Genomic DNA, 144,179 nt, shown 5'->3' on the forward strand with positions numbered 1-144,179 from the left:
TTGGAGGCCTTGCTAGTTGGTTTTATAATTATATGAACAAGTTCTACTGTACATATGATATAATACACATATTTAGGGTGTCAAATCTATTCTATCTATTCTTCTTAGTGTCCTCTGCAAGGTGGGATGCCGCTTTACCAGAGTTCTCACTGTCTCTTCCTACTGTATTTTTGGATGTCAGAGGATGTCTTTTGTTTTAATCAGTGTTTTGGAAATGAGTTTTCATGGTTAATTGACTGTGGTGATGTTGGCTGAAAGGTGGAAGGGGCTGCAGGAGTGGGAGTGATGAACCGCAGTAACAAGGCACCTTCTCTGACAGGAGGGCCGCCGTGGTCCTGTCACCGTCTGGGAGGCTTACAAACACACACACGCACACCACACAGCTACACACTCTTGTAAGTACAGATGCACGAGCACATGTACAGCCAGCAACAACCCTGCTACTCTCTCTCTCTCTTTCTCTCTCACACGCACACACACACTTGAGAATGTCAAGTCGTCTGGATGAGACTGACAGTCACCGGGGCCGCAGGATCACACTCTAACACTCCCGTTGTGCGGTGCTGTGACAGCCACTACCAGCCACTGTGTGTGTGTGTATGTGTGTGCATAGAGTATATGTATATTACTCATGGATATGCTTCACTGCCTGTCTATCTGTATAATATTTGTTATTTAAATATCTGTCATGGTGTGCACAGTGTACTTTTTGTCAGTGAATCTTTACTGTGTCTTGGATTCCTGCAAGAAACTGTAACCAAATTTTGTTTGGAAAAGTGATTTGTCACTCACTAATAAGGGACTGTTTTGCTTCTGCCAGAAGGTTGGAGGAATAGGACAGCTTAAACAACTCTCATCAGACAGTGCAAAGCCTGAACTGCCCTCTGCTCACAGCTTCGACTGTCAAATCTACATCTAGTCAGACTCCAAACATGGTGATGTTTTTTTTCCTTCCTTCATGTTTACGGAGGAATACTCCAAGTCTGCACCTTGGACACACACACACTCATATGGAAATGAGTGGGGTGTTGAAAAATCCTAGGTGTCAATCCAATGCAAATCCTGTTTTATTTGCAAACTGCGGGTCACAGCGAGCGAGTGATTGCAGTCTGGGAGAGTATATTTGTCTTGGTGACAGATCCACACAGCGCGGTGAAGAGAAAACACATCAGACAGACGGAGAGAGACTCTGTGGTCATATCTGTTTCGAAAGACAAACAACAGCAAAGAGAGGGGTGTGTGTTCAAAAGTTTGTTTTTAATATTAACTAGAAAAAAACATCCTCCACCCAGGTCAACACCAAATAATTCACTGTCACCGTATGAGAGGAGCTCTCCCAAGTGCCGTAAAGTAGCTCACTAGCAAACACACTCTCTAGTCACAGTTTATGTGCTGTTGGTAAACAATATTTTTTTAAAAATACAGCAAAATCAATCCAAAAGTATAGTAGTCATCAGAAATATTCAGGCTTGAAAATGTACAGTAAAATGATACACTTGTGTTTGAAGGCATAAGATTCAACAATACAGTATAGCTACCACATCTGAATGAAAATAGAAGCAGTGTAGAGATCAAAACACTTTATATACAATTAACAAAACAGCAGCCGAAACCACATAACAGACACATTGTGAGCTGATATTAGCTCCCCATCAAGGTCAGTTCATTTAATGAATTTCAATGTCATTTTCCACTCAACACACACTCAACACTCAATGATGCGAGCGGGGGGTAGAACTCACACTTCTGATCAATATTATAAAATTCCCCTCTCCACACACTTGATATAAATAGGACACACAGATTGAGCTCACGCTTCCACCTCGTATTAATATTCTTTACCCTTTAACCAGCAGATTGCCTGTTGGATTTATCCCCCCCATTTCCAACATTGTTGATTGAACTCTCACTGTGAATCGAGCTGTTTTCTCACAAGATAAACAAGACTTACTTCCTTCATGACCTTTTAAACTACCCAACTGTGATTTGTGCTCAAAATTATAGTATTGATTTTAATGAAGTGTATTAATTGTGTATTGAGCTGACATGACATACTGAATAGAGACAGATGAAGATACTGGTGCAGAATCATCTGAGCCACATGTCTGATACTCGGCTCAAAGGTTCAGTGAAAAGTTTTAAAATGAGCAATCTGACAACTTAAAGTTGCACTCTTAGAAAGCTGCATGTTGCGAAAACTGACTGCTGAAAAGAATAAAACTAGCACATTTCAGAAGCTATGACAAATTGTATTTCTGACACACTGAAAATAAGACATAGAAGCACTTAAAGCACTCTTTGATCTACACCAAGTCCTGAGGGAAATATTTGGGTCTTCAGCTGCGAAATGCTAGCTAGTCGCTAAGTATGTCTGTCTGCCTTTTTGTGCTGGCAGGTACAGTAGTGTACAGTGGGTTTATTCAGAGCTTTTTCGCTCAAAACAGCTGCCTCTTACATATGGAAACTACATTCATGATAGCAGTGATAGCAGTGATAGCAATAACCAAAACATTAAAGTTGCAGAACCAGACAAACAAAACTGAGCTGAAAGACACTAAATCTCAGTAGAGCTGAGAGAGTTGGGTGATAATTCTCGGTGGATTTGTCATGATGAGCGACACCTTTCACATACAAGTAGTGATATCATCCATTGTTAATATAAAAATATTGACTATAGCTGCTTTAAATAATCCCCCCCCCCAACATTTTGGACTTGAACCATCCAAATCTCCTTTTTCATGTTCTTACTTTCCTTACAACAGTGATGAACGACTTGGAGACTGTTAACGGATCTGATGGTCAAAGATTTTGCCCTTTACTGTGTACATCTATTAAAGGTTTTGTTTAAGCCTGTAGAGAAACAAAAAAAAAGCACCTGTGGAGCTGGTAAAGATTCTGATTGTTGAACGGAAGAATGGGAAACCCTTTCACCCTGCTACAAAAACATCATGACTGCCCTTTTACCCAATGTTTAGATGCTTTATGTTGCAGTTAAATAAATGAAAATCCAATATCAATTCATTCTCCTGTTGTTTTCTTCTCTGTTTTAACAGTGTGTATTCAATCTACATGTACAGTAAGAAGGGGAGTTGCAATTATAAACCATTTAACACAGACAGAGCCTGTGACTGGGTGTGAACTTTCACAGTAATTATGAAAAACTGTAGGTGAATCTAAGGATGTTATTACATGCAGTAGTGTTGTTATGGAATTGTGTTAAGACATCAATAAATGGCAGTCACACAGTCTTTCTGCATATGACAATTAACAGACACAGTGCCGAAACAGATGTGTTGGATACAGATAATATGTAAGAAATATTGCCGGTGTGAGATAACGGTAATCAATAGGTATATTGGCATTGCTGACAGGAGTGTTTGTGAGACGATCGAAGACGCTGTGGTGACATGGTGACATTAATCACAAAGAGAAAATCCCCTAATTCAGGATGTCTAATAATAAAAAGTGCAGTAGTATGGAACTTGTATATTGACTTCATGGTACACTTTGTGTTTGAGCGTGTGCGAGCATGTATGACACCTGAATGTAACTGCTGCATTCGAATACAGCATTTAAATTTGTGTGATAACAGTGGTGTACCCGTGTGTGGCCCCATCTTCACTTGTTAAAGTCATTACTCCGTTAATGGCATCACAGCACTTCACAGCATCTCAGCTCCTGCTTCAATTATGGATCAGCTCAGTCACTGCATGAACCAAACACTTCTTCGTCTTACAAAAAAATCAAAAATCAAAATGGGGAAAATGCTTCTGGCTGAGAGAAATGAGAGTGATTACTGGTTCCTCGCTGCCTGATCAGAAGTCACACAGTTCTTTAGTGCCTCCCAAGAGTGACACATTGACCTTCATCAGAGCCCTCACTCATACAGGTAAATAGTCCAGAGAAAAACCTCCACCCTCCGTCTGGGTGTTTTCCTCCTGTTTTTTATTACCGGGTAAAGTTCAGATGACTCCGTAGTCCCTGAGAGACTTGAGCAGCACTGTGTCCTTGACGTCACTGAAGACTCTGCGGATGTTGTTGGTGTCGGTGGCGCATGTGAAGTGCGGGTAAAGAGTCTTCCGCTCCTCCCTCTTGTCGTGGTTGATGGCCTGCTGCTCATACAACTTGCAGATGTAGTTTTTAGCATCCTCCGGGTCTTGCCTCTTACCTGTTACAGAGGTGAGAAGCAGGTGGGGGATGGAAGTGGACAAAAAAAGGCGAAGGTGATTTTGGGTTGTGAGTGAATAAAATGGCTGATAGAGAAAGAGAATGACATAGAATGGAAGACATCAGGAAATGTAACTTTCATTTAACAAAGAATTCAGATTAGATTAGAAAAAAACATTTTCATTTGCACATCTCTTCCTTTTATTATCCTGCATGATTGTCACATGAAACAAAGTATACTGGGCAATATTTTGTTGTGATGCAAAAGTATTACCAAACAAAATCACAAGTGAGGCTGGAATAGGAAAAAGCAATCCCTCTCCTTTCGCTGCAAAATCATGGATTCACTTTGTCTGCTAAAATTTGGGTTTTACCTGCAGCACAACACTCAGAATACGAAAAAGTGAATCAAATTTTCTCAAAACACATGTTGTAAAAATTGCTGCTAAAAAATCTCATCACCTGAGAAAAAAGTTCTGCTTCCTTATCATTTCCTCACTGATGTAATTTACAGCAGCCACAGCAGCAAACTGAATGAAAAGATGATAACAGACAGCTCTCTTAAAGTTTATCTGAAAGACCACAGGAATGTATAATGGCAAAGATGGAGGATCGATGCTCATTTTAGTGAGTTTTTCAGTTAATTTTCAATTACTTATTACTTGACAATTATATCTGTCAAGGCACCAGGATGTGATGTAGCTTGATTTGCATGATAAGAACACTGTAGCATCACAACATCATTACAAAAAGGCTCAAGTCCAATTAACGGCTGCACCTAATAGTTATTTGCATTATCGATGTCCATGATTCTTTCAATTAATTGTTCGATCTATATAATCAGATATATCATCCATGGTGATGTCTTTAAGTTGCTTGTGTAGTTTGGCTACCAGTCCAGCTTTAGTCCACCCAAAGACATTTAATGTACAATCATAAAAGACAGAAAAAATTAGAAAGTCTTTACACTTGAGAAGCTGGAACCAGAAAACGTTTTGCATCTTTAGTTGATAAATGACTCAAATGATCTATTGATTATTAGAATTGCTTTGTTGATTGACTAGTCTTTAAGTGCTGGTCCAATTCTCAACATTTCTCACTGTGTCAACGTGGTATGAAACTGTAGGCCCATTTAACAACTATATTCTTCAAATGTAGCTACAGCAGCAGGAAGAAAAGCCACAGAGGAACACAGCAACATTACTGTTGCAGCAAACAGCAGCCAGCGGTACGAACTGCACAGAGTCCTCGTTAAGGTTAAATTGACATCAAGGAGCTTGACCCTGTATGAGTCATTATTTTACCCTGCTAATGCTAATGGTAAAACACAATGAGCACACTGCAGATACACACACAAGCACTTCCAGCCACTAATTTCCACCCTGCACACACACACACACACACACACACACACACACACACACACACACACACACACACCTCACACATGTACACCCAGGGTTTTGCAGGAGGGGGGTTGAAGGGCTTATGGGAAGCACAGTATCTGTCTGTGGTTGCCATGGGTAACAGGAGGAGAGAAGGTGGTGGTGGAGGTGGAGGTGGAGGTAGAGGGTGGGGGCGTGGGGACTGTTAGGGCAACGCTCCGCAGCCTTTCACACCAGCAGAGCTACGGGCTGCAGCCACATCATTAAGCACACCAAGTACCTGGAGGTGACTCATTTGTGTGTGTGTGTGTGTGTGTGTGTGTGTGTGTGTGTGGAGAGAGCAACAGAAAGAAAGAAAGAAAGAAAGAAAGAAAGAAAGAAAGAAAGAAAGAAAGAAAGGAAGCTATACTGATTTCCAGCTTTGCTGACACCAGGACAGTGATGAATCTAATACATCCATGGTTCAGAGTCAGGAAACGCACTGTGGCTGAAATCAGTTTGCAAATGATTTTTTTGAAATGATACATTTATTTCCACCGGTTGCAGTAGGATGTGATGAGATAGCTGCAAGCCCAAAGCAAATTGGCTGGAGAAAAACAACTTCACAGTCCTTTTGGTCTCTGACATGATTCTATCCACGTTGTGAGGAGAATACACGCCTGCAGACAACTGGGTGCAATTATGGTTGTTGATGCCGACTAGGCTCCACCCCCAGGTTTTCACTCGAATACTGTTGTAATTTCTTTTTTTTAATGTTCGAACCCCTACTCTGAATTGCACCAAAGCGTTGAATTGGTTTAGTAATTGAAACCTGGTTTATTGTGTCAGTGTTCCCACCAATATTTAAAGCCATAATCCACCGTGATTGTCTCCACTCACAAAACTCGTAGTAGTTGTTTTTTTTTCGCACACACACAAACACACACACACACACATATACCTACACTAGCACAGGACATACGTGATCAGTTTGTTTACTACAAGTTTGTAGTTCAACTAGTTAAGTACAGTAACTAATGAGTATTTTCATTAGTGATTAATCCACAATAATAGATTAATTGTTCCATCTATAAAATGTACAAGACCAAGACCAAGGTGACATCTTTAAAGGGGACATATCATGCTTTTTTTAAATTTTCTGTCATTTATATACTGTTATGATGTCGGATATCTACGTTAAACATGGTCAAAGTTCAAAAACTTGAGGTGAATTTATGTAAAAATGTTCCCTGACAGTCAAAAGTCCAATCATCAACCTGCACTGAATACTTCGTTTGCAATGTGATCTCTACTTCCTCGTCGTGATGACATCAGATTGTTTGCGCATAGCTTTTTGTGGGCAAACGGATTCCGGCTCGAACATGTACGATTTGAGAAGTTTGCATTTTAAGTAAATAACAAGTAAAAAAAGTAAAATCCAACAACTATTGTTTGTTTACATAGCCTCTGGAGCCGGCAGAAGTCTGTCAAGGGGGAGCTGGCCAATCAGAAGTGGGCTCATCATGAGGGGGGCCTTAAAGAGGCAGAAGCTAAAACAGCCTGTTTCAGACAGAGGCCAAGCTCAGGAGCTGTGTAAAGCGTCAGTATGAGATAAATAAACAGTCTTTTTTACTTTAAATCGTGCAAAAATATTCCAGTAGAGCTCAAGGTTCAATATATAGACCTGGAAATATGCATGACACATCCCCTTCAAGAAAAACAATGAAAGCATCAACTCAGACAGAAGCTGGAACCAGAAAATGTTTGGAATTTTTTCTTGACAAACGACAGACACTGTTAATTCAGAGTTTTGGTCTATTCATTCTTTATCGACTAATCATTTAATTGACTAATTGTTTCAGGACAAACAAACACACATGCATCCACAGCTTACCTGTGAAGCTGGGGAAGTATTTCTGCAGGTCAGAGGTTTTGACTTTGTCAGCCAGGATGTCAGTCTTGTTGAGGAAGAGGATGATGGAGGTGTTGAGGAACCAAGGGGAATGGATGGTGGTGTAGAACAGAGCAAGGCTCTCTTCCATACGGTTCTGAGAAAAAAAAAAACAGAGTCAGATATCATATAGGAAGCTGTTGCTAAACATGGAGGGTGGGGGGTGTTGATGTAGATAAAGAGCTACACTAATACATTTTTGAGAGGGGATTTCAGTGGGAAATGGGAGTTCTCAGGAATGGCAAGATGGATTTGGATGGCTGAGCAGGAGAGATGATGAGAGGGGCCAGAGGAAGAGGAAGCAGTCCTTTTAAGAGAGGAGGGGGAGTTTATGGGGGGGTATGGAGCACACCGGCCACTGTGGGGGTTAATGAATGTGTTGGCAGACTTAAAAGTGGCTGAGACAGATAAACAGCTTAGTGACAGGATGGGAGGGAGAAGGCGACAGAGGACTGGAGCAGCTGAGGAGGCAGAGAGAAAGTTTTCTTGTGTAAGAGTGAGACCTGCTGGTGGATGGATGAAATAACAAACACAAACCTACTGAATATGAATATGAAAAAAAATCTCTAAACATTTTGGACTATAAAATGACCCAGTTTCCTGCTCTTACAATAGTCTCTCTCTCCTCCAGGACCTGGTCATACTCGCTGAGGGAGGCCAGGAAGATGAGGGAGGTGACGTTTTCAAAACAGTGAATCCACTTCCGACGTTCTGACTTCTGACCGCCCACATCCACAATCCTGTCAGGGAAAAGAAACGTTAGAGGAGTGATGAAAACTCTTATATTTACAGTTCCTATTAAGCTAAAAGTTTTAAAGTCACTTGTCGCATCTCAGCATGACTAATTAAAGGTTAACTGCCAAAAAGCAGTTGATGAGTGGGAATATTCCTCCCTCAAGCTTAAAATTGATTAATTCAAAGAGGCCTTGAAAATATGTTTTTCAATAACTTGAAGCCTGATTTATTTTATGAAGATATATGATAGAGACAACGCAAACAGCAACTGTCACTTGTCCAAATGGATGGCATTCTCACACATCTGCTAATAGGCCTGTTTGAGGGACGGACTACAGTATACCTAACACTAACAGCATGTCACTTCTCTAATGAGACATGCTTTCACACTTTTGGCAGGGATGTGACTTATACCATATACTCTATGGTATAAGTCACATTTACTCTATGTATCTCATTAACAAGTTTCTAATACAATACTAAGAAATATTTACTCAGTATTTCAATTTGTAATGAAGGAATCAAGAGAAATCCTCTCCTCAATTTCAGTTATTTTAATTCTGAGCAACACTTCATGATTGAAGACTGTCAGTTATTTAGTGGACATTTCATTTAGGAACACGATGTTCCTATTAAGTGAACTTTGGTCTTTGTGTGCTTATGTCTGTCAGATCCCCCTCTGGTGTCAGAGAGAGAGAGACAATACCAACACATGTTCAGAATAAAACACACAAAGTGACACCTCACTTCCCGGCAGGAGCTTTGAACAGACGCAATCAGAAATGTGATCCTATTGTGTCCAAACAGGCGCAAGCACACAAAGCCTCTGCAAGAGTCAGTAGTCTTTTTTTTTTTTTCCACCAAGTGATGAATAGTGTCGGTATTACATTCATCCCTGTAACATGTTGGTAATTTGAGAATTGGCCACCTTAGCGTGATGGTCTTTATGTTGAAGGCGTAATCATGGATGCCCGTAGTGGGGAACCGAACTCGCAGTACATCCTGTTCTGTGGGGATGTAGTCAGGTGCAGAGATGCGGTCCAGATTGCTCATGTAGCTGAAAGAGATGGGGGGAGGGGGGGATGGAGAAAGTTTTATAACAGCACTGAGACAGGACACAGGAACAGGAGGCCTCTAGTAAAACATATGCCTGTGTTTACATCACATCCGTGTAAAACAAATTAAAGTGACACGAGATATATGATGAATTAGTGATGATAAAAAAACTGTGATTAAAAATACAAGAGGGGAGTGGAGTGAATCCATATCAGCCTGTGTACAGACAAGGGCTTTATGGCTCGTGTTGATAAAAGCTGTCATTAGCTAATGTTGACTGCCTGACTCTTATCATGCACACACCGTCATGATCGAGCTGCAGGGTAAACACAGAGCAGAACAGCAAGAGAAAGAGAGAAAACAGAGGCAGGCTGAGCTGAGGCTTTGTTCTGCAACACATCAGATACTATGAGTGTGAGGTAGATCTTCTCATGTTGATTAAAAACACCCGGTCTGAAGGCTACAGCGTGTTGCTCCATACTACGATGTCTCGAGTTTTTGTAATCAGATTAAAAAATGATTAATGTCAGTCTCACCAGGCAGTCGGTTGTTTCCCTAAAAGATCTCTTGGATCAACTTGTGGTTTCAATATGAAATGGATGGATGCTGTGCAGTCTGTAAAGAACTAGCCCCCTCCAGTGGCCGCAGTACAAAATACAAAGTATGTATAATAGATATTTTAAGTGCTAGACTGATAAATTGATGTTTGCCTGGAACAAAAGTCTAATTCAATAATAATGTGGTTGGTTTGGAAATCTGATAGGCTCTGAATAATATTTGAAAAAGGTTTTTTAAAAAAAGAAAAAAGTGCCCCTTATTTGAATATAATGTCATAAAAACCTTATGTTTTTGAGAACATAACTTTCTAATCCCCAAAACTAAAACTGATTTATCACAAAATAGACAAGTTTTCACATATGACAAAACAAAAACACACACAAAAAATTCAGAAAAAAATGATACAGTAAAAATCTCACAGTAAGAGCAGCACAAGATTAAATCAGTTGTGTAAACAGCCATTTTTTGCTGCTGTGAGTTTTGGTACAAAGGTCAGATGTGGCATAAACAAACAATACAACAATATGTCGCCATATGCTCTCTCGTGTTTTTCAAATTCGTATCCTGACACAGATATTTAACTTTTTATTTAACTTTAGTCTTTTGATTATGTTTTGATTATTTGGTTTATTCCTGTTTGATATTAGAATGATGGCACAATGTACATTTTGCTGTTTGCAATAATAAAAAAAAGTCTGTTCACCAAAATTACAGTGCTATTTAACCATGCTGACAGTTTTGATCTAATCTGCCCAACCAGATATATTTTTATGAGATTACTGCCACCATCTCAATACAATAATCATTTATGGGACTTTGTTGTTGTCAAAGCAAAGAAAAATTGCATTCAAAAATTCAACAGCAGCATGTCTTTCTAGAAACCATTACCCTGGATATATCACAAACTCACTGTAAACAGTGGAACTACTTTTTTACTGATGAAACATTTCATAATGCTGATTATGGATTATCCAGAGTAAGAGCGACACCATTTCTGTAAGTAGAAGTTGTTTTTTGGCTGTGAGCATCATAAACAAAAGCAGTTTCCTGTTTTGTAATTTGGGTGAACTGAGAATTACAAATTGCTTTATCTCAGTTGTCTCTAAAGTTCATAAATATGCAGTAAAGTATGATTTCTGCTTTTTGATAAAGTATACTTCCCCATTTTAGAGGTGTTTTTTCTTTTTTATCAGATATCATGATGCATATCAGATGTCTAGCAAAATACTGTCAATCATAAATTCCTGTATATCATCGTTGGCATCATGCTGCAACAGTATTTTATCATGTGTCGCCCTCTGATATCCAACCCTGACGCAGGGTGTAATACAGTGTAAAGAGCTTCGACTTCCATTACAACACAGCTACTCACTACTCTGTGGAGTCCAGGAGCTGGTACTCGCAGCGGCGGCTGTAGCAGACTCGGATGCCTGAATCTGCCCAGAGGCGCCGGATTGCGTCGACGTAGCCCCGTTCTAGCTGGGTGATCTGCACTGTGTTCACATCCTGCAGCCATTTGGCGTAGATCTGGAGAACAGTGAGAGACATTGAGTGTGAGAAGAAATCTGAAAACTCTGAAAAGGTGTTGTGTGACATTAAAAAAAACTAGACACACTAGATCTGCCACTTGTGAGTCTATGTATATGTTGCAGGTTTTCCGTGTAGGCCTCCAACATCTGCCTTTCTCAAGGATTCAGCTTGTGTGCTGATACTGCAAACTTCTATTTATAGACTACAACATGTTATGTGTGTGTTTCTGTGCCAGTGTGTTTGACGCCTCTTTTTTAATGTGGGCATAATCTCACAACCCCAGTGATGCCCGCACACCTGTGTTGACATCTGTGTTTGTGTGTTCATGTGTAACTAGGTGAGTCCATGTGCTGGCAGAGGTCCACGCATGTGTGGGTCTACCTCGTTCTCTGGGTTGGAGTAGGGGATTCTGAGCGTGGTCATGGCTCCTGTCATGGCCTTCATGGCGGTGAAGATGTTCTGGAAGATGCATTTAGCGAACGTTTTCCTCTCCTCCTCTGAGAATCCTCGTCCGTGGATGATCCTCATCTGTCGGATGAAGGTGGTTTTCCCACTCTCTCCAGTTCCTGAAGCAACAAACAGGAGAAATAACAATTACCAAACATACTTCTATATATAGTATGATCCTGTCAACAGGGTACCTCAGAGGTTAGCATCTGTCTTTGATGTGAACCTGCCTTTTTCTTGGTTTGGGCCTTTGTTTATTTATGTTCTACCTATGCGGATTAGTTTTCTAGATTGAAGAGATGTAGGTAACTGAAAACTCTAAATTGCCTGTAGTCATTTTGACTCTTTTGACAGCACTTGTAGCTACTAGTCCATAATGTTGTGAAACACCTGAAGCTGCGGCATGCAATACATCAGACCTACAATGATGAAGTCATCAAAGTTTGACTGGTTTTGACTTGTAGGAGATCTGAATATGACATTGTCCCCCCAAACAGAACTTTTGGTAAAGTTAATTGGATCAACCCCATTGTTATTATCTCATGATCATTATCTTATACTGTCATCTAGTGGTTTATACTTAAGGCTCTTCCTAAGTAAAATCTTAGCTCAGTTAGCTTTTGAAAGGGAGTAGGTTAGCTAGTTTTTGAAAGGGAGTGGGCCTGCATTGTTTTGCTTTTCATGTGCTTATTATCGCAGTTAGAAAATGTAGAAAATTAGAATGAATAAGACGGTGTTTACTGACGTGGTTACACAAGGTGGTGTTTACTGTATGCATTTTAATCTGGGCTCATCTCACATTAAAACAGCAACTTTATGCACTAATTACTTTTTTTTTTTAAACTGCACCCAAAATTTTGTAAATGCCCAATTTTTAGATAGTGGAGGCAAAAGTTGCCCCCCAAATATTTTTTAAATTTCCTACACTGGGTCCTCTGATACAAAATGACATAAGGGATGAGAGTCTAGATTATAATCACACACATTCCAGAAATGCACGTCACTGTTTAATGCAGTTTAAAATCAAAAACAGATTACATTATTCCAAGGAAAAATATTTCCAGAGGTGTGAAAAATGCGACTCAGAGGAGGGTAATTTACTTCATAGCTACGCTCTTTGTCTCAAAATACAAGGTTACTGGATTTATATCTTCACTTTTTTGTCAAAGATATTGAATGTTCAGATAGACCCAGACCCAATTTTAATAATTCTGGGGATATCTAAAGATGCAAGGAAACTAAAACTGGCACAACAACGCTTCCTGTCATATGGACTTATCACTGCAAAAAAACATATCTAATTATTTTGGAAAAAGAAAGAAGTGTCAACATTGAAACTACAGCTCACAGAAGTGATGGACACATTTAACCTCCAGAGAATCCGATTTATCATTTGAGTCAAGTTTAAGTCAAGATTCTGAGAAAATTTGGTGACCTTTAGTCTCTCATATTGCAGATGGAACCGAATCTTAACTGCAGTCCCAGGTGGGGGGGGGGGGGTAGAAACTTGGAGAATGTGAGGCTGGTTATGAGTTAGACAACTTGTGTTTTTCTTTGATATGTATGTAAAATGTGTAAGTTGAAGTCTGTTTTTCCTATGTCCTTTGACATTATGTTTGTTTATATCAAATCAAATCAAATTTATTTATAAAGCACTTTTAAAAACAACAACAGTTGACCAAAGTGCTGTACAATCATGATAACAAAGGCCATGAAAACACAATTAAGATGCAAAGACCTTTTTAACAGACAAAGAGACATTTCTTGGTTTTAACACACCGAGTTAAAAGCCAAGGAATAGAAATTAGTTTTTAGGATTTAAAAACAGGCAGAGTGGGAGCCAGTCTAATATACAGAGGCAACTCGTTCCAGAGTTTGGGGGTATAACAGCAAAGGCACGATCACCCCTGTGCTTCAACCTTGATCATGGCACAACCAAAAGCGACTGGTCAGCAGACCTGAGTGACTTTGATGGGATGTGTGGTTGTAAGAGGTCAGAGAGGGAGGTTGGAGCTAGTCCATTCAACGATTTATAGGCAAACAATAAAATCTTAAAATCAATCCTTAAATGTACTGGGAGCCAGTGGAGGGAAGCCAGTGAAGGGGAAATGTGCTCTCGCTTGCGTGTTCCTGTTAAAAGACAAGCTGCAGCATTCTGGACCAGCTGTAAGTGTGAGAGGGAGGCCTGGCTAATACTAATGTAAAGGGAATTACAGTAGTCAAGCCGAGACGAGATAAAAACATGTATGACCCTCTCAAAGTCATTAAATGATAAGAAGAACTTCACCCTAGATACAAGCCTTAGCTGGAAGAAGCTTGTTTTGACCACTGAGTTTGTTTGTCTAACTTAAATTCACTGTCAATTATCACACCTAGATTTCTTACAGTGGGTTTCACATATGGTTCCAGCAAGCACAAGTTCATGAGGGGCATCACAGGCACCACTCGGTCCAAAAATCAGGACTTCAGTTTAGTTCTGATTAAAACTTATAAAATTTAAGGTCATCCGGTCTTTGATGTCTTTGAGACAGTCCAACAGTGGTTCCAAACAGTTTGTGTCTTTCAGTTTAAAGGAAAATAAATCTGTGTGCCATCTGCATAGCAGTGGAATGAGATGCCATATTTTCTTCAAATGGACCCTAGGGGGAGCAAGTAGAGTGAAAATAGGATTGGGCCGAGAATAGAACCCTGAGGGACTCCACAAGGGAGAGGCGCTGAGGAGGATATTGAGTCACCTAGGTTGACAGAGAAACTTCTGTCAGATAAATACGACCTGAACCACTCCAGAGCAGTACCTTTAATACCAACACAATGCTCCAGGCGAGAGATGAAGATACTGTGATCTACTGTATCAAATGCAGCTGTGAGATCTAACAGGATAAGAATGGCAGAGTCCCCGGAGTCAGTAGCTATTAAAAGATCATTTAAAACTTTTAAAAGAGCAGATTCAGTGCTGTGAAAGGCTTTAAAACCAGACTGGAACACCTCAAGGATGCAGTGTGAATCTAAGAATGATTGCAGTTGTAAGATTTCTTTTGAAAGAAATCAAAAATCTCTGAGAAAATCTTGGAAAAGAAGCATAGAAATACCATGTTTGTTATCTCTGAAAATGATGCTTTACAATAAAAACATTTGAAACTGAGTTTGGAGGTTATTACACTGCCCTGAAGTGGCCAAAAAAACTCAGTAATATTGCTTTAAAGTGATGAGGAGAGCACATTTTGAGATGTCATAGAAGGAAACGCAAGGTGTAATTAATAACATTAATAAGCCATTATTGTTGTTCTTATTTTCACCTGTTTGTTTCCTGCTACGTGTAACAAGCCAAAATGTCTGCTATGAAAAAGATTTTGTTGAATTTAAGTGAATGGAGGTGCTCTGAGACTGATTATCAGTCCATAAAGGTTTCAAACCAAAACATAGAATGTAGGACAGATGTTTTATAAAATATGTCTATAACATATTAGTAATAAAGGCTTTTATTAAATCATCAATTCACTTAATCACTCATTAGCAAAGAGTAAAAGCAGTAAAAGTTGTCAAAAGCTGGACTTCAACAGGATGAGTTATTACATCATCATTTTGCATACTTCAGCAGTTAAGGGAAGAAAAGCTAAAAGCCCTTACAAAAACCCATAAAACCACAACAGCACAAACACAGTGACTGACAGATGCTGTTAAACCGGACGTCACTCCAATAGATGCACACTTTCTCTCTGTTGTTCAATTTCAGCCTCAGAGATTAAAGTCTTAGTCAAAGGAACTACCTGAGTACACAAAATGAAAGAAAAACTTGACCTATATTCTTTGATTCTTTTTTCATTTTATTAATGCGTCATATTTTACGGCTACCTTGATGTATTTGTATTTATAGCAAAGTCTCAGTTGTGCTACTAATGAGTGTTTGATTGTTATTTCATAAGAAGTTGTGTGTTTGTATAATAAAAGTATGGACAGGCCACAGTCTCACACCACCTTAAGTCATCATTTAGTGTCTTTCTCAAGAGGACTGTGTCATCTGCAAGGGGAAACTAAAACTCTTGAAACGCATGTTTGTCTGCCAAACACTTTCCTGTAATTTCTTAACACTGTTTTCAAGGAACATAATCCTCCTTCCACCAAACCGCACTGAAAGAAAATGCTGAAGGTGTTTTATTTTACAGTCCTGTTCCCGTACACAGATATTTTATTTCATGGCAGGGTTTCCCCCAGGAAATTGCTCAGCAGAGGTGGTAAGCCCCAAAGACCTCGATGCATCTCATCACGTTATCCATTCAGCTAAACAGGCTAAACGTGATACACTCATTTACTGTGTAAAGTCTGCTCTTTTGATGTTGTGGTTCACAATGCTGCTGGAACAACTGATTACAATTAATGATTTAATCAGTCAAAAGAAAATAAACCAACACTTTGGATAATTGATTAATTGTTAAAGTCATTTATCAGTAAAAATGCCATAAATTCACTGGTTGCAGCTTTTAAAATGTGAGGATTTGCTACTTTTTTTTATTTTATTTCATTTTAAATATCTTTGGGTTTTGGATTTTTGGTTGGACATTTAATCAATAATGAATATAATCATTAGTTGCAGCCCTACTTCACAGCTCTTGTTTAAAGACATATATGATTTTGTTCTGCTATAGCACTAAAAAACAATCTTACTTAATGTGATATTCAATTCTACATTTTACCATGTGGTTTTGATTACTTTCATTACATATGCATATTTAGAAAATCCACTAATAATTACTAGAATATAACATTAAAAGAGAAGGTTTGTGCATTTTGCCCTAAAATAAGACAAAGCAATGCAGTTCAGTTAAAGAAAATCCAATTCAGTCAAAACTGGGGAAAAAAACAAGTCCAGTTTTTTGGCAGAGTAAGGATATAAAACTTAATATGAGCATTATATGACTCTGTAACCCAATATCAGCTCTACCACTGTACACGCTAAGATCCTCTGCTGGCAACTGAGGGAATACCTGACTTCATGAAAGCAACGCATCAAAGCAAAACCACAGCTGCCAATCAAGTCTAAAGTCATCAAACCAGCTGTGAAGTAGGCCTGTAGGTTTCTGGGCTGTTTGTCTCCAGTCCCTGTAGTTTCAGGTATAACCATTCCCAATCCGGACCACTCTTTAGCCGACACATGGTGACACATGCTTTACATAGTTTTCTCACTCAGCTCCAGGCTGCCAAACAGGCCAAGCAGTTTCAATTTGCATGCAGGGTGTTCCTTCAGTGTTAGTGTCATCTAATGTTAACTTAATTCAAATATTATCTGCTTAATTATGATGGGTTTTTTTGCATTGCACATTCATGTGAGAGATACACAAACAGCTGTGTGTGGTGCTCTGTGTGCCATCACTGACCCAGCAGGAGGATTTTAATCTCCCTTCTCTCCTGCTTCTTCTGCTGCTTGAGGATCCTCTTGATCTCTTTGTCCACAGCAAGGGACCTCTTCTCCTCCTCGGACAGACAGCACAAACAGGTGCGGCGGCAGAGCTGCCAGCAGCCCGCCATGGCCAGAAACTGAAATGAAACTGGAGATGAATAATCAGCTGTAATGAGCCAATAAAGACTGACGATATGCGAGTCAAGTTACCAAATTTCCTTTTGATGTCCACTAGTTTTTACTTTCTACGTGCCTCATTGGCCGGTCAAGGTTTATTCTAACCCACCTGGTCCACCCCGGAAATCTTTTTCTCACACTAGCTGAAAACATAATCACAGGTCAGAGACTTTTAAACGGTGTTTCATACTTTTACAGTCTCTGTCAATATAATGATTACAGCCTTTATAGATATAGTCATGGTTGAGTAGCTTCCTAACAACTCAAGCTGCTGTGCCAATACAAGTTTATTCAAGAGGAGTGTGAGAGTCAGAGAACAAATTACCTCCTTACCTCCAATCAGTCTGTCACACTCCCTGAAAGCGAGCAGCCACAGACTCTGATTGCTTTTCGCGGTCCATTTCTGAATCCCCTTTTGCTCTCCACAGTTAGCAGCTACTGTCGCCGAAGTGCACAAACAGCGTCATTGTTTAAAAACACTTTCCCCCCCCCCCTCAGTCGACACGAAACAACCTGCAGTTCGGGAGAGTCCACCGCGCCTACAGAGGAATGCGCAGCCTCTGTGCTTCGCTCTGAGAGGAATGCGCTCTGGGCGACGCGGCGGCAAGAGAGCGGCAAAAAACCGCATCAGCGCAGGAAGTCGCAGGACTGAGCCTATAAAATAAACTCATGTTGTTGTTATGTTATATAGTTCCTTGACTATTATACATAAAAGAAGCATTTAGAGGATGAAATTGAGTGATTTGGGGTGATTCATTAACTTAAAAAAAAGTTAATACATTTATATTCATACATTTACTCAGGTAGTGTAGGCCTACATAAAGATCACCTTCAGATATGTTTTAAGATGTGTAAAAATACTCTGCTGGAATAATAATTTGTGTCTGACATGTTTTTTTTCCACAAGAAGAGTTCAGTTGCCTTGTTAAAATCCTTAAAATGCAAAAATAAAATTTTCCTTCACTGAAAAATCCATAAGTTATGAATATGCAAATATTTTTCATTTCAAAAGTTTAACTAGTAGACCAAGACGTCTCCTACTTCACTGAAAAGTCCACTATCAGCGTATGTGCACTGGAGGCTTCAAGTTTCCACATAAGTTGCATACTGGACCACAGCTGACTGCAAACTAAGTGTGATGTCCTGCTCTAAGGAATAGACCTTATCTCAGATTTTGGTAAGCACAGTGAAACTTTCCCCCTTCAGCAGATGAATGTGAAAACAGCTCTCTGGTGTCAAACTCTGCACATTCATCATTCTGCACAGAGAAGCTCAAACATCCAACTGTAGAAACAAGAAGCTAAATATATTTTTGAGCTTTACTGTGCCTATATGCTGACTTTGTAACTAGAGGACTGTTTTCCCATTCATCTGCTGAAGGGGGAAAGTTTCTCTGTGCTCACCTTAAACCTCACTTTAAGGGGTGTGCCTGCGAGCAGGATTTGTGTAAACTTTCCACATCACACTTGTGTGAGTTTCCACTGGATACTGGAAACCTTCAGTGCATCTACAATGAGAACAGACTTTTTAAGGAAGTGGGAGATGGCTTGTGTCCAGCATGAAATTTGCATTCATAGCTTGAAGGAGGAGGAATAGATGTAATTTTAGGATTTTTTTTTTTCTTTAAAGGTAATTGGACTTTTTTCAGGAGAAACCATATCAGGCAGAAATGATTATACAAGGCAGAGTATTTTTTGTATGCCATAAAAACATGGAGTTTTATGATATTTGTACTTTACCTGGATATTGACATTTTGTGCTACTTTATACTTTTTGACTCCAGTACATTAATGAAACAACTTATTAAACGTTACACATTATAATTTTACATACAAAACATATGACCAGTTTATGATATTATGTTAAAAGTATACCCTGCTGCTTACACAATAATGCATGAGTAATAATAATCCAATTATTACTACTTTTACCTAAAAAATTAACTAAATAATTCTTCCAGCACTGCATAAACACATGCATTGAATATAACTGTTTTAAATGTTAAATACACACCATGGTATTTAAATTATTGTTGTTGTATTATCATTATATTGGTTGAAAACATAAAATCATTCAAAAACATTGACAAAAGGAAGCAAAAGTGAAACAAGGACTTGATCAACAGCTATTTTAAACTCATATCAACCCACTACCATCAAAAATGCAGTTTGCCTTTGTACTGTATGTCCTGATTGTTCCAACTACAACACATGCATTACAGCTGTGAGCTGCTTTACAGCCTTTAGCCTTTTGTGTTGTGAATGTTCTCATTAATTTTCCATCGGCTTTAAAAAAAAGACGAAACACCTGCCATGACATAATGTGACCAAAGGTGCAACATGCTTAAGGGCAGCGCAGCGGAAGCTTTCTAGCCTACAGTATGTGATTCATTGTTGATACTGACCACTCCTCAGGTATATTGTTCCAAAGTAAATGAACTGGTCACAAGTCTTACAGGTTGAGTTGATGCATGACGTGGACACACATGACACAATACATAATGCTGTAAGTGCAGCTAAAACCGCTGTAATTGTTAACAGCAAATTTAATATAACAGCCTGAGACTGTGGCTGAATATCACAGGATGTTGCACCAGCTGAGTTTTTAATGTATGACACTTCATTAATGAAAAGTACAGCATGTGATATCTTATTGGCATTATATCTGGCATTATTCAGAGCTTTCACTAATAAAAAAACACAACATATCAATGAGAAGATACCATACAAAAATCTCACATGGGATGGATGATTATTGGTTGAGTGGAACAAAAATCATAAAAGTAGTTGTAAATTATACAATTTTATCTTAAATTTGAGATGATTTAATTGTCAATATTTTTTACTCTAGCCTTTTGTATGAGGCTGTCAGAGAAGAGTATTATCTTGAAAGTAATATACCGGAAGCTGGTTTTCTTTCATTCTGCTTGGTTTGACACCAATATGAACGAGTGCTTCTGTGCGGATAAAGTTTCAGCTGCCCGGTGCTGCAGAGGCTCCACTGCTTCATGTTTCAGCTGAGCTCGAGTGAAATCACAGAAGTTTTACAGCAGTAACCTAATTATTATATACTGAAAGCTTGTATGAAAACAAGGACTTCAGCCCAAAAGTTTTATCAGGTTATGAAAAAATATAATAACAAATACACACTAAATGAAAAAAATGGTGATACAATAGAATATCCACAACATAATACAATAAAATCTCTATAAACTCATTACTGAGTTTACAAACACATCACACAGGAATCATTAGGGAATTTCCAAGTGATTTTTCATAGCGCAGCGGGTTATGAATCACCTTGCAAGTGTTTTCAAAGTTTCAGAGATGAAGAGTTCAACAAGTATTTTGTCACTCCTTTTCCTCGGCTGCTATTTGGATGTCAATCTTTTGTCTCAGCCCTGCAGAACCGGTTTGTCTAGGCTTTCATAGTCTCATATTGAGATCACCTGAGCTCTGAATTGCCATGGGAACAAAGTGAGGTAAAAGAGCAAGAGAGGTGTGTGTGAGTTTATGGAGGGGTCTTGTACAAAGTGTACAAAGGTTTGATACATGCACTCTATTTGACACTATTCAACAATACCATAAGTTACAAAACGTAAATGTCACTGAAGAGACATAAATCTACTAAAGCACACAAAACTCTTTTTGCTACAAGTATACAAGTCAATGCATAAAAGTTTTTGTATCTCCTTCCATTTTTATTTATATAAACATGAAATTGATGTTGGAAAAAAAGAAGTTCATATGTGGATGGGAGGGGAGCAACAGGGAAGAAGAAAGAAAAGAAAAGAAAAGAAAAGAAAGAAAGAAAGAAAGAAAGAAAGAAAGAAAGAAAGAAAGAAAGAAAGAAAGAAAGAAAGAAAGAAAGGTCAATGGGGAATACTGCACAGTAAGAGGGCGTTGACAGACGGTAACAGGTATCTGCCTCATCCTTCCAGTTACAGGAGGTTAGGTATCTGTGGAGTTCACCTGCTGGAAGAGGAAAATCTGAATAACTAAAAACAATGCAACACTTTGTTCAGTTAGGGAGGACCTGTAGGTCTTATATTCATTTTCTGATGAATCCTCACAGGCAGCAACTGTAGCAGAGAGACCAGCAGGAAGAGAGTGAGGAGAGGAGACTTTGTCCCCTGCTGCTGGGCTGCTGTGGGAACCAGAGGATGATCAATGATTAATCCAACAACAACCATCAGAAAGTGTGACATACTGGAGACGATCATCATGTTCCGACAATTAATTAACACAAGTATTATGCAAATAGCAAGTTCAACAAAAGTAATCATTAAAAAGCAAATGTTGAAACAGATAAACTGATTTGTGGATGCAATAAGAAAAACACATTTTTTATGAGATTTAAATTGCCCCCTGAGACCACTTTAACAAGACTAGGTCGAAACCTAGTATATGGCTGGACCGTATATGGTCAATGTGAGAAATTGTGGCCAATTTGTTACAGGGATACTCAGTGATAGTGTCTATAATGTGTATTCCTGGATATGAAATGTTCATCTGCAATCTTCTGTAGTGGTCCCAGTAATATTTGCTGGTAAAATGTACCGAAGTAGCATATCACAAATGTTTGAGTCAAAAAAAAAGGTTATAAATGCAGTTGCAAGAACAACACTTTCAACTCATATCTTGGGATGTTTGATTCGAAAGAGAAATTATTTTAATTATAACTATTCTAATTATCTATCTTGTCTGTAAATATATGGTCTCATCCATATGTTTACGTAGGATTAGCATGCTAGGCTAACAGTCCATCAGCTGTGTGACTATATATCCGTGTCGTGACATCTTTCAGAGCACACAAACACTGTAAACACGCCTGTCACCTGCCCAGCACGGTGCTGTTAAACCAGAAACACTGCAGCTACACCTTATTTTTATACAGTCTATGAGCTACACACAGCATGGCACAGCTGTGCTAACAATGCTAGCTATGCTAACTAGCTGCTAGCTGCCGTGCTGTTGTGTCTCTTTGTATCCGCGGGATGGTTGGAGGTCAGTGTTGGAGTGTCCATGTGAGACGTTTCGGTTGGTGAATGTGTGTTTTGAAAACTTATTTCAAGACTGCCCTCACTCAATGAGGAAACTCCAACACTGGGCTGACTGACCAATGGTGTAACTTCATCACTCAGTTAGTGAGTCAGTGACGGACAGACATTCAGGGTTATAGCTGGGGGTTATAGGGCTGGTCCGTGGTCAGTCCAGCCAAAAATGTCAAGTAGAACATATGATTTGACGATGCTTTAAAAAGGATCATTTGAAATCCCCTTGCTGAACTCTCTGCACTTGCTGCCCTTTTTTAGCTCTCCCAAGAGCAAATGCTCTTTGATTGTTCCCTAAACCAGTGTTTCCCAACATTTTTGGCTTGTGACACCTTAAATTAAAGCAGTGTCTTGCAACCCCTTACCACAAATGACATTATGTCTGTGAATTGTGAGCAGTTCTGCCAAAAAGTGAGTAGTAAGGTCAGAAAAAAATTCATATAAATTTGTCCCCAACCTGAGGTTCCCGACCCCCAGGTTGGGGACCACTGCCCTACATTATTTGAATAGCCAGGCCTACACCAATAAGGTCAGCTGTATATCAATTTAAGTTTTCCTTCTAATTATTTGTGGACATGCAAATGTAGAGTGCATTTCATTTTACATTACAAAAACTTCTTCTTTGGGAATATGTTATCTAAAAATCAAAGTTGGAAAGCATACACACATGAAAAAATAAACATGCTTAAGTAAAGAGAAAGAGAGTCTAGGGAACAAGAAAAGTTCATATATGCATTTTGCATAAAGATATATGCAAAACACATAAAGATACATGCGTTTTGCATTGTAAAACTCAAAGAGCAGTGCTTTCATTGATTGTAATACCACTGTAATTGCACATTGTTGACAGGTGAGATTGCACTGAAAGAAAGTAGTGTCAAAACAATAACTTTACAATAACTTTACACTTTGCCTAGTAGTAGTAATAATGTAAATAAAAAGTAAAAATTTGTTGAGCAAATAAAAAAGTTGCTATTCATTTGTGGAGGCTTGTGGCACGAGTTACTAGTGAGATGTGGGCAGGTCCTGCTGTGATCTGATGAGTCATGTCTGAAGATTTTCCTCATCATACCGAGCATACCACAAGTGGTTGACATCTGACGCACCTCAGTTTTAGCATTTGAGTCTTGGAACATGCAAAAAAACAAACAAACAAACAAAAATAACCTTCAAGCAACTCCACCCAAAGTGAAACATTAATCTATATATGTTTTTAACTGAATTCATTAATTGTTTAAGATAGATGTGTTGACTTGATTGCTTTATTACCTGCAGCCACACCCCATAGACTAGTGTACTCCACCTATTTCAAATACCTGTGAATAAAGATATGAATGTGATTACAGTCTCAGGTCAAAAACACAGAGTACTAAAAAAAAAACATGACAACATTTCACCAAGTTCCTAATTGATGTGTCTTATTGGACATCAGTCTTGCAACTACATCTCATGTCCACAAGATGTCACTTGGCTCAACAAGATTGGCTAACGGCTCATTCTCACTGTTGGATTAAGATACACAGTGACACAGTTGAAATGTTTTTGATACAGGAACGATGATGGTGGTTAACACCTAAGAAAGAAATTTGTCCTTTGCTTTTGTCATCATCATCCTCCTCGGTGCAATAACAAAGGAAAACCCTGGTCAGAGCTGAATGACATCGACAGGATGAATAACAAATCATTAACTGACACGGAAGCCTGAAAAAGCCTAAAAAAACTCCCTGAAGAATTTCTTATTTTGTTTGTATGAATTAATCAGTGGAAAGTACAGTTGATAACAAGTATGTTTCACCTCTGCATTCAAGTTTTCAAAACATTTCAAAGTTAATACCTCTCTGCTGTACATGGACCAAACCGCAGATAATTTTTGTTTCATAGATGAAACACAAAATGCATTCTGCTAGCTGCTTTTAAAATTCTTCAAATTATTGCTCACTGAAGCTTAACCACCACCAAAACTGTGCAAGCCCAGTGTGCAAATGTTTGCACTTCACTTACTGTATTACTGATGAGTAATGGAAAGTAACTACAGCAAGGACATTTACTCAAGTAATAGAAAAGTATAATGCTGTGGAGTAAAAGGTATACTTTTTACTTCACTACATTTATTTGACAACTTTAGTTACTAGTTATTTTGCAGATTAATATTTTACAATCAAAACATATGGCGAGCTTACAAAATATGATGCATCATAATAGATTGCATAAAGTGGCCAACATGAGCTCCACCTCAACCAGCTACATGTTAATGTTTTTTGTAAAATGAGTCACTGATAATAATCCTAATATGATATATGGCATATAAAAAGTATAAGAAGTATATCAAGAATTTCCCAGTTCAAGAAAGAGAGACATTTGTATCTGAAAGCGAGTTCATGTTTGTGGTTCATCCTAATACATGATGATCCAGCAAACTGTCAATAAACCTGCACTTTAGCAGTTTTGGACTTGTTGCTGATGAATTTTAAGCCAGTTTCGAAGAACCAAAAAGTCCAGACTCATGTCAAATCGTCAACAGTCTAATGTGGATAACCCAGTTATCCACGCATGAAGAACGGGGCCCAGAACAAAGCTATAGATATGACTGAAGTTACACAGCTTCCCAGGTGTTAAATGGCTCAGGGTCATGACCGAACAACTGTGAAATCGTTTTGTTAATTTCTATTTATACAGCGTTTCTTTGACCTGTATCATATGTCACATTACAAAGTAAATATGAGCCTTTCTGTCTGTAATACTGGGTTTACTGGAAAACACAAGACACTTTCCTTATCCCATCACCCATAACAAAAGGAAGGAAATACACTTCAAATATTGACAGTATCTGTGATGCTACCTATTCTGTTTGTTGACAAAGTGTTTTTTTAGGGGGAGAAAGCTAGAGCTGATATTATGGTAGGATTGTATACTTTTTGACATTATTGCACTGTTTTGGTAACTGGGAAATAAATGTTGCATCAAGTAGAAGAAATACTTTGATATTTTACTTAACTAAAAGTATTAATATAACTATGCAAAAATACTTCATTATAAGTACAAGTCCTGCATTCAAAATCCAGCTTAAGTGAAAGTACAGAGGTATTATTAGATAAATACATTTAAAATATACTATTAGATAAAAGTCAAAGTTCTAGTCCCACAGAAAAATTATCACTGTGACATATTTTATCATATTATCAGATTGTTAATATTGATGCAACAATATTTTAATGTTGTAGCTGGTAAATGTCTGGTTTTAACACATTTATATAGAGTTAGGTACTGAAGTCCACTTTTTTTTTTTTTTTACAAATAATAACATAAACATAAATTTTGTGGAATATTGCATAATTTTTAACCTCTTTTTACCACAAACTGTTACTTAAATTAAAGTTTACAGGGGGCTGCTCTGTTTGGTGGAGCCAACAATGACTCATAAACATCAACAATACAAGGGGCCAAAAATAGACACTGCAGTTTGCAAGTCGCAAGCCAAAAAGGTTGGAAACCACTGGTTTAATCTTTAGCAATGCATTGTATTTCATAAGCATATAAAATGTTTTTGAATGTAAAATCTAAATCTGAAAAGTAACTAGTAACTATAGCTGTCAAAAGTACAACATTTCCCACTGAAGTGTAGTGGAGCTGGAATATAAAGTAGCATAAAATGGAAAGTACCTCAACACTGTAGGCTGGCTAAGTAAAGTACTTGAGTAAATACACTTAGTTTCTTTACATCACTGTTTGCAGACAGATGTCTGAACATCCTTTTAACAAAGTGAACTTCAGAATCAGGTTTGCACATACAAGGAATTTGCCTTGGTGTTGTGGTGCATAACAGTCAAAAATATACACAGAGTTAAGTGATCCTAAATAATATAAAAAAGAAAGAAATTCTTAACAATAATAAATATGTAAAATATACTCCAAGTGAGAAGAGCTGCTGCAGGTTTAAATTTTAAATTGAAGAGAGTGACATGAGATATACAGAATATTGACCAAAAGTAAACAGTATAACAATGATAATACTTCAACTTGTGAATGTCTTGTAGGCCTCTGTAAAGTTCAGTAAAAACAAACAGCACAGCAGGATGAGCACGATGTGTAGATGCAGCTCTGTGACAGATGGGCGTTGCCCGTCCAGTCAGATGTCAGACACGCCTCCAGAAGGAAGCCTTCCTCTCAAGCAAACTTGGTAATTTAACAAACCAGTCAAGTCCCGCCCAAAACGCCCACGAGCTCTGTTTTCATTCGCTGTGCCTCTGCCAATCAATTATATCCCAAGCGACGTCAACATCAGCGCCACACCGGGGCTGAGGAGTGGGTGACGAGCCGAGGAGCGATCACCACCACCAGGAAAAAAAAATACCAGGAGCGATAAAATGCACGGACTACAGTGGTCCATCTGACTGTCAGTAAGACGTTTTCGCATTTTTTGGGGGAGGTTTGAGATCTTTTGAAGAACACTAGCTCTGTGAAATGAAGGTCCTCTGTCAGGCCGAGCTCTCTGCTTTTTAGCTAGTTGGCTGCAATTTCAGGGATGGCTAGCTGAGCTAACCTAGCTAGCTAACAGTTAGCTCGCCCATTTAGCTCCCCTGGTCACTGGGTGCCTCGGTCTCCTAGGAGGATAACTGCTCTTGAGCTCAATTTAGAAAGCGTTGGTTTCATTCGGATAAAGGTTGTCGTCCATCGAGTGCTTGAAGCAGTGAGCTAGTCTGTCTTGTCTGCTCGTTAGATGGACAGTTTGACGGGCGCTCATTGTCACTGCGCGGGCGGACAGTGTTGGTTTCGGGGCGGCTAGGCTCGTACTCGGCCGGGCAACCAGCAGAGGGATTGTACAAATGTGGCAGTGGCAGCCAGTAGTGTCCCACTATCTCTGGGACCGAATTTGCTCGTTGTAAATTTAAAAAACGGATTTTTGATGAGTGTTAGGCTTACGAGCTAACCAGCTACGCGGGAAAGCGATTAAAAAGTGTTGGCAGACTGAAAATTCATCAACTTGTAACGGTTGCTCGTTTATAACGTCAGCAGCATTTAGCTTGCAAGCTAGTCAAGAGAGTGATCCAAACAAATTCAGCTGTTTGGGACAGTGCATTAAAGACAATGATTATTTACACCATCTGTAGTCATCCAAGATGTTCAAGGACATGTTGCATTGCAAATTTTCAGTGATCAGCTGTCAGTCCCTGTAGCCTGAGGATTTACGTAAGACTTTGACTAAGCTGTCAAATATTTGACACTTGACAGCAGTTTTACCATCAAGAAGGAAGGCCGGATTCTGCAGCAAGCTCCATTATCAGAGTCTGGATATAACTTGTTGAAAACGGACTGTTGCTCAGAGGGGATTTTATTTATTTGTGTGAGGTGTAGCCCTGCGCCCCTTGTCAGACGGGCTTTTCAGCTCATGCGGTGATGACTTTAGACTCCATGATGGCTTGTTGCCTGAGTGAGGAGGCGAAGGAGTCCAAACGAATCAACGCCGAGATCGAGAAACAACTCCGGCGAGACAAGAGAGATGCAAGAAGGGAGCTGAAGCTTCTTCTGCTGGGTAAGCCTGCATGATCCAAACATGTTTCACACACTGTTTCACGTTGGCATGGCTGGACACTTCATCTCAAACCTCTAACACACACACACACACACACACACACACACACACACACACACAGTAGATAATGTTTAAGCTATTGATATTGATTTGTTTTTATTGTGCCAGTTACACATGCAAAACACTGCACCCACAAATTGCACATGCCACATAACCCGGGTCACCACAGGATTTGTCTGTGATGTGATATGCAAATCAAAATCTAGATGTGGTTCACATGGTGTTTCAAATCTAATGGCAGCTAGTAATGGGAGACATAAGAGCTGCCACTCACTCAGGAATTTAAATAAACTTATTGATATATATATATACATTTTTTTGTAACAATGAAATTTACTCCAAAATTGTGTCTGCACTGGGTTTGTTTAAAGCTACCATAATCTCTCACCTTTTGTCACAGCTTGTGTCATAGTTTTTGCTGTCATTTTGCTTCTCTTTAATCTAAAAGCCCTTTGACTGTCAGAGTGACAGCAAGCTTGGAAACAAGACAAATTAGATGACCAATCAAAAGATAACAGAGGCAGGAGAATAGCTTCACTACCTCATTCACGAGCATTTATCTGTGTTGCTTTGAGCATATTTGACTTGTCTGCCATGTCAGCGTTTCAGTATAATTTAATGAGACGTCATTAGACCATGACAGTAGTTCTCAACCTTTTTTTGGTGTCAAGGACCCCCAAATTGATACATATCAGGCCAAGGACTTATATTTGATAAGATGTAGTCTCAGTTACTCCATAACTGTTTATACTCTAGATTGGCAGATTAAAAGTGAAAAGTGTGAAACCATGAACAGAATAGTCATTCTTATTTTCTCATCGGGATAACTTCTAATCAACAAAATAAAATATTCCCCATTTTCCTGGAACCCCTTCAAGGACCCCAGGTTGAGAACCGCTGGACTATGATATGCCTTTGCTACAACTCACAAAACACAAATAGAAATTGCTTTTATATGGTATAACTTTATATCATACAATTGGATTAGCACTCCTGCTGCCATTTGCTAGTATTTTTGTGGCAAAGGTAACATTGCTGTAAATCTGGACTTTTGTTTAAGGTCATAAAAATCTATGTGATCATCCTCTGAATTGAAAAGTGATAATATTTGTGAGTGGTGAAGGTTTTTTCCTTGAATTATGTAGATTATCAAGCATGAGTTATGCTAAATAAAGTTTTTTTTTCACAACTAACAGTTCCCTCTTATTAGCACCCTCACTGTAGCTGTGTTTAACATTGCTGCAGTCTGTAAAATGAGCCTTTTAATGATGAAAACTTGTTGGTTTTAATTAAGGCTGTTACGAGGGCGACAGTATTCTCTCGTTGTCTGGGCTAGAAAAGGCCTTCACTGAGGTGGCCCTCTCTGGGAAATAACTGTTCTCCAGAGAGTAGGCCGTGTCATCCACAGACTCATTTTCATGTTTAACGAAGGGTAGCAGAGACGATGTAATTTTCTTTTTTTTAATGTTATGTTATCTTGCTCTCTTTGGGAGAAAGCTGTCTTTTTGTTTGTTTTCCACTACAGTGAAGTCAAAGTTTAAGGTTAGCTACAGAACAGCATCACTAGAGCTGCTGTGGATTGGGTGTCACGCTAAAAGACACTTCAGCAGCTCTGTGTTTTGCTGTCAAAGGTGACTGAAGCCAAACTTTCTGGTTCTAAGGATGCTCTCACTCACTCATAGCTGCAGCTACTTTGATCACTGAAAAGAACAAGATTGCAATTGTAACTGTCTCCTTTTTCTCAGTTCCTATACACTCCCTATTTATGAGTAGTAGTATTGCTCTCAGAACCTCAGGGGAGGTGTACTTGTTGAATGCTGGAAACATAATAATTCAGTAAGTAGAGTAGAGTATGATGAGAATAGGTTTTCAGATCCATACAAAAAAAAAAACCCTCTATCCACAAAAACAATGCAGAATGGTTGTCAGTGGAACAACTAGTCTAGAGGTGGGATAGGAACACTGATGTCCAGATCAAGTTTTTCTGGCCTCGATCTCAATCCGAGTCCTTTTAATATTGGATATCTGCAGCTACTGAGTCCCATCCGACACTTATATTTACATATCAGCAGACGATACGCAGTGTTGATTTAATATGTATCTGACACATTGAAATAACGGGTGTAACCTTCTAACTTCTGCACACATTTTTTCATGAGCTACTTAATCTGAGTTCCAAAGGTCCTGGTTCCAAACTATTATATTATTGATAAGCTTTAATTATTGATATGATATGAATGAAATTTTGACTGGAGAAAGTGACTCCTGAGAAGACATATCACTCTGTTGGAGTTGTTGGAACCACAGAAACATTCAGTCCACTTACAATTGAACAGCATTGTTATAGACTGGAGGTTCTCTCCTCACAAATGGTCTTTGTCTTATTACAGACGCCGCGCTTGAAGAGAGCACACAAACCCGACAACAGCCAAGTTTGATTTTACTCACAGAATAAACATTAACTTGAGACGGCTGATCTGATCTGCCGCCGTCAATGTTTGTCATTGTAACAGGCAAAAGTGACGGTCAGCGACAGCTAAAGATGAGAAGCTGCAAGCTGAGTGTTTTGTACACTGCTTTTCCCAATGAGAAACGGAGAGTTAGCGGGGAGTTGAGCGAATTTGTGTATTTTGCCTCACAGCGATGAGCCTGAACCATTTTTCACAATTGCATTCTCTAATTTTCACTAATACATATGAGCTAAATGCTTGCACTGTATGTTGTGGTGAAGGCATTGCAGGCTGAAGTGGACAGTAATAAAAGGGTTGACTTTATTTTCGTTGATTGATTCTTTAAAATGTACCCGGATCAGCCCGATACGGATCCATAGGATCGGTTTGAGACGTCTCTAGATAGGATAGGACAAGATCTCCATCACTGGCCTTTAACCTCATTTACATTTAATCGCATCATGTATCTTGGGCAGATTGGATAGCTTTGGAGGTGGTTGATGTAGAAAAGGTGTAAATCCATTTGTCTCCTGAAGATACATATGTAATCTTAATTACGAACTGTAACTACATCAGTATGTGGAAGCTGAAATGTCATTACCTCATTCTCTCTCATTAAAGCGACCGGAAGAAAGCGGCTCTAGCGATTTCAAAACATATGGTCATACATAAGGTTCAACGAGCTGTTGAAGCGTTTATCTGATCCCCGGTTAGCGCTGTATGATCTGTGTGAGAGAGAAAGCATTAATCTGTATGGGGGGGGGGTGGCGTGGCGTGAGTGATATCCTGTGGAAAACTTTCGTCTCACTCTTAATTCATAAACGCATTTCATTCATATGTTTGTGTTAGGGTGGATGTTTATGGATAGTTGCTAGCTATCTAGCTGAACTGTTATTGTTTTAATTTAACTGCCAAAGTGCACACGTCATTCTTCTTCTGGAGTTTTTATCCATTACCAAACAGCTTCAGGTGCATTACAACCACTCTTGTATTAGAGTTGGACCGACCCTGATTTGCATGTAGTCCACGAAAACCAAGACCGATGCAGTTGCATTTGTGATCTGGCTAACTCTGACAGATACAATCAGTTGCCACTTTATTAGGTGCACCTAGATAAAGCTGACTCAGCATGATACAACAGTCCTGCAATAAATCAACCTTCATGAGGAATATAATGTTCAGTTTTTATTTCATCTGTTTTAAAGGGGTGTTGATTTATTTTATGGTCATTTTGGAGACTGAGTTCGTGCTGCTGTTGAACCGTATTGTGTTATACTAAGAGATGTTTCTAATGTTTAGTCTACCCTGATTCATATAAATGTGATGGACAATATATATATTATATATATATATATATATATATATATCTCTATATATATCTCTGTTGGTTCAGTCAGCCAACATATTGCCACACATTGATTGATTAGAAATATTAAAATGATGTTATTGTCCTGCTTTCTCTGCTAACATGAGATGCTGGGACGGTGACTCATTGAAAGAGATTAATTTGGAAGACATCACCTTTCTGCCCTCACCACCCAATTTTTTTGATGAAAATGTTAAAGTGCAAATTGCAGGAGCCATCTTTTGTTTCAGCATGTGGTGGGAGTGTGCTGTCACATTATTTAATCTTATGTGAAAGGGATCTAAGCACTATCAAGCTACAGTGTGAGTTATAGTGCTCTCCGGTCGTTTCACTTCATTTGGAACCTATTATAGGATTCTTTCATCCTTTTTATAGACCTTCACACATAGTGTAGCTTTTTATTATGTTTTTGGCTGCATATGTATCTTGTCTTGAATCTTTTATCTACAGTGACTTATGACTTATTAAATTCACTGTTGGATTTCATATTTTTGCCAATTTGCTGACAAATGTTGCTCTAAGAGCGTAAACATTGCAGCTATAACCAAATGTTTCAGTTTTATGCTGGAAATGTTAAACCGTGGGATTGCTCTGACTCACATTTGTTCATTACGCGGTTCTAAATTGCATATTAATGCTCAAAACCTTTCATTTAAGTGTCGTGGTTCTACTTGTCTGAAGTTTGGTTTGATGCAGTGTGAAATGCTGCCTATAAGGAGAACTTGAGGTTTTGTCTGATGTTTTAAGCGGAGGCAATTATTCCAGCTGTTTGTCAGCAACAGGCTGGCTTTCCTCAGTGGTGTGGTTAGCTAGTGCATGGCAGACATGCAGACTGAGGAAGAGCCGGGGTCAGAGGAGTGCTCTGCCGCCTGCTCTGTAGCTAATGAAAGTCACAAGTAATTAAATGTGTACAGCCGGAGCCCAGGGAGCTGCAGTAACAACACCAGTTTGTGAGGTTTCTTCAGTAAATAGGACCTTTTTCGTGTGTGTGTGTGTGTGTGTGTGTGTGTGTGTGTGTCAAACTGCTGACGTAAATTTTAACATTTGTATCTTCGCTAACTGGAATTGGCAGATGCACTCTAAAGTATACAAGGGATCTGATAATGAGCGTGCAACAGCAAGAGTCTGATAGTTATCAATAATAGGCCTGATCGTTTTCTCTGGATTATGACATTAGAGCTGCAACTAAAGATTATTTTCATTATTGGTTAATCTGCTTGTTATTTTCTTGATTGATTGCTTGGTCTATAAAACATTAGAAAATTGATGGAAAAAAGCCAAAGATGGTTACAAAATGTCCTGTTTTGTCAAACAAAACTGAAATCCAAAGATATTCTTTAGTTAAGATGAGGAAAAGCAGCAGATTATCTCATTTTTAGAAGCTGGAACCATCAAACGTTTGGAATTTGTGCTTGAAAAATGTCTTATACAATTAATTGATTATCAAAATAGTTGCAGATCAGATTTCTCTCGCTCAACCAATCAATGAATCGACCGATTGTTGCAGCTCTATATTACATACCAACTTATTCCACTATAACAAGAAATGTTGTAATAACTAGAAAAATATAAATTAATATGTCAATTAAAATGTCATAAAAGTATATTGTTATGAGGAAAAAAAGATTGCTAGAAAAAGAAAGGTGTATGTGACGCATTGTGGCAAACAGTGACTTCCACTTTTCCAGTGTGGATCCACAGCTGACTGAAGGTTAAGTCAGTCATGGATAAAAAATCCTGTAAACCATGCACTAATGCAGTACTGCACAAATGCTATTTATCTACATCTGTAGAAATGTATTCATATTGTACAAACCTGTTTCAAAGCAGGCCAAACAGGAGCATTTAACTCACCTCTCTTACACGTTACTTGCATCGGTTGTGCTTCCTACATTACATAATACAAGATCACATCATATTTGTCTAGAATGGTCTTGAGTAATGCATTTACAAACTTGATAAGAGGAGGTGCTACTTACACTCCAAAACTGCCTAGTCTGCATGTTCTGTGTTTGAGAACCAGTTAATCTTTGTGTTTCATCATTTTATAACCTTAATGGCCAAATATTGTCTTTTGATCACAGTCCAGTCGTACTTATGACGCACTGTTATGCCACCAAGCAAATGCCACCAGGCAGCGGACTTGTATAACAGGGGTGCGTCGCCTCGACTGAAATAAAGACCACTCTCGCTAATGTCAGAGGAAACATAACAAAAAGAGCAAATGTGCCATGTCACACAGCAATATATATATATATATATGAATGTGTAGTAGATCCAGACTCATCTAGTAACTGAGTTGCGTCAAGAATGAGGTGCATCATGATCTGTCTGATTCAGTTCAGCAGGTGCAAAAGAAAACCCTCTTGAGTTTTTAAAGGTAAAGTATATCAATCAGGCTGTGACAAGGTAATGTCACAATCAGGCAGGTGTGTATGATTACAAAAAATCTGTTTTGTTTTTTTACATATATTTGTGTGTGTGTGTGTTTCAGAGAGGGTAAAACAATACTGAAAGTGCTTTTTAAGGCAGGAATGTTGACACATGAGCAATATTATGTCTAGTACGCGGAACCACTCCAAAAAAAACATAAAGCTCAGAGCTAAGTAGTTTAAATAGTTTTGACATTCATCTTTTGAAACACAGTTACCTGGATTCATTTTTTCTCACGTGTAGTTGCTGCCTGTCTGGGCATTACGCACCTCATGTGAAAGCTCCCTATGAGGAACAACAAAGAGAGAGAGCACCTAGCAGAGTCACATTCAAATCCACGACATCAGGAGCGCCTTCTGTACACCTGAACAAGCTTAGGCCCAAAGCAGCACGGGATATTTACCTTAACTCATAATTGAAATAGGAGTCAGGATACTATACACACACACACATACTGTGCACACACTTAATCTGTCAGTGTGCACACCGCTCAAACAGGTCGGTAGTATCTGGGTTAATGAGTGTTTGTTTTTTGGCAACACCCAAGGATGTCTCACGCATGGAGCCTACCTACGCCTATTATGGTTGCTCTTAGTAAGTCTTACAGTAAGCCAAGCAGATAAGCCCTGTGTTAGCCATATTTATTTGGATCTCTGTTAGCTGCTGCCAAGGTAACAACAGGCCTGGAAGGGGTTGTTTTTTTTTGGTTGTTTTTTTTTTTTTTTTGGTTTTTCTTTTTTTCTAGAAATAACAAAATTGCAGACAGTACAGATGAACAACCCACACACAAAGAGGATAAAATGACCCAAAAGAGACTTGTGAGAGTGAGTGTACGTACAGTAGCATCGTGGGCAATCGCAGGGCTGCCCTGTGCTGCGTATCCCAGCTATCCTCATAGGCACAATAGTACTGCTGAAGGCAGAGTTGGCAGATGCTTTCCTGTATCCTTACTCCCACAACTGTATGTCTAACCGTACCGACTGACTCTCGGCCAAGGTTGATAATGCTAATCATCACCCCACGTGAGCTTATTTCCCAGAAATCTCTGCTAGACTCATACAGCCTGACCTGGCACTCTGGTGTGACTGTGCCAACTAACTGCCAGTTATTTCAGTCAAATGCATATTGGTTTATGTTGAAATAGAGTTTTCTATCCACCATGAAAGTCACATGCACTTCCAAGTCTGTTCCATTTAGCAGTAAATTGTGTCTAAGCAGATCAAACCCTTTCAACCAGTTATTGCAGCTATCAGTGGGATAATGAATAAATTTGGATTACACTGCTCAATAAATTACAGCCAGGACATCTTTTATTTTATGACCCAGTATGACTTGTGTGGTACCTTCTTTCCTCTCAGCATTACCAGCCATTGCTGGTCTAACATTTATTGTGATGGGCTTTTGGTGATTTTAGTTTATTTCTAAAATTATTAATTGGTTAATCAAGAAGTTGATTAAAGGAAAATCAATCAGTGATAATTGTGATTAGGGCTGCAACTAACTATTAGTTTCATTATCGATTAATCTGCAGATTGTCCTCTCAATTGATTGTTTTGTCTATAAAATGTCAGAAAATAGAGAAAAATACCCATTTAAATTTCTTAAAGCATGTATGACAGAAATTCAAATTCTTACATGTGAGAAGCAACCACTGAATATTATAAGTGATTATTTGATTATCAAAATAGTTGCCAGTGAATTTTATTTCGATCGACGAATCGATTAATTGACTACGGCATTTGTTGCGTAAAAATATCAAACATTTTAATCAAACTCTTATTTTCCAACAAGTGAATTTGTAGGCTTTGCTGCTTTTCACTGTCAAATATCATTCTTCAAGTAATGCCGCGTTTTTAATAATTTTTGGACAACAACAGAAGAATAAGATATATCAGGCTTTGGAAACACAATACTTGATAGTAGGATCCATTCATTGTTGATTTTGGTCTTTTTATGGGATTTGTTGACAATAAGAAAAATATAGAAAATCACCAGCTTTATCCTTTAATTCCTATAACAGCCTACATGAGTCTTATGTTTTACCTGTAAGACTCTATTTTAATGCCTTTTTTCATCATCAGTCATATGAAAACATCACATTATTTCTGCCTAATATTTAAACTTTTTCTTAAACTACTTTTTATGCCCCATAGGTATCAGTAAAAACTGTATATTAATGTTCTAGACAGCCAGAAAAAGAGCCCATGATCCATCCATGCTCCTGATGTAAAAGGAGGCCGTGTTAGTCCACTTTGTGTATGTGATGTAAGTATACCTGCACCGTATCACCCATCCCAGCTATTATTTTTTTCCTACGTATGCAATCCCAAGCTCCTTTGCCTGGTAGATGAAAAATTGAGTTTCACAGTGTGGTACGAAGGCAAGGCAGGTAGGTGTTTGTAGTTCTGCACTGTTTGTCTGGCAGCTCTGTTGCTTGAGCAAACTGATGTTGACACACCCAGAGTTTCGGCAGTTATGTGGCATTTAGACCTGTGAAAGACTGCCCAGTTCTTCTCATGTCACCGCCTGCCGGGCTTGTTATTATCGACACATACAGCCCAATTAAAACCTTCTCATATCGCTTTATGTCTTGATTTATGTCAGATGTCTATGACAGAGGATTGGACACCAAGACACATGTTTTGTTTTGTTTTGTTGTTTTTTTTTCCTCCCAAGAAAAAAAAAAAGATGACTGTAGCTAATAAAAATATGGAAATGTTGAATTAACCTGCAACTATGGAACATACTCAGAGTCTTAAGTTTTGAATACCTAAAAAGACAAAAGGCTTCAAAGTTCTTTTGTGTGTTTACATAGCAACACATCAGCAATGGGCAAGTTCCCAACTACGTCTTGGACTAGAAAGAAGGAAGGGAAGTTGAAGATGGATTAGACACACAGTTAGTGCTAGACTGCAAACTGCAAAACCTCTGTCCAGTGGGAAATACTGCTGCTCCGGTACAACTAGCATTTTCATTAAATGGGAACCAAAATAGGCAAAATGATTAAATTGACATCTAAGTCCTTTAGAAGGAAAAATATGCTAGGAATTTTCTCAAAACTGGAATAGAGATCCTGTGCCTGCCGCCCCCACCTATCTCTATCTGTCTTTCTCATTCTGTCTCTCGACATAGATCTTTATGTGCTCTTACAGACACACTTGCTCTATGAAGACACATTTCAAACATCTAAAAGCAGCAACAGGGGAGATTTGGATCCTCATCCCTCCCACCCATTCCTACAAGTCGCCCTATTTCTTAAGAGGGCATGTGAAAAATGTCATTCAGACTGTCTTTGAAGTGAGTAGATGAAGATGTAGCTGTAAATGCCAAGACATGGATGGTTAGTTGGAAGAATGGTCTGACTTGGCAGGTGCGTTTTGAGGAAATATCTGACTGTCTAAACTATCAGATAGATGTGTTGGGGTTTTTTTTAAATTTTATTTTTAGATCGATTCGAGTTCTTTTTCTTTCTGAAGACGAGATGGACTAAAGATATGTACCAGCGGCTTGATATTTTGCGGTTGCTGAATAAATGTTTCGTCTTTAACAGTCTTACACCAGCATTTATTCAGCTGTATTATTTTGCTTCTGAAACTCACATGCTACAAATTATTGTAAACAAGCAATGGACAGCTGTGCAATAAATGCCTGATTGTGAAGAACTTTATAATCAAGTTTTAGTGTTATATTGGATTTCATTAGTATATTGCGAGGCGTGCACAGATGGGACAAATTACTGGAGCACCTTACAGTGTAATACAGTCCAGGAACTCCTGACAATATAATGTAATCCAATACAACAGAACCACCAACTGTCAGTAGCCAAATAAATATCATCCTGTTCCCAAATCAAATATTAAATTTAACATATTTACTCATTTCCTTTTTCAACGCTGTTGTATTTGGAAGTAGAATATTGTAAAGATGTTGCTTTTATTATGTTAACCCATTGCATGTAATGACTCGATATTCTTCTACATATGTTATCATGTACACTGATATCTATAAATCTGGCTGATATCAGGCCTTTTTGTCACTGGTTGTACTGTTGTAGCAGAAATTATGTTTTGATATGTTTATTTCTGATGAAGGTTCCTGCTATCCACCTATTACTAATTTCCTCGTCTTTTATATGTCCCTCGTGGTCTTGTCTCAGCTGTCTTGTAGCTATACATATAACCAGTGGGAGGAGGATTGGCGGGTGGAGGGGATCCATCTTGTTACTGGGAACAGTAACATGGGAAATAAATATGAAACAATTTTTATCTCCCACACACCCTGTTCTCAAGCAAGCAGGAGTTACTGTGCACTGTAGCATCTGCCAGTATGGCAATCCAAGCACTATAGTAGATGGGCGATACGGCGAAAACATCCTATCACAATTTTTTTCAGGCAGGATCACAATCCACAAGCTTATCACGGTTCTTTTTCATGGTGGTTTTGAAGACTATTTTGCAAGTTACTGAATAGTACTCTGGGGGGGGGGGGGGGGGGTGAAAGGTCCTCTCTAGAGCCAGTGTTTGGTTTGTCCGTCCTGGGCTACTGTAGAAACATAGCAGTGCAACATGGACCCACTCCCTATGTAGATATAAAGGGCTCATTCAAAGGCAATGAAAGCACAGTGGTTCTTATTTTCAGGTGATTAAGCACTTAAAACATACTTATGAACATTATATTACATTTTTACCAAGTACATTCTGCTAGATGCCACTAAATTCTACACACTGCGCCTTTAAAACAAACAGTTCCATAAATAAAGAAGAGCAGTTGCATTAAAAAGAAGTAAGTCTATTTTGCCTTGTTTAAAATGGACATTGCAGTGGAAAACCAAACTAGTGTCACAGCTGAAAAGCAAATAGTTGTGTAGAAGCTAGTGGCTAGCAGGTTGTGCATCATTTAAAAAAAGGCACCAACACAGTACACTTGAGCTGACATCATGCTAGCTTGCAGCAGGACAGAAGTTTGTGCTACCGGTTAGCAGGCAAGCTAACTGCTAAACGATGGCATTTACCAGCAGCCCAGCTGTCAGTTTAACATGATGCGCAGCAGGTGAGCCTCCTAGCAGGACATTAAAACTGCTGTAGATTTCACCAGCAGATTCAAGATGTGGCACAAGGTGCTCGCTATGTTGGTGCTGTTACCCGTTAGCCTCCTATTAGCAGACTGTGCTCCGTCACAGAGCTGAACTGATACAATGTGCACTGTAGCACAATACTAATTATCTCTCTGTGAAGGCAGATCGCAGTGACGTTTTAATCGTTCACAGTCTAATATTGTCATATCACACACCCCTACACTATAGTGACGTTGTGAAACGGTCCATGCACTGACAGTAAAGTTAGACATATAGTCTTTTTACTCTGCAAATGCTGAGTCAGTCAGGCAGCCTTTCAATGAAATAGTTTCAAGAACTAAGTAGACCCGGGACCTAAAAGTTCCTTAAGTGCATTTTGTGTTTCAACCACATCCCAAGAACTGCAAAGATTTTTATTAACAATGGCTTTGTTCCATACATGAAGACAGCAACATTTAGCATTTATGTTGTCTTATATGACATCAGAAGTGGAAATACCACAAAGGAAAAACACCTGTTCACATTTTAGCAAGGGTTACGGTTTGTTGTGGGTGTGTTACTCTGAAAGCCTTGCTACTTGTTCCAGGGGATGGTTCTAATTGCTGATTAGAGTGTAAATGATTGGTTTCCATTTAGGGCTGAATGATTAAAAAAAAAAAAAAAAATTAATTGCGGTTATTTTGACTGATATTGCAATTGTGATATGATTTGTGATATTAGAGAGAATGATCATTTTTACATCTTTATTCTCATTTTGATTGAAAAACATTAAAATGATTATGTTCTGATTTTTGCAGGGATCTGTACAAAACAAAGATGTTTTATTAAGTCTATAGAATATGATGTGTATGCCAGGACGTCTCTGCAGCACGACAACATTTAATTTAAAATGGTATTTTGACACACGTTTTACCTTTTAAGAAGTACTGCACCTCCTGCGATTTGGAATATTGCAGTAGAAGATTGATTGTTCAGATCTATTTCCATTATTACATAGTGATGCTTCAGGTGATAAAATTGGTTTGTGGTATTTCCTGTCTTTGTTGTCTTCGTGAACATTGTACGTTGTAGGGCTGGAAGAAAAAAATCGATTTTCCGATTAATCGTGAGTCTTATTTCAATGATCCATAAACAATTCTTGAAATCCAGAAATCGATCTTTGCATTTGTGCCTTTACTCAGTAAACGTGTACACTTAATGTTATGTGCATGCAGCATTCACTTTTTGTAAATGGTTCATTCAGAGCTGCATAGAGTTTTACTGGCCCCTTGTGTATTTTCCCTTGCCTGGCAGCAAAAAATGAAAATAACTTTTTTTTTTTACCCCTTAATTTTGGTGATTTATTCATAGAATATGTACAACAGTGAAGTTCCCTTTTGAATTTGGTTGTTTTCTCTTAGTTATGGATATGTAATGTTGACATATTACATATAAATGCAAAATATAAAATTAGGCACATATTGGATCAGTTAATGAATGGTGTATAAATATAGGTTTGTCCATATTTTGTGTAAAGCCAGAGAGTATGGAATACATAGGGAGAAGAGAACAGAAGTTATTATAATAACATTTCAGTGAGTATGGATGATCTTGATAATAAGACAATGCTGAGAGATCTGCAGAAATGTATTCGTTAAAATAGAACCATGAAAAAAAGAACATAATAGCATAGCATATATTTGTATGCACGTGTTCACTTCAAGCGCCTCCTGTCTACTTCCGTGAGCCGCCTCTCCACTACAGACATGGAGTTGAACTGCTCCATGTCTGGACCCTTCAGGCTAATGAAGAGCAGCCTCGTCAGTGTGTTTACACTGTGGTTGCTCTTCTAGTCCATCTTGATACGTTTCATGGCACTGAAGCCCCTCTTGACAGATGCTGTGGACAGAGGCATGACGAGCTCCATGATGAAGATGAGGTTGCAGAATTTTTTTTTTTTTTTCTTTCATCCACAAAAAAGTCCTGCCAGGCATTCTGTTCAAGGCCTTGTGGTAGTTGATGATGACCTTAGCACAGGGCCACTCTATGCGCCGTGCCCTCTCCCAGTCACAGCCCATGCTGTCGAGCACATCGGCAAAGTGCTTGGTGACTGTGATGTCACTTTCATAGCTGGCCAGCTCCTGATGGTAAACAGGCCACTCTCAAGGATCCATGAGCCTTGATGCAGCTAGCAACACTTGATGGGATTCAACACCCTGGAAACGGTATTGCAGGCTGGTGACCACAGAGGACCGGAGCTCCCTCTTCACACTGGGGAAATAATGTAGGTAATATAATCTCTCTATGAGATGGGCTGAAAATGAAACCAGAATCGTCCACCTTAAGAAAAGCTTCCTCATGTTTACAGATCTACCTGTTGAACTCAGTGCTGCTAATTATTTTCAGTGGGAAAAGCCTGCAGGAAAAGTCGCTAGATGACATCACGTGCTAATTTGCATATCTGTGACAACATGATGTAATTACATATATACAAGATTTTTAAAAATTTAAAGAAAATTAAGTTTAAATTAAACTAAACTGACTGTAACTAGCTATTAGCTATTTTTCTTTTCAAGCAGCTCCTCAATGTGCATCTAAACCTTTTCTAAACCTCTAATAATAATATTTATGCAGGCTGTTGTATCAACTAAGTGAAGTATCATGAAAAGTGAAAAGAGATGATCATGTACTGGAATAAATTCACTATAGTTAACGCTGTCTATTTTGTCAAAACAAAATTAAACTTAGTAAAGTTAAATCATTTAGAATAAAAACCATGAGGATCAATGATTGGTCATTAGGTACACACATTCACAGCTCATTCACGACTGTGTCTGGCTGATGATTGGTCCATTGAATTTACTGCTGCTCCGTCCCACCCACTGAACAGTCAATCCAGAGATCCACATTAGCTCTCATTCACTGAAAAATACTGGCGACTCCCTTCAAGCAGAAGAGGTTCGTCCAAAAAGTCTTAAATGTCACTGACCGCTTTTTTGAGAAACAGTCACTAAAGGGGTCTGAAAAGTAGCTAAATCTAGCGACAAAATCTCTAAGTTGGCAACACTGGTTGAACTCCTCTCTACTTTCCCTGAACCTCAGCAGCTGCATATTGTGAAAGCTTCCCTCTTGAGTTTGTGCTAGAAAGCCCTCAACATACTCTCCTGCCTCTGTCTCCATGCAAAACAAAACAACAAAAAAAGAGCAGATGTTGGAAGTCCTTTAACAGCTGTAGACACTGCGTTGCTCTTCCAACCGTATCAGCACTTGCAGATCTGTTTGATTTACACAAGCAGAGAAAAATGGAGTTGACGTAGGGGATCGACTATAAGACAGTATGATTAAGTAAGCAATAGGAATTGATTGCTTGCCTTGTTTCCACGGTGCTCTCCATCTGCGCAAGCATCACTGGATAATATTTCGAAAGTGTCCTGAGAGTACAGCAGCTCTTTCAGAACATCCGTCACCTGATATAGAATTATAGGAGTGAGAGAATTAAAAAATGTAATACGTCTTAAACAACAAAAGATTGAAATTTTAACACTAGTTTTTACACAAACACGCCCCCCTAGACTGACTCTCTCTCTCACTCTCTCTCATACACACACATACATAATCACAGCCATGGTTACTGGAAGCACAGGGTCCAAGGGGGCCATTGCCACCACCTCCGAACTTTACCCTCCTCTCACATTCTTTTTAAGTTGTGAATCATATATTGCTGTATGAGATGACACCCTCAATAAAAGTCATGTTTTGGGTCTAAACACTATAATGTAAGAGCAGAATTACTTTAACTTTCCTTCAACATGCCACATCAGTGATACATTTGGATCCCACTCAGATCCACTCCATTCTTTAGAAGTGCAACCATCTTTTCATAAGTGGTGAACGGCTGTTCACTCTTTATGGTGTGGTAAGCTGTGTTAATAAGCTTCTCCATCCACTGGTGATTCTCTGTATTCACCTGTCTTGCCCAGGTGTTAAGCGGGCCTGATGACAGGTTGTCCACCATCCGCTTGGCTAGCATACATTGCAAGTGGGGGGAGAGGGGGACTTAGCTCAGAACCAGGATCCTTTGGTCAAAACACAGGTTAAGTTCCTAAAAATGTTCCTGGATGATCCAGAAATGTTCATGCTGGTGTAAAGGGCCACTAGACAGTCATTGAGTTCCTGTACAGTCAGACAGGCCTTCAGCAAGTCTTTTCCAACACTGAGCTGAAGTGGACATAGCTTCCTGTTTGATGTGCTTGGGGAAGTTTTTAAAGAATCATTTACTCAGAGTGCCTTTCTCCTCCACTCTGTCACACTTTGCACCTCCTTCCTTTCCCTCCTGTCTCCTTCACTCTCTTTAGTTCTTTCAACGTGGATGCCAAACTCAGCTTCAAGTTATTACTCTTCATGTAAACCGCAGCTGAAATGTCTGTCGTGGCCTCCAACTGGCCCGACCCAGTGAAATGGATCCGTTTCAACTATTCCTTCCTGTTCATTGCGAGTTAATGGTTATTTAGCAGAATGACTAATACCCCGGTCTGTGCAGGATGCGGGCAGAGTGACACGGTTCTGCCTCGGTTAACGGTCACGGCTGTGTGATTATCGGGCTTCTCCTCATCCTGCCCCCTCCAGCTTTGCTGCGTTGGGGATTTCAAAAATCGCTCAAAGCATTGAAGCTTCTAATTTATCAGCTTTGTATATGAGCATACAAACTCATGGTGTTGCATGACTTTTGGCCACTTTTCATATGCTTTGTGTATGCTTTATATTATCATGATGATTTTATAACAAGAGATGGCCCTGAGGAGAGCGCCTCTTTTTTTTTTTTTTTTTTTTTTTTTTGCCTTTTAGGAAAAGCAGAAATGGTGAAAGCGTATTTTTAATTTAGACATTATGATGATGATGTCCAATATTGACATATTTTCAAAATGACATGATAAACATTTTTAGTTGTGAGGTTTTCTAAAACTGTTCATCAATATTAAAAGTTAAGATGGTTTTTGTTTTAAAGGGGGACTTTAAATTTTACATCACATCATCAAGTCTCATCTCAGGTTTGAGATTGCAGACTGAAAACATGCATTAGAAACTACGGGGCAATGAGTTTGAAAGACATGGGAGTTCACCAGGCAGGGAGGGTCTAATCAAAAGATGCTATGAGTTGCATTATGGGAAATGTAGGATCCGGTGTTTTGGGATTTTGACCCATACTAGGGACTAAAAAATCAGAATATCATGGCCTCTCTGTTTCTTGTGAGTTCCTTTCACCTTTTTGGAAACACAATATTAACTCCTCTTTAAAATGTTTTGCTCTGGTTAAACTGTACAATATTTTGTTAAAACCATGATAATTGTTAAACATGTCTACTTATATGCCTCATACAAAACATACATGGTGCTACTAAAATACCATACAGAACAGTATAAGTGTAGTGTTATAAAGAGTCTATTATCATGTTTGACAAACACACACATTGCGCAACCACTGTATAAAGTTTGAGATTGTCAGCTTTCATCGCTCAAATACTTTTTGAAATGTTGGTTAAAAGTACTTAATAGTAATTCCCATGACCTGAGTGGAGAGTACTGGCCAAGGACGTTGTGGGATTTCAGAAATGCACGCTAAAGTTGCATGTTTGACTCGGCTCTATGGAGACATACTGAAGCCTATCCCTGCCATGTATTTATGAGTCCAGTGCAGGAGTTGCCATGGGAACTAGCATTACCCCTCAGGAGTAGCTCCAGTGAATGTACAGTAGCTTGTCCGTGAGAAATGCTTCTGCTGGGTTTTCCACTTAGGCAGGAGAACAATGGGATCTGTTGAATTAAGCTGATCATGCCTGCAAGACATGCCCCTTTCCTCTGGTTGTGTGTGTGTGTGTGTGTGTGTGTGTGTGTGTGTGTGTGTGTGTGTGTGTTTGGAGAATTCAAATACACATGATTACACACACACACACTCATTTGCCAACAAAGCTGATGTATCTGTCTCATGTCCTCTCCCTTCGTTCTTCTTCTTCCTTCTCCTCTTGTCAATTTTAAACTAGATCGAGTAGTAACACTTTCTTTCTTTCCTACTCTGGCCCTCACCATCCCTCTAACACCCCTCCCTTCAGTTCAGGTCTTTAGTCAATGAGAAAGTGAACTCTCCAGTGCTGTGTCTTGACAATTGCTATTTATGTCCCTCTCTCAAAGACACACTCTGTCTGAAGGGGAAACTCCAATGTTGCCTGACCTGCTTTCCACAGTGAAAGATCCTGTCTGGTTAGAGGGCAGGCAGCGCTCGGGGCACTCCTTCACTGTACACTCAACTGTGCTCTTCAGTCAGCAAGAGTCAAACTTAACTCTCATCATCCTTGGGAGACATTTCAGCTTCTTAGTTTGCCTTGGGAATACCAGCTGTACTTTATAACACGAAGCACATTCCATTATCTAACCATCCACTACAGTTCTGCTTAGACAATGTGGCTGTAAACATTATCAATGTCACTAGTGGGGCGTTTTTTGTGTGTGTGTGCATATTTCATATATTTCCCATTTGGAATTGCTGATCCCTCATATGCAACTATCTTTTCACTGCTAACTGTTTGTGTTGGCCAAGGGAAGGCAGACTGTCATGTTTCCCCTCTGATACACACAGTGTCACCATCCACTTCTTTTTATCTGTAAGCAAGGAGCCACAGTTGTGGGGTGAATATGCACAAAAATTCATGTTGTAGATTCTCACTATCATTGCTCTTAAAGGCCGGATATTCTCCAAAATGGACAGATAGGAAGAGCGGACACAGACTCAGTTCTGATTATTCTACAATACTTGTCTGCAAACACAGGCAAACAAGTTAAAACATGTTTGTTTTTGCCTACAGTCCACCTGTATAGTATTTTTTTTTGTTTATTTTTGCAGGGACAGCACACAATTAAAAGTAATTGCACCAGAGTTAGCTATCAGTAAATTACATCTGTTGTTCCTGGGCTGGTAGACAGTCCACAGGTGCATATCCTCCATATTGGTTTTAAAATTTTCACTATAGCGAAAAGTAGAAATATTATGGCTCAAAGGATATGTTCACAATTTTTCCAGTCTGTCCTAAAACAGCCAGGTGCCCAAAAGGACACTGACATGTTTTTCCTGCTGTAATCATTCATCCTGTTCATACGGGCCATTAAGAGATTCCTTTATAATGCCCTTACAATGTAAGTGATGGGGGACGAAATCCACAACCCTTTTCCATGCAAAAATGTATAATAAAAGTTTATAACATGAGTCTTCAGTCATCCAAATTAATCAAATGTAGTCAATATCTCCTAATGTGTGTCAAATTCCCCTCTTTTTGTTACAATCCTTCCACTGCAGCTCAACAGGAAGACACTGTCCGTCGAGACACAAAGAGGGAATTTTTTAGGGCTGTCCCCGACCAAAGATTTTCTTAGTTGACCAATAGTCATTAGCTCAAGCCATTAGTCAACTAATTGTCGCACGTTTATTTAACATTTTACATTTATTTAATTATTTACATATATATTTTTTTGGGGGCATCAGAAAATGGTTTCAGTTCCAGGGCTGAGAAAGAATGTTACAAGTAATATCAGTCCCGTGGGTCAGTTAGTTTCGTTAAATCCCCCTTATCTCTCATATTAGGCAGTTTCCTGGCAGAAAACGCCAAAGCTGACAGATATTTCCAGAGGAATCGGTGCTTCTGTTGTCACAGCTGACCAGGTCACTGACTGAGTGATGAAGTTACGCCACTGGTCGGGTTAGGGTTAGGCCGGAGGCCAGCCAATGTCGTAACTTCATTGGTCACCTCGGCTGGGTGTCACCACTTCCTGTATCCGTCGTTTCAAATTAAATGCCCTCTAGCATTTCATACACGGTCCAGCCATACCAGATTGACTAGATGACCTAATTTTGGCAAGGTGCAGCCCCTGAATGGAATTTGAGGGGTTTTTTTTTCTTTTCCTGCGACAAACCGCCCAATGAAAACTTGGTCTACTAAGACTCTTCTCATTAACAGTTGGTGCAGTATTAGGGGGCAGCCCTAAAAATACATTTTTACTAAAAAGACTGTAATTGTCCACTTTATTTGACTAATTTGGATTTTGATTGGATCTTCTAATGGCCAGTAGTAACAAGAGGAATAATTACAGCAAGCAAAACCTATTTCAATGTTCATATGGGCGCCTGACTGTTGTTTTAAGACAGACTTTGTGAACCTAACATTTAATTTAGACATTGTTTTTATGGAATTTACAGTTTATCCATATGGTGTTATGTGCAACTTTAAAAAGTGCATAAAAAATACCAAGCTGTAGTTACAGCTTCTTATATGTAGATTAAATACTATTTAATGCTTGTGATGGGCACTTGCTATTATTTTTTACAGTTCATTTACTAGAGTGTTGTTTGTTCAATAGAAGAAAAACAAGTGAAAGCAGAAACCATAGAGTAAACGTGTAACTGAAACTGCAGTGACTCAGACTTGAATGTTGGGAGAAGTGAGATGGAGAGATGAGAGTGGTGGAGAGCTCGAGCAGCGTTGTAGAGGAAGAAAATAGGTGATGGAACGGGGGTGGAAGAGAGGAGGATTGCTCTGGAGAGAACGCTAGAAAGAGACGCATACATGGTGATACTAGAAGTTGACTTTAGGTTAGACCGCTACCTGCCTGCCTTGTCTTTTGAATGTTCCTCTTTGGTTGATGACCAGAGTATACAGAAACTGCGATGCTTTCATCCTGACTCTGGCGTCTCCTAAGCCTAGAGTGGTAGTTTGCTCACAGAATATGTCCATATAAAGATACAGAACCTTCTGTGGGAGCTCTCCTGGAGAAAAAGTGTGTGCGAGAGGGGGGATCTGTGGGGGTTCTGTGAGTTCCTGCCAGTCTCTCTCTCTGTGCATGTGCAAACAAGCTTCCTTCTCCATGACTTGGTCTTTCTGTGTGTTTGTGCACATTTGCATATGCATGGTCTCTGCGATACAAAATAAGAGGAGTGAACTCGGCTTACCCAGTTCATTGTTGAGCTGAGGTGAGCCGTGCAGCCCTCATGTGGTTATTCTGGGCTGCTACCACTCTGGCCAAAACAATGATTACATTTCAAAACACAAGACCCAAGATGACCTTCTTTTTTTTCTGGAAGTTTTGACTTTCAGGACAATGGCTAGACCACAATTAAGCACAGAAACATTTTTCATATGTATTTTAGGCTTGTAGTTTAAATATGTGTCTAGAGTCACTTGTTTCATTGTAAGACAGAAGATGGGAAGATATGACTGGTTTTAATGGACTGAAAAGGTCATTTAACAATAAGCGAACCATAAGCTGACACCAGGCGGAGGCAGGAGCAGCTCAGCTAAGCAGCCTGTACCGGTAAAACACAGAGCCTGGGTTGGCATTGAGGTCTGGACCATTGCCTGGGGGCATGATGGTGCGGATTCCTGCACGGCCTTGTGTATCAACACCAGGGTGTAGGTGGACAGACAAGGTCGGCCTGTTGCAAAGATAGGCTAGTTTATTACCCCAGAAATAAAAGTTACATAAAAAGGCTACATTTGAACAAGTCAGAGAAATGCTTGATTGGCTCTCTGGACCTTTTATGTGGAGAACTGCTCAGTGTTCACAGATGTTGTTTTAATTTACTGCTCAGTTTGCTCTTCTTGGAGCAGCAGAAATACATTAATTTGAAAGATCAAGTGCAGAATAGTTGGACTGACACTGTTGATTGTATTTTTTTTGTATTGATTTAAACAAGGGTGACTGGATTACAGCTTGTCTTTGGGTATTAAGGTGTTGATGCTTTTTCAAACAAATGTTCATTACTTTCATACTTATACTACTTTTCACTTCTAGCATTGTTTGCCTTGTTTAGCAGGTTTCACATTAAGCCCTTTACAATGTTTCCACACACCATCTGCACCTTTTTTTCTCCCCTTAGTAGGATAACACAGTAGCCTGCTATAACCTACTGTTTTGTTCCTGGATCATGGCAAGAGCGGGAAGCAGTCTGTCATACATTTTTCACACTGTCAGCAATTTCACGTGTCCATTTATGACCCTCTTTCAGTTGTCGGCTAACCTCCAGTGTCATCTTGCCTTCCTCGCAGGTACCGGAGAGAGTGGCAAGAGCACTTTCATCAAGCAGATGAGAATAATCCATGGGTCAGGCTACACAGATGAGGACAAGAAGGGTTTCACCAAACTGGTCTACCAGAACATTTTCACCTCCATGCAGGCCATGATCCGAGCAACTGAGACCCTCAAGATCCCGTTTAAGTATGAGCAGAACAAGGTGCGTACTGTCAAGTGTTGAGGTGAAAATATTGTCCTATGATGTGTTTATATTGAGATGGATACTTGCATCCAAATACTTGCTAGTTTTTGATGCACATACATTGTTGAGTGGCTGCTGAGATAATGAAATATCTTGACTAAGTTATTGAAATGGTTAAGATGCAAGCTTGGTTTACTGCTTTACCTGCTGCAGCAGCTAAAAATGTGTTTACTCAAGATTAAATATCACCTTAACTAAACAAGAGTCCTCAGACTAATTTTAAGAACTATAATTCTGGTTTAATAATTCTGGTGTGATAGTCGAATCACTTGTAATGTGCATGTTTCATTTTGATTTCAGACATTTAGCTGACAGTAATCTGTGTGCTTCATTGCTCAGTTCCAACACTCTTGTGTCCAGTTAATCTCATGCAAACCACATTCAAATAGATCATAAAACTGACAGTAAAATGAGATGTTAAGTAAATTGAACTGGTCTCCTCCAGTGTGCTGTGGCCTCTGTTGGCATATCACTATAAATATACGTTGGCCAAATAGAGCCATAAAAGGACAGTGTATAAGTGGGAATACATACAGTATTAATGGTATGTACACTTTATTGAATATAGCACTACAAAGGTAGTGAATGTGGCCACTATATAAATGCATGATTTTGTAAGACACCACCTGTGATCACACACTTTAAGATTTTGAGACATTTTTTAATTCATGAAATTAATTTTGAATAAAATCCTAAGTTACTGAATTGAAATGCTGTTGTTAAAGTTAGCTTCTTTTGCTCGGTTGCTTTTCTCTCAGAATAACGCCCAAGTGGTTCGCGAGGTGGACGTTGAGAAGGTTTCATCATTCGATCACCCGTACATCGGCGCGATAAAGATGCTGTGGGCTGACCCTGGCATCCAGGAGGCCTACGATCGCAGGAGAGAGTACCAGCTCTCTGACTCAACCAAATAGTACGTCTACGATCTATTACTTTACTAGAGAGTGACTGAATACTAGAATTATTACTTTATGTGTAGAAGTGGTGAAGCTGCCTCAAACCCTTTTCTCTGCCTGTGTGAGCATGCACTCAAACAGAGGAAGGGAGGAGGGTTCAGGCAGACGCAGAGAGCTGAGGAAAAGGAAGAAATGTTGGCAGGTTTATAAATGACTGCTAATAATATCATGGCTAATTCCAACCTGCATTAATCCATTTCAGACTAATGAAAAAAGTAAAAAAGTCGAGAATTGGGAAAAGACCAAAGCTTGTGCATAGATATATTTATGAATACTTGTGATTTTTTTTTTTTTTTTAACAAGCTACTGGTTGCTACATGTATATTTGTTTGAATGTTGTTCTGTGATTGTATGTGTTTTTTGACAGAAAGCAATTGTTTCTGTGTCTTTTCTTAATATATACAGTACATGTGCATGTGGTCTCGTACTTCTCGAGACTGTTGGTTTGCCTACATGTGCATCTCTGTCATATGTTCCCTCCCCTCCCACAGTTACCTTAACGATTTAGAACGAATAGCAACATCGGGGTACGTGCCCACTCAGCAGGACGTGCTGCGGGTTCGAGTGCCCACCACCGGCATCATTGAGTACCCATTTGACCTGGAGAATATTATCTTCAGGTACTGGTGTCAAGTGCTGCCGATGATGTCACTGGCTGGCTAGCTGTGCGACAGTTGGTCAGCCAGCTGGAAACCGTCGATGCCGCTGTCTCCATCTACCCTGTGCTGCACAGCAGGGCTAAGCACTTTTAACACATCCCTGATGGTACACTCTCAAAAGATTCAAGAACAGGCCCCAACCCTCCTGTCAAGACTAGCTGGGAAGGCACTAATTTTCATTTGCACCCAGGCAGTCAAAGCTGGCCTCTTGAGTGCTAAATACTTCTTTTTTTTCTTTTTTTTTTTGGAGTCAAGTTAAAAGTTCCTGTCTCCTTTTTTAAATGTATAAACCTTCACTCTTTGGGTGGAAACAGAAGATAAAATGACAATTGTTTTGTCTTTGGGAGCTGCCATCAAGGATGAAGCTAAATTTCTAAGAAAATTTGGGGATAGTGGTACAAAACGTCACCTAATCCCCTCATAACTCTTGGGAATGTTTTTTTCTTTGGTTGCATCTGGACTGATCCACTTGCTTTTGGAGGGGGTTATGCTGTATCTGCTGTTATGCTTCACTTTCTCTTTCCTCTCTCTCTCTCTCTCTTTCTCTCTCTCTCTGTCTCTCTCTCTCTCTCTCTCTCTCTGTCTCTCTCTCTGTGGTTTGTTGTCCTTCCTGTCTCTAGCTATCTAAGTGATCTGGATCGTATTGCCGAACCGTCCTATCTACCAACCCAACAGGATGTGCTTAGGGTTCGAATCCCAACCACTGGGATCATAGAATACCCTTTCGACTTGCAAAGCATCATTTTCAGGTAGAAGAAGAACTACACTACTTTTACTAACTCTAGTCTTTCACACCCTGCCAGTGTTCTGTTTTCATTTTAAAATCCAAAAGGCACTCTGAAGTCTGAGTCAGCATGTTAATATGTCACCTACGACTTGTTTTATGTCTCCATTTGTGAGTTAAACCCTAATGTCTGAATTCATTCTGTTATTTAGAGTATATTCAATGTGTAATGTTACAGTAGATTCTATAAGAGCTGCTGTAAGTTGATTAATCAAGAAGTCAATTGACAGAAAATTATTTGGCAGCTGTTTTGTTATTTTTTCATTCCCTAGTTGCAGGGTTTCCTATGTGATTTGCTGTTTTTTTTTTTTTGTTTGTTTGTTTGTTTTTATTATGTGCTCAAAAACTGACTATCCTTGGGCTGGAAGTTGTGATGGGCATTTTTCAGGATTTGCAAATAATTAATCAATTAGTAAATAATGAAAATCAGTTGCTGCCCTGAATTATACATTCATCCACCATATTATCACTTAACTACAATCTCTAATTATACATAAAACATAATATAAATGTGTCTAGATGAATGAATAAGTAAAAGTAAAAGTTGTGTAAATAATTTGAATATGGATACTTCATAATGATTCCCAAGCTGCACTCTTAAGACATTCACATGTTCAGAAACTGAAATGCTCATAAAAGGCCGTATTATTACATGAGTCCTTCCTAGCTTCTCAGTGTAGCCCAAAGACTCAGCCTTTCAGGACTTGGTTCAGAGACAGGCTTAGGACCGGCTACCAATACAGCTTTTCCCTCCTTCTTCTCTCACAAAAAGAAAAGAGAGAAGATGAGGAGATAGAGATAGACCCAGGGAACAGGAGCGATTACAGTAGAGTGCAAATCGATAGGAAGCCATCATGTCAGCCCCCTCCTACGCTTGGCAAGGCTAGAAATAACTCTGCTTGCAATGCGGTTGTGCTGAAGAGGTTCCCAGCAGCCCTGCTGCGGCTATCCGATAGGCTCTGCTCTGCTGATGGTGAATCACTACATGCTCTCAATGACATCAATTTTATGTTAAAGGACCAAAAATACAAATATGAAGTGGGAATGAATGTGAGCTGGAGAAGAGTATGGTTATTTAGTTTTCCTAACTGAGAATGAGAATGTGTTATAATATTCCTGTAATTAAACACAGAGCACACTTGATGCAGGATAAGAAGCTCCGCAGCCCAATGTGTGGATAGTAACGAGCACATGTGGGACTGTACGGCTTGTGCTTGCAGTCAACAGGGCCGTAGCTGCAACAAGGAAGCCTTTCATAGACAAACATCTCCATTAGGCTTGCTTCCCTCTCTTTTAATTGGCTTTTGAAGTCACAGAAAATGTCATTTCACTTGGCTTATCCAGCATAGGAGGGCTTATCGTACTAAGTAGGTCACTCATCCTTTGCTAGAGGAAAGAAAGGAGGTCGTCTGATGTGAAGGAGTTTTATTTTAGGCTGGCTCTTCTGGAGGACTCCATTTATCAATGCCCTCACTCCTTCTGGCGGACTCGCTGAATGAGTTCACCCCTATGATGTGCGATCAAAGTTTCACTGTGTGGCTGCCAAATGATATTGGGTATTAGGTGAAAATTATATGGACTGATTCAGATTCTTCAGGTTTCTGTCACAGTTTAGTTGCCTGATCTTCGAAGAGTAACAGCAGGAAAAATGGACAGATCAGTCAATCTGACTTTTGCTCTTTCTGCCCCTCTTCCATTCTTATCCAGCAGCATTAGTTCTTCAATTTCTTTAATTTCCCTTTTCTTTGTTTTGGTAATTTAAGGAGAAAACTCATCCAAACAAAAAAGTGAACAGTAGAACAGGGGAAACCAGTTTATCCAAGAGTCGATCCAAGTCTCCTATCCTTAAAATCAAAACCCACATATCACGCCTTACAAGTGCTTGTTCCAATTTTCCCGCACTTTTCAATATTTCTTTGCTGATTTGCCAATTCTTTTTTTTAATTGTTTTTTTCCTCATCTCTTTTCTCATATCCCTTCCATTTAGTGGCTCTTCCAAACAGGAAAATATTTTGTAGATTTATTTTCTATTACCTGCATGGGCTCTTCTGCATCTACTTTGCCGAATAAGGATGGCGTTGTTTGCACATACACTTCCTCGTAGTTATTTCAGTTCACCTCAGGGAAGGTTCGCTCTGTCCTCTCTGTGATTCACGCTGCAGGTTCTCGGTTCACGTTTCTTCTGCTTATATTCTCAGTGCAAAAGGGGTGTTTGGCTTGAACTACACTAGACTCACAAGTGGTCTTCGGCAGTAATAGTCACGCCACACTGGCCTTAAAATATATTGATTGGCCACCACTGGATACAAAGCTTAGTGTATCTGAAAATGAAAAAACAAAAATTGCAAGATGAATGCCTCTTTGCACTGATAAATCTTCTACTTTAAAATCTTACTTCTGTCCTGAAGTGAACCAGATACTTGGCCAGTGGTTTGTCCTCAGCAATCACTTCAGGGTTTCCTCTGTGGTGCCTCTATTACATTTTAAATAAATTAAATGTTATACATGTAATTAAATTAACTTGCTTGATTTGAGACATGTGTATTCTGATTTTCTGTGTCAAGTTTGATTTGTTTGACACCCATAGTTACAAAGGTTGAACAGAAGTTAAATATTTGAGATAGCAGTAATGATAAAGGTTTAATATCTAAAGAATGAAGATCAATAAACTCTGAGCGATAGATTTAGAGCCAATTGTAATTTCTTCTCTTTTATGTGATTCTCTCCGCCCTGTTTGGTGGCCCTCTATCTTATCATGCATATCCACTCAGGATGGTGGATGTGGGGGGTCAGAGGTCAGAGAGGAGGAAGTGGATCCACTGCTTTGAGAACGTCACCTCAATCATGTTTCTGGTGGCGCTCAGCGAGTATGACCAAGTCCTGGTGGAGTCAGACAACGAGGTGAGACACAGACACATGTGTGGATTCTGAATTGTTGAGTGCGAGCACGACATTTCAACACTACATATTCATAATGAGGCTTTAATTGTTGTCATAATTTAACTGCCATAACAAGATAAGACATGCAGGTTTTCACTGTGTCAAGCTTGGTTTGGTAGGAAATAATCTAACAAAGATTTTAAATCAAGCTTCTTAAACAGCCTATTGACGTCATTTGCAAACATTCACATCAGTTGGACAATGACATGTAGTTTACACATTCGCAATAAAAGCTGCACTTATCAATATTTTTATATTGACAATGGATCAAATGACTACATGTCATGTGAAAGGTGACAAACACACAGAGCATTATCACCTGACACCCTCAGCTCTTTGACCCTTTCACTACTCCAAATAAATGCTAATGTTGCTGCTTGATTAAATAAGCAACTGTTTGCTAACACGTATCAACTTCATAAGGTGATAAAATGTCACTGTTGCCCTCGTGTGGTTAAAAAAAACAAAAAACCCATTATACAATAATTAAATATGTCACATTTATACAGAAAACTTTTTTGGGACTTAAAAAATAGATCAGACGGGATATGCCATTTGGGGCTAACCCCAGCAAAGTGGTGATTATTGATAAGTCTCTCTTGAAGGCAGAATAGAGGTCTTCTATCTGTTTATTGCACAGATACGTTGTTTTTCCATGTCGTCGGCTGCCTCCCCCGACTGTTCAGATAGAATTATCGCTAATAAAGCTAATGTGATCAGCCCCTGCATGCCCTCTGCTCCTCTCTGACAACAAACCCTTTCTCTGACCTGGTCATATGACAACTGGCTTTCATAAACCAGACTCAGCTGCCATCTTGACTCACTATATCTGCTGTACATCAGTGCAGCTTCATGGTCAACAGAGCACCAGCGTCGGTGTTTATCCACTCCGGCATACTGTACTTTATCTGCACTGGGCCTGCTCAGGTGTGCTGCTTTTTTTGAACACACAAGGATATGATTTTATTTTTGCAGGTTACTGCTTATTTGCTTTTCCTCCTTGTAATGTGTACTCGGTCACAGGTGGTGCAGCAGGCCACACTAGACTATTCTGATGCCGTCACTAAGCTCTGTTTCTAAATGTTTGACGGCTGAGATGAGGCCGGGCAGCGTTTAGGCATCACAGTCCGCAGAGATTATCCTGAAGTGTTGACAGGCTCAAGACAGAGACTTTGACCCTTCAGGCCAGTCAGAGCCTTTTTCAAATGTCTTTGATTTCATCGGGTCAAGTCTGGCCATTATTATGACTTGCTGAGATGAAACTGTAGGAGTGATGCTGGCAGGGACTTCAGATCAGAAGGAGGAATCGCGTTTAACAGCAGCTCTCAGCTTTTAGTAGTTTACATCAGTAGAGTTCCCAATCCACTCACTCCACTTCTCATGTTTGCTAGACAGTTTAGTTTGGACAAATAAATTGTATAATGTGGTAGCATGCCTGTGTCAATTCACTTAACAAGGAAAATCTTTTTTGTGGTTGTCTTGTGCCGGCAATGAAGCATATACAGTATATAGCACCATTTAGTAAGGCGAGGCAAGGTTATCTGTATAAAACCTTTTAACAAGGCTATTTGAATAAATCATTAAAGGCATTAAGATAAGATGTAAAAGAAACACAAGGTGTAAAAAGATGCATAAATAGGATTTAAAAGGGTGAAATAAAACAGAAGATAAAATAAGCTAAAACAGATAAAACCAGAGAATTACAGAACAGTGCAAGATATGAATAAATAGTCCAAAAATTATTTTAAGAAAAAGGCAATGGCAACAGAAAGTCACATATACACTTAATTCGGTAAGTGCTCTTTTGTTTCTGCTGGCATGTGTTTGTCTTTTAGAAAAACTGAATGTTTGTTTCATTTGGCTGGATGTTTATTAACGCTGGCCTGGTAGTATTTTTCCTGGCGACTGGGTGGTTTCTATCAGTTTATTTTTTAAGTAAGTCCTGGTAAGATCTGACCCTTCATCCAATTAGAAGGCAACACAAACAACAAAAATACAGTCCAAAGTAAACTCCACTGCAAGTCAACAGTTTTTGTGGGTTATCACATATATTCTTTATATTCGCTCTATTCTGCTAAGTCTTCAAAGGTTCATCTAATACAGTTGTAGGTAAATGGTAAACAAAGACAAGGCCATGACCCTCAGAGGGTAGCAGCTTAAAACCAGGGAGTAAAGGACTATACTTTTCCACTTCCACAGACTCGCCACCAGTAATGTACCTGGCAGATACACAAAAGACAGATTCACACAAGACTTCTCAGAGCTGCTAATTGAGTGTTAGCCCAAAAAATCCTTAGAGACAATCCTGTCAAAAAATGTGTAACCTTTGTAATAACTTTTGTTATGTTAATAGTAACTGTAACATCTGTACACAAGGCCAGAAATGCTAAAACCTTAATTTAATTGTTTATAGTAAAGAATGAACTAAATAATTAATTCTGAATTCACCCTGAGGTTGTATTTCTACTGTTCTTTGTGCTTTCTTTCTAACTATCTCTACCCTCCTTGACGTTCAGAATCGTATGGAGGAGAGCAAAGCCCTGTTCAGGACCATCATCACATATCCTTGGTTTCAAAACTCCTCTGTCATCCTCTTCCTCAACAAGAAGGACCTGCTGGAGGAGAAGATCATGTACTCTCACCTGGTTGACTACTTCCCAGAGTTTGACGGTAGTTTGGTTTTTCTTTTTCTTTTATCCTCTACTTTATCAGACATCTTCATAGAGTTATAAATGTTAAAGTCTGCCTGTCCCTCAAAGGCTTTTGTAGTGTAGTGATAAACTTTTAAGCAGCCTTTATTTAAATGCCTTTAACCATTATGAAAATCAAATTAGGCGGCTACTATCATAACTGTGAAAGTGGCTGTATCCTAACACTGTCAGTATCATAATTTGCACACAAGTGATTTGTTTCCCTTTAGTTTTTTAACTTAATCTAAGAACCTTGTACTTTCAGTATATTTTTGATTGTAGAGTGACACCTTGTGGTTACAGTGCTGAACTACAATGTGATGTGGTTCAACTAGCAGTTTTCAATCCTTGTGGTTCATGACCCTGTAAAAGGAAGCAATGTCTATTTATTAATTATGATTTGTAAGATAATAACATGAAGTAAAAGAACAGAAATTAAAATCTAACCGTCTGTCCTCCTCCCAGGTCCCCAGAGGGACGCCCAGGCGGGCCGGGAGTTCATCTTGAAGATGTTTGTGGACTTGAACCCAGACAGTGACAAGATCATCTACTCCCATTTCACGTGCGCCACCGACACAGAGAACATCCGCTTCGTCTTTGCGGCGGTCAAAGACACCATCCTGCAGCTCAACCTCAAAGAATACAACCTGGTGTGAAAAAAAAAAAAAAAAAAAAAGAAATGGAAAGAGAGGGAGGAGAGAGAGCAAGCAAGAGACCTGCAGCCCCCCCCCTTACACACACACACACATACACACACACACACAATGCAGAGTCCACTTACAGAAACATACACATCTGCATGAAACATATTGCTGCTCGAAGAGATAAGCATTGCTTCATTACTTTACAAGACCAACTATCCATATACTGACCCTGTTGTCCACCTAGCTCCTTGGTTGCTGGTTTGCCCATCATTATTTTTTAAGAATGGTTTTGTGATTCTATTAATTGTTCCTCTTGCACATGAAACACACTCAAATATAACACTTAACTCCATTTGTCGCCCTCTCTTGGGGTCATGGTCTGAAACGGGGCTCCTCTTGTCCGTCATTAGGCCCGGGGCGTGGCTCACATCTTTTGCTTTCTTTTACACTACATTATCACCAGTGCTTGTGTGTTTGAGGCGGGTAGAGGGCCTTCTCTGAGTCGACTAAGCTTTTATGGACAAAGGGCTCTCTTCCCCTTCTTCTTATTTAACCCATGCATGCGATACACTACAGCGACCTTGGACTCAACTGCGAAGGGGTGACTAATTATGATGATAGGAATTTATTATCAGGCAATGCTGGGGTGCAGTGAGGTACTTGGTTCCTCTGGGTCTTTAATTGTGTTTTTGTTTTTTTTTTGTTTTTTTTTTTGTTGTTTTTTTTGTTAACCATGCCCCAAATCAAGAGTCAACGAGCTCTTTTGAATGTAAATAAATTTTTCATGCTGCTCACACAGAGTGAGGGCTACACAGAGATGACTACATGTTCTCTGGAGTTCAAATATTTTCAGCTACGTTAACGTCTTGATTATATTATTACTGCTATATATGGAAATTGAAGATGACTACTCAAAGGAATGCAACCCCTCCAGAAAGAGTCACAATATGCTCTTTTTACACTGCCCCTCATTTCAAAGTGTTAATATACACCGTAAAAACAAAAGAAACTTCAGAGACGGCACCACCGGTATTTACATACTGTATATCAACTCCACTGTAATTTTGTATCACATGGCCAATTTGAAACAACACTCTTTTTTTTTCTGTAAATATCATTACGTTGCCAGTATCTCGCTCATCCCTTAAGTGGTTCAGATACTAACAAAACATATTTGGGAACTGCTATAGTCAAATTCAAGTTTTCTACGGTTTTGGGTCATTCAGATGTTCATGGCATACACTTTGTGTGGCATTTCTTCGATGTCGACAGTTATCTGAATCACAAATGTATTAGTACTGTGATTGATTTTCTTTGTTTCCTTTTTGATGGTGAGAAATAATCTTCCTGTGCACAACGCGTGAATGATGAGACCAGATTAGTACAGTGCAATAGTTTAGTTGTAGACAAAATAAAAAAGCTTTTGCGCTGCCAGTTAGCTTAAGTCACAAGTTGATCTCCATCACCCAAACGGCTTCTCTCTTTAATCAACTTAATTTTGCCATAATATGTGGCCAACATTTGATAAACTGTAATGGATAGCAAGAGAGTAAATAGTTCTTTTTTGTATGTCTAATTTATCAATCAGATCTACGTATTGTTGATACAGTAAATGAGACTTTCTCCCTAGTTTCAGCTCAAAAGTTTTTCCAACCTTGGAGACGGGAGGAGATTTTATACTGCTGTAAAATATCAAAACTATTTTATGGACAAGTGTTCTATCTTTATAATGATTCTTCATATATTTAGTTGTCGCAGGTTCTGTTTTGAAATGCTTGACAATGGAAAAAAAATATTGTTTCCATTTCAGGTTTGTGCTTTATGCAAAATAGGAAAATGAAAACAGACAAAAAACTTAGTGGTTGAATATTTACTGTTCGAGGATGCTTGCATTTTTGTAACTTTTAAGGATATGTTGTTGGCTATTGGTACCAATCCCATATCGTGTCTCTTGCCTGATAGTTGTTCAAATATTCCATTAAGCTGAAAGTTGATAGATGGCTATTTTTGTCTTCACAATGTAATTCAGGTAAGTTTTCATAACTTTTTCATCACAAGGGCTACTACTAGCAGCTTTGGTAGAATGAAAGGACTCTATGGACGGCATAGAGGAAAAGGTGCAATTAATTAACGAGGGAGGGGGGGCTTTGAATTAAGAGTGTGTTGACATCCTGTTGAGGGTGAAGGCTGCAGGTTCAGTGAGGGTGGAATGCAGCAGTCCACAGATGCCTACGTGACATTCCTGAAGGAAATCTGGTGGCTGTTTGGCTCTTTGTTCACGTTGACCTATCTTTTTTTTTTTTTTTTTGCCTTTTTTAGAGGAGGAGAATGGCTTAAAAACAAGTGTGGTATCCCAAGGTGTAACAGCACATCTCTCGCACCTAACCATCCTCTTACTCCTCTCACAAATTATGTGCAGATCTTCTTGGCTTTTATAATGTTTTCCACTGTGTGGTTATGCATATTTGGCTTATCTTCTCATTGGTAGTGTTTCCATGTTTGACTTTGCCTTCGTTGGAGTCAAAAAAAAGGGAATGCTTGGGACATTTTGACCTTTTTGTGCACATTGAAAGAACTGGCAGATTAAACATCAAAGAAATTATTACAGATCCTTTTCATGATCTTTCTGTGTATCTTAAAACGGTTTGCCTAAAGGTTTACACGTCAAACTTTCTTGTGATATATATTCTTTTCTATAGAAAAACAGTATGATGATCTCGGTTTAAGGGGACTCTGTTCACCCTTTGTATTACTAGAGTTGAATTTAGTCACTGAGTGAGAGTAATCTCTCGTGCAAATGTGTACATTGTGTTGGTAAAGCCATTATCTTGTACGTTAAGAGTTTGTGCATTTTGAAACAATTAATGAAGGAGGGACATGTATATTAACGCTAAGTGCCACGTTTTTTTTCAAGAGTTGAAGCGATATTGTAGATGTTGCAAAGCTCTGCCTTTGACGAACCAAGTTTATTTTAGCTGTAATCTTGTTTTTGCACCGTGTATTGGTAAAGAGTTCATCTTTGGTGCTTCAGCCAACATTTAAAAGGCCTTTTCTTGACCAGTTTGTCTCAGTATAGGGTGACGCTCGATCGCTAGACCGAACTTATTTTTGTGGGTGCCACAATTCGGCTCACTTTGGGCCTTTAGCTAAGTTTGGAAAAGTTGTCACCGCTAGGACGACGTGGTGATACGTATGTGTGTTGTTAAAATTCTTTATCAGTATGACAGCTTGGTTATCAGAAAGTCCATACATCTCTCTGAACTGTGTTTTCTTTTTCTCATGAAGATGAACTGTCACCCAGAAAATGGGCTTGAATGGGCTGCTATGAGGATGATAAAAAAAAATGAAGGTGACCACTCTAGGGACCAGTGTTGGCATGATGGCGTATACTCTAAAAACCTTCCTTTTTAGTTTTAGTTAGATTAGTTTTCATTTACTGACAATATGTGGACTTCATGCCTTGTCTCCAGAACCAACACAGAAAAAGTCAGATGGCTACACTACCAGTGATTAGAGCCAGCAGCAAGAGCTGGGTCAGTTTTTCGAAATCCTTTCCATTGACTTGTACTGTATTCGCTTTATTCTGCATTGGATGCATTTTGGAAAAGGTTTATAGGACAATCCAGTACAAAACACTGTGCCAAGCAAAATCAATCAGCGACAAAAACGATATCAAGAATTCATACTTTTACCGTAACATGACCCGGATCTCTGCAGTGAAAAATTATTTCAACTTTTCTTAATTGACTCTTACATTATGGTGTCTTTTTTTCCAAATGAAGCTTGTTTGTTAAGCCTCAGTATTAATGTATTTATTGAAACACTTGCCAAGTGAAGGTACTGAAATGGCCATTATATTGTTTTGGTGGTTGTAATAGCGAGTGAGTGAATGAATATGCTGTGTGTTTACATGTCCGCCATTCTCCGCTCTTGTTTTTTTCCTTTTTTTCTTTTTTTTTCTTTTTTTCTCCCCCTTACTTGATTGGACTATGTATTCTTTCCCTGGGTCGAAGGCACTGAAACTGCACCACTGCAATGGGCCTGCATTCATGCAACTTAGACGTCCATTCAAACGCGCTCGTTGGTACTCTGAGGTGTGTGCGTGCGTGTGTGTGTACACTATTGATGGCTATTGCTTATGCTTGAGATCCATTCTGAGTAGAGGGATGGACATACAGTGATAATAAAAGCTATCTTTGCATCTTTTTTTTTTTTGTTTCTTTTGTAAGGTTGACACACCTTAACATGTGTATTTAGGACCACTTATGATGAAAGACTTTTTTAAAAGAGTTCAAATAAACTTTGTGTAGTGGTGTACAAATTGAAAGTAATGTATTTTTGTTTGATTTTTTTTTCTTTTTTCTTTTTTTTAAGTATACCAAATGTAAATTATGTACAATGAGTGTGCCAATCCCCTTTCTTTGTAAAGCCAGACTCTTAACAAGTGCCAATGTTGTGAAAAATCAGAGGGCCTGTGAATTTCATGGTCCAGTTTTTAAAACAAATAAACACTAAGTATGTGATTAATTAACAAAAAAAGGACAATTTTATTCTATATTTAAGATTAATGATGAACTGCTGTTTTTAAAATAAATGTCATTTTAATTGCATGTGTTTGTCAGGTTGGGGAGGGAGTGGGCGGGTGAGATACTGTATTCATGCAATGCCCTCATGAAAGGGTCCTAATGGTTATTGATTTACAGTATTTTAGCCATATTTCTCTTTTGTATGTTTCATTTCAACCACTGTTGCCTGAACCTCATTCAAACATGAAAATGATTTTCATAGCCTTCTCCTTTAAATGTTTTAAATTGGAATAAAATATGTTCCTATACTCTCTTATTGCTTCCTTGTACATTTCCTTTGAATAAATGTTTTCTCACATACTGCGATTAAAGATTATACCAATTTAATGCATTTTCTGGCCCAATTACTACAAATCATGTATGTTATTACCACATTACCACTATGTTTTACATTTCTGAATCTATTTCCCTGCCTTCCTGTCATTTCAATACATATGTAACTTGTTTTCAGTAAATCAACACAATATCTGCATTAATTTGTCAGGTTATTACTGAATGGTATTAAGCAGACATCTCAAATAAGGCTCAATACAGTTACAACTGGAACATCTTGCATCAATAACAGAACTTTGACAGCAATAAGAGCAGAAAGACCTGATTTATCTTTTTAAAACGGCTTTTAATCAGAATCAGCTTTATCGGCCAAGTGTGTTTGCACATACAAGGAATTTGACTCCAGTTTCTTGTGGCTCTCAATGTACTTACAACAATGTTCAGGAAGATACACATGGACATACAGCCAAAACAAGGACAACAAAGCCAAAAAAAGATGATTAAACCAACATATCACTATTATGTACAAGCAAGTAGGTGAAAAAATAGATACATACATATAGAAACAACATACAATGTCTATATACAGGTACAACCTTTTTTTGTAAATTGTAAAAATGATACAAGTAGTGCAGAGGTGTGTAAGAGTGCAAGGAGTACTGAAATAAGTATTGATAAATAAGATAAGTTAAATATGATAAGTTACTTTATATACATGCAGTATGTGGTTATGTAGAGTATATACAGCCAATCCTCCACAAGTCAATTTCCATACCAGAGTGAGTCAAAGGCTGCTTGGAAGAATGTATTTAAGTAAATGTACTCAACTTTTTACTTGTATTTTTCACAGTCCGGTATTCCTACTTTTATTAATGGCAAGAATCTAAATACTTCCTCATCAACAAGTAAAAAATCTTACACTACAACATGTTTGGAAAACTGTTATCCAACAGCTTTAGCGCATGTAAAGCACTGTATGTATGTGTACACGTGTAGTAAATGGCTCAAAACAAACATTCTGGTGTGGTCTTGTAGGATATATTAGAATAGACACAGTGTTGATGAGAGTTCACTGGTTAAAGTCTTAGTAGCAGCTAATGTGTGTTTGAGCAGGACACTGATGCTATCAAGTTAGAGGGCATTGATGAAAGTGGGTAAACACTTTGTATGAAATGGGTGGATGGGGGTTAATGACATAAAGACACACATATGAACTGGACTTGAACTGAGATCTGGTGACTATGGAGGATATTGGAGTACAGTAAACTTAAGAAACCAGTTCGAGATGATTTGAGCTTTGCGACATGGCATGTTATCCTGCTGGAAGTAGCCACTAGAAGATGGGTAGAGTGTGATCATAAAGGGATGGACATGGTCAGCAACAATACTCTGGCTGTGACTTTTAAAAGATGCTCAGTTGGTACTTAGGGGCCCAAAGTTTGCTAAGAAAATATACCCCACACCATGACACCACCACCAGCCTGAACCGTTGATACAAGGCAGGATGGATCCATGCTTTCATGTTGTTTACGCCAAATTCTGACTCAACCATCTGAATGTCGCAGCAGAAATCAAGACTCATCAGACCAGACAATGTTTTTCCAATCTTCTATTGTCCAATTTTCATGAGCCTGTGCCAATTGTAGCCTCAGTTTCCTGTTCTTAGCTGACAGAAGTGATCTTCTGCTGCTGTGGCCCATCTGCTTCAAGGTTCAATGTGTTGTGTGTTAAGAGATGCTCTTCTGCATACTTCGAATGTAATGAGTGGTTATTTGAGTTACTGTTGCCTTTCCATCAGCTCGAACCAGTCTGGCCATTCTCCTCTGACCTCTGCCAGCAACAAGGCATTTTCACCTAGAGAACTGGATATTTTCTCTTTTTCACACCATTCTCTGTAAAACCCCAGAGATGATTGTGTGTGAAAATCTCAGCAGATCAGCAGCTTCTGAAATACTTAAACCAGCCTGTCTAGTACCAACAATGAAGTCTCATTCAAAGTCACTCAAATCACCTTTCGTCCCCACTCTGATGCTTAGTTTGAACTTCATCGTCTTGACCATGTCTACATACTTCAATGCATTGAACGACTGCCACATGATTGGCTGATTGGATATTTGCGTTAACAAGCAGTTGAACAGGTATACTTAATAAAGTGGTGAATGAGTGTACTTTAATGGTTAAATTAAAAAATAAATGGTAAACCTTTCCTTTAATTCTCAGCATTTATAAACTCAGAGCTATGTTGGTGGTAAGTTAAACATTTCTGAGGTGGGTGGGGTTCTGCTGGGGGAATTTGTACTCTAAATTCTTGGCTGCAGCTGTGCACACTGGCAGTGACTGCAAAAATGATTTTGTTGCTTTAATGCTCTTTTTCATTAAATGTTTGTTCTGTCAAACCCTTGTGAGTTCTTATGTTGTCAGTAAGGAAGAGAAGCAGGATTTATGTACTGTATGTATTTGACAACAGCTTTGGCTCAATTTTCACACCAGAATTTCGTTGTGTGAAATGTTCTTTTGGGCTCAAAATCACATCTGCTATCAAACTGTCAACATAATATTCTTGTATATGTTCATCGCTGAATTTTAACCACTGTTGCATTGTAAAATAAAATGGTCACTTTTAAATAATGCTGTCAAATAGTAACTAATGCCCATCAAAACTTTGCAATGATCGTTTTCTCAAAGATAATATAAATACCAATGACAAAATGTGAAGTATTTGAAATAATGTAGAGTAAGAATGACTTTAGAAAACTTTCATTTTATTGAATATGTTGTATTACTATTAATATGGATACTGTCTCACAGTACACTACAGTAGATCCTACATTCATACAAAGCAATGTGCTGATTGTGATTGTATTTAATTGCATCAGTTTACTTTTTGTGCATCTAGCACAAAGTTTGCACTGTTTTCAGTCCTCAAACATTTGCTCACTAATGAGTTTACGGATAGAAAAGTAATGCAATGGTGGTGAAGTGAAGTCATTAGCAACAATGGTGTTTACCTGGGTAAAAAGTTGTTCAAATAAGGATAAAGGTTTGCAAACACTTGTTGAATTAATTTAGTAATACACATTTGAATCTGTGTATTCTGAAGAGTGTGCATATTATTTAGTGACTTTACTGGAGTCAGTTTGGCTCTTTGCATTCAGAGTTTTGCATATTGACACTGTTGTGAAAACTAAGCAAAACGGTTGTAAAGTTCATGTATTGTTCATGTTGGGACCTAGCTGCCTTCAGTCCTGTTCCTTGTGTGATAAAAGGAGGTGATGGTGCTGAATGTCAAATAACGCTCATTCCTGCCCTGCATGCTGTCATTAGTAAACCAGTGCACTACTATCCGTACAGTAAACCTCCTGTGAGTGTGAGACGGTGTGGTGATGACCTGTCCACATGAGGCGCTATCTGCTCAGACATCAGCCGGCTGATGAGGTAGAGCTGCGGTGTGTAGATCTGCGATGCGCCGCGGCGCTCACCGCTCATCTAGCCGCTGTGTTTCTGTGTGGGGCGTTCAGCTCAGCAGCGTTTCGCCTACCAGCTCCAGGAATGGACTGACTTTCTAGCTCCGCCACCACTGACAAATCCACTCAGTTTCTACAGGACTCCTCGGTTCAAGGGATAAACGTTTAGAGTTGAACGCAAGCCTGGGAACATTTCAATCTGAACTTGATTCGCCGTTTGAGCGGCAACGCAGATTGTTTTTTTTTTCCACTCGCGCGACTGATTTGCTGCCGTTGGACGAAACGGGAATCAACTTAAACGAACGCGCAGACATTTTGTTATTTCGGAGAATTACAACGCTTTTTTCCCCTCTCCTCTCACTTGTTCATCAGTGCAGTCGCAGCTGGTTGAAGAGAGCGAACTGAAAGCTTTGAAGGGCCACCACAAGGCGACGGAGGAAACCACCGCTGTGTGCATAACGTTGTTAATTTACATGCGTTCAGCTTGCATCGCTGCCGCTGCCGCTTGTGCGTTAAGGCGGAAAGCTTTTGCCACAGCGATGAATCATTTTGACTGACAGCTTTTGAAGAATTAGCTAGCTTAGCCAGCGAGGAACTGATGGTGGTTTCCTGTTCACAGACACAGTAAATACGGGGTCGGCACATGTACAGCTGAATGGTCTTACATCACCCAGACAAGACACCGACTTGTACCTCGCAAACGGCCGCAAAGTGCATCACTTATATTCCGCTTAATTATTATTTTTGGAGGGAGTCGCTAGCTACCGTTAGCTTGTCATCCTGCTAACGCTGGACAGCTCCTGTTTGAGGTTGGGCTAGCTTTGGACAAAGGACCAACGCAAGGAGAAAATATAAACACAGGGCGCACAGTTAATCGTGTTTGGGAAGGAAAGCAACCAAACAAGGAACTGACATGATGTTTCCACAATCAAGACACTCAGTAAGTGTTTTTTTTTTTAATAAGACATTTGTTCATAAATTAGGTACTTGCTCCACAGTAAGAAGCAACTGATTTATCAAGGCAGGTTAGTTAGGAAATTATGCATGCCACTTATTTCTGGCAGCATGTTGTCATTCAGATGGAAATGTTGGGACAGTAGTAACTAAATATTGGTTTATAACTGCAGTGTACAATTGTGGTAAGTTCTGGAGAAGACATAGATATGATATGATAGAAAATATTTTGTATTTTGGCTTTAAACTGCTCAACTTTTTTCCCCCCCAAAATGATGGCATTAAAGTCATCCTCCAAATCAATCAGCTCTTAATGAATACTGTCATATTTCACAGCCATGGTCATTTCCTACACCCCTTTGTTGGTTAGGTTTTATTTGTCTGCATTCTCTAAAAATGCCAAAACCAGATATGTATTAGCTATTATAACATTTCTCAGAAAGGGAAGTAATAAAAGTGGTTTCGGTTACTGTTATCATATGGCTCTTGCACCACACAAAATGCACTATACACTATTATATGCAGGTGGGTGTTTTTTATGACTGGAAAAAGCGCACATCTCCTCTGTTCCCCTAAATCTCAAGTTACCATGGTAACAGAAACTCAGTCCAGGGCATGCATTCATCTGTGATGAGGACTCTCAACCCATTGGTCAAACATGTGTGTTTAGTGACGAGCGAGAATTGTGAGAGTTTGGGTTTCTAAGACATAAAAATATTCAGTAGTGGTGCTTTGGAGCAGTCGATCTATCAGCCAAGGACTCGTATTAAAGAAATATTGCAAGCTCAAAAGTGACAATAGTAGCCAACTCCACCATGCATGATCCCATCAGAAATCTGTCTAAAACTCTTACTTGGTGGCCTACCTGTATTTTCCCTTCACTGTTGGAGTTGCCATTACACCTTGCCCTTGCAAGGGAAAATATAACAAAAGGGCATGTGTGTAAGTGAACACAGGTAAACACAACCGTCCAGGGCTGTGCCCTCTCCTTCTCCTTGGCAACGTCTTGTCACCACCACTAGTTCTTTTACTGCTGAAAAGGGAAGAGTTGTTTGCTGAAGCTAGAACCTGAATGTCTTTTGAGACATGAATGGTTTGCCCTTTGGCAGTCAGTCTGTGTGGCAGGCTGATTGTACTGCACTGTGGTGCTGCTGCTGCTGCTGCTGCTGCTGATGTGAGCCAGCTGATGTGTGTTCTCAGACTAGGGAGCAGGATGTGAGGATTTGGGAACCTCTTGATGCAGCCTGGCTTGTCAGATGAATGAAATCCTATGTTAGCGGTGTGTTTAACTCAAGTGCTCTGAAACTGCTGATCGGAAAAGCATGTAGAACTTCAATCTCAAATAAAAAAGCCTGCAGTTTTAGTCATGTTCTCTTTATGAATATCCTCGATCAAATGTCTGTCACTGTCAAATAGGAGCCTGTTGTTGCTTCTTGTAAATGAAAAAGGGAACCCTACAGCTGGGTATAAACGTGCACTGTCAAAACTAGAACAGCAACTAAACATTATTTTCTTTATCAATTAATCTGCCCTCATAGTTTCCTTAAGTCCAAGTTGATGTCTTAAAATTGTCCTTGTTCAACCAACAGTCTGAAATCCAAACATGTTCAATTTACTATCAGGTAAGACTAAGAAAAACTACAAATCATCACAAAGGATGGGCTGAAACTGGGGGATGTTTGACATTTTTGCATGAAAAATGACTGAAAGGATTAATTGACTGTCAGAATAGTTGCCAATTAATCGACTAGGGCCTGAGCAATATCTTTTTCCTGACATTTTATCAGGGCATACAGTATGTGACGGTATTTGTGTTTGTTGTTAGTGATAGAAGTCATTGTAGCATGTATGACATAGTCTAGTGGTGATGCACGGGTCAGGGTTTTTTAATACCTGCACCCACCTGACCTGTTATGAGAGCCAATCCGCACCACCCAACCTGCAAAAAAACGCATCAATCAACCATCCAACCCCGACCCGACCTGCAAACCGCCAACTGCGCAGAAAATACGTTATGAATATGAGCACTTACGTGGAAGTACAAGGCAAAAATTCAGAGATAAATCAATTAACACTGTCTCTTACCATTCATCTGGGACCACAGCGGAGAAACGGCTGAATAAATGTCGAGAACAAACTTACTGAAGGCCATTAGATGAATATCAGCTCCAACAAAGAAAAGTCTAGTGAGTTTCATTCACATCACAAACAAAACAAGACAGGAATATCTCATATTTTGGGTAAAGTTTTCAGCAAAGTTATAACATTGAATCACCGTTTCTGCAGCCTTCACTTCTTGCGGAGTCAACAAGCGGAAATGTGGACATCGCCACTCAGCCATTGCGACCCACATTGTAGTCAGAGGGGGGATTACATGCCGCTGCCAGGCGCTCCTCGTAAACTTCAAGTGTACACTAAATTTACTCAGAGTCTGTATTTTTGACGGTATTGAAAATCATACCTTCTGGACTGCTAAATACCCTGGTATACTGTAATACAGTGATACTGCTCCAGCATATAATCAACTAATAGTTGCATCTCTAGTCAAACTATATAAATGGCCATTCATGTAGTCAGAAAAACAATATGATTGTTGTTCAAGGAGTCTAAACAACTTATGTCATCTCATATAAGCAGCTGCATATAAATTTACAGCAGATCTTTGCATTTTGAGGACAAATACTTCGACAGATTTTGTATGATGTGTCTTCGTAATGCCTTTTTGTCCAATGTTACAACAGTAACAACGTTTTAAATGTAAAATTGGAGTAATAATTTTTTCGGCCCTTGTAAGAGGAAACCATATACACATCTGTGTGGCTGCGAGGGTCCACATGGTGAACATTTCATCATCTGCCCATGTCCTCAAGGGTTTGCACAGATTGTTTGTGTTCATGCTGGAATGTATTACTGTGTGGACCGCATGTGTCAACAAATATGTAAACACCCAATGGCTGCAGGTTCAGAAAAAATCGAATGGAGCCGCAATGATTAGTCAATTTAGCAACTGGTCGATCAGTTGGTCAAAAATAGACCAAACAACTTATCGATTGATCTAGAAAATAATTGACAGACAAGAATTATTGATTCGTTTGATTGTTGTTTAATTTCAATTATGTTAGATAATTCTTACTGACACTCAACTTCGGAGCATCACTGGGAACGAGATGTCACCTGCCTCCAACACCCCTCCTCCCCCCCTGGTGAAGTAGTCACCTCCTAATGGGGTGAGAACTCAGTCACCTTTGCCAAGGTTAGAGCAGCTGGGCCACTCCACTCCAGCCTGCTGCCTTCCTCGCTGATAGGTTATTTTTCTAATCCAACTGAGTGCCCTTATGCTGCTTGATTGGAGTATTAAGACCCAACACACAGGATTAAAAATGGGGGTTTGGGAATTCACCATGTCTCTTCACCGGTGCTGCAGCTGGTTCAGTCTAAACCTTTAACAACTCCCCCCCCCTCCCACAAAAACACCTGTGTGCTGACCCCCTCCCAACCTTCTGTTGTGGGTTTATACATAAATATAGTACATACACACACGTCTTCCCTCTTCAAATCCTGCTTCTCCTCAGCTGCTGCTGCCACTGTCACAGGGGCCCGGGGATGGGGAGAATGTGTGACATCCATATAGATATGGGTGTCAAAGATAAGGAGCTGGAGGATGAGAGAGTAACAGCACTGTCTCATAATGACAGATGATGGATCTCTCAGACTGAATCTACTTTCCTTTTTTATTTTCCTTTGTTCACTACGTAGTAACATTAGCGTTAAAGTTCCACACCGGCATACGATGTGAACAAAAGCAGTACATTTCCACCGTGTACGATGCGTCTAATTCACAGCAGAAGAGGAAGCTGTATTGTCAGTGGTGGTGATGTGTGGTCACATTGCATTAAAATAATGTTAAGGTGTTTCCTGTGTGAAAAACATAGAAGCTGTTGCCTTTAGCGGGACACTTAATGCAATTTATTTTGTTAATGTAAAGTTAAGCGTATGTGAAAGAGCCTAATGGTAGAGGATAGAAACATTGTCTTGTCTATACTGGGCCAGTTTTCCTGCTTTGGATGATTGCTGCTGTTATTCTACAGATGCTTGGTGTATAGGTTTCACATCCTCTCAAGTTTAACATTTTGGTTTTTTTGAAGGGTTTAGAGGGTTTATTTTTCATGTGTCTTTTTTTTCTTTTTTTTTTTTCAATGAACGTTTTGTAATCCACTGTCACAGGTTATGTGCACAGTTCATTGGTTTAAGAGGAAAAAGCCTCATTTGATAGTGGCACAGTGCCTGACCCAATTGATAGCATTTGCCATATTGTTTGGGTGTTGATTAATCCTAATGCAGCTTCAACAAAGCTGGCTGTGGCATGAAAGTGGAGCAACAGAAAGGCCTGGTGCCAAAGCCGGAGAGTAGTGCAAGTAATATGGAGGCGAAATCTCTCAAGTCCCCTGAGCCCTTGCTCGACTGTAGAGATGGCCACAGGTTGTTCGCACACACACGCGCACACACACACACACACACACACACACACACACACACACACACACACACACACACACACACACACACACACTCCCTCCTCCTCCTGCTTGTCTCCCTTTATCATGCATTTCCTCCCAGATCTGATGTAGTGGTGGGAGGGTCAGGGGCAGAGGGTGCACAGGCATTATTAAGCCCACTTGAATTAACAGAACAGCCCCCAGCTTTTCCTCTAAAGCCTCCAGCTGGGGGGAGCTTAATCCCCATGGTCCCCTGTCTCGCCCATTAAACAAACTCCCCCCCCACCCTCCTCCACCCCTGCTCTGTAGCTCTGCTGCACACACACACACACACACACACAAACGTGTGTGTGTGTGTGTGTGAGCGACAAGCCTAGCTATGTATTGGTTGGTGGGGGGTACTGGACATTTGTGCGTAGACTCACGAACACGTGTGTGAGTGCGGTGTAGAACACACAAATGTACACTTTGGCTCTCCTCTCTGCTGGTAATTATTGCTCTAGTACATGCATAGAAATAAAAGGATTTCTCCCTTTCACCCATACTACATCAGCAACAAGGACACACACACACACAGCCTTTAATTAGTCTCAAAACCTGTGCAGATAAAAACCAGGAGCGCGCACGTGATACAAGAGCACAGAACAGTGTCCGCGAGCAGAAAAGCATCCTTGCAAGGGAGGATTTCTGCTCTGTGTGCACAAATGCAGTCCCATGAGCACGGGACTGTAACCAGCGCAAGCTCGATCCTCCCTACACACTCGCAACTGCTCAACGCTTGATCACTCGTCAAGTTGACTTTTGAGACTTTGGAGGCGGGGATGGAATAGATAGTCCGCTCCTTTGATTGGTCACTTAGAATACTGACCATGACCTTTTATTGGCTGTTTGGTTTGATCACTGACACAATCGAAGACAGGCGGTTGCCTGAGAGAACAAAGGGAAACATAAATAATGATATTTAGACATTGTAGCAAAAGCCTTAACACTCTTTAAATCCGTTTTCAGACTTGTGAAACCCCTATTTTGCTTATGAAAAAGGAAAAAAGGGGGATTTCACTGACATTTCTCCTCCAGACCACATTTGACCAGGTCTAAATCAAGAACCAACTTGTCAGATCTGGACTAGATTAACAAGGAGACTCCAGAGAGTCATTAAAACGCAGTTTCAGATTTGTGACACCTTTAAGCCCTTTTTCAGTTTTCACAAATAGAATAAACAGTTTAAACAGTGTTAAAGCTTTTGCTACTGTGTCTAACACTTTTTCATAAGTATAAGTGGTAAAAAAAACTGAGACTCAGCCGCTAAATATCATTATGTTTCTCTTTGTTCTCTCAGGCAACCGCCTGTCTTCGATTGTGTCAGTGATCAAACCGAACAGCCAATCAAAGGTCATGGTCAGTATTTTAAGTGACCAATCAAAGGAGTGGACTGTCTATTACATCCTCGCCTTCAAAGTCTCAAAATTCGACTTGATGAGCAAGCGAGTTTTGAGTAGTTGTGAGCGTGCAGGGAGGGTCGAGCTTGCACTCATCACAGCCCCGTGCATTTATGTATGCGGAGCAGAAATGCTCCCTCGTGAGTGAATGCTTTTCCGCTCGCAGATATTGTTCTGTGCGTTCGTATCGCGTGTATGCGCCTGGTTTTCATGTGCACGGGTTTTGAGGCTAATTAAACGCCACACACACACACACACACACATACACACACACACACACACACACACACACACACACACACACACACACACAGACACACACACACATTCTTACCAGCCTCAAGGGTCTTATCTGCTTTTTGTATCTGGGGAACAAATTGAATGTGGGGCTTGACACACGTAGGCCAGCAGATGTCTGGGTCGTTAAGGTTAGGCCAGCTGATTAGCATGACAAACAGCCCCCCCCCCCCCACCCCCACAGGAGGCCCTACTTTTGAGTGGCTGAGTGGAGGCCATGGGTCACAGGTGATGTTGATTTTTGTGAAGGGCCACAGTGGATGATTGTCAAAATGCTTTGGGGTTGGTTGAAAAGGAGGGCGTAGACCGGTGCAAGCCTTCTCTTCTTGACAGAGAAGATACATGTGAATACACTTTTAAACCCTCTGACTTACACGTCCTTTGTACAGAAGGTCTGTGCACCCTAGTATACACACTTTCTTTTTAAATTATATTTTGGGGGAATTCTATGCCTTTAATATATAGTGCGAGTAGAGAGAGAGCAAGAAACAGAGAGACAGATGTAACAAATGTCCCCATCCAAACTCTGACTGAAGAGATTGTGGTTCATGGCCCCTAAGCCATCAGGGTGCCCAAAGTATGCACTTTGAACCTGTGTTTGACTCCATCCATGAGACTGCTGTCACAGGTCATCACTGTTAAAGTGCTTGATATAGTCCATAACTGAAGTGGACAAAGAACCCAGTTCTGTTTATTCTACATGTGTCTGCATAGACATCTCCTCACATATGTAGACGACCCATACAGTCGAGGTGAACACACACTTTGGGCTGTACCTAGTAGACTTCAACTTAAAGGATAAGACTGGCGATTATCTAGGCTATATTTTTCTTATTGTCAACAAATCCCATGAACAGAGCCAAACTAACTATGAACTCATCCTATGTATCATATCCTATATATCGTATTCCTCTGTGCTGTAGACTTATGTTGTAGTTCAAAAACTATTAAGCCCATCAGTGAGCCACACCACTGTACTGGGTGACATGTTCCTTCGTCTCTAAAAAGAGTGGTTACCGTACTTTGTTTAGAAACGTCTTCAAAGAATAATAACAGTGATAAGATTGTAAATCTCAGGCAAGAGGTTCTGTGTACGGCCGACAGGAACGTTGTGTCGTTCACAGAGCTTTGCTAGCTTTTTGTGCTACATATCACAACCTCTAGACTTTGTACTGGAGTTCTTTTGAGAAATTTTATAATCTAGTTGTTGGATGCACATAGAGTACTTGTAAGTAGGATGAGTTCCTTGTTGGTTTGGCACTGCACATGAGATTTGTTGACAATAAGAAAAATATAGAAAATCACCAGCCAAATACTTTAACACTCAAGGCTGCCACTGCCATTTTGTGTGCATTGCTGCCAAAAAACTGAATTAGAAAGAATTACGTGACATAAAAAGAGGAGCAAATAGCAGTGGGCAATTTTCTTTATATGTTAGTTACATGTCAGTGTTTTAAAAGTGCTTCAGATTTATTCTCTCAAGGTCATTTTTCAGTGCACGTATTATCAACACAACTCTACCTTTATTCTCACTAATGTGGATGCAAAACAGACATATTTTGCAGACACGCTGTTTCTGCACCATCCTTTTGGAGTACCACGGAGTGCACTAGAGCAGCCTCTGGCTTGATGGAAATACTGAATCAAGATGACAGAAAACATGTCACCACTCTATGAATGATGTAGTCCCCCGCTGGGCCAATCAGTTACAGGACTTTCATTTTGTTATTTATTGTGTTGGACAGAAATAACTGAAGAGGAACCTATATGGACTCTTTTTTTTTTATTGAACATGCGTTTCATTCAAGAAAACACAAACTATCTGTGATATTTATATAGTAAAGGCAAGGCCAAGGGAATATAAGACAGCTCATTGTGTGGTTTGTAGCTGTTATCAATAAAACATACTGTGAAAAAATAACCAAGACGTCTGTTTTTCAAGAAAACCATATAAACATAACAACAAGTATGTGATTGATGATGCTTCAAGCTATCCAAAATCAGTTTCATGTGTTCTTACATCTGAATATGTCACCTAAAATTTTTAACTTGACTCGAGTTTTAGATGCAGTTCCAAGCATAAACAACAGGGGGCAGTGATAGTATTGGGTTGTGTTTGTTTTCTGTTTTCATTCAGTCTTTCACGATGCTCATGGCAGCCCAGTTTTGACAAATTTCTTGCTTTATGACGTCATGTCCTGGCTAGCCTTTGTTCCACTAGCTCATGTAACTTAGTGCAATCTCTAATTTACCAGTTTCTTCCATCAGTGTTCCTGGTGGTTCGCTCTCCATATTCTAAAACAAATCAGCATCCATTACAGCACTTGCTTTTAGTTGAGGTTGAAACCTTCACAAAAGCTAATGGGAAATGAGGTTCATCAAAGGCAGCTAAGAACAGAAATATTGAATAAACAACTGTATTAAATTGTCCCTTTTTAAAAAAGTACAGTCCTTGTGTAAACATGTAGACATATGGAGTTAACAACACAACATACTGTTGAGAAAGGCTATGTCCCAATTGTAGATTTTTATTTATTTGCGTTATTATGAAATGTCAATGGGATTTAAAATGATTTTCTCTCTTTCTTACTTTGACTCTCTTTGATGTAAAAGAAAAGAAAAAGAAATGAAAAGTATGAGCTAAGAAAAGATGGTATTTTTTTTAGAGGAGATATTTTCCTTAGTCCATTGTTTAGTGTAAGCAGATTGAGGCATAATCCAATCAGGAGGTGATGTAAGGAGTAAGACATAAGATACTTTAAGGTATCTCCCAAAGCAAACTCATTAGTGAAGACTATAGCTGTCCCGTTGCCCCGTCCCACTGGCATAACTCTAATCATTTGTTCATCCCATTTTATAATCTAAAATTATATTGTACACTATTTTCATTGTAACTGATTCAATTGTAGTGATATAATCAATTAATGTTTTCTAGTGTGAAAAGTGAAATTTTCATGTAGTTTCCTCAAACATATCTCCTTGACAGATCTCTCCCTTTTTAGTTTTAAGACCATTTTTCCAGTTTGACTGAAGTAAGTAAGTAGTTTTGTTCAGACCACATCAAAGATAAGATTTACAAGCTGAATTGTATGTGTACCTCTTTGTCTGCTCGGGCTGCTTTGCCTTGCATAATGCACCGCAGCAAACTCACCAGAAAGAACGTGAATATAAATAAAAATAGATGTCAACTCAGTTGTACCATGTTTTTGGTTTTGCTCAAGTATGCAGGAGCTACTGATGTGAATATGTGTGTGTGTGTTTGTGTGTGTGTGTGTGTTTCTGCTGCATTTATGGACGAGGGCTGCATGTCGATGTGGGGGTGGAATGTAGTATAGGCTGTCATTTTACAAATTCATAAGCAATTGACAGCTTTGTTTGTGTGGGATGGCCTTTTGTTGTCTGTATACATTATTCTCTTTCAGTGTATGTGCAGATTTGTGTGCGTGTGTGTGTGTGTGTGTGTGTGTCTGTGCATGACTGAAGGATGTGCTTGAAGAGAAAAAAATAAAATGGTAATGAGTTTTTGCTCATATGTGTTTGCGCGCACGTTCACACACGCTGTCGAGAGCTCATCGGGTGGTGTGTGTGTGTGTGTGTTTTTTTGTGTGGGAGTGAACGTGGGGTGTGTGTGGAGTGGGGCGGCTGCATCAGTATTCAGCAGCGGCTCCCTACGAGGAGTGTGTGGGAGGTGGGAAGGAGGGAGGGCGGTGGTGGTGGTGGTGGTGGGCGGGGCAGCCCTTCCCCAGAGCAGAACGGTGCGATGGGCTGGAACAAAGCCTCTCGACGGGGGGCAGCTTGATTGGCCGAGCCCGGCCCGGCCAGAGCCCCTAGACCTGCCAAAACGCAAGGCACTGCACCAGTCCAGACAAGAGAATTAGCTGCTCTGTTTGTCTGCCTAAGAGCAGTAAGACTCTGACTGGAACAATATGTCGCCTCATCCCCACCAAGATCCCATTCAGACACCATGAGGATTCACAGCAAGGCAATGAAAACCTCCCTCACTCAGTCTGTTTGTCCAGGAGGGGTTGAGGGGAGGGGGGAGGGTTGCTGTACCGCTTCCTGTTGTGTTGTATTCAGGATACACGTTGGCAGGTATTGTCACCACCCTGCTGTGAGGTTGGCGCCCTGCTATTCCTGAGTGCGCAGTGATGTCTGCAACCAGTCCCATCCTTATTTAACATGCTTGATATTTTCAATGGGACATCCTGTCAATTGTGTCACACAGGCTAATGAAATTTCCTCAATGTTCAGGCAGAAAATAGAACTGTGTTGTAAAAAAAAAACAAACAAAAAAAAAACATTAGGGGCTGCATTGATTTTGGTGTGTGACTACAGGAACCAGTGAGAAGACGAAATACAATCAAGGAAGTTTAATTTAAGTAGATTTATGAGTGTGTAGGATTATCGGACACTGCACAGCGGAATACGATGCCACAAGACAGGATTTTACAACTGGAAAGCTACCACAGCGACAGTTATTCTGTTGAGAGCGAGCAGGAAGTAAACAGTTGAATTATGTCTTTCAAGTTATGAAGTATTCTGCCAGGAATATGCACATATTTGACTGGCTGAATGATGTAGGGTGATGTAGCATTGGTTCAGGTGTCGGGCTCAACTTTTTCGCCAGGTAACCCCGTATGTTGTTTGCTGAAGCGTCAGACTTCAGCACTGGCATTAAAGACTGTAGTCAGTATGCCTTCAAGCTTCAGTATACATCAAACCAAGTGCTTGTCGGATCGTTGATCAGCGTCTGAAACCTCCTCACCACAAACTTTTCTGATGTCAGAATGGAGCAGCTGCATCCGACAATAATTGTAACTTTTCAAATAAGACTATCCCACAAGTAACACCCACTTTACACAACAATTAGCCAGGTGTTCAGAGGTGAGAAAATAGGCAGAATTTAAACTTCTCTGTCAAGCACTCTTTTTTTTCATGCAACTACAGTACCTCCGTCACTTAACATGCATATACCTGAGTGCAGCACCATGATTGCCTCTGAGGAGAGACTGCCTCTCTGTGATGGCAGGTTCTGCCTTTTGAGGATCGGGAACAGCCATAAACACTTGCCTTTAGATGTTATGACTGCACAAACTAGTTAGGAAGAGCACCGACACCTTAATGCACATAGAGCACTGTCATTGTAGGGGGCTCATGGAGAAAAAAAAAAAGAGCAACCTGTGTTTTTTTTTTTTTTTTTTACTGGTACTTTTAAGTCTAAGCGCAGCCTAAACGTGCTAAAATGTCATGATTATCTAGCATGATATAAACATTAGATTGGGAGTCATTAGCAGATACTCAAAATTAAATTAACTTGAATTGGATTCAAGGGGAAAAAATAGCTCTGCCCCTTAAAACTTTTAATACGTGCACACACAAGAACTTTAGTGTTGGCTCCTCAATTAAACACATGAAGCAAAAAGTTCCCCAGTGTCAGACACATGCCAGCACTCCAGCTTTCTGCTTTTATTGTCCACTTATTTGTTGCAAACTTTGGGACTAATCTTCCTTTCCTCCCTCCCTGTCTACCCTCCTTCGTTGGCTGTTGTAAGCAATAACCTTGGTTTTTACAAGCAGGCATCAATCATCTGCACAACCGTACTGGGTGTAATCTTAAAGCCCCCCCCCCCCCCCCCTTCAGCGAGGCTGGCTTTAATCTCAGCTATGGTCTCCAAACCCACAGCCCTGTCGGCCTCACCACTTTCCCTACTCTTGACAAATTGCCCATTTCCCTTGGCTGTGCAATCTCTGCACTCTTCTCCTGTGTGCGTTTTGTGCCATAATATGCCTTCCCCCACCTTGTGTCTGCTATGGTTGAGTGTGCTGTGTGCACTTATTGGTACAGTCTACTACATTTTTGTGCACAAGTGCATCTGTGTTTGCAGGGCAGTGTGTCGCAAGTGTCATGTTTGTGTGTGTGTGTTTGTACTGCGCGCTTGGCTGACCTTGCACAGGGGGGTCAAGATAGTTCTGCAAAGCGGGGAGGGAGGCCGAGCCATGCCAAGCCTATGTTTGCAAGGGCACTTCACTCGAAGTGATAAAAGTAGAATAATCCCCTTTAAAGCATCTTAACGAGGTCAAATCTGTTGGGTTGCAAGGGGGAGGTGTGTGTGTGTGTGTGTATGTGTGTGTTTTGTGGGGATAACGCTGCAGAAATGGGGGTAAGCCTTGGCTTGGTTCGTGAGAGATAATAATCAAAATCAAATTCCTGGCCCAAACAGGATTAGGCTCTCTCTGCGCTCTAAAGCCCCTGTCCAGAGCGGCTGAAGACACAATCCTATTCCTCAGCCTCCCCTCAAACATACACACAAAACACACACACACACACACACACACACACCGAGCTTCTAACATAGCAAGACTCGCTTGGCCTAGACAGAGTTGGCCGAGGTGAGCTTGGACGCGGGCCAGTTAGCCCTGTCCCTCTCTCAGATCACTGGGCACATACGCTTTAGATTTAGATGGAATTGTTTAGTTGGAGCTATTCTTAGATGGAGGATGTGATCTTGTTTGGTGCTGGTGTATTAGCAAAAGGCTTAAGACCTCAACGTCTGGCTCAGTGAGTCACGTCATAAAGGATTTCTGCTGAGAGGTTTGCCTACATGTTAAACACATACTCACACGTGGTATATATCACCAATATACACACAGCAAGACATAACTGCCCCCCCCTTCAATAGCATAGATCTTACAGGAAAGGGATGGGAATATCTTCAGAAAGTGGACATTTCCCCATGACTGATAAGTGCCGAATTACTCCCCAAAGGCTTCACATCTAAACACCGCTTTCTGTGCCTGCTCTCAGCACTTTTCCACAAAACTATTCATCTAAACCACACACGTACCGCACTCACACCTAGGCTTTAATTTACCCCTATGTTTTCTAATCTTGCCGCGAACTCAACTGAAAAAGGCTATCGATTATTTTGCAACAGAAATACTTTTCAGTCGATTAGGAAATGTTTTTTTTCTAATAATAGTGTCACTGCATCCATCGCACTTCAACCGGGCAACAGGAGTCTGTGATGGACAGGGAGGGCGGATGGCTGAAATGGCATCCTTGGGACTGTTGCTATGGAGCAAACGGACAGCCTGGTGTTGAGAAATAGGCCAATTGTTAGTCAGTGTAGATCTTTCTGCATTCATTTAAAAAGTGGGAGTGAGATAACATCCAGTCATTAGTGAGTGATTACAATGCCAAGGCTCCATCCCTGCCCCCCCCCCCCAACACAGACACACACTCACAGATACACCACACACAAACACACTCCAACTGAGATGTAAACAGTCAGGCACTGCTCCAGGAAATACAATCCCCACACTGCCGCTACCCTCAGGCAGGATTTATACTGAGGAGGATGTTTTCCAATGTGTCCCGCTGCTATTGTGTGTCTGTGTGTGTGTGTGTGTGTGTGTGTGTGTGTGTGTGTGTGTGTGTGTGTGTGTGTGTGTGTGTGTGTGTGTGTGTGTGTGTGTGTGTACTCTGCATATGTATGTGCTCTGCTTGTGTGTCTAAACACTCTACTGGATATATGTACCGCATTTATGTATTGTTGGTGTGTCTGATCACTGTAGTGTGTGTATAAAGCTGAGCCCCCCACCACCCCCCCACTATAATCTCCATCCCCTCCCATTGCTTTTGTCGACTGATCTATGGAGCAGAAACAGCCTTAGCCTGCTTCTTATTTAAAAAAGACATTATGGTTCACAGTAGATTTCACATGGATTGGACCAGATGATGAGGCCAGGAAGGGTGGGTGTGTGTTGAGAGGGGGTTGGGGGGGGGGTGACGATGAGTGGGCTTCGGGTGGGATGGGGGTGGGGCAGCCATTTCCTGAAACGATGAATCCCATTTATTCGCTGAAGACTGTCTCAATTGCCTCACCAGCGCACAAAGCTTTTTAATGCTTTAATTACGTCTCAAAGGAGCAGGGCAGAATCAAATTAGAGATTGTCCTACATTTAGGTGCTGTGTGTGTGAGTGTGAGTGTGTGTGTGTGCGTGCTATGCAAATTTTTGCATGTAATAGAGTGTGTGTGTGGGCTATTGTATGTATGTGTGTATGATTCATACACACAAGCTTATCACACCCCACACACAGATGCACACAGAAAATCTGTCCCTCAGACACACCTATTCACTGTTAAGGTTCTCTCTTTTCAACACACACACATCTTTCTCTGTCACATTCACACTGTCTGGGCTATTCCTCTGTAACACAAACAAAAGCGCGCGCACACACACACACACACACACACACACACATTAGCCACTCTCTTGCACAAATACATTTTCGCTCACGCAGCGTGTAAGCACCTTTTTTGTCACAGCAGATGGCATGTGTCACAATATTACGACAGTATTTCATTAACATTATGGGCATCCATCTGTTGTGCGCTCTCAGGCCCCCATGGAGCACCTTGTTTTGGTCACTGACAGAGAGAGAGATAATAAACATTGTTAGCTGTGTATACTGCATGGAGCTGAGAGAGGCCCACAGTCTGGTTCTGTTGTGGCAAAAGTATCAGGGTAGCACTGTGAGAGTTGTCTTTTAGGCTCTAAGCTCCTGCAGTTTGCTGCATGTTAATTGATGGAAATCGTGTCTGTGTTCTTAATACTCAAGTGCCGTCAGTTTTGTATAAAAGACAGTCTTGATTCTGTATTTGACGTAGTTTTTCGTAAGAAAACTTTGGCCTAAATCGTTGTTGCTTTCTTTCCATCCTTTCAGTAGGACCGTGAGTTAACGTTGACATCACCTTCAGCCAATCTAGAAAATTAATGCCAGCCCTCAGCTGAATACGGCTACACTTGAGCTGTAAATACATCCATGTTGCCACATTCGGGGTTCAAGCTGAAGGTGAAGTGTGAGTTTCTTGGTTAAAAATGTTTCTTACCAAACATAGAGAGCTTGACGAGAAGCTAGTTGCCTCAGGCAACCAGATGTCGACCACTGTCTTTTGTCTGATTGTCCCTATGGGCAAGCAGTTTTCCTGTATTAAAATCTATCTACTATATCCCACAGTGAATACTGCCAAGGTGAATGAGAATAAAGAGTTAAAACAAAACTACAGCAGCAAGTGCACCATGCACACCAAGCCCCCTGAAAATGAAAAAAGTTCAGGCTCGCGGAGACGCAGAATTTTAACTTTTCATTTTCAGGAAAATTTAAAATCAAACATTTGAAATGACTAATCTGGTACAACAGACAAATTGTAGATCTGGTTAGGCAATTTACCTTCCCAGTTCATAACTTTGTAAATAAAAGTCTAAATTTAGCATGCAAGTGTTTGTCTATCACAAGTGAAATCCGTATTATATGAACTGTTTGACTATATACACAGGTCAATCATCAACCCAGTTATACGTAATTAAAATACAATAACCATTCAGTACAAACAAAAGCCCTCCTAAATGACTCCTCCCCAGGATATAAAGTAAAAGCCTGTTGCCAACAATAATGATGACCATAAAAATATAGCAATAAAATATAATAAAAGAGTTCACTCTGTATGATGTTAGTGATATGTTCCTCAAGAAACAAAGCCATCGCTGTAGTACGTTTCCAAATTCTTCCTAAAGATTGTTTCATCATACTTTTATTTGATTGATTGCTAACAAAATGGAACCAAAGCTAAAACATTTTGCAGAAGTTATTCAGAAAAAGTAATCATACTAAGTCCTAAAAGTCCTAAAGTTCCCCTCCTGGCCTTTGTTAGTTTGACTTTATGATGTTTTGGCTTTCTAAAGTTCTCGCTCCCTTTTTCTTGTTTTCTTGCTTCCTTTTTCCCTGGTCTTTTTCTTCTGCTGTCTGTCTTCTCCGTCTCTTGTCCCTGTGGAACAGGATGCTCCACCTGGGGGCTGTTGACTGTGAGAAACTTTGGTATTTTAAACGTTTGCATACTGCGCAACACTGCGAGGAAATCGGATCTAGGGCAACAACTCTACCCTCCGGCACAGGGGGTAACCTGAAGGCAGACACACAAACACACAAACACACACACACACACACACACACACACACAGTATTCAGAAACCAAGCCAGTGCAGGGAGCAGCTATTGCAGTGTGGGTTGCATGGCTGCCTGTAGCTAAGTGCCTCATGTTGACACAGGCTCTGTATGGCACAGACCCATATAGCCAAGCTGTTGTTTGCTGAGTTTGGTCCATGCCATACTGGCTGGAGAGATAATGGAAAAGGTTACTCTGCTTTACAGTCAGAGCCTCTGTCTCTGAGCAGCGGCTTGGTTTGTGTGGATTGGGGGCTTCTGTGTGTGTGGCGGCAGCATGATAATGTCAGCACTTGTCATGACATTTGAAAGTGTAAGGGCTAAAGTCACTGTGCTTGCTACTGTTTTGCAAGACTGTGCGTTTTTTTGTTTTTTTTGAATCACCTCCTAAATGTCTGTCTGCCTAAAATATTTAGGTCCAAACTAATACCATGAGTATAAATGTTTTTCCCCCTGAGAAGCTTTTGTAAGAATTCATCCCCCAACCCTTAACCGTGTTAGAGCTGAGCGATGTCTACTGAGCCACAAAGCCAAAAATAATTCAGCCTTTGAAGCAAGCAGGTCTCTTCCTACAACCTGAAGCAATCCTGTTGCTTAGCATATTCTCTGGCCATGGTTCTGTGAATACGAAGCAGCCTATTTGTAGTTAAAAATGAAGCTGAGCGACATGCCGTGGGGAACAGGGTACAAAGCGACAGGTCATTCCTAACAGCAGCGGGCTAGCTTCCCGTAAGTGCTGCAATCAGATTTCTGATGGTTTTTTTATACCAGCTCAATCGTAGTGGGAAAATGTCGATTTTTTTTTTTTTTTTTTTTTTTTTTTTTCCTTCCCCCCACCTGACCCATTATGCAGCCTGCTGAGAAATAATGAGATTTTGTCCCTATTTGGGTTTGATGCTTGCTGTGCTCTAACACACAACCAGGCCATCCACCACTGCCTGGGGAATGTAGTGTGAACAGAATTACAATAAGGGCCAATAGCGACACTCAGGCGGGGTGAAAGAATGGCGGTGTAGGTTGCTGTATGATTCCCAACGTAAGTCTTTTGACATGACATTGATGGCAGTTGATGCACAGTTTTATCCAAAGTGTTTTTCAGTGAACATTTAACGTTTGGCAGGCCCCAGTATGAAATGAACAGCTAATTCTGACTAGGCCAGCACAAAACTACACACAAGGCTACTCATAAGACATCATGGCAGTGTTGTGGGGTAAGATCATGCATTGCCTCAGCCGTTTTCCACTGCAGGAAGTTAACAACCCATAACCCAGGCCTCCTGGAACCTGAACTATCAAGTCCCTTGTGAGACTTTGCTACTTGATGCTTTCATGCATTTCCTATATTTTTTACGAACTGCGATGATTTGGATATACGTCATTAAAAAGGCAACAGGGGGACTGACCCTGTAAGTCATTGTCAGATCGACAGCAATGGAAGAAGTGGCGCTGATATTGCAAGGACCTTCTTTCACATTTAAGCTGAATCCAAGGCATGAGCTGGTTGGTGACCCAAAACCGCTCCAGCTCAAATTGTTTCCCTGATCAATTGATTCATGGTTTTGTCTTTATAAAGTCAGAAAATAGTGAAAAACGCTCACCATTTCACAGAGGCCAAGATGACGTCTTCAAATGTTGTTTTGTTTGATTATCAGTCCAAACCTCAAAGATATTCAATTTACAATGACATGAAACAGAGAAAAACAACAAATCGTCACATCGGAGCAGCAAATGTTTTGCTTGCAAAATGACTCAAACAGTGTCAAAAGAGATAGATTTTCTGTCAATCGACTAATGGGTTAATTGATAAATTGACTATCATTTCAGCTCTACGGTTTGCTCTGCTGCACACATTGTATTTTTCTATCATTTCCTCTCATCGTAAAACATTTTTTTCTGCAGTGTTAGGCCGTGTGTTGTATCACCATTTCTGCCAGACATGCTGGTTGCAGTCGTCCTTGCGATGATGTGACGCCACATCTGCTTGTCCAAGTATGATCGACAGCACTGCTGGCAGCCCCCGAGGGTACCTGGAATTTGCATTTAATGTCTCCTCTTGAGCAACGCTGATACTTAGGAACTCATGCCCCGAGCGTGCAGAGAACAGTGGAAACAAAAGAAGAACCAGCGACCACAGCTATACGTGACATTATATTACATAGTTATAGAGAAAGAACACGTCCATATAAATAAATCTAGGATAAAATAGCTCTGTGTCAGGATTCTTGCATTCACATCATGTATTGTAATTTGTCAGATGTTTAATTCACTAGACTATCCACAAACAGAAATTGGCCTTCAAGAAAATATAAATGGCTATCATGATGTAAATGTAGATGAATTATGATAGAAGATTTGTCCGTATCAGCTTCCACACAACACAAATGATTTACAACATGCATATAAGCAGTTTTATAGGTGAGCAGAGCTGGGTGTGTCGCAGTGTGGAAAAGAGGAGGATGACGTCAAACTGGGAATTTAAGAGACATTTTGTTTGGAGCTAAACCTTTTCAACACATCAAAGAACTCGACACGGTCTACACAAAGTCCTGTATAATAACATTTATAAATGTGCGTTACCACACTTATTTATACAAGCACGATTTATTCTAGCGTGTAGGTTTACATATTGTCACCCAGGTTGAATGTTGGAATAACAATATGAAATGTTGGAATAACAACACACCTTGACTCACTCGTGTTAAATCAATCAGTCGGCTGTTATGGTTCATAGCATATGCAAGTGTGCAATGGCTGTGAGTAATAACCCTTCAGGTTGCTTCAGCGCTGTAAAGATGCTGCCAGTGCTAGACCAAGGACAGGAAGAGTCTGGGTTATGTCTATAGAAGGTTAAGTAGGGGTGTGTCAACATCCATTTATGCCTATTTGTGGTTGTGCGTGGGTTAGGCTTGTGAGCAGGCACATAATTTCACAGTGATTAACAAAACAGTGCATACGCAGGGGTTTATAAATCTGGCAGAAACAATGGGTAGGCATGTTTCAGCTTTTGTGCATGTTCAGTTTTGAATCTACAGAGGGTTTTATGCGTTTGGCCCCGCGGATGTGGAAACATACTTGCCAACCAATTTTTCAGTGATGCCGTACCCGTTGGACAGTGGCAAATTGAAAACTGCTTGATTTCTTGTTCATGTTTTTGATTATTTTGCTCTCTCTGCTCCCTTTCTCTGCCTTTCACCCCTCCCCTCCTTTCCTACTCTTTCTCTTTTTGCTTGGATCTTACTTTTTTCGTCTCTTGTGTTTTTCTCTTTGGCAGGCTTCATCGCAGCAGCTGAAATTCACAACCTCTGACTCCTGTGACAGGATCAAGGATGAGTTCCAGTTCCTCCAAGCACAATACCACAGGTGCAAACAGAAACACCGACATGCACACAAACATAAAGGAGAAGCAGTTACATATGACAGCCTGATAAGTGCAGCTCTTTGTAATAACAAATATATCTCCGGGCTATACATGTATCACACTGTGTTTTTCCTTTATTGAACACCTCTTTGTAGCAGTAGCTACAATGGGAAACTGCTGAGTTGAGCTGCAATAACCTGACATATATTAGCCAGAAATGGGTTTTAATGTTGAGATTTGGCCTTTTTCAACACTTTGTTTTGTATCACGCTTTACTCTGGAGTATTGTAAATGTTATTCTGATGACTTTTCTTTGCTTATAATTTAAAAAAAAACACATACAAGAATAATGGATAGCACTTTTTTACAAGTGTGTACATATCAAATAATTTCATAGCAATTGCCTTGGAAATAACTATGACTTAAAATAGACACAGTGTCAATTGGTACAATAAATTAATTCTACTTAAATGCTAAGCTAAAGTAACTTTTAGTCAGGACACAGCAGCTCCACTCAACATGAAAGCATACAATTTGATATACAATATGTGAAAAATAAAGCTTCCGATAATAATTGAAAGATGAATGAATATACTCCATCAGAATTGCTCGTCAGATGGCTGAACAGCCTCAGAAACACCCTCCCCGCGCAGGAATTGTGGGTGCTGTGTCCGACAATTCCTGTAACTTTGCAAAACTAACAATCCGACATTCACACTCACTTCACACTGTGATTATCTCGTCTCAAATTTGGTCGGACAAAACTTTGTACAAACTAGTTATTTTCTAGCAATTCGACACTAAATACTTACTTAGGTTTGAATTGAGCAGTTCTTTCTAATTAACATCAGTTTCAGACCTGGCCGTTTTTTTTCTCTACAGTTAGCTCCAAATGACATTGTTCTCTGCAGGAAACTTCCAAAAAGTTATTTGGAATATATTAGGAAATATTAGGATTATCACCAAATAATGCAGATTGAACTTGAAGGAACACCTTGAATGTCATAAAATGAAAATGTCTGCCTTTGTTCCACTTGAACCTCAACTCTACCACCACGTTGCACACTGAGGAAACATCCATTATTGACTCATACCTAAATCAATCTCGTTTACCCTCGGCTATTGATCTCTCTTTACTGCTTAAATACTGCTACAGTGCCAGAAGTCTGAGGCACTTCTAAAGTACCTTGTTCGACCTTAACTGATCTGTTTGATAGAAGTTATAAAGAGGGGGGATGCCACGGGCTCTGCATCTCAGCGAGAGACCCTCTCTTTGTGAGAGTGGAGTCTTTGAAGCACGCCTTCCTTCCTGAGGAGGTTGGTTTGTTCCTCTGTACCTGTCCTCCCAGAACCTTCCAGAGGCTTGCCTCTGTGGGTTACAGAGACAGGCAAAGGCAGATGAAAGCCTGGCATATTGTGTGCAAAATCCCTGCTCTGGTCTGATCATTCTTGTTTGCGGAGGATTCTGAAGCAGCAGTAACACCCTGCGCGTTTTTTTTCCTCGCCTTTGGTTTTTGTAATTCCCACAACACAGTACCGTTTAACCCTCTTCAGAGAGCCAGGGCGCAGTTGAAAGAATACCTTTTTTGTCTGAGCATACAGAACATGCATACAGTGCCTATTGACTCAGGAGGGGGGCTGGGATGGGGTGGGGGGTTTGGGAGCCACAGACAAGGCTTTGTAGCGCTCTGCTGCTGCGCTGTGCTTGTCTGTTGCTGAAGCCTTTAAAAGGCAAATGTACCGCAGGCGTTCCCCCGGGTATAGTAGCAAGCATTGTAGCTGTCGCTGTCTTCCTCTTCCCAGCCCCCTCCACGTCCCCCACCTCTTCTCCCCTCCCCTTGTTCACATGCATAAATAGATCAGGGAATACATAAATCAAAATAAAGATGACAGCAGGAGCGATTTAGAGACGGAAGAATCGGCAATAAAACTCCATCAAAGTGTCGTTTGAGAGCAGCGGTGCAGGCCCGGGGACTGCTGAGCACCAATCAGAAGAGGCACAAAGCCAATCCCAGGTAGGCTGACAGCAGGGAGGCCTGTCGTCATGACAACCCACCACACAGCCTACGCATGTACACAGGGATAGCAGGAAGGGTTTTATGTAGGTGGGAAGGGGAGCATTTTGGATAAGTGGAGGCTGCACATACACACTGAATAAAAATAAACAAAACCGCTCTATCAGGTTGGATATGTGTTGCGTGTCATATGGCCCATATGTGGGCCATATGACAAAAATATCATATCACGATTTTTTTAGGCATGATCATGATTCACGATCTTATCACAATTCTTTTTCATGTTGGTTTTTAAGAATCTGCTTCCACATAATGATACACTGTCGTTGCTGGAACAATCTGAGAGGACTGAAAATTAGCACTGAACTCGTAACAACGTACCATAAACACCGGTGGGATACAAATGGTTCTAGGCCTGCGTAAACATAGTTAGAGTGGAGGGAGACCAAAAGAAAGCTAATTTGTGTCTTAAATAAATGAAAATGTCCATTTATGTTAGTTAATGCTAGCTAACTAGCTGCTACTAGCTTGTAAGCTTTCTCGTTTGCTAATGTTGACCCTGTGTTGGCAAAGACAGCTCATATACCTACCATGCCTCCCCGACAGCTAATGTTAGATGTCAGAGAAATTATATTTCCAGGAGCTAGCTAACTGGCCGGCTTGCTGGCGTTGGCCTTTCCACTGGTTGCTAAAAATATCCCGTCTTCTCCAAGTGTTGATGCCTCCTCCGGGCCTGTGTACACAACTCTGGAGCCCTGGCGTAGCAAACCTACATAGGAATGCCCAACGTTAGCCCTTAATGGGGCAAGAGCAGCCAATTCAAGACTAAACTACCACATTTTGTTTCCACATGTTTCCATTCACTGTTCTGTAAGATGGTTTCATAAAAATAAGTAATGAAAACTTACCTCTAACCAACGCCAGGGCTGGATGCGTGTATGAGCCATAGAACTGCTACTGATAGAATTTGCACTGTAGCATGATACTAACTCTCTCTGTAAAGACAGATCGTGGAGACATTTTTATCGTTCACAATCTAATATCCTCATATCGCACATCCCTAATGTTATGTGACATGTTGGATGTTAGAGCTGTGTCCAAACTGCAAAAATCACCTACCCATCTTCATTGAACTAGTAAGTTGTATTGTTTAGTTAGCCATTAGATGCTAGCCTCGGTTAAAAATCAATGTTGCTGCTTCAGAATAAAATTCTTCTCTAGATGCTTTCTGCAAGTAAGCAAAATGTGTGTGTGTGTGTGTGTGTGTGTGTGTGTGTGTGTGAGTGAAATATTCTCATGCCTTGGAGCTGATGTGCTTCCTTTCAGCAGCAACAAGAGCTGTCTAATTGAAACAGAGAGAAACGGGAAGATAGCATCAGCTGTGATTGCCCCATGAATAAATGAGAGTATAAAAGAGTATAATATGTAAATACACTATGTCACAGTACTGGCTACGTTATTTTATTGCCGAGTCATCCAGAAAGTGCAGTGCAGAAACATTACAGCATTAGCATCTGAAAAACAATGATATCACCACTGTTTAAAAAGCATTGTGTGTGTTACTGCACAGCACAATAGTTGCAGCTTGATTTGAGACCGTTAACAACTTAATGTACTTACTTACTATAATGTACCACACTTATACATGGCCGTGTTCAATTTAAAAAGGAATAATAACAACTCCTCAGGATGCTAACATCAGGCTATTAACTTTCAACCAATATGTCTAAACTGGGTGGCAGGATGGCGCTGTCACCTGCAGCAAGTAGGTCCTGTTCAAATCCACACCCTCATCTTCTTTTTATGGAGCTTAACCACATGCTCAGACCCTAACAGCTCTGCATTAAAAAAAAACAAAACACATGCATTGGTGGGGGTGTGTTGCTTCAGGTAGATATTTGTCTTTGTCTTTTGGTTTTGGAGTGTTGATAAGATAAAACAAGACATTTGAAGAACTCACCTTGGGCTCAGGAAATGTATAAATTTTAGTTATCAAGATCACTATATTTGAAACCCTGTCATGACAATTGCCAGGTAAACAGTAGAATTACCTTGTTAATGTTAGAAAGTAATCTACCAGGAATGTGTATTTGCACACATTGGAAGGCCAACATTGCTGAATGACATCGCATTGGGTTGCAGCAACAGTTGATCATGGCGACCATGTTTGGTTTTTGCCGAAGACTTCTACGTTGCCACCTCTACTTCGTCATTGCAGAGCCCCAACTGAATCTAATGAGTAGGCAGCACTTAGTCCTTAAAGTGCAAATGTTTTTCTGAACATGGCTTTAGCACAACTGTGGACTAGCAGCCATGTGCCCAATGCATGCTGAATTAATGTGGGTTCCAGACCCCCTGTTGTCATAGAAAAATTATCTGAAGAACAATTACAATAAAGGTGCAACTACAAATATATTGTCAAAATATAAAAGCATAAAAAATATCTACATATACAGTACTGTGAAAAGGTTTTAGGCACTTTAGATGTTTAGATTCTTAACCATAATGTGTCAGGGAGGCATTTGAATGGTCCTAAATTCATTCTGCAACCGGACAATGACCCCAAACCTACAACGAGAGTCATAAAGAACTATTTTCAGTGACAATTAGAACAAAGAGTCTTGCAACAGATGGTATGGCCCCCACAGAGCCCTGATCTCAACACCATTGAGTCAGTCTGGGGTTTCATGAAGAGACAGACGCAACTAAGATGCTTAAATCCACAGAAGAACTGAGGCAAGTTCTCCAAGATGCAAGAACAACCTACCTGCCAAATACCTTGAAAAACTGTGCAAGCATACTGAGGAGAATTGGTGCTAATTTAAAGGCAAAGTGTGGTCACACCAAATATTGATTTGATTTAGGTTTTTTCTCTTTACTGCACTTTGTATGACCAATTTATAGTAATATTTTATAAGCATCCTCACTTTACTATTAGTGCCTAAAACTTTTGGACAGTACTGTATGTTAAAAAATAAGCATGACCTCAAGCTGGAATTCTCCTTAAGATATTGAACAAGATAAGTTTAAGTTAAATTCTAAATATGTGTCACAGTGTGCATCAATAACAAAACTGGAACTCAGACAGGGATGAATATTGAACCTTAACTGAAGCTAAATCCGACAAACACTGCAGCTGCTGCGATAATTACAGAAGAATCACAATACTTGCGTGTATGAGACCTACCATTATTGGCCGTGTGTAAACTGTGTTCAGTCTGCCAGTTAAGACTAACAGCGATGAAGACTCAGCCAGCGCTCGCTGTAATCGAGCTGTCATTCCCGCAGACAGCTGAGAAGAACATCCCAGCATAAATCTACACACACCATCAAACAGGTCTCAGACTTATCCTAAATCTGAACCTATCCACCGTGTGCCTGCGCATATCTTTATTTGATCTGAGTCTTATCCAGTCCTCACATCGGATGATGCCTTCAGAGGCTGGCATGTTGGAACTGGCTGCTTCAATCAAAGGCATCGGGAGGGGGGGGTGAGGGGATTTTTTTTTTTTTACCTCTGTCTTTTTCATTTGACGATCAGGGTGACTTGTTGACGTGTCCTCCTTTGTCCTGTCGCCTCGCGTGACATCAGCGCTGACATGATTACAGCTAATGGCTGTCGCAGAGACTGGGTTGCAGGGAACGCTCCCAACACTATATTTAGATGTGACTTGTTACTTCACTGCCTCTGCTCTGATTTAGAAAGCAGAGATTTTTGGCTAGACGTGTCTGTGGAGGTCAGAATATGTTTGACCTCCTCCTGTCAGCTGTGAAAACGCTCCCACTGAATGTTGGCGATCACAGTGAAAACCGTGCCGATGACGACGACGGTAACGATGATAATGGAAGCGGTGATGATGATAAAGATGGTAATGGAGGGAGAGATGATGACAATGGAGGTGGTGCTGATGATGATGAAGGTGGAGGCAGCGATGAGGGCTGAAGCGATGATGAAAATGGTGACAGTGCCGTTGGTGAAAGTGGAGGTAATGATGATGAAAGGGGATAGAAGTCACCTGGTGTCAGCACTTTAGAAGGGAGATTGTCTAGCTAGCTAACAAGGTCTGACTCCCTGCTTCTCTCCTCTTCCTCTCTCCCCAGTTTGAAGCTTGAGTGTGACAAGTTGGCCAGTGAGAAGTCAGAGATGCAGCGTCATTATATCATGGTGAGTGAAGCTGTGTGTACGTGCCTGTGTGTGTTTGTGTATGTCACAGCATGTTTTACCAATGTAATATTTGACTTTTGTGTAAATTCCCTTTTTCATTGTTTCACATACAGCACTACAGATGTTGATGTTTATAGGCAAAGACATTTTCTATTATTATATTTTCACCCCATCTGTGAAATACTCTTTCTTTTTTTGTACTTTATTTTTTATGTGTTGTTTGTAATTGCTCTTCTTAAAATTGTTCTACTAAAGGATAATTCTGGTTCATTACAACTTGGATCTTATTTTCATAGGTTTGGCCATCTGTTCTATGTACTCACAAAAATGTACTTCCAAGTTAATTGCTGAAGTCTTGGAATGCGGCAACACTGTGAAACACAAGTCAGACTGGAAAGGAAATATAAACAATTAAATTCAAAGTCATACATGTTTTAAACAAAGCCTCAGGTTAGCCAGAAGGGATGGAAATCTTTAAAGGGGACATAACATGCTTGGTGTGATTTTCTGTTGTTTTTATACTGTTATGATGTTGGATGTCTATGTTAGACATGGTCAAAGGCCCAAAACATGAGGTGAATGTATGTAAAATGCTTCCTGCAAGTCAAAAGCTCAGGCTTCAGCCTGCTCTGAATGCTTCGTTCACAATGTTACCTCTACTTCACTCTCCTGATGACATCAGATTGTTTGCATATGCCCGTAATTGGCCATCCATTTCATAGCCTTTGTTGTTTAGGTTGTCCACTTGTATATTTCAGATCAGATTCAGGCTCAAACATGTACAGATGTGTTTGTTTGTCCATTTTGCATAAAGAACGAGAAAAAGAAGTGAATTCCTTTTACTACTGTTTGTTTACATAGCCTCCCAAGCTGCTGGAAGTCTGCGGAGATGTAGCTTCCAGAAGCTAACCAATCAGAACAGAGTGGGCTCATCGGGAGGGGGGCCTTAAAGAGACAAGAGCTAAAACAGCCTGTTTCAGACAGAGGCTGAAATCAGGGGCTATGTAAAAGGCCAGTATAAGAAAAAAAAAGGAGTTTTTTAAATTGTAAATCACACAAAGATATTCCAGTCAAGCCCCAGAGTAAAAATACAGACCTGGAAATGTGCATGATACATCCTCTTTAATCTCATTATCTGCTTAGATTTTGATTCCTGGTGTCACAGTTTGATTCAGTAATGATAGAGTGCTCTACTGTGCTGTTACTAACATTATGACCCCATCAGTAGAGAACACCCTCACTGCTGCAAAGCTAGTTCCAGGGAAACCCAACGTTGAAAATATTTAATTATGAAAATAAGGCTCCAGTTGAAATAAACCGGAATAATCCTTTAATATTCACAGCCTTTTGTTTCTGGAGTTATGTGTGATTCCTTCTCCTTTTGTTCCTTTTTCTCCCACCTCTTTTTGTTTCTTCCCCCCACACATACATGTTCACACACAAACATGCACACACAGATGTGCTTGCCCGCTCTCTGCTCCACCTCGGGGCTAATCTCATTGTTGCTGGCCGTGGCTGTGTAGCCGTCTGATGTTTTGCCTCTAATTGATCCTCTGACTGGCTTTAATCTCATCTAATCTGTGCCGCCGCACTGCTCTCTCCACCATCAGCCAGCCAGCAGACACACACATATGCACACACTCACACATGCACTTCCTCTCCGTGTGTTGCAGGCAGGCGTGAGTGCACACACACACACACACACACGCTCAGGCGTTGTCAGCCCGATAGCAGCCACACACGCATACATATTCTTGCGGAAAAGCAAAATCATTCAAGCACATGTGATGAAAAAAAACATCACAGAAATTCTTGAAATTGAAAAATGTCTAGTTTAAGCTGTGTTTTAATATCTACTCTGTGACATTGACAAATATGTTTATTTTCTCTAGCCTGTAGTGTGTTTAATTACTGTGAATTATCCAGGTTAAGGTAATAGCTGAATTAAGCGTTTCCAGAAACTCTCCAGTTAAATTTACATGATTTCTTTGATGGTCGGGTAAATGTCTGGCAGGATGTTTGGTAGCCTAAAGGCTGATATTATCATCACAAAGCAAGGATTGGAAGATGGAGAGTTTTCATCAGCGTTTGATATTTGTATTGATCAGTCTGTAGAGCACCATGAAGGGTACTGTGGCTTGCAGCTGTTTTGTTTTTGCCCCCCAAAAGTTGTTTTTTCTATGACTGCTTGCCACGGTCTGTCTTTTTGCTTTTTATAAACACTGCTTTGCTAATGCTAAAAGAAACCAGACAAAGCCGTATACATGGCTATCTGTCTTTTTTTGTTCTGTGTAGAATTTAACCCCTTCCCCACCTCGTCATGCATGCGTTATATGCCCAAACATTCACTCTAGAAATGACTAACTCCATATTTGTACATTTCTATTATGTAAATTTTTAATCAACCTGCTCTTTGTTCTCTTACCTATTGGCAAACATTACTGGCACAGGAGACATGTAAGAGAAAATACAAAGCAGACCAATCACACCTCTTGTAGTGCTCACGTATCCTGCTGAGTAGCTGTGATTACATTTTTGAGTAGATGCACATAAGCTACAAGCCTACATCAAGCACACCTATTGTACAAAGGTACAGTGAGTGATAACTGCTGTCACTTTTAATTAGAAATTCAAACTACTGTTTAAATGTGGGAAAAATTGAATATTCGATCTGTTATGATCTGATTGAATTAAACACTGACTGTGCATAAGTGTCCGTGCCGCTGGCTCCAGTGGGGTGTGTTAGAAAACTGCACCGTCACTTTGATCCATTACATGCCCTGTTGCCTTATCAATAAACTGGCCAATTAGTTATCTTCGTTAAAACTGAATGGAGGAAAGTAGCGAGCCATGAATAATCATGACACCAAACCATCAGAGAAGTAATGCGTAGCAGCGTTTTGGATTCAAAACCACAAACGGAAGATTTGTGGATAAATCAGAAGTCATCTGTTCGGTTCTCAACAAATTACATGTTTGTTCCCATTTGTTCAATCATGATTTTTTAGAAAGTAACAGCCCTAATAGGGATTGTGATACTTTGACACAGCAGTAAAATCCAGACTTCACTCTAGCTGTAATCAAATTGTGGACAATCGCTGTAGCTTGGGTTATCGAATCTTTGAAAAGCAATGTTATTTATATTTTTCTCGGAAATACAAAGGGATTTTGTTCCGTTGAAACCGTCCTCAGATTCAGTTCAAAATGTTGCGATAAAATTGAACTATGAATGCAATATTTCTTACCCCTCCTCCTTCACCCTCTCCCTTACACATACACACATACACACAATCACCATGCAGGTGCAAACACAAACACATACAGACACACCATGCACATACACACGCACACTTTCAATCGCACTTCCACTCCATCAGTGGCAGGCCTGGCCTTGTATCCCCACTACGACCCCCCCCCCTCCCTCCCAACTCTTCCTCTAATAGCATATCGGGTTGCCCTACTCCCCCGGCCAGCGGCAGCACCTCCATTTCCCCAGCGCTGTAATTACTTTAGGGAGTTTCCACGTGGGCCTGAGCAGCTACAGAGAAAAAGAGAGAGTGTATGTATGTGTGTGTGTGTGTGTGTGTGTGTGTGTGTGTGTGTGTGTGTGTGTGTGTGTGTGTGTGTGTGTGTGTGTGTGTGTGTGTGTGAGACTTAAGTCACTTTCAGGGACACATACCAAACTTAAGTCACAAGAATCATATAAAACATCAGATAATAAAGCTTTAATATCTGCAAGAGGAATGTAAGACTCAAGTTTGCAGTTCATTCCATTTAAAACGTGCATAATACCTGAAACCAGTTCTGCCAACATTAGTGTGAACATGAGGGATATCTAAGGTTAAGAAGTTACTGGATCATGTACTATAGTTACTAGATTTAAATGAGAGAAGAGATGTGAGGTAGTTTGGAAGCTGAATAGATGAATAATATGAGATGGTTTTTTATTCTTGTCTGTAAGGAAGTCCAAGCAGCTGTGTGATAAAAGAGAACAATGATGAGTATGAAATTTCTCATTTGTGATAAAGCGTAGCGCACTATGATACACAGGGTTTAACTGCTGAAGCGTTGATGGGGCAGCATGACGGTACAGAATATCTCCAGAGTCGAGGACAGACATGAAGGTTGACTGCACAATAGTTTTACGGCTGGAAGAAGACAGACAACCTTTAATTCTATACAAGAAGCCTAGTTTGATTTGTAATTTCTGAGTCAAATGTTGAATCTTGAATGATAGTCTGCTGTCAAGCCAAATTCCTAAGTATTCGTATGACTCAGCAAGAGTAATATGGGTGCCATTTAAGGTTTTAATGGCAGGATAGTCAGAGTCACTGGTGGAGGTGGAGAATACCATGCACTTGTTCTTCTCTGCATTTAAAAGTAGTCTGTGATTAAGGAGTGATAATTGGAAAGCATCAAAGGCAGACTGAAGACGAGTCAGGGCCTGGGCTGAGGTGGAGCCTGGGGCATATAAAATTGTATCATCTGCAAAAAAACGGACATTGAAGCATTGATTAGGTAGAATTATGTTATTTATGTAGCCCATAGTGTAAACAGCAATGGACCAGAGATAAACCCCTGTTGTTACCCATTTCTGATGTTAGGAAGGCTTGACTGAGTATTTGAAATAAATGTAAGTCTATGTCTAACACCCCAAAAGTGACTTAAGTAAACCTGTGTGTGTGTGTGTGTGTGTGTGTGTGTGTGTGTGTGTGTGTGTGTGTGTGTGTGTGTGTGAGAGAGAGAGAGAGAGAGAGAGAGAGAGAGTGTGTGCGCATTTATGTGTGAGGAGATCTGTGTGTTTGTTTTCCAGCGACAGAGCCAGTCCCCCTGCAGACAGTGGGTGATTAACAGGGTTGACGCCTAGAGGGTGGCCCTCTCATTAACACTGAACACACACACACAAATGCGTACACACACACATACACACAACAGAGGCTCTTTCTCTACTGTCTCTCCTTTTCTCTCTCAGTTCCTTTTTCCTATTTGTAGCAGTGTGTCCTCTCTTCTTTGTGTATGTGCGCATGCAGGAGTGTTTATGTGTGAATATGTTTGTAGAATCAAAATCTTGGATCTTGGGAACCTTCAACATGTAAAAAGATGTCTCTCTTATTTTCAACCTGAGCCTTATTGTCTAGTTTTTAGCATCACAGTGATTGAAAATCTTCAAAATTGCAAAGTTGTATTTTGCGGGGAGCTCTATTCTCCAATGCACATCAGTGGAAGTCTGGGAAATATTAGGAGTATTTTTAAAATTGTCTATCATTGTCATGTATTGTGAGTTTTTTTTTTTTTAATTATATGAATTATTACCACAATTTTGTTGTCATTATGAACATCACAGACCAATTACTAAATCAATCATCATTTCCAAAATATTTAAGATGACTGCTGAAAAAGAGAGTTTAAGTCTGACTTCATATTGAAGTGTAATAAACATCAACAACACAATACATATGATTTGTCATCATTATCCCTGTTTTTGCTTTAATTTATCCTGATTCGTCACTGTGACTGACAACATTGTAGAAATTAAAAAACTTGGACACGCTGATCTCACTGCAGCTTAAGTGTTACTGTGTTGAAAGGATGTGTTGTTAGATTTTTGGGGAAGCGCCAACACTCCGTTTTAACTGGAACACTTCAGCATACACTGAGTGAGACTGCATGTAATTATCAGGCTCTCAAAAAATAGCACAAAAGAATAATGCTAGTTGCATAGGAAATGTCATAGCCTGGATCTGGATGGTACAGGAATTAGGTGTCTATGTTCTTATAACTTTAAGGTGAGTTGTCCAACAGTCTCCAAAAATTTCCCATGAGCACAAGATTAAATCTTACACCTTTTTTTTTTTCTTTCTCTCTCCTCTCTCCCTTTCCAGTACTATGAGATGTCCTATGGGCTCAATATTGAGATGCACAAACAGGTGAGTCTACATTTAAACTCTTCTATTTCCATCACATAGCATAGAAAACTGCTGGATGTGTGTAAATAGCAGATTGCAAAAGATACTGGAACATAGAAGACTGCTTGTTTCTGCTTGTGGGACAGGTTTTTGTATCTGTACATGCTTATGGAGCCAGGCCAGAAAAAAATGCATGACAATATTGTGTTAAAAGTTATTCAGCCAACTTCTTATGAAATAAACTTGTAAAAGGTAAAATTTTCCATATTTCTCTACACCAGGATGTCTGAGATATAGTGGTGCACACGTTTATACGCATATTACACGCAGCAAGTCATGTGATTTAAAGGCAGTTTATAATCAACCAAACCACTGGTTCACAAGAATGAAGCTGTTCGTGTTTTCCACTAATAGAGCAGAAAAGTAACCAGAGTGACAGGTGACGTAAATTTGCATTTTAATGTTTTCTTTCAATAACTTTAATGTGTCTTGAACATAAAGCACAGAACTCTGCCAGATAGTTTAACCATACTTCAGGGTAATTTTATGGCCATCACTTATAAATATTTTAACTTTAAGAGATTATTTTTTTGTCAGTTTCCTATTGGGAATGGCTCTAAATACTATGGTGCTCATGAGCTTCAACAGCTGCGGCTGCGGCGAAGCCAATGAAAAGTCTGTAACCAAAATGTTGCTGTTTCAATAAACGTTGAGCTGACAGTGAGTGGGAGTTCCTCTTTTGCATGACTTCCTACGCACATGTGTGCCAGGTGTGCATTAGACAATACTCACTATGGACAAGCCAGCAAGAGACTAGAAAACTGTAGCAAAGTCAGAGCAGTATTTTGTGCAATTCATGTGAAACTGATCCAGAATTCGAAATTGAATTGATTCAAGCTGCTGAATATAGATTAATATTAAGAGGTGGGGTTTTTTTGGTTTTGTTTTTTTTTTACAAACTCCACATCTATCGTCTGTCCACCTTTAGTAGTGTGGATAACATCAATTCAAACTTGGTGACTGAATGGACTATGAGTCCTTTGCAGTCTGTCATCGCTGTTGCTTGTTGTTCTTATTGATTCGGTTGTTGTTCTTATCGATGATTCATCTTTGGGAATTTCACGGCCATCGAAACCACGGAGCTGCTTCAGCTGCCGGTCACTTAACGTGTTTGCAAAAAAAAAGAGAGAGAGAGAAAGAGAGAGAGAGAAGAAGAAGAAAACTTCCACAACCTTGAACATCCAAAATAAGTCCTCACACGTTGTTGCTCTGTGGATGTAGACACAGCTGTGCGTTCCCATCCCCGTTCCAACACTGTACACCTGCAGCTCACTGATTGGCAGGTGTGAATTGTAGAGATAATCTCCCATCACTTTGGGAGTATTCAGAGACATTTGAGTGATGTCACTGGAGGCTGTGTGTAAATGCAGGGGCTGAGGGGTTTTTTGTTTTTTGGGGGGGTTTTTTTGGTGCCAAATAAGTTCTCTTTATACTGTACACAGTATTCCTATTTTGGGAGTATGAAAATGTGTTTTAAGGAAGTTTAGGAATTGCACAAAAATATCTACTCCACATTTAATCCCTTTATAGTTTTGACTGCACAGTCATTTCATACATATAGTCATTTCATTTCCGCATCTTCTTTTATCTGCAATAAAACATAGATAGCAGTCGCCCAAATCCAGGGAAGTCAGTACAGTTACAATCAGCTGGGCTTTTAGAAACAGAAAAAGAAAATGTAGCCTTCAGCGGACAGGGGAGGGGTGAGAAGCCTGTGCTCATACATCAGTTGGTGTGGCTGAAGCTGGGGGAGTAATTTATGCTCGGGCTGTAGGAGGGAGAGAGCGATGGGCCTCCGAAGGGCCAGCCCTTATCGGTGACCTCGTCTGGCGCTGCCCGTCCGCACACAAACATGCACACTGTCTTATGATTGACGGCGCACACTGACAGCCATATTGGAAGAGGCGAGTAGGCTTTGACAAATGGACACACACATACACTAACACACACGCACAGAAGTGGCAGCCTCCGTGATTTAAAGACCTTCACATATACGCACCCACACAATCTCTGAAGTAGGAAGCACAAGACGGGCACTGTGTGATGCATGCAGGTCCAACACACTAACGCACACACACACACACACACACACACAGACTGTTACAGGAAAGCAAGCAGAACACACACACACACACACACACTTTCAGCCTTATGTGTGCAATTCATCACACCCTTTTCCTTTATCTGACAGGGATGAAATTCACAGTCACAAGTGGGGTTGTGTGTGTGTGTGTGTGTGTGTGTGTGTGTGTGTGTGTGTGTGTGGGTTGAGCCTGCCAGCACACGCATTAGTGTGTATGTGCATGTGTGTCCCTCCATCAGCCTGTACACTTGTATATTTGTGTGTGTGTGTCTGTTACTGGCGCGTGTTCATAAGCAGCTGTGTGTTTTCTTTCATGTGTGCTCCTGTTATCCTGTGTGTGTGTGTGTGTGTGTGTGTGTGTGTGTGTGTGTGTGTGTGTGTGTGTGTGTGTGTACACGTGCGTGCGTGCTGTCTTTGTGAACTGTTTGAGTGGGTGCGGAGACTCGCTAGTTCCATTAGAGAGTTGAAATTGAAGGGGATGTGTGGAAACGAGTGTCGAGGAGCATTCATGTCGAGGCCTATTGTGCACCGCCAGTTTCTCCCCCACCCCTCTCCTGCTCCTCCTCCTCCCTTTTCCACCTCTGTCTCTATTTCCCTCTCTTTCTTTCTCTCTCGCACTCTCACACATTCAATTGCTCCCTCTTGATCACTCTGTCCTACTCAATTCAAAAAATGCCTCTCCACTCTGTCTGTTCACTCTCTCTCTCTCTCCCTCCCTCCTTTCTCTTATCTCTTCTCTCTCTCTTTATTTCTCTCTCTCTTTTTTTTGGTGAAGAGCAGGAAGGTTGAGTTGTGGATTGAACTGGGAATATGTTGAATGAAGCCATATTGTTTTTTTGGGGTCCTCTTTGTCTTTCTATTGTTCTGTTTTCTCACCGTGTTTTGCGTTTAGTCCTAAATATGTGTCTAACCAGACAACATACCCTAGCATCCATGTTTTGTTTGTGGTGTTGAGTTTTCATTTTGCGCAATGCTACAGTATGGCATTTGCCATATTAAATAATGTACATTTTTATGCCAAGCAGTTGTCATTACACTGAGTGGATAGTAGAGCCAATTCCAAACACATTCATTTATGCTGCGAGGACGTGTGCCTGTAGTTTGAACTGTAGAAGAGCTCGGGACTACTTGTTCTTGTCAGCATTAGTTGAAACAGAAATATTCATAAATTTTATTTAAGTAAAGTAGCAATAGTACAATGTTTTCATACTCCACTACAAGTAAAAATGCAGAAGAATTATAAGGTAAATGATACAAATTTAAAAAACACTCATATTGCTGAATGGTCCCTTTAAAAGTGTTTATTATGTACTATCATCATATATTATATTATTGGATTATTACTGTAAAATACTGTATTGTATTGTATTACTGATTATTATCACAGTAAAAAGTACATTTCCCTTTTAAACATTTTGAAGCAGAAGTATAAAATCGCATAAAATATACTGAACTTTAGCTTTGTACTTTTATGATTATTTTCCAACACTGCATGTCAGACTGTGTGTGTGTGTGTAATGTAAGTGTGATAGCTCAAATTCAAATGTAGCTTTTAATTGTGCAAAGAAGGTAAATTTTTAGGTTTTGAATCTTTTTGAGATCTTGATGAACAGGTATCATGCTCTGGGGTATTCTTGGCAGGAAGCAGTAACACGAGACACTCAAATATGGAAACTCATGCAGGGACGAAACCAGGACGCTTTTAGGAAGTCTGTGAAATGTTTGGGTTTGTTTAGGCTGCCTTCCATACTTCTTAGAAACGCACTTTTAATCAACTTGAACATATTTTTGTCTCTGTGTTTGCTCTCCGTTCTGAGTGTCCTGCACCAGGCTACATTTTGAAATTACAAAAGATAAAGCATTTTAAATAGCCAAAAAAAAAAAAAGCAGCAAAGACATCTCTAATGGAATATATTTCGTCTGTTGCCGATCCTTGATATGTTTGTCTAGTCTCACAGCCCAGTTTTATATTGTATGTTTTATTTGTATACATATAATGCTCTCGTCAGTGAATGTGTGCTCCACTTGAGGAAAACTAGGAAGAAGTGGAGTAAAATGTAAAGAGAGGACAAAAGAAAGAAAGAAGCATTCATATATTTAAGAAAAAAAAGCTGAGGTAGAGATACAGAGAAGAAGATGTAAGAGAGCGCAGATAAAAGAGACAGAAGCAGGGTTGGGGAAAAAAAGAGATAGACAGCATAAAGGGTACTGAAAAAGAGGAAGAATTGTTAGCATGGAGCGAGTCCCGCCGAGACATTTTAGAGAGACGTTTTAAAGATGTCAGGGAGTGTGTATGTGTAATGATGAGCAGATCGGAGTGAAACGCTTGATGGGGAGCTGTGCTCTGCATGCCTAATGACTGTTAGGAGGGCCCCTCTCTCCTCATCGCGACGAATTAGGCTCTAACACAATTACTGCTGCTCTGCATATCTCAGACGGATTGGATGATTACCAACCAAATGTGATAATAGACCTGCGTGTGAGAAAGATAGGGAGTGTGCATGACGGAGAAAGTGGAAAGTGTGTGTGTTTGCATGAATGATTGCTACTTTGTGTGTATGTGTGTAATTGCATGTGCATCCAAGAGTTTTGAGAAAGAGTATTAAGTACAAGCAACTTAATTAATGAGGTAAATAAAGAGATTCTGATATGTGTGAGCATGTATATAGCCTCTTTCACACATAGTTCCCGGTAAATTACTGGAATAACCTTTCAGGCACCGCTAGTGATTTTCACTATTCACACATGCAGCTATATTCAGGAACATTTCCATCTTGCGCCTTTTCACACGTGCGATGGCAATGCTGTAATAAATGGGGCAAGGCAAAGCCCAGCAAATGCTGATAATGCAACACTTATGGATGCCAACCGCCATAAAACTCAACAGAGGAAGAAGAAGATGGGGCAAGGTCGGATGTACGTGTACGTGGCGGAAAACATGCCAGTGTTCTTGTAATGTATTTCATATTCCACAGGTTTGCGAGACAAGAAATGTTTTTTCATGATCTACTTGAATCAGAAACAAGGCAACCGTAAATAAGTCGCAGATTCAAATGTGTCATCAGCGGAGTCTTGTGATCGGTTTTCTCGCTCCATGTGAAAGCATCTTTCATCAGATAGATGTAACCCTTTACATGCTTGTCCCTGCAATGTTACTGTTTTCATTCACAACACAGCCATACCGGCATTTTCCCTGAAATGTTAGGCTGCTAGGTCTTGGGATGGGAAATTGGCGGTACAGATTTCCTGAATATCCCATTCACACATGACCCCATGCAGGAAATGTTTCTGAATGTTTCAGGGATAGACTGTGTGTGTGAAAGGGGCTTATGATGCAAGATATGTGTGCCCCAGTCTGAGAAGGTCATAGCAGATGTTTCCCATACAGATGAGAGTGTGGTTTGAATCACAATTTTCATACAATGACGGTTTAAAGAATAGGTCTGGTGATATTCTATATTATCTGGTGATATCTAGGCTATATGTCAACCAATCCAATGAAAAGACCAAAACCAGCAATGAATTGATGCTACTATGTAGTATTGTTTGTGCAGCCAAAGCCTGATTATTCCTCTGTTCTGTAGAGCTTCATTGTAGTCCAAATGCTATTGTAGTCCAACTGAAATTAAATTGCCTTTTTTTTTTATCTACTACAGCACACATATCTGCTCTGTAAATCACTTCTGTGTTCTCCTTTGAGAAAAAATCAGAAACCAAAAGGGAGAAGTTTATATTTTATTTTAGTTTATATTTGATTTAAAATATAGTAGTAGTTTTACATGAATTCAATTTAACCGTTCCACCATCCGCTTGTGTGAGTGGAGACCGTAATTCAGTACAGCAAATCAGATCTTGAATGAAGTGATAACGTGGCGTTTGATCATAGGCAGAGCAGACGGGTCGCACTGAGCCTGATAGCATCCTGCTACACAACACAAGAGCCACCGACTCTGAACAACAGCCCACATTAACTTTCCTGCTAAAGTCTCCTTCTTATCTAACTCACAAACATGAACACACATCTTGTCCTGCATCTTAGCTTGTTGAACAAGCCACCAAACAAACATTCATCAGGGAAAGGTGCACTGCTAATGTCAGTTAGCAGGCTAGACAGCTAATTAGCTGCTCAGCTGCAGCACATTAAACAGCATGTAAACATGATATCACACCTGCAAATGTCTGTTAGATGCTGGTTTGGTCTTTGCTCTTCAAAATCCCTGTTAGCAACACGTTGTCTGTTCATGACGTGTAGCTTCAGTAGTTTGTTTACTTTGTCTCAGTTTGATACAGATAGCCTGCCAGCTAATGTCAATCACAAAGGGTACACTGCAAAGCTGTGAATAGATGTAAATTAAAGTTTGCCACAGCATCTCCACTACGATACCTGCAGTTGCTGGATTAGCTGATAGAGATTTAACGTTATATTTGCCACTTCATATGACGCCTGCTGCTACATACCAAGGAACACACCTGTACAGCCAAATGAAGCACAGTCAGTGATAATGGTATAAATTATCAACTAATTTATGGTATAAATTTGCAACTAAAGTGACAACACCTGTGTGTGTGTGTGGACTACGGGTATGTATGAGCCACTCCATTGCACTGGGTGACGTGTTCCTTCATTAGCATGAGCATGGCTTCTGTAGTTTATTTTGAGTCAATCCCACATACTTCGTCCTGCTGTCGTAAATACTCATCACAGCATTAAGTCCGTGACTGAAAGTAGTCCTTAACAAATAGGCTATACCACTTCGTCCTATTTGACTAACATTTGCTTTGGAATTATTTTGCATTTTTTAAAAATGAAACTATACATTTTTGACCTTTTTTTTTATAGATTAACAGCTTAAGTAGGAAAGAATGGGCTCAGAGCTAAGAGCCACAGACAGGGTAGGGAAGTCTAGGACATACATACTCAACAGGCCGAGAGCAAAATTAACCTGACCCAGACCTCTTTTGAGTGACACATTGGTATCGTGTCACCTCAGCTGTCATCTCTCAGCTGCCCTCCAATCACCACAATTAGCAAGGTTGGTGTGGAATGTAGGAGCTCCGGATGAAGTAAAATGGCTTGTTCAAAACTAGCTGATACAAAAAAGAAATATTGACAATAAAAAAACATCCATTTAAGGACAACTGGACTGAGAAATATGTGTTCATTTCGTCCAAGGAAAGCACAAGACCTACTGTAGGTGCTTGATTTACAATGAAACAGTTGCCATAATGAAGAGTGGGAACGCAAAACACCACTGAAACTCCAAACATGCCTGTTTTGAACAATACGAGTCCAAAAACTTGGTTACAGAATGATGTCCTGGAGTTTTTGTACTGAAATGTCATCATGTAATGCACCCTTACTGGACCTTGGACACAGTGGAAATGTATTAAGTGGATCTCTAAGACTATTATTCAGTAACCCTGGTCTAGACTAACAAAAGACTAATACATTTTTGGTTTTGGTCTTTTCAAGGGATTTGATTACAATAAGAGAAATATAGAAAAACAACAGCCATGTTATCTAACTAAATGTTTCTCCCTCCGCAGGCTGAGATAGTGAAGAGATTGAACGGGATCTGCGCGCAAGTCCTGCCCTACCTGTCTCAGGAGGTAAGCGCACACACTCAGACACACACTGACAAAAAGACGTCACTAACCCCCTGACCCTCAGTCCTATTCCTTACATCCTGGAATGAGATCACCCTCATTCCCGCCTCATTACCTCTCCACCTCGCTGACCCCTCGCTCGGCATCCCTACCTCCACTTCTCTCCTCCCGTCATTCATCATCACTCGTGTTCTCTTCCACCTCACTCTCACTTTATTCCTCCCTCCCCCACCTTGATTCTTCTCTGCCATATTCAATCTATCCCTTCCTCCCAGTCTTCCCTCCCCCCTTCCCCTATTTTGGGCCTCCACTTCCTCTCCCCCCACCCTTCTCTTTATCCCTCCCTTCTACGCCGCCTCCTCCGTCCCACTCTTCTTTTCCTTTCTACATGTGTGTGTTTGTGTGTGTCAGCATAATAAATGGTTGTGTGATTCAGATAAGCCGTGCTCTTATCTGCCCACCAGGGGGTTGACCTCCACCCATTACAGCACACCAGCCGACCATCCATTCACCAGTGTCACACAAGACCTTTGTGTGTGTGTGTGTGTGTGTGTGTGTGTGTGTGTGTTCGTGTGTGTGTGTGTGTGTGTGTGTGACTGGATGAATAGCTGAATGGCCGGAGGGGGGATGGATGCATCACCAGAGAGGATTGTCGGGTCTCTGTTGGGACTATTGATATTGATCTAACCTCTCCACCTCTCTCTCTTTCCCCAAACTCTCCTCCCCTTGTTTCTGTCTCACTTTCATTGTCTCTCTCACTTTCAACCCCTCATCTTCACCCCCACCTCTCCCCTCCTCCCCCCAACCTCATCTCCAGCACCAGCAGCAGGTCCTGGCAGCTATAGAGAGGGCCAAGCAGGTCACCCCCCCAGAGATGAACTCCATCATAAGGGTACGATGTTCCAGCCCCCAGCCACGCCTGTGGGCCTGGTGATGGCTAGAAAAGTGCAATTATTGATCATTATCATAAATTCTATTATTTTCTTTAATGACATTTATTTATTGGCTTATTGTTTGTAAACATTCTCTGCTTTGACATTTCAAAGGAGGAATAAGTAATGTAGTGTTAAATAAACAGGTAGATCAAATCTGAATTCCAGTCTGTGATCATTCATGATGGATACTTTGATACTTATTAAGTTTCTATACCTTTTTAAAGTGTTGCAAACGTTTTATTTGTTTTATATGATCACAAGGTTCTTAGTGATGTAAATGCAGGTCTGTGCCATCTTTACTTAAATAGTGTGCGGCTGTACCAATGAAAGAATCCTTAAAGCTCACACCAGAGCCACTATCGTCTTTCTACAAACAACCCAAGGAAAAAATGGATAAATAAATATATTGAACAAAAAATTGTAATATAGCTCATCTTTAACATAAATCATAAAAGAGATACATTGATTGGCCAGAATAAGTGAATGTGATCCAGTACAAAAGTCCTTTAATTAATACAAGCTGTGTGAAGCATGATTTTAATTGGCAGCGAGTTTTTGGATTCGTATTCAGTTTTGAAGGAAATATTTAAAGGTGCACTCCAGCGATGTAGTATTGCACCTAAATAAAGTTTGGGGGCTTTGAGATACAAATAAAAAATTGAATGAATGCTCAAAATCAAAGGCGCAGAGGCAGAGTTATCCTCATTTTTAGTCCCTTGAATGGGTAGAGTCTTAAAAACGCTGAATCCTTCAATTCCCATAATGCAACTCAACAGTGTCTTTCATTAGTTGATGATCCCACTATGACATCATCAGGGTTATTTTCTCTGACTTGACAAACCTCCTTCAGAGCCACAGAAAACATTACACAACAGTTTTTACAGGCTGAGTAGTAAAATCAGTTGAGTGCCCCTTTACATTTGATTTATTTTTGACATTTTACCTTTTTTTTCACAATGAGCATCAAAGTATCAATTATACAAGATGGATTACATGGTACCCTCCTTCATCAATGCATGGTTAAAATTATTGATCACTAAAAATAATAAGACTAGCTTGCTAAAATACTGAATCAGTATGGATGGGGCATTAGCCAGCTAACCACAATCCTTCATCTCTGTGGCTGTAATGTTAGCCAGCTATACTTTATCAGCCTTATGCTAGCTAGCTTAGCTACTCCATCATTTTACCAAAGGTTTAATATTAGCTAGCCTAGCCACTCCATCATGTTTCTATTGGTCCAGTGTTAGCTAGGCTACCCACTCCATCACTGTGATGCATGATTCACTGTAGCCCCTTTTATACAGAGATCCTGCAATATTGCCGGAAAGAAGACCTGTCTTTATGCCGGCTTTGCTTTTTTTACACTGAAGCAAACAAATCCAGCATAATGTTGCCCCCGTGTGTGAATTTAGAAAGCATGGAATCAGAGGCGTGACATGTAACACAACAGTGTCTGTGTCTAGTGTGTGTCGTCCCAACATGCCAGCTGTCCCTTTTACACAGACATCGATCCGGCAATGTGACTACCTCCACTGCTGGGTTAATGGTGGAGCAACAGTGCCCCCCTTTTCCATATTTGTCCCATTTATACAGAACAGCAAGGCAGAATAATGGCACAACATTCCTGCCTTGAACAGGCTGTGTAAAAGGGGCTAACTAAACACAATTTTGTCAATTTTCTGATTCCTAATACTGTTTTCTTTTGATAGCTGCTAATATCATAATGAATTTTTACATGTGAAGTATATACTACAGAGCATTTGAGGTCTGGTTCTGAATGTAAAGCAGGGCTGTTGACTTTGTAGGTGTAGCCTGAGGAAGTCGGGCCTGTTCTAAACTGTTTATGAGAAGTCAGTCAGGATTGTCATAAAATCAACCCACTGATGTGTCATCATGTTGAGTGTGTGCACAGTGGGGAGTGATTAAAGTGCACAGGCGTGGCAGTAACAATTTTTCTTTCTTTATATTAAAATGAAATGCATGTGTACCCTGTGGGGATGTTTTTATGTGTATTTCCATGTGTTTGATTTTATGTCTGTCCTTTTGTTGAATTGTGGGCATCTTTTCTCTCCTCCTGCACTTAGTTTGCTTTCATCTCGGTGTTTGAGTTATTTCTTGAGGATGTATATTGAAAATTGCGTCTATTATAAATAACTTATGTGTGCTGCAGGTCTTCCGTCTCCTGCTGAGCGTGTGTTTTAGCTGTGATATGAGCCCTCCATCTATCCCATTGTGCTGGAGCCATTAGCGCTTTGCCTCAAGGGTTATACATTAAACATAGTTTGTAATGTATATTAGGTGTGAAGATTTTGCATTTCCATCCGTTTTTGTGTTTTGCTGTGATTGTGTGCTGAATCTATCCTGCTGTGTCTAAGATGTGCCTGGTTGTCTTCTGTGCAGCAGCAGCTCCAGGCTCACCAGCTGTCTCAGCTCCAGGGTCTGGCCCTGCCCATGACCCCCCTGCCGCTGGGCCTGAGCCAGCCAACCCTCCCCGCCGTCACCACCTCCTCCGGCCTCTTCTCCCTCTCCTCCCTGCTGGCCTCCCAAGCCCAGCTGGCCAAGGAGGAGAAAGCATCGCGTGACGGAGTCGACAGCCACCGCGAGGAGGACGGAGACAAGTCTGATTAGATGATCTCCCCATTCAGCTCTGTTTTTGTCCAGAGACCTGAAACCCCAGATCCAAAACCCCTTGGCCTACAGCCTCTCCCCTGGTCTCCCTCTCTCTGATCTTAGCTAACATGGGCTTCACCACAGCTTCAGCTACAGACCCTTACTAACTCCCATACTGTACCAGCGTACCTGAAGCCCTCAATGCCCAGCCTCTTATTGGGAGGGCTTTGGCATCTGCCCCTCATGTCCCCTCATGTCAGACTAGTCCTGATTTCATCATATTTACCACATTTCTTTACCTTCTCCTCTCTCTTTCACCATCAGAGTGTCTCTTTCTTATGTATTGTGTGTCTATTTTTTTTTTTTCCAAATACTTTTTTTTTTGGATGATTTTTTTTACCGAGACTCTCTTCTATTTCTGTTGCTTCCTGCCTTCCTGGCGCTCTGTCTCTCACTTCTCATTTCTGTTTAGTTTCTGTTTTTTCCTCCCTGCCTCTCTTCCTCCCACTCCCCCCCCCCCCCCCCAACTCTTGCCTCTGTTCTGAGCGGGTCCTTGTTACGCAGGACTGATCTGTGAGACTAAACGCACCGTATCATAGGTGTTAAAACAGACTAAATGTTAAACACAGGGATTCTTTGGAAAGCTGTAAAACTTGTCAGACACAACACAGGATTCAAGCAAACTTCTTTTTCCTAAGAAAACGGTCTCACAGAGATCAGAAGTGTTGATATTTTTTGGCAGTTCAGATTGCATGCATCCATTCCAAGCTTCAAATTGGCTGTGAGTTTAGATGATGGATCGTTATCATCTGAGTTTTGTTTAAACAGTGCCCTCAAAAAGAGAGGAGAGTCCCTCTTGCATCGCTGTGTAAAGCTACACTCACGTCCTAACCAAAAACTGCTGCTTTTAGTTGCTTTAAGCTCCCAAAAAAGGAGACTCGTTGTAATGAGAAGACATCTCAAGTCGACAAACTAGAGATTTCGTGTATAATCCTAAATTCATATGAAGAAAGGAAAAGCACCTTCTTAAAGCAAACTTCATGCTGAGAGCTGTCAGGCTAGATAACAAACCCACCTTAGTAAGTAATCCCCCCCCCTACTTACGATCCTCGCCTGACCCTGCGAGGTACGTTAGATAAATCCACCCAGCACCTTAACTGAAAGGCAACACTTTCATCAGTAGTTAAACAGAGCTGAGGCAGCACAGTGTGCAGCAAAAAGAACAGAGTTTCCACTTGACTCCTCCACCCTCCCACCAACCCTTTTCATCTCTAATGTGCACTAATATTAGAGCAGACGCAGAGGGGAGAGAGTGTGCATGTTGTGTGTTTGACAGCAGAGGGCAGCATGTGTCTTTGAAGAATCCTCCTTGCCGGGTTCAGACCCGAGCAGAACATGGACAGGACAGTGACAGAGTACAGGGCTGTGTCACAAGGGGGAATGGCTTATTTATCCACTCTGTGTGTACAAACTTAATATACAGAGACTAGACTGGTGACATTAATCTCTGCATGCGGTCAGTCCCAGTCTCCGTTATTTGTCATGATCCAGCTCTTGAGATATAGTCTTTGGTCTGTTATAGGGAAAATCTCTGCGTGAAACAGAAACATAACCGGACCTGCTTTTGATTTGATTTCAATACTGTACGTTACTGTGCGTTTTGTTTCATTCACATCTGTCACGTATCAGACTGACATTACACTATATTAAACAGGTGACGCCTACACGCAACACTGAGTGGGAAATATCAACGACCTGATAATATGATATCAGTGTAGACCGCTCTGACAAAGCACAAGCAGCCTCCACAGCTGCTCTGATGAGTAAAAAAAAAAAAAAAATCCCACTCACACCCACACAGGTGTTTTTCAACCGCTGCGTCTAATTAGACCTCTAGTCAGGTGGACAGCGGGTGGCGCTACACTGGGAATCGTGTGATGTCACCAAACTCTGCAGAAAAATTTATCTCCAACAGTTGAAATCATAAATTAATAGTTTGTCATTTTTTCTTAACTAAAATGCCCCAAAATTGGTTCCAGCTTCTCAAATGTGAATATGTGATGATTGTCTTGGTCTTCTCTGATATCTTTGTTGTGAAAACAATCTCACCACATGGTCCATTTTTGTAGCTTTCCATTGTAGCACGCTGTCTTCCTCAGCAGTAAATATCTTTGGGTTTTTTGGCATTATTTCCTTTTTTCTGACATTTTATGGACCATGAAATAATGGCTAGAATAATTGATAATGATATGCAGTTATACGCAGCTTTTATCCCACAATACAGTGTGTCACATTTGATAGACAACAAAATACAACCCTTCCGACATGAGTGCCTAATTTCGTGAGTTTTCAAGCATTACTAGCCCCTCAAAAACAGGTTCCTGTTGGCGAATAATGCGTCACCATGGCAACAGCGTTTGATGAAAACTCAAAATCTTCACTGTTTAGCATCATCAAGGTCTTACCACTTAGCTGACCAAATTTTAGGTGGATCTGGTTAACCTGCTAGGAGTAGTAAAAGTATGGGGCCTATAACTTCCTGTTGCCAGTAGATGGCGCTATGACTATGATTCAGTATTGGCCCATACACGTCTACAGACCAGGACTCTCATCAAATGTGAAATTTGGGAAAGATCTGACGATGAGGAGTCAAGTTACAACAGTTTCTTTATTTCATGTCAAAACAGCGAAATTTGCCGTGTCGCCATGGCAGCAGCGTTCAGTGAAAACTTACAAGCTTCACAATATATCATCAAGATCTAAAGGCTGATGTCAGTCAACCCACACACAGGTCTAATCAGGCAGCTCAAGTTAAAATACCCAGGTGGGTGGACTGTGGGTACGTAGAGGCTTCAGCATGGCCACATGAAGTGTCTGCTTTCTAAAAGCTGAGATGAAATTTAACACACAGAACTCACTGCAGACTTCAAGGCTGTTTCGCAAACATGATTTCAACAAAAACAAATCTTATTTTCAGCAGAGGTAACCAAACCTTTTACCTTACACACACACACACACACACACACTTTCTTAGCTCCTTCTCTGTTTTAATGGCTGCATTGTGAGTGAATAGATATGAAGAGTTTCATTCTAAATTAAACAATCCTGTTAACACTTCTCAAAATAATCTCTGGCATGACAATAAAGTACATTTTAGTGTTGAAGTCATTTGCTTCAAAACAGCAGCTTGATGATTGATACATCCCAAAGTTTGACACACTGACAGTGGAACAAATTGCATATTACGGCGTTGAGAATAAAACCCTTCATGTGTCAGAAAGTTAAGATGACATCGGTGGGATGACTCCATCAATGACGCCTATTGCTGTGTATGTATGTGAATACATAAACAAGGTGTGTATAAACGGTTGTACAGGTTGGTCGTCGATGATAAACCACAGAGATGAAATGTGTCGCTGTTCGTACTCCAGCTAAAAGCTAATATGCTATTCTGCTTGTGAATTTAAGCTCGCAGCACATCGTCCTCCCATTCAGCCACATACTGTATGTATCTAGCTACATACTGTACTTGTCGTAGTGATATGCAGAGCGCGTAGACAAAGCGAGACACAAACACATACATCACTGCATGTCTGTGGGGGAACCAGGATTCATTTCTTTCAAGTAGCGACATTATTTTTTAAAGAATGTTTGGTCCAAACTTTCTGTGATCAATGCACTTGTTTGTTTTTTTTTCTTTCTCTTTTTTGTTTTTAAATATTAATCGATATGAACTAGAGAACGAGACTTGCAAAGCTGACGTTATAAACATACAAATGAAATTCTATGTATTTGTTAAAGTAGTTGGAGGCGCTCACCTCTGTATACAGTTATACATAGAAAGCTTTATGTGTATATGGCTGCATCTTCTCTTGTCTGTCCTGGATGATTCTTGTGCTATTGTGTTACAAAACTGATGTGACACCAGGGGGGAAACTGCAGTACGTTGACCTTTTGCCCTTTGACCCCTTTCCTCCTCTCTGACCACCCTCCCTTCCCCTTATTCCCATTCCACATCCCACTTCCCCAACTTTTTGCCCCCATAGCGTGAAGCATTGTAAGCGTTTTGAGCTTTGTAAAGGTCTTTTTTTAAATACTTATTTTGTGTATAATGTAAAACCTGAAAGTGTGTACTTTGGCAAAAAAAAATGTTTTGTGTCTGAAATCATAGCGTCATTTAAACAAAAAAAAAAAAAGAAAACTATAAAAAGTACAACAGACATTTACTATAAATAATATGAAATGTTCTGCAGTAAGGAAGGACTTCTGGTGCCTTACAAATAAAGTCAATCAAATCATAAGAAACGTTCTGCTCTTCTTTGACTCCAGAGTGACAAACTGTGGATGGCAGAGTGGTTCAAAAGCCGTGACTATGATGGAGGAGCTGATGATATTGTTTATTTCCAGTTTTAATGAAGACACACACCTGCACTCATATTACAGGACGGTGAACTTTATTAGGTTTTCCAGAGCAAACGATAAGGTTTTGTTGAATTTGCCACTTTCATAGGCAGGCGTTGATTTCTATTCATCTCATTAAGATATGAAAATCAACTTGCAGAGACCTAAGAAACTGGTGATCTATCACAGTTAACATTTCTTAGCCTGTATTTCTTTTTTAAGATGCATGACTTTGGTGATTGCAGGTGCTTAAAGAGAAACTTTTGATGTTGCGTTTACAGAAAGTCCAACATCTTAGTTTGGTGTCTTTGAAAGAATGATCCAAATTCACACTGTCCTCACAACATCCATTTTGCTGGAAATGTTTCTTCTAGTTTTGATTTTCCAACAAATGATTGGAATAGTTTTTGGCAGCCAAATCTTGAAATTAGGATTTACAAGAAGGAGAGCTTTCAATAATGATCCTTTTCAGCAACGACATAACAACTCAACTTTGAGGAAAAATGTTCACTGTGTGAGTTAAGTTGCAAGTTGATTTTGTAGCATACAGAGAAATGAATAAACAATTTTCCCAATTGTGCATTTAGTAGCCATTCTGGAGCTTTTGATCACATGATCAGATGGCGTTTGCACTGTTGTTCAAATGTTCATATTTCTGAGCACTTAGGACTCCTCGTCCATGTTGGTTTAAACATTTAAAAAATGAACTTTCAGTCTTAGCTTGAAGTATGTTTTCGAAATCGATCAACAACATTTGCAGTTAATGGTGTAAAACATGCAAAACCACTGAAACAGACATTAAAATCCTCCATGACGGCATGTTACTGAAGTTAACTCTCTGTCTACTTTTCAGAAAGACTGATTGAAAAACAAACCCTTCATGAGAAAAACAAGGAAATCACAGATGCTGGTAGAGCAGCGAGGCACGTTTCACAAAGTTGCCTCCATGCTGCTTGTGATATCTCAACTATTTGAAAACTCCAGCTCCAAGATCTGGATTAAACATTTCTCAGGTCATGTTTTCTGATCTGTGATTCCACTGATTTAGTTAAATAGACACTGAGAGGGCGACTCTGACGAACTGAAATGGTAGCTGATCCCTCGTGTGTGCCTGAGGCGCCCTGTAGTTCACAGCAGAGCCACAAGGAGGAAGTGTTGATTTACGTTTGCCAGAACCTGTGCTCTTGAGGTGAAACCAGCAGGTAATTGGTCTGAGGTATTCTCACATGTGCTTCAGTGTTTGTGTGTCACATACGAGGGGGAGCTTCCTGTTCTTTTGGCTGCGTTGATGAAGGTTTATCTATTCTGAGCCACATGTACCCAGAATTGATGTGACATCTCCGTGACGGCGGATCACGGCCTGTTTGGCACCTGCACATAATCCTCATTTAGACGCTCTGTCTATTAGTCCCGAGACATAACTTGATGTGTTGCATTCACAGCTCCTCCTCATTCACACACACACACACACACGTTGATATACATGCATCTGCACATGCACTGATGGATGTTTTGTTGGTTTTTCTGCCTTTCTTTGTCTCCTTGTCATTTCCTCCTTTATCTCCCTCTCACTTTCTTTCTCTCTCCTTCACCATCACTCCCCCTCCTCCTCCCCCCCCGTAGGCAGATGAGTGTGTATGCCTTGCTGTGTGTGTGTGTGTGTTCGCGGATAGTAAAGAGAAAGAGGGAAGGCTCATGAAACCTCAGAGTTCCTGTGGTTGCAGCCCTCCTTCCTCTCTTTTTTTTTTTCTTCTCTCCCTGCAGACAGCTCTGGATCTGACACTTAAATAAATATGAAAGTGCCCTATTTTTTCCTCTTTCACACACTCCTCACAAGCAGCGACGCAGCAGCAGCAGCAGCAGCAGGGAGGTTTTCTCCCATCCAGTCATATTCTATAGAGCACATTAGAGCCTGTGATGAAAAAAAAAAGATGTGCCACCATCACACTCGAATTGTTTGATTAATAGCATCTTAAAGGATAACGCAGGGGACATTCTATATGTTTCTTACTGCCAACAAATCCCATGTATAGACCTGTACAAACTAACAATAATCTAATCACACTAACAAAGTATTATCTGTGTAACCAACCATATAGTTTATTCCTCCATTGTTGTCCAAAAACTATTAAAAACACATCACCCAGCCACATCGTTGGGTGACTTCACTGACTTCCCCTGTAACTTCACTGTAGTTTTATTTGAGTTAATCCCACATACACCTACTTTCTGCTGTTACAACCTGATCAACAGACAAGAACGCAATATTGGACAAAATCCTGGATTGAAATTCTTGTTTTCTGTAATATGTTGAAGGTTTTGAGCTTTGAGATATTGAGTATATAGTTAAGGGAAAGATCCTGGCTACGAGGACATCCAGGCTCCTGCATGAAAGTCAGATGTGCTACATGCTTATCCATTTCCCTTTCTGCCTTGCTATAAGTATGGGTCACTATACACTATACATTATTACTATTACTATTACTCTATTACTTCCTATGTGGGGCTTAAAAGGATGTAGTATTGTCCATTATGGATATAATTCCAACAGATACTGGACTGTGTGAATCTGTTGTTCAAAATAGTCCACAACAAGTACTATTTTAACCGTTAAAACGATGGGTTCACAATTTTTCAAGTCTGTCTTAAAACAACAGTCAGGTGTCCATATGAACACTGGAAGAGTTTTTCCTGGCTGTGATCATTCCTCCTGTTCATAGTGGCTATTAAAAGATCCCCTTCAAATGTGTTTTAAATGAAAGTGATGGAGGCCAAAATCCACAGTCATATTGTGCCAAAACACATTTAAAAGTTTATCTGATGCTTAAATGAGGCTTCAACAGTCTGAGTTAGTCATATCAAGTGGATATCTGTCACATTTACAGTCTTTTAGCATCTGTGTTTCCTCGGACAGTGTTTCCCTGTTGAGCTGTGGTGGAAGAATAGTAACAAAAAGAGGAACTTTGGCGCAAAAAAAGAGTGAAACATTGAAAGACATGATTTGACTGATTTGGACTGCTAAAGCTTCATATTAGCTTCAGATAAACTTTTAAATACATTTCTGCACAGAAGGAGGACTGTGGATTTTGTCCCCCATCACTTACATTGTATGTGCATTATGGAGGGATCTTCTAATGGTTACTATGAACAGGAGGAATGATTATGGCAAGAAAAACCTATTTCAATGTTCATTTCAGCACCTGACTGTCGTTTTAAGACAGACTCGAAAAATTGTGAAGCCGCCCTTTAAAAACCGTTTACCAAAACCTTCAGTGCCTGTAAAAGACATTTCATTTGAAAACATCTGACGGCGACAGTGTTTAGGTCACACTTGAAGGCGAGGTAAAAAGCCACAGTGAGATCGACATATCACTGCAGGAAGTAGATGTGATCGTCAAATCGTTGGTTACAGAAAGTTACAAAAATTGTCACACACACACACACACACACCTTCCAACACTGGACAGATGTGGGGGTTTCAGACACTGTATTTTGATCTGACATGCACTTTCTTTGAAGTGCACTGACCCTTCATTGCACTGCTGGTTTTGAACTTTTTATTTTTTATTATTTATCTGAGAAAAAATATAGAATAACACAATCCTTAACTCTCCCATCTAAGGGATCCCAAGATAAATCTGAGCGGACAACAGATAACTGAAGTGAAAAATCAGTTTTATTTTTGATTTACTGGATCCTTTCACCTCTTTATGCCTCTAAAAATCTTCCAAATGAATCAATCTGAAAAGGAAAAAAATCACTCTCTGATTGCTTACTGCTCATATCCGCACTAAAGTCACAACCTGTTATGAGTGATAAGTAAACGTTAATGACGCGAAGCCTCAATCTCGTTCAGGCAGTCAATAAAACCATAAAACACCAAAACTTCCAGCAGGGGAGTGAAAACTTTTTATAGACGCGGGCACTGTGTCACAGTCACTCCCCGGTCCCTGCTGTGCTGAGCTCTGTCTTTCCTTGTGGGGAAGGGGGGGGGGGGGGGGTGATGAGGTCAGAGATAAATTTCAGCGCTGTACATAATTTACATTCACATGATAATCAAGTCCACGTGAGTCAGCTGAATGAAGCCAACATGCTTTAAAGACTGTGGGCCTGAAAAATATACGACACATGTACACACAGTCCTGATGGGAATGCACAGGAGGCTGCACTGGAGGTTTTGTGTGTCCATGTATGTATGTATGTGTGTGTGATGATGATGATGATGATGATGATGATGATGATGATGATGATAAGTCTGAGCAAAAAAAGAGAGAGACAGCGAGAGGGAAAGAGAGGCGACGGAGAGCGAGAAGCGTCTTGATTAATCATGATTGACTCATTCAGAGCCCACTCGTCTTTTCCCCCTCGCTCTCGCTCTCCTTCATGGCTTGATTACGGAGACGTACTCTGTCTCTCATTACCTCCCCATCTCCATCCCTCACTCTTTTTTTTTCTCTCCATCTTTTCTCTCTCTCCATCCACCGCACACACACACACACACACACACCCCACCCATCCCACCCTGCTGCTGCTGCTGCTGCTGCTGCTGCGCCGGTTTATTCATCCGTCCCCTGGAAAGGAGGCTGTCAATCTCCGTCCCTTCATCTATCCCCTCCATCCATCCATCCATCTATCTATCTATCTCTCCCATCCATCACTCCCTCCCTGTCACTCTTCCTCCTCTCTCTTTCTCGCTCATTCCTGTTTCTCTTTGCGTTCTTTTATGTGTACATTTTCTCTCTTTTTTTCTTTTCATAGGCTTCCTCAATTTATCTCCATCCTCTTTTTTTTTTCTTTTTTGGATTTTCCCTCCTCTGCATTCAGAGCGATCTGTCATTCCCTGCGTGTCTGTCACAGAAATGGCAAAAAAAACAACACAAATTTGACTTCCAATCCTTGCTGTCTCTCTCTCTCTCTCTCTCTGTCTGTCCCAGTGTCTCTCTCTCTCTCTCTCTCTCGGCCTCAGCTGTAGGAGCAGTCAGTGTTGACACAGCCCAGTTCTAATACAGATGCTTCCAGAGATGCACCATGGGAAACCGTCTCTTGGCCTGCTTTTCTAATCTCATCATCTCTCCGTACAGTTTCCCGCTGCACGAGCACACACTCTTGTCACTCTCAGTGCGTGTTTGTTTATGTGTGTGTGTGTGTTTGTGTGTGTGTGTGTGTGTGTGTGTGTGTGCGTGTGTGCGTGCGTGTGTGTTTGTGTGTGCGTGCGTGTGTGTGTGTAGCAGCTGGTTTCCTCCAGCAGCAGGAAACAAAAAGAGAGACGAGAACTATTCAAACTTTAATGGAGTAATATGAGATACAAACAACCTCTCTTCCTCTTCTCTGTCTTTCCTCTTCTCTCCTTCACTGACCTTCTCTCTCTCTCTTCTTCTTCTTCTCTCCTCCTCACTCTGATATTTTCATTGTTTTTTTTTAATTCCCTCTAACCTTCCGCCTGTCCTCTCTCTCTCTCTGTTCTGTCTTCTCTTTCCTCATCCTCTCGCTCATTTTCAATTCTCTTCATCATCTTTCCCCTGCTTCCCTCACTCCTCCTTTTTTTTTTTTTTAGTTTTGTCTGTCATCTCCCATCCCTTCTTCACGTTTGACTCATAGCCGCCCTTGCCTTATCTGTATTACTCACCGTCTATCTTTGTCGCTCATTTCATTTCTGTCTATAAATCTTTCTTGTTCTGCTGCCTAATGGCTCTGCTTTCTTCAACCGATGCTTTGGCGCTTTCCTTTTTTTCTCATTCTTTCATCTTGTGTCTCCTTTGTTCAATCCGTACACAAACAGAACATAAAAATGACCCTTTTTGCTTTCATGAGTCGTAACATTGTTTTTGATGAATAACAGTAAATCCATTCGCCCTGTACAGTATGTCTGTGCGGGGTCTCTGGCTATAGCATATTAAATATTTTGAAACCTGTGTTGTGTACAAGGAGGGCCCCTCTATTTGACATACAATACACTTGTTTGAGCGCTTCTCCCATTCCTGGAAACATTTTCTGTGGTCATCTTTTGTCACCGTGTCCAGAGCCTCCTGCGATTCTAACTGAATTTCTTCCACGGAAGCAAATCAGTTCCAATTTTAGTTTTGGGAATGAAAAGAAGTCACGTTTTTGCTCAAGCAGCTGTTTTACTGAGCAAAAACAAAATTTCACACAAACTCTTTTCTGTTTAAAATCTACCATGGTGGCTTGAAGAGAAAAAAAAGCCAGAAATATGCACTTAATCCACTCAGGAAGATGCCACTTGGCAGACTGATTCACCAAACTGTAGCCGTACCCCACCTATCAGCAAATCCAACAACATGTTTGCTAGCTATCAGTCCTCTAATTCCGTGCCTTTGCTAAGGCATTGCTACTGTATGTTTCTTGTTACAGTCACTAAGTGTTGCTCTGTGGAATAGTAAAACCATCAGCAAGAAAGTGTAAATATTCACCCACGTGCATGTGCAGCCATGTGCTCGTGCACAAAACGCGAACAACGCAGGGACCTGCTCAACAAAACATTGCTCCATGGCGCTACTAGTGGTCAAATCTTCTCATGTCATTCTCAGAAGCAAATCAAATAAATCCTCAAATGTTGAACTATTCCTTTAATCCCCAACTGTTCTCTATAAAGAACATGTAAGGATGCTGTGAAGTTATGTTTCTTGGTTTAATAATATCTAAACAAATTTCCTTTTCAGTCCTCTGTCCTCTTTTTTCTTTCTATTTGATTTTCTTCTTTGTCTTTTTTTTCCTCCTCCCCCCCTCTCACTTTCTCCCTCCCTTTCTGTCTTTCTGTCTTTCTCTCTCTCTCTCTCTTTCCCTCTCTTCCTCCTATAGTCTCTCTACCCCCACTGGTAATGTTGTTCAGTGTAGAGCCCTCCCCTGTGTGGTTAGTGGGCTGTTACCCAGCTGCCTCTGATACTTCCTGCCTGTCACTTCCAATCCTTGTGACAGTACGCCTAAAACACACACTCACACACTCACACACACACACACAAACACTTGTCTTGTCTTTTTCTGACACACTGTCGTTTAGAACCATTATTTAGTCGCCCGTCCAAAAGATATGCATAAACACGCACGCTAATGTTTTTCACACATATACTTCTCAAAACCATTTCTGTATGAAGAGACACACACACATATACACACAGAAACACACATTCAGCTGCCGATGCAGCAACATTTCAACACACGCTGGCAGTCATACGTGTGTGTGTGTGTGTGTGTATATATGAGGAGATGAACATACACACAAACACACACACATTACTGGCACAGCAGTGGAGTAGACTCCCCATCGCTGAAAGCCAAATTCATTTAGCAAGTGCCCTCGCTCTCTCTCTCCAGCTCTATTTGCAGCCTGCCACACTGCTCCCCCTATTCTCCTCCTCCTCCTCCTCCTCCTCCTCCTCCTCCTCCTCCTCCTCCTCCTCTTCCTTGTCTGGCGGCCAGAAGAGAAACCAGGTCTTCTTTTTTTCCTTCCTCTATCTTCTCTATATCTGATCTTTTTTCTTCCTCTTTCATATTGTCACTGTCTCCATTTTTCTTTATTTCCCCCCTCTGTCTCTGTGTTTCTCACTGGTTTTATGAAGCATCTCTTACTCAAACACTCACATACACTGTAGTACTCTGTACAACCACAAATACTGCGTATAAATTACTGCAGGTAAATAGATTAAGTGTGGAAGTTCATTAATCTATTATTTCCAGAGCTTTCAACTGCATCTCACAGTCTTCCTCTTCAGATAGAGGCTTACTGTAGGTACCCATGATGACGACTGACAAACTCGATCCACCGAGGAAGACCGTGAGATGTGGATTAAAGCCCTGTAGACCTGCACACCTGCGTGAATATGATTGGATTTTAATGGCCACACAGCTGTGAATTAGCCAATGATTGTGAAAATGATTGTGTCGCAGTGTGAGTTCTGTATCTGTGTTAGTTGTTCTTACGCAGCCGGTTTTCATCCTTACAGTACTGTACAGCGCTTTGGTCGACTTGTATTGCTTTTAAATGTGCTTTAGATTTAAACTGACTTGACTTAACTTGTCTGCAGCATATTCTGCTGCCACAAATATGACCACAGCAGCATATTTTGTGTATCATGTCAATGCTCGGATCTTTCAGTTATTTATTTATTTACTTTTTATTCATTCAATCGTTTATTCATTACCATATATTTCTACATACGTTTTGTGAGTTGTGAGCTGAGCATTTTTTTAACAACCTATTCTTGTTCTCTTCTTTAATATTCTTTTATACTTTAAAAGTATCTTACTTCTTGTTGATGCTGTAATGGCCCAATTTTACCACGTGGATCAGTGGAAGAGAGAATCTCTAAAATGCTGGTATGACATTATACAATTTCCTCATGTCACAGATTTCTGGCCAAGTGTACACGACATAATTTACATGTTTCCAGTGGAGCTGCAATAAAGTTTGAAAAAAAAAAATCTTTTTAGCAGCCTACATGACAACAGTAAACCTCAGGCTTTGATGCAGGAAAATCCAGCACAGAAGAGGTTTATAACTGAGTATACATGCAAAGGAACATTCACATTTAGAAACAGGGACTGCTAAGTGAGGTAGACTGGGGCAGATACACCAAAATATCTTCTGAAATTGTTTGGAAATCACATTTTGATATTGTTATCTCACAAAGACAATCTGATGATGGATGGCTTGTTACATACACTTTTTAAAGTTTCATGTAAATCTAAATGGGATATTGTGGATATATGTGTAATCTCACCCTAACATTATTCCTCCCTCCATTCCTCTCTCTTATGTCACCCACTCTCTCTCTCTCTCTCTCTCTCTCTCTCTCTCTCTCTCTCTCTCTCTCTCTCTCTGTCTCTTATCCCTGCCCCGCCATCTATGGTCAGATCAGGCACTTTTAGGAAATGGGTTCATTTTCTTGGAGCTCTGGGAGGCTGAGATGGGCTCACTGGTCCCTGGTCAGGTTGCCAGCAACTAACTGCGGATTACGTAAAAGACTTTAGAAACGGCTCGAGGAGCTTAGGCAGGCTAAATCTGCGTTGTCTTTTAAATAATTTCTCAGACTCTCGTTTGGGGATTTGATTTTTACATAAGCATCTATCAATGATCCTTTTTGACCTTCCTTTTATGTCTGCATTGCTTTTATATTCCTTGCCTTCTTTTTTTCTGTTGTCAATTTTGCTTTAAATCCTCAAAAAGTGCTTTAAAACTAAAAAGCTACCACTGCCACCACTACAACTAATTCATAAGAGCTTGGTTAATTTGTTAGCTTGTTTTCTCTTCTGTCAATAGCACCAAACTGCCAATAACAAGCTGAAAACTTTGGCGAGAATAACATAAATTGAGGGAAATGATAGTATGAGAAAAGAAAAACTGCAGCTGAAAAACAGAAAGCACTAAAACGAGCTCGTATTGGCGCTGACAGGCTTACAGATCGTACTGAAGTGTTGTTGGCATGTATGATACGTGTTGACAGTTCATGGGTTCACGGCCCGGCCCGTCCCGTCTATCACTCTAGTCTCACACCCTGCACCGACCTATCTCATGTGCCCATGGCTCTGTCTGGTCGGCCCTGTTGTTTCTGGAAAGCACTTTCATCCTGATCCTCATCACTAATTCATCCACTTACGACCTTCATCCATCAGCGCTAGCTCAAGTATGAAAACACCTCAGGCTAACTCACTACAATAGTGACCCAGCTTTCTCCTCGTGCCATGAAACCTACTCTGTTTCTTTCTTTTTCTCTGAGAGAGAAAAAAAAAACTTTTCCACAATCTCACACTTGCTTTATCTATAAATCTATATAAGTAGATAAATAGATATCTGGCTTTATCTATTTATCTATTTCTTCCATTCTCTTTAGCATTTCTCTCTCTTACTGTGTGTCTTCCTTTTTTTCTACCTCTTTTTGTCTCTGTTTATACTGCTCTTTCCCCTGCATTTATCCGAGCTCGCCCCTAAAAGCAAGCATTACAGTGAGTGCTAATGACAAGATAATGATCTGCTTGTAGTTAGTCTTGTAAACACAGTAACACTAATGTTAGATCCTCTCAGCCCCTCTGTGTGCTCCATAAATATATTCCTGCCAACATGTACTTCAAATTACTAATTTTGTTGGTTTTGTATATTTTTCTTTTTGTTGTTCATATTAAAAATTTAGATGATTCTTCTCCAGCACTGTTGAACAGGGATCAAGGTTACAAACTGTCTGAACTGCTCATGCAATGGAAATATTTTGTTCTATTTGGACTTTTAGACTTTTTTACATTAGGGGAACTTTTTTCTCTGTGGTTTTTTCTCCAGCTATGGTCTGTGGGAACCATTCAAAGTCCATTGCAGTACTTCCTAAATACATGGCTGTTAGGCTGTGAAATGCCGGCTTTGCTCAATTGCCAGAATGCTGATTCTTCTGTGTTTTCAGCTGTCATGTCTGATATGTTACTCAGTGTTAAATCCATTTAAGTCTGTCCACTTCCATTTTTAGGAGAGTAACATTTCCAAAAGAATGAGACAATTAGAGAACCTAATTCCAGTAATCACACAATGTCGGCAGCAGGGGAAGGACAGGAAAACTTCCTGTTATTCCAACTCAAAAGTGGTTCTGACTACTGATAGCTTTGTAGTCATGATGTGTATTTGTACCCGTTTGTTAACAAGCAGCCATTTATCCCTGACTGAGACTTCTATAGTTCTTTTCACCAGGAACTTGCTCTCATGAACTCTTCATGATTTTAACAAAGTTAACCAAATATAAATGTGTTAGCATACAAAAACAAAACAGCTTCCATGAAGATTTACCAGCGCAGCAGCACACAAAATATGTAACCAATGGTTTCTTCCTTATCTGTGGTATCCATCTATGCTCTCTTCTAATATCACATTGTAACTGTTCTCTTCTTCTCTGCTCTCTCTGCTTATCTCGGCTCATCTGAAAAGCATTTACATCAGTCATCCTCCGCTGTCCTTATTGTTACAGCAGTGTCTGAACTAGCTACAACCGCTCAAGTGGAAATGGTGTTTGTTAAAGACATGTACTAATTTTTGCATTTATAACATGTTGGATTGTTAGCAGAAAGTAGCGTACATGCCACTGGATGCTACTTTTTTCACTCCATTATGTAACTTTTGTTGGCGCTCTATATTGGATAAATTTGCACACTGAGAATATAAATAGGGAGTGATTTCAGACACAGCCACAGAGTGAACTGCACAACATGTTGAGCAAAGTTATGTTCCAAGGCTGGATTTGTGTTCATTTGCAATGTTACAAATGTCAGTCTGACTTTGAATAAGATTTTCTTACTTCTGGAACAGACTTTAGAAGTTCTGGTTTCACTTTGGCTCTCTATAAATAAATCCTGCACCACATATTTTTAAATCCACAGTGAACCAAATCTAAACCACTTATTTTGTGTTTTTTTTCAGCCTTTCATGTGAGCTGCATTGTCTTTCAAAAATCATACTTCCAATATTGGACGAAAACAGAAATTAAAATTTGTGTATCAGCAGACTGGTAGCATGCCCAGGTAGCTACCTACCTTTACACTGTAGCATTAAGGATAGCATGTGGGTGGCTATTAAAATAAACCGCTTCTCTGCAGTGAATCCTCTTGTCAGTGTAATATAACGGCCTTTTCGACAGACGGGATGAAGATGGAAGGCTACGCTTTTAAAGAAATGCTCAAATTGGACTCTTGGTTCTGTGTAAATGTCTACCCCCTTCTAATTGGCATTTCTGCTTGTCTTTCCTCCTTCTTTTCTCCCTCAACAGTCTGTTCTTACCTTCTTAACAGCACTTCATCTCTCTCACCAACTCTGTTCCCCTTGTCCTCCCTCCCTTCCTACCGTCTTCCTCCTTTAGTCGTCGCCCCCGCCATCCTACCAGTCGTCCTTGCCTCCCTTCCTTTCTCTTTGCTGCTTTCCCTCCCTCCCTCTGTCCTTCCTCTCCCTCCCTGCAGACAGGCCATATGCAGCTCTGTAAATGGCAGGGTGCTGTGTGGTTGTGATGTGGTCTGACTGTGGTCTGTTTGCACTGCCACTGTGGTTCACTCTGCTTACCAGCCTGCTGCTTCACCCTGTCTGGACCCGGCTGGCTGGCTGGCTGGCTGGCTGGATGGATGGCTGGATGACCGGTTGACTGATTGCTGCGTAATTGAGGTGGTGGAGCAAATGCACGCACACACATACGCACACCACCGCCACCACAAGCCTGTCATAAACTATCCTAGTGTGTCATGGGAGACACAGGCCAGCCATCAGCGTCCTGTTGCTGCTCTGTTCCCTGCTTAATGCTCCCTGTTGTCTAAATACTCTGACAATATCACCAAACACCATTTATCATTCCATAATTGCAACCTGCAGAAAGCCGGTCAGTGATAAAGCTGAGAATGATTAACGCTATGACTCACGGTACTTTATGTGTTAGTTCGGGGTGATGGGAACAATGATATATTTGTGAGAGGCAGAGGGCGCAGTCTGTGTCTATACTGTGGGTAACAGTGTGTGTTTAGCTGCATGTAGCTATTAGACAGGTAGTTCTCCATACGGTGGAGCCATCAGTGATGAAAAAAATAAAGCAGATGAAGGGGAAAGGAGGCAGAAATAGAGGAAGAAACAAAGAATTTGAAACAATTAGGCCCTATATCCAGAAAGATAGTTAAAGTAAAAGGTTTTTGGGATAAGACGCAGGGAAAAGTTACACTAATAAGGTAATTGTGTGCACTCAAATGTGCGTGTATGTGTGTTTCACCGTCTGCAAGGAGGCAAGAGAGAGAAAGCCAGACAGACAGAGAGCAGACAGAGAGCGAGAGAGGAAGAGGAAGCAGGAGGAGGGGTGCTGCCAGAGGGTGAATGTTGGAACATAGAGCATGTTGTGTTGATTTGATTAAATTCAGTTCTGTTCTATTTGCAGTAGGCCTAGTTACTCAGCTATATTTGTACAGGGCTGTCTGCTGAGTTTTAACAACACCGACACAGATCTCTGGGAGAACGCAGGCCTGGGATTAGGCTCTGAAATACACTTTTAAAAAGGAAGTTTTTGGAAGATTAGCCCCGTTTTTTCAGTTTCACGGTTTATCCAGCGCCACTGATACCAAATTAATCCACGTGTCCCTGGTTTGCCCCTGTGTGCGGCGCCAACACTTTAACATACGGTATGTTGTAACAACAACTATCACAAATTGGAAAAATAAGAACTTAAAGCAGTGCTAAAAATACATTTCCGGCAGGCTTGTGTACATTAATAGACACACAGAAATTTACACAAAGTATTATACAAATATCCCACTAGTTTGAAATACCAATTCTTCATCTGGAGGAGGTAAGAGTGGTGGGTCATGTGTACAGTGAAGCTACACTAACCAGAGGATGGATATGTTGGTGCTCACCTGAAATTGAGGAAAGCTACGAAAAGGTAATGACTATCCTCTAGCAGTCCACATGATTTGTGCTAAAGTGTTCGCTGCTATCCCACGTACACCACGTATCTCCAAAACGTCAGCTTTTTTATGAGCTAAGAGGAACAGTCATGTTCTCAGCTTTGAGTTTTTCAGATAAGCCAGTGAGTTTTTAAATGGTTTATAGGCTACAGCTAAAGAAATAGGAGAATTTTCTCAATCCATAAAAGGAATCACTGGAAAAATACATGGAATCACTTCATGGTGAATGCAGCTCAGTTCACAAAGCTTTATATTATCCCTGTAGTTCCCGGGGATGCAGGCAAGGCATCCCTACTGAGCCGTATATGAAGATGAACCTGTATTAAATTGATATGTACCAAACTGAATTTGCTACACTTGCAATTTGCAAACGGATTTGCAGACATTAAAAAAATCTAAGTACAACTGTGTTGTCCACTACATGATCCTACTGGTGTGTGTTAGTCAATTGCTCACATTTTGTTGGAGCATAAAGAGTTGGTTGACCCTTTGTTACTGGTCCTACCCAAACTGGTTTGCATTGTTTTAAACTGATCCATGATGTAGAACGCTGCCAGAAAAAAATGCTGCATTCAAAGCCGCAAAGATCAGGTCTGAATCATCTGCCAGCAGACATTCAAATATTCAAGTCAAGTCATAGTTTTGAAAGTACAAATTCTAACTATGATTTTACGTCATACACAGGACAATCCAATAGTACAACAGAAACCACTGTTGCTTATTTACAATTTTTTGTTTTTTTAAAAGTACACAGCACACACGAGTACAATATAAAGCAGCTGCTCCATCCTGCTATTTTTCCACCTGCCCGTTAACTGTGACCACTGAGTCTCCTGGTCCTGCTCATCACCATCTAACCCAGTCACCTGCTCACTCTGCTGCACCTCACCTGTAATTAGCCACAGTATTTATGGAGGGCAGCTCACAGTTAGTTACCCAAATCATATGTTGCTGCAGTGGTCCAGACTGTATTCTGTCCTGCGTGTTTGCTCCTGTGATTGTGACACTCTGCCTGCCTCTATAGTTACCTGACTGTCTGTCTCAGCCCTTTGGACGCCGCCTCCGTCATTTCCAATGTAAACGTGAAGGCTTTTGGGGCGGCTGCTGTTCTCGTGAACACGCACAGCTATTTGCTGCTGCTGTATGCGTTGATTATGGTGTAACTTTTTCAAATTGCTTCCACAACATGTGGGAAAACAATACAGGAGCTTATTTTACTGGTACCTGCGTTCCCCGAATTATGCACCTCTTAACCAGCAGTGAATAGAAGTGAAGAGAAATGTCTTGGACCAACATCAACTTCGAAGTTGGATATCATGAACATATCTCTATTTTAAGCCTCAACCTGCTCTATTTGGCTGCTAGATTAGATTAGAGGATAGTTAGTAAAAGCAGAAGCTGCAGTGGCTAGAACGGCAGGTGTTTTTGGGGGGGTTTTTTGCCCCACTTTCAATTATGGCTGTTCAAAAAAGCTATAGAAACTTTTGCTTTTCAGACGATGTTTGGATAGGTCGTACCAACTGTTTCTTATGAACCATACTGAACCCTTTAGTCAATCAAACAAGCACTTCGTTTGAAGCATACTGCGGCCCTAACAGTCACTCGCACAATAATTGGGTTCCCACAAACAGGAGGCTGACAAAGCAGCTCTGGAGTTGAGAATCCAGGACATATTAGCTGTTAATGATGAGTGTTGCAAGTACAGTTAGCAGCCAGTCAATATCTATGTGCTACACAATATCCATTCTACCCTGAAACTCCACGACAAAGTACAACGAGCAATCAGTCAGCAGATGCAGGCAGAGAGATCAGTAATGCAGCAGTGTGGCTGCTTGTGGTCTGAACGGGCAAATAGAGAGTTCAATAAGCAAATATTTCCTGAAAACGAACTAAACTCCTGGCATAACAAGTGAGAGATTTGAAAAATATTGCCTTCTAACATAATTCAGTTGAGGGAGCTGAAACCAATTTGATTCAGTGCAGCGTGGGATTCAAAGTTTCTCTGAATGTGTTTATGAATTTGATGGATGGATGGATGGAGCTCAGTGAGTCATTGTGTCGTTGGTGAGTGTATAGCGTTGTGAGTCAATGTCTGGTGACAGCTTGGGAACAGTCAGCCAGCCAGCTCCAGTCCCAGGGGATGTTCAGACTAGGTCATACACACACACACACACACACACACACACACACACACATATAGAGCCCAGACTGGCTTGATGCTCGCTCAATGTCACTTTGACATTTACTCTCCCAGGGAACGCTGCTGTCACTGAGGACGATGTGTCATAAAATCGAGGCAAATTTTCACAGCACCACTCTGTGTACACATATAATATGATACAAATAGGTAAATATTGTAATGTTTCATCTATATATGAACTGAACCTGATGATTTCTGGTCTATGTCACTGAAAGTCAAATCCAAAGTCTCCTTTAGGATCTGTTGATAATTTGTCTTTTTGAAAATGATGGATGTGGAACAAATTACACAACTGCTTTTTGTCGGATGTCCCATGTCTGCTGCCAGTAACTCATCCGGCCAGAATAAAATAAACACATTTACACAAACACACAAGCGCTCCTCTGTTTCTATCTTACACGCTGTCAATTTTACAAACATGCACACCTCTCCCACACAATTTCTATCATGCTGACACACCCAGAAGCACACACACACACACACACACACACAGACACTTGACACACACATTCCCTGGCTGACCATGTTGTCCCAGCTTCCTGCCAGATGGTGTCATTTGGCCAGACAAGGTTGCTCGGCTCCACTCGCCTGCAAAAAATGTCTATCCTAACAGGTTATTTAAAGGGTCACTTCACCCAAAGTATTTTTAAAAGATTTCCCATTTACCACTTGTGGTGTCTAGCCATGCAGATATTTTTGGTTTTCTGGACCTGACTTTCAACACTTTGCATTAGGAACTTTGTTTTCTATTGAAGGTAGACAAACTGAAAACTTTTGATGACAACAAAGGAAATTACCCCACTACCTCTGATGGATTCCAGTCATTTTTCAAGATTAAATGCAAAATTAGTTCATTTAGTGAGCTCTGCTCTCACTTTCACCTTCCCTCCTCCCCTCCTACATCCTTTCTTTCCCCCACTAAATCATCTCCACCTTGTTTTCCCACCATGTTCATTTTTTTCTTTCAGCTCATATCTGTCATCTCCTAATGATGCCATTTCCTCCTTTCATTTTATCCTGGTCACAGAAACGTTTGCCACGGAGGAAAGTAATGTCTCAGTTGTTTGCATGTGTGTGAGTAAGGGTAGGATGTGGGTGTGTGGGTTGTAGGGGTGGGAGTTGGTTGAGTGGGGTTTTCTGGAAGGAAACTAGGTTAATGTTTGTGGAGGTACGTTGTCTGCGCTTGATGGCTGGTTTGCATGGTGTGGATCTGTCTCAGCTGGTTAGTGTGATTCACTATGTGGGTGCTTTAAAGTGTGTGTGTGTGTGTGTGTGTGTGTGTGTGTGTGTGTGTGTGTGTGTGTGTGTGTGTGTGTGTTGTGTGTGTGTGTTTCGGTCTCAGTTCAGGACAAGGTTAATATTGTGGGCTGGAGTGTAATTCCCAGATGGAACGCTTTTAGTTTCTGAACTTAATTGGCATGACATGACCCAGGCATTGTGCCAAGTCGTGTGTGTGTGTGTGTGTGTTCATGTGTGTAATATTGTGTGTATGTTTGTACATAGACAGACATCATAAGTGCACATTTGCCTGCAGTGACACAGGTATGCAGTATGTGTTCATATTTGAGTATGTGTACATGTTTGCCCTGTCATTTATTTATATTAAGTGCATTTATTTGCGTATTCATTCACACATACACACAAGTGTTGTGTGTGTATGTGTAGATCATTGATAGATAGATAGATAGATAGATAGATAGATAGATAGATAGATAGATACTTTATTGATCCCAAGGGAAATTTAGGCATCCAGTGGCTTATACAACACATACGAAACACCAATACACACAAGAATAAAAGAATAAAAACACAGCAGTGAAGTGATGGTGCAGCTACCAGAACTACTACAGAGAGCTGTCACTATGATAGAGTATGTGCTAATGGAGGTAGCGCAATGCAAGGTGATTAACAGTGGAGATAAATATATAAACAAATAAAAATTGTGCGTAAGGCTCACATAGCCAGTAACCGACAGTCCAGCAGCCTGACGACAGAATGCAGGTGAGCATGGGTAGCAACGGAGAGGCAGCATCACGCCTAATAGTCAATTTCACCTCACCGACGCTGGGAGGAGTTGAATAGCTGTATGGCCTGAGGGACAAAAGACTTCCTCAGTCTGTCTGTTGAGCAGGACCGAGACGGCAGTCTGCTACTGAACATACTCCTCTGCCTAGTGAATGTGCTTGTGCAGAGGGTGGTGGGCATTTAGGGTCCTTCTTTCTCCGTGCCAACCACAGAGCCAGCTCTCCTCACCAGCCTGTCTAGCCGCATTGCGTCCCTCTACGCAACGCTGCCTCCCCAGCACACCACAGCAAAGAAGAGAATGCTGGCGACATGCAACTGGTAAAACATCAGCAAGAGTTTCCTACAGATGTTGAAGGACCCCAGCCTCCTCAGGAAATAGAGCCGGCTCTGCCCCTTCCTGTAAAATGTGTATGTAATGTATTTATGTGAGCCTATTTGTGTGTGCAGACGTATATGACAAAGTACTATATATCTAAGGCAGGCAGGTAGGCGCCACAAACTAGAAATAATATCTGATGTCTTTATCTCTGCCTCCATTCAGTTCAAAGTCGAGCCATAGCCGGAGAGCATGGAAGTTTCTGCATGTAAAGCAAATGCAAAGCAAAGCTGATAAAAAATGTACAAGGGCTTCAGAACTGGCTAAAGGATGAATCATGCTTTCCCAGGTTGTATAGGCAATGTTCATGGAGGCCATTCAGAGATGTTTGCAAGGCCGTTTCTTTTGTACTTGTATGTACAACTTGTATAATGTTTAAAGGAGTTGAATCAACCAATAAACTTGCTGTCGTCTGTGAAGATTCTCAGTCATTGAGGTCATGGTATATGCAGAAGAGCTGAGTCAGGGGAAACCGGACTTGTTTAAGATTCTTGAAGAGTAAATTATAGTAAAGATTAGTGTGTTACGGAATACAGCAGGAGCTTTGTTCCACTTTTTAATGAGATGAGATGATGTGAATGAGATGTGCCGCCCTTCGGCAGACTTTCACCAACTCCAGAGGCAATGTAAGAAAACAATAGAGGTCAGGTTTCACTTCTTTTTCTTGTTCCTCACTCAAAATATAAAGTTCAAACATATCTGTACATGTTTGAGCCTGAATCTGATTTGAAATATGCAACCCTATCTCCTAGAAATGATGTTCTTATACAACTTAACTGTTTTCCCAATTGCATTGTGTTGCCAAATTTAATCGATGCCAGGATCATGTTCACAGGTAACCTTTTGTCAAATGAATGAAGCGCTACATTTATATATTGCTGTCATATTGCAGGGAGGAGGTTGGGGTGGATGGGGAACGTACAAGATGCAGGACTCTGACACCGCAGAACTAGGTTCACATCCTGAGTCCCGTGTGTGGTTAGGTTTAGGCAACAAAAGCACTTTGGTCAAGGTTAGTGAAAGATTGTGATGTGATTTAAATGTTAATAAGCATGTTATGCTTCAAGTCACTGCACTTTCTTCTGTATTAAACCAAGACCATGATCTTTCCCCAACCTTAACTGTGCTGCCAAGTGCATAAACATAACCATAAAAAGTTTAATAATGCTGTAGTTTCTTCTGGCGGGTATTGCACTGCAAAATCAGATATTTCAGTGGAAAAAAAGAACTAAGTATGTTGTCTCTGAACATTTCACTCATATGTTCAGTATCAACATTTTTGCAACTTGCCAAATATGTTAATTAACAACATTTTCTCATTATGTTGAGAGAAAACAAAACAAAACCTTTTTGTTGTTGTGTATGTTGCACATGTTGTATATGTGCTTCATTTCTAGGAGAGACAGCCGTTTGTGGGCATGTACGAATGATCTGACCGTCAGTTCGATGAAGAAGTAGAGATAACTTTGCAAATGGAGCATTCAGACCAGGCTTAAGACTTTGACTTAATCCCAGACATCCAACATTATAACAATATAGAAATGAGAGGAAATCACAAAAAGCATGACATGTCCCCTTTAAACTTACTGTCATCCACTGACAACAAAGAAAAGATAGACTTTTATATTCCAGAGCGGCAACAAACTTCACAAAAATAAATAAATAAATGGCGTTGAGTCACTGCTGTGTGAGACAGCACATTATCATGAAAACGCCTTCATACAGATTCACGGGAGAAACAAAACATTCTGTCAAACCTCTGATATATATTTTGAGAAACATAGACTTTGCTGACAAAACCCAAATCTGTGCACCAACATACAGAAGTCACAAAGACAGACAAAGATCAAAAGCAAAACAAAGGTTTTCAAGTAACATTTCACTGACTTCTAAAAGGTACTACTGAGCCATCTTGTTGTAAGCAACTCTGTCTAAATACACAAAGCCGCAGTGGCAGGCCAGAAAAAGTAGAAATAAAGTAGTAAATGGGGCTGTAATGAGAACTGGGACTCATATTCAGCTCTGTGTGAGGCTCTGGGTTTGTCACGCCAGTCGCTGCCAGTTTCCATTACCTAGCGCTGAGTCCGAACCCGCTCCACTTGGGCTTGGAGGGCTCTGTTTGCTCAAATGGTCTTGGCACACTAATGTGTATTACACCTCACTCAGCAAACACTGTGTCAAGGGAGCAGCCATGGAGTAACGTGTGTAATGGGGAGTTAGGATCACTTTGTTCATATGCGGGGAACGCTTGTATAGCTTTCTCCTAGCTTCTCTCACTCTTCTCTCTCTCTCTCACTGGTTATCTCTCCTCCCTCTACATACATATGAATACAAACTTCACATACGACATTAAAAAAAAAAAAGAGAGCGCTGTGGTTACAAACAATGAAGTGTCATGAGGCATCACTTGCTCAAAGTCTCAGAGCTTTTACATAATGCAAGAAAAACATCTCCGTCTTCCTTCTATTTCTGTCTCTTCCTCTCCACAACCTTTGTTTGTTTGCAGGCATTCATTTCTCTGTTTTGTTTTGAAATTGGGTTATATCAACTTACAAAACATGATCGGAAAGTTTAGTAAACATTTTAATACTTCTCCCATTTAAAGTGATTACATATAACTTATGATTCTCCACAGGAATATGTGGTGCTCTAGATGTCATGAAATGTTGAAATATGTCATATGTCATATACTCTCTGTTACATGTACAAGGTGAAATATCGATAAACTCCTGACGTATTGATGATTCCTCTTTTTTAAAAGGTTTTTCTTCTCCCTGCTTGGATTTATTTTCAAGTTAAACGAGTCAATGTAGTGGTTGTTGTTGGTACATAACTCACATGATATTCTTGTGCATATTTGTGTGTGATATTCACCCGACGGTTAGATGGATCTGGAAACTTTGTGAGACAAAGAAATCCTCCAGAGGCTGACAGAACCATTTCAGCCCAAACAGAAAACAGAGAGAAAATAACAAAAACTTGTTTCATTTCTGTGTCTGTATCGGTGTTCCTCCAACAGCGTCTCCAACATCTAACTCTTTCTTTGATTCCATATCTTTTAACACACACACACACAGACACACACACACCGACACACACACACACAGACACACACACACACAGACACACACACACACGACTCACTGGTCCGGCGTGTGTGTGTGTGTGTGTACAGTGCAAGCTCACTCGCTCTCTAAGGCCAGTTGAACAACAAGATATCCCCCAGGAATCTCCAAACATGGCATCATGAATTTTTCAACACTGACATCCGCCATCTGCACCTAGGCCAGCACACACACACACACACACACATACACCAATCCAGCATTCCTCACACGCATACATGCATCTGCTCTCTTTCAGTCTGTCTCACCTCTCTCTCTTCCTCTCTGTGTTTTTGAACACTCTGCATCTGGCCGCAAGAACCCCTGCCAGTACATTTTACACTTACATAATGCATTCTACTGTCAAAATGTTTAAAACGAGAGAAATAAAGTAGTCCTGGAATCACTCAAAGCAAAAGCTTCATATTAAACTTATAGGAAACTCCAAAGGCCACAATGTATCCCTCTGGAAACAATTTAACCAACAGATCATACAGTCAAAAAGGAATTAAGGAATTGAAAATAAATAACACGACCATCACAGATAATGCCACCATGGCGAATTTAACATGTACTTTATACAACCAGTAGAAGAATTGGTTCATAAATTAGATTCTCCAACGACAACTAATAATACAGTGGCTATAAAATCACCATATTCCTTTCATATACAAGACGTCAATGAAGCGAAAATTGCAGAAGTTAATAAGAAATGATCAAATTCTAAAGCAAAAGACATTTATAATCTGGATACTTGTTTCATGAAGAAATACAGCTCTATCTTGATAAGACCTGTGACGCATCTCATCAATTGATCGATGAGGATCAGCAAATTCCCAAATAACTGGAAAAAGGCATTACACCAGTCTTCAAAGCATCGGATCATGATCTGATATGCAGTTATTGCCCTATTTCTACTTTTTCCTGTCCTGTCAAAGGTACTTAAGAAGGTTGCAGCAGTACAGCTAGTTGACCACCTAGAGACCAATCAGCTCCTTCATCCTCAACAATTAAGTTTTAGACCAAAATATTCCACAGAAACTGCAAATTGTTATTTCATTGAAAATGTAAAGCGTTCCTTGGATGGGGGTAATGTCACCAAATGTAACCATGACATTCTCCTGTCCAAGTTGTCTATATTCAATGTTTCTAAACAAGCAGATGATTAGTTTGAGTCACATCTTTAAACTAGAGAGTAGTATGTGGAAGTTGACCGAGAAAAGTCCCATTTTAAACAACAGAATGGCTATTCCTCCTCTTGGGTCCGCTGCTTTTCGGTCTGTTTATCAATGACATCAGTGGCTGCATAATAATCATCTTATAATGAATTTGAAAAAAAAATAGTTTCTATGTGTTTCTCCATTAGAAAACAGAGCTCACTTGAAAATTTTAAAATCAAGATATGGCGTGAAGAAATAGAGGAGGTCAGTGATTTCAAGTTCTTAGGAATACTCTTAGATCCACAACTCAGATTTGATAAACATGTAAAGAAGATTTCAAAAACAGTAAAGACCAACCTTAATTGTTTCAAATTAATCAGGTTCTAAATACCCACTCAGGCAGCCAAGTTATTTATGCACTCTATGATTTTGTATGACAGCAGGGACTCACCATCTACAATCAGACACCTCACATCCATATGATCAGACACTGAACATAATGGACAAAAATCCACATACTGAAAAGATACAAAACACTTATCTTTGAGAGCTTTACTCATTTTTGTTTCCTCAAATTAATTTTCAAATGCATCAACAGTTTAACCCCCAAGCCTCTTTCCAGATATATCTAAAGACAAGACAGTAACAGAGTAACTAGGAGCATGGTGAACAGCAACTGTCAAATACCACATCACAGATCTAAATTTTGACAATCAGCTTTCTCCATAAAGGGCTGTCAACTCTGGGACACATTACCAACTGAAATCAAATTCCAGATGTAAAATGTTTTACAACAAAGTGCTGGCTAAAAGCAAACCAGAGCTGTACTTATTTCTAGCCAATTGTACTCTATATTACAAAGTTTTTTTTCAAACTGCACATCACAACCAATGTATTTTGGTATGTGTATTTCACTTCCATATCTGTAATGTATTGTGATTTTATGATAATGAAAGCTGTATATTGTAATTGCACTGTACAGTTTCATTCTCTGTTTTGGAACTATGTTAAATTGCATCGTCCCTATCAAATAAAATTCAAAAAATAAATAAATAAATGAAGTAGCACATGAGTTCTTTCACACACACACACACAATGTGCTTGTTCCACTGTAAGTATGAACTCAGTGGGGCTCAGTGTCATGCTGTTGACTTTGAAAACACAGCACTGTTGTTGCCTCTATTGATCAGTGAAAAAAAAGATAATGTATCTTTATGTGTTTAGGGGATTCATGAATATGTATGTACGTATAAGTGTGTGTGAGAGAGATGAGGATGAGGATGGTGATGGAAGAGAAGGAGGTTTTTTTATTCACTGCAGTCTCCCTCAGTCCCAATTAGTCACACAATTGGCTCGTGCCAAGTAGGCTGATCACAGCTCAGTCTACCACAGCCTGGAGGAACTGCACACACACACATGTAAATTATGCATGAAAATGAACACACACATATTGTACAGTGTATAGCCTACACATAGTTACATATGCAACCGCTCTCAGAATATTTTTTTTTGATGCACACAGACCTACAAGCATATGTTACACTGTGCACACACATGCAAAGACAGAAGAGCATGCTCAGACCATCCTCATACGGCATATGCACACACATGATTCACACACACTCACACAGTATACCATATACTACTGCACACTCATACTTACTCATGATACACACATACACATGTGTGTGTGTGTGTTTATGTGTATGTATATGTATTTATATGTATATGTATGTGTGTATGTGTGTATGTGTATGTGTATATATATATATATATATATATATATATATATATATATTGTATATGTGTGTGTGTGTGTGTGTGTGTATGTGTATGTGTATGTGAATGTATCCATCCTTATCTATGTTGTGTGTGTGTGTGGCTGAACAGAAAAAAATTTGAGTGAAGCAAAGAAAGTGTTTCTATGCAAGATCATGCCCTCGTACATAGAGACACACACATACAGTATATTCTGCACAGGACAGGCATACACACATACATGAAAATGCCATCGGGCTAACTTGATTTATAGAACGGTCTACTGGGACACATATGCACCAAACATGCAGTCGTCTTGCTCTCTTTCTCCTCTTCTCTCTCTTTCTCTCTCTTTACATCCATGTATGTCGGAACAAGACAGTGACTGATGCGGACTTCATTATGCTCTGTTGGACACTTCTCCTCATTTCCTGGCTATCTGATCTTGATGAGTTACAGTTCATTAATAGTAGGATGAGAAGATGTTTTTGGTTCTTTTGGCTCTGGACTCTAACACATGGAAAATTAAATACACAATGTAACTCTGAGGTTTAAGTGCCGACTTTTGGCTTTAATTTGAGGGTGTTAACATCAGTTGAGCACTTTTTTTGGACAGGTACCCAATTTAAAGGATTGGTTCACAATTTTGAAAACAATAGTCAGATGCCCAAATGAACACTGAAAGAGGTTTTCCTCGCTGTAATCATTCCTGCTGTTCATACTGGCTGTTAAAATATTCCCTTCAAATGTGCTTCCAATGTAAGTGATGGAGGCCAAAATCCACAGTATGTCCACACAGTCATTTAGTGAAAAAATGCATTTAAAAGGGTATCTTAAGCTTATATGAGGCTTCAGCAGTCTGAGTTAGTCATATCAAGTGGATATCTGCCACATTTACAGTCTTTTTAGCATCAAATTCCCTCTTTGTGTTTCCTCAGACAATGTTTCCCTGTTGAACTGCAGTGGAAGTAAAGTAACAAAAAGAGGAGCTTTGGCACTAAAAAGACTCTAATGTTGAAAGATATCTACTTGATTTGACTATTTTGGATGGCTGAAGCTTCAGATAAACTTTAAAATACATTTTTGCACAGAAGGAAGACTGTGGACTTTGGCCCCCATCACTTACATTGTAGTTGCATTATGAGGGGATCTTGTAATGGTCAGTATGAACAGGAGGGATAATTACAGCAATAAAAACATGCGTCAGTGTTCATTTGGGCGCCTGACTGTTGTTTTGAGACAGTCTTGAGAAATTGTGAACCCGTCCTTTAAGGGCGTTAACTAAAAGAGTAACTCACATCTGATCTTGTTTAGAGGAAACACACTGCTGCAGTAACCTCTATGGGTTGAAAAGTAAGTGTGATGGACCTCTGATCACGCCTATTTTCACAGCTAGGTACAGTAAGGTGTGATCCGTTGCACTTGTGCACTATAGTGGTGTGGCAGGAGCTTGTAGTCACCACTAGTTGGCAACATGAGGAAGATTATTTGCTTGGGTGCAGTTACTCAGATATAATATTTAGTTGTAAATCTTTTGCAGCTACTTATTGTCTGAAGTCTGTGACACATACACATTAGCAGACCTGTACCTTCCCTTGTGAAGCCAGGTCCGTGCTGCAGTCATCTTCACCTGTTGGTTTCTGGGGCATTTTCCCTTCAGTCTGGTTTTCAGCAAGTGCAGCGAGCACAGTATCCCTAAATACATCCATATTAGAAGATGCAGCACCTCCCCCATATCCAATGCTGATGTTCAGTGTCAATGCAGGAAGTCCCCTTTTATGTGGTGTGGTGAAGGATGAGGAGTGCGGAGTGGTGGATGGGCATGTGGCGCATATTTATTCCTTTTATAACCCTGAAGTTTAGCTACAAACCAAATGTTAGCATTAGATGTAATCATCCAATATCAACGTTCTTGTCTTTTCAACACATGATCAATCGGACTGAGTCAGGATCATTGTCCTGTGATTTTATCTTAAAACTGGTACAGTATGTATTAAAATATATTGAGGTATAAAAGCTACACATTCTATGCTGTTTACCGAATACGGATGTGAAGACCCTTAAACACCCCTAAAGCTGAAAGTCGACACGTTAACCTCATAGCCGTTTCATTACAAATCCAATATGTCCGCATACAGAGCCAATACGACAAAAATGTGTCACTGTCTACACACACATGCACACAAATGACACACTTCTTTCCTGTAGCCAGGAGCAGGAAATAAGTTGGATGAAGCTAATTATGGCACGGAGTGTTACTGCACATGTCCCACACGTACAGACCCACTAGACGTACAGCCAGGAAGTCACACTGATCTTGCAAAAACATACACAATCACACCCAGACACGCCAAAGCACGCACACACACAAAAAAGCTAACACACACACACACTCACACACACGTATCCATACACACTATAGCTAAATGTTTGCACTACAAGGTCAGGAGATCACATGTGTTTGCAGGCGCTCAGGGATCTGTAACACACCGCAGGTACATACACATGGCAGTTTTATTCACCCCATGTGTGTGCGTATGGTGGTGTTCTTCTGTTTGTGTGTGTGTGTGTGTGTGTGTGTGTGTGTGTGTGTGTTTGCCCATGTGTGAATAGGTGTCTATTTACCCAGCGTCAAACCAACGCAGAGTTTATCCAGAGTCCCACATCACAGGGATAGGGTTTCTCTCTCTGCCGCTTCCTATTACTGCATGGATTAGTCAGTGCAGATCTGCAGATCATTTCCCTGACTGACAACTGAGTGTGTGCGTGTGTGTGTGTGCGTGTGTGTGAGGGGGTCCTTTGATGATGGTTTTGCGTCAATGTCTTTCTATTCATATCTCATTTTATGAAAAAAACAGAACAAATCAAAGTACATGACAACACAACTGGTAGGAATAGATACAATAGAGCAAACCATTAAAATATATATATATTTTTAAAGATTACTGCAATCCAGCCAATCCGGGTTTCAGACTTACTAACATGCGACCCACCAGCTCCTCCATCACAAACAGGATCATCAGGATGTCCATGAGATTCAACAGAAAGGGTCCATCCTCTACCTGCTGGCTCTACTCCACCACCACCTGTGTCCAGACTCCAGGGGTGCCTGTTCTCTCCTCCATCTTCAAGGACTTCATGTGGAGGAGTCTTATCATCAAAGGTCTCTGTTGCTAACCTTGATACATTTTGTTATACACTTCCAATTAATCTCTCTATATTGAACTTCACTCCACACAATCAAGACATAAAAATCGCAATATATATATTTTTAAGGTTTATGAATGAGTATCCTGTTTGATTTGGTCGTTAAGTTTTGTTTTAATGCCCTTTTCTGTTTAAATAAATTTGTGGATAGGAGTCAGTGCTTTACTCTTTTATCAAGTTAACGTAACTAAAAACCTGTGAAGACGCCCACCAGCAAAAATAACTACATGAGATACTTAAGTGCAATGTTATTTTGCACAGAAACTGTTTTTATATTGACAGTATTGTTGTGGACCAGCTGATGGAGGGTGCAGTATCATTGAAATACACATTAGGCTCATTTACAATATTAAGTCAAGTCAGTCTTTTTAGCCCAATAAGGGGCTTTACAATCTGTACAGCATACAACATCCTCTATCCTTAGACCCTCGATAAGGATAAGGAAACATTATTTAATGGGGAAAATATGGAAGAAACCTCAGGAAATATAGGATATTATAAGACACGCACAAAACTTTATATCTCCTCTGAGGAAACTTTCAAACACCCTCCAATTCTCTCTCAAAGTTTTTTTTAAACTCTTGTTATCATGCTCTTTGTTCAAGATAATTACTGACTGCACAAACAGCCTATAATAGCCTGTAAATATGTTATATAATTAGTATTTTACTTTTGTTGTGGCCTAGTAGCAAACACCCTTGAGACTGTGATGATATCACTGTGCCCCAGCATGGATGTGTCCTTTAATAAGTAGATACAGTCAGGACCTCCTTTCTTCACCATACATATTGCATTCTGCAGCCATACATTCATTAATATGACAGTATCCTCTTAGGAGGAAAATACATGTACCCTGTCCATGAAGCTTCGCGTCAGCCCTCCACACAAGTAAAGACAAGACGGCGAGTAAAATGGGAGTCAGCAGGGTTTTATTTTTACTCTGCGGCAGCAGTGTTATAAAATGTGGTCTGCGAGGAGAGCTAACACACCAAATATCACAATATCACCCTGAAATGAGATGCGTGCAGCAAGGAAAGATCTCAGAGCAAGAGGGGAGAGAGTATGTGTATCATACAGAAAGAAAAAAGAAGGAAAATTAAAGATCTAAACAAACCAACACAAAAGGAGTTAACTGACTGCAGTATTTCAACACTGTAGGTTGTATGTCACATGTTGTTCCATATGCCTCATTATTTTAATTTTGGCACGTGAAGACGACCTATTTCTGTTTATCCAGTGTTTGAAGTACAATTAAGAAAATCTTAAATTTCGAACTGGATTACAAATATAAACTGGACTTTGAACTGGACTTCACTGACAAGTAAGGTGTTTACCCACAGTGAGTGTGTGCGTGTGTGTGTGTATGTGTGTGTGTGTGTGTGTGTGTGCAATAGAAATAGCGGGATTGAAATTAACAGCGGAATTTACTGAGCATTTATGTAGCGTGACTGACAGCGTGTGTGTTTGTGTGTTTATGTGTGCGTGTGTGTGTGTGTGTGTGTGTGTGTGTGCAGAATAATTGGAACTTCAATGCCCACAATCCCCACAGACTCCTCAACTTCCCTCCGCCGCCCCCCACCCCGCCCACACCCATTCAACGGCCGGGTCGCGCTGCAATTGGCCTGATTGCCCCGTGACATCAGGACCCAACGTGGGGTTCTAAGAAGCCGACTGGTTAGAACACATCTTCCATTCGTCCAATCAGCGCGTGGATAGAGCCTTCAGACGAGGAAGAGCTTTTAAGGTGGAACCAAAGAATTGCGGTTAGCCTTCTTTACTGCCTAAATTGAGACGTGTAAGCATGGAACGTGACTTTCCCTCGCCTATAGAGCTTGTTGTTGATGTAAGAAAAAGTACAAGGCACGTACAGTTACCTAACTGACAGGTGTCCTGGTCTGAATGTAAGTTGCATCGTCTCCAACGACCGTTATTTCTGGCTGTAAGGTCCAAGTTCATGTA

General features: G+C 40.3%; 4 protein-coding genes across 12 annotated transcripts in view; 3 read left to right on the forward strand and 1 right to left on the reverse strand.

Moving 5' to 3' along the window:
- Positions 1 to 1,238: 1,238 nt before the first annotated feature.
- Positions 1,239 to 17,974, reverse strand: LOC137187854 (guanine nucleotide-binding protein subunit alpha-14-like). 4 transcript variants are annotated; one of them, XM_067597086.1, is made up of 8 exons: positions 17,706 to 17,974; positions 17,181 to 17,340; positions 11,743 to 11,927; positions 11,204 to 11,358; positions 9,146 to 9,274; positions 8,093 to 8,222; positions 7,426 to 7,579; positions 1,239 to 4,168 (listed from the first exon to the last, which is right to left on the reverse strand). In XM_067597086.1, the coding sequence occupies exons 2-8, from the start codon at positions 17,329 to 17,331 to the stop codon at positions 3,963 to 3,965; spliced, it is 1,110 nt and encodes a 369-aa protein (XP_067453187.1). In that variant the 5' UTR covers positions 17,332 to 17,340; positions 17,706 to 17,974; the 3' UTR covers positions 1,239 to 3,962. The 4 variants fall into 4 exon arrangements, with proteins under 4 accessions (XP_067453187.1, XP_067453186.1, XP_067453184.1 ...); XM_067597085.1 differs by having other exon boundaries at positions 17,714 to 17,973; XM_067597083.1 differs by having other exon boundaries at positions 17,181 to 17,351; positions 17,714 to 17,973.
- Positions 17,975 to 26,484: 8,510 nt separating this feature from the next.
- LOC137187855 (guanine nucleotide-binding protein G(q) subunit alpha) lies at positions 26,485 to 63,152 on the forward strand. 2 transcript variants are annotated; one of them, XM_067597088.1, is made up of 7 exons: positions 26,485 to 27,963; positions 49,414 to 49,598; positions 50,399 to 50,553; positions 51,088 to 51,216; positions 54,811 to 54,940; positions 57,496 to 57,649; positions 58,135 to 63,152. In XM_067597088.1, exons 1-7 carry the CDS (start codon positions 27,828 to 27,830, stop codon positions 58,323 to 58,325), a joined length of 1,080 nt encoding a protein of 359 aa, XP_067453189.1. In that variant the 5' UTR covers positions 26,485 to 27,827; the 3' UTR covers positions 58,326 to 63,152. The 2 variants fall into 2 exon arrangements, with proteins under 2 accessions (XP_067453189.1, XP_067453188.1); XM_067597087.1 differs by lacking the exon at positions 51,088 to 51,216 and adding an exon at positions 51,876 to 52,004 and having other exon boundaries at positions 26,501 to 27,963.
- A 3,482-nt stretch (positions 63,153 to 66,634) lies between these two features.
- tle5 (TLE family member 5, transcriptional modulator) lies at positions 66,635 to 114,865 on the forward strand. 2 transcript variants are annotated; one of them, XM_067597102.1, is made up of 7 exons: positions 66,635 to 67,576; positions 87,100 to 87,188; positions 93,303 to 93,366; positions 99,249 to 99,293; positions 106,963 to 107,025; positions 107,840 to 107,914; positions 110,364 to 114,865. In XM_067597102.1, exons 1-7 carry the CDS (start codon positions 67,550 to 67,552, stop codon positions 110,586 to 110,588), a joined length of 588 nt encoding a protein of 195 aa, XP_067453203.1. In that variant the 5' UTR covers positions 66,635 to 67,549; the 3' UTR covers positions 110,589 to 114,865. The 2 variants fall into 2 exon arrangements, with proteins under 2 accessions (XP_067453203.1, XP_067453202.1); XM_067597101.1 differs by having other exon boundaries at positions 66,639 to 67,576; positions 110,361 to 114,865.
- A 29,105-nt stretch (positions 114,866 to 143,970) lies between these two features.
- Positions 143,971 to 144,179, forward strand: part of tle2b (TLE family member 2, transcriptional corepressor b) — an 87,773-nt gene continuing 87,564 nt past the window's right edge. For all 4 annotated transcript variants that reach the window (XM_067597097.1, XM_067597098.1, XM_067597093.1 and 1 more), the window contains exon 1: positions 143,971 to 144,121. The gene's annotated coding sequence lies outside the window, so the exon portion shown is untranslated. The remainder of the gene's footprint in view (positions 144,122 to 144,179) is intronic.

The sequence above is a fragment of the Thunnus thynnus genome, chromosome 8 (genome assembly GCF_963924715.1).
Source record: "Thunnus thynnus chromosome 8, fThuThy2.1, whole genome shotgun sequence".
NCBI classification, from domain to species: domain Eukaryota; kingdom Metazoa; phylum Chordata; class Actinopteri; order Scombriformes; family Scombridae; genus Thunnus; species Thunnus thynnus.

Coding starts and splice junctions, on each gene's coding strand:
- LOC137187854 (XM_067597086.1), bottom strand. CDS start 17,331: ATGGCGGGCTGCTGGCAGCTCTGCCGCCGCACCTGTTTGTGCTGTCTG. Junction 11,928..17,180: donor GATTAAAATCCTCCTGCTGG/GTCAGTGATGGC, acceptor TTGTTGCTTCAG/GAACTGGAGAGAGTGGGAAA. Junction 9,275..11,203: donor CTCCTGGACTCCACAGAGTA/GTGAGTAGCTGT, acceptor CATCTCTTTCAG/CTACATGAGCAATCTGGACC.
- LOC137187855 (XM_067597088.1), top strand. CDS start 27,828: ATGACTTTAGACTCCATGATGGCTTGTTGCCTGAGTGAGGAGGCGAAG. Junction 51,217..54,810: donor CTGGAGAATATTATCTTCAG/GTACTGGTGTCA, acceptor ATATCCACTCAG/GATGGTGGATGTGGGGGGTC. Junction 57,650..58,134: donor CTACTTCCCAGAGTTTGACG/GTAGTTTGGTTT, acceptor TCCTCCTCCCAG/GTCCCCAGAGGGACGCCCAG.
- tle5 (XM_067597101.1), top strand. CDS start 67,550: ATGATGTTTCCACAATCAAGACACTCA. Junction 67,577..87,099: donor TTCCACAATCAAGACACTCA/GTAAGTGTTTTT, acceptor TCTCTTTGGCAG/GCTTCATCGCAGCAGCTGAA. Junction 93,367..99,248: donor TGCAGCGTCATTATATCATG/GTGAGTGAAGCT, acceptor CTCCCTTTCCAG/TACTATGAGATGTCCTATGG.